Source organism: Bombus huntii, chromosome 13, assembly GCF_024542735.1.
Source record: "Bombus huntii isolate Logan2020A chromosome 13, iyBomHunt1.1, whole genome shotgun sequence".
NCBI classification, from domain to species: Eukaryota; Metazoa; Arthropoda; class Insecta; order Hymenoptera; family Apidae; genus Bombus; species Bombus huntii.
In genome coordinates, this window is record NC_066250.1 from 8,021,152 (window position 1) to 8,143,047 (window position 121,896).

The following is a 121,896-nucleotide window of genomic DNA, read 5'->3' on the forward strand; positions in this document are numbered from 1 at the left end:
GCTTTTGATTCCGCTGCCGAGGTTTTGAGTTTCTCTTTGACAGCTTTGAAGATCGCGATAGAGAGACGATGAACGCAGAATATAGAAAACATAAAAGAATTTTATTTCTCTCTTTTTATTTCTTTAATATTCTATTATTATTCTATTCGTGTATTTATTTATTGTTATTCTTCTCTTTATTCTATTCTATTATTATTTTATTTCTCATGTATTTTATTCTTTTTACACGTGCATATTCTAAAAGTTCAGACGAATGCAGAATATAAAAAATATTCTCTGAATTTCACAGGATCCTACAAGTAATTTATACCAACGTAGACGATTAGTATATCTGAGAAAAAAAAATTAATTCTTAGGGTACTTCCTCTCCCGAAATTTCGGCAAACTATAGAATATAAAAGATTCTCAATAAATATGTAATAATTTCGAATGTCTACAATTTTTCAACTAAAACCAAAATACAAAACAAATAATAAAACTTTTGTTTTAACATCGAAAAGGTACAGGAGTTTTTGCCAATTTTAACGGAATAAAAGTTCAAATAAACGATTATCACGGCTTAAGGCCCATTGAATTTCGCAGTGACAAAATGTCATCGGATTAAGAGATTATCACGACGTGACAATCGAGAACGCGGGGGTAATTGCCGCTTGCTCGTGACACAATGATCACGAGCGATAATGGCATGCTTAGGCCTTGCTAGACACTGGACGACAACGTGTGTCGCGATCGACTTGCGTCACGCACGCACGTTGAATAATTAATGATATCCACCGCATTGAAAGAAATAAATGTCGGCCCTCGCGGAATCGGGTAAACACACGGTGTGGAATTAATTTTGGCGTGTCGCAGCACCGAGAACCTGCTTAATCGATCGTGGAACACGCCCCTTCAAATGTAATTATTCGAGCAATGTAAACCTTCGGCGATAGGGAAAGCGCAACTCTCGCACGGAGCACGATATTATCTCATCGAATAACTACAGGTATGAAGATAATTCAACGTGGATAAATCGCTGAGTTACCACGACCGATATCTTCCTTTCTTCGGTGTTTAATTACCAAAGTATCGATGTTTGGTTTAATCGAGTGACACTTGCAAGGGAATTCTAAGAGTGCACGCGGTGCAAGGTGTTTAGATAATACAGAGTAAGAGAAGATTAATTAAAAGCAGTTACATCATCGAGTTGCGGCGTGAATACCAATGTAATCTTGGTTAAGAGATAATTACTTTCAATCAGTTTCGTATTAAACGCTACACATAATCAGGAATTCTTGCGAGAACGTAACGCTTATCACCCAAGATTATAGCCTCTATCTGTCAGAAACTCGCAATAATTGCTACTTGAAAATGTTAAACTATCGCTTTGCCTAACGAAATTAAGAGCAAAGATATCAAACTGAAAGCGACCAATTCTTCAAACCTACCTAACACGTCAAGAAACTTACGAAACGAATCGATAATCGAACGAGGGAGCACGTTGTGTAAGAAACGCACGCGCGGAGACGTATCCACGCTGGACAACGAGCCTCCATTCGAATAAAACTTGGAGTGATCGAAGAGAAAGAGAAAAAAGAATGAATTTCTGCTCCACTTATAGACAGAACTGTATCTGGCAGCTGCTGCGAGCATCGATCGCTCGATCCTCTCCCGAATCGTTTAACATTATAATGACGAGAGGCCCCCGAGAACACTCGTAACAGGTAGGAACATACCACGAGACCTGTTGCGAGAGAACGGACCCCCCGCAGCTTGCGTTCGCCGACGTCAGATGTTATCTTCATCTATCCGGGACCTAGAGAAGCGGGCCGCTAGATCGACTTTTCTTCTCCTCCTGTTCGTGCTCAGGCGAAAATATCGCGAGCCGACTGCGCCGCCTTTATCGCCACGATCTTTGGAGGCATCTTGGCCACGGCGAAAAAGGGAACCCGCATGTGCATCGTTGTAACCAGCGTTTTTTGGAGAAATTAATGGCCCCTCTGCTGGTGGACATTCTGTTTTTTTGCTTCTCTTACACGGACACTCGGAATTCTTGTACCTTGCGCAATTTTGCGGTACCTTTAAGACACTTTTTCCCCTCTTTCCTTCGTTTTCGGTTTACTTTGGATTTCTGGACGGGTGCAGGTTATTTGATGAATTAAGACGATGGTCTTCCGTCCGTTTGTTGTATATCGAACCACCAGTAGAGCGCGCAGAACATTCAGATCTGAACGCTAACAGTGGATGTATCATTTAATTTCGATGGTCCTGTGGGAATTTTATTGTGGAAGTTCTATGGAAAGAGTTTAAGGATTACAGTGAATTCAAAGAAATTTTCTTTAGTGTGAGGAAATAGGAAGATCTTATGATTTGTCCAACTATCTTTTAATTATGTTGATGGTTGATGATGGAATCGAATCGATGACTGAAGGAATCAGGGTAATCGTCGGAGGATGTTGATATAGTTGGATACGAATTACGGGGAAAATATTTTTCTATAAATTTCAAAAAAAGATGTTATTTCTAAATGAAAGTATCGTTTTTTATAGCGTTGGTTTCATGATTGATTATTTATTAGTTTTATTGGACGGTTCATAAAAATGTCATAGTGGCGCGACCTACTGAAAGCTGCATGAACTAAAGTCATGAAACTTTGTGTCGCGTCCTGTAATATCGACGACCTTGACAAAATCGAAATGTTCCCCACGCCCTCTATGATTTACATCGACGACGAACATAAGAATTGCATTCAAGCAACATCTTTCAATAGGCAACAGGAATAACTTTACAATACCTGCTGATCCTAACACAGAATTAAATGTAGAATTTAATATGTATAATACAAAGTTACCGAAAGTGAGAAACATTTAACATAAAAGGTAATAATTAAAGCAGAATATAACGAAGAAAATTAATTTAACACGTTGGTCGCCCAGCGTAATTCGGCTAAGTCTTCCGCGGGGCCCAAATCCGACCGCCGGTACGCTTTCCAGCCAGAGTATTCCGAGGGATCTCTTGGCAGATATTCCAGATCTTTCATTTAGTCGAGATGCATGCTTCTTGTGAGACGCATATGAGTGATTGTTTCATCCTCAAAATGTTCAGTAGGCAGCGTGAAAATATATTTAAAAGTGAGGAGAGTAGTATAAAATAATGGAAAAACTGGTATCGACAAAAGTGACTCTTTTCCCTTTCACATCTCCCACGGGAACTACTGGTGGGTCGTTGGAGAACGTATACACATCCATCTTCGCGGGATTGCGATTTACGTTAAAGTTTATACCTCCGTTCGTATTCTTCATGTCTCCAAATGTGCCCATATCTACGTCACTGCACTGTTCATTTGCATTCACTCGCGCGTTGCCAATTCTGGTCATAGTTGCAACCTGTTTACACGCATTCGCGTTTACACTAATGTTCTCGTTGTTGCTCTTATTCTTCAAATTCTCATTTACTTTCTTCAACGTCTCTGTCGCTAAACCGTCCTCCTTCTTCGACGTGGCATTGCACTTGTTTCGCATCTCATTCGTCTCATTGTTGTCATTTGCTTCGTTAAGCTTAGAGGAGGACTCCAACGCCATTTCGGATGGTGACTCCCTGGCTGTTAACTGAACACCTTGGAGATACTGTTTCTTCTCCTGTTGTTCCCCTGTGACGATCCAACCTAACTCTGTATTTCGTAACTGCAGGGTCTGGTCTGCTGAGACCACCCCTCCTTCGCGAAGGAGATCCCAGAACAACTGGGCTCCAATGAGGCCGTCGATGTCTGATGATCGATAGAACGTTGGAACCGCTAATGGTATATGTTCTGGCAAGTTTAAGCTGCTTAGTTCGATATCGTCTAATGGAACGACTTGAGAAATCTTGTTCATGACCAAGAAGGTCAGTTCTGCCTGATAATCACTTATTCGTGATTGAATCCTTGATCGAGTCATCTAGCGAACCTGCGATTGCATTTGATTGGGACCACATAACGATATGTCTACCCTTTGTGTGGGCAGCCAGAGCCGCTGACACGCATCGTTCGTCATAAGATGTGCCTGGGAGCAGGAGTCCAACAAGACTCTGCACTGTTGCATGTTTCCAGTTCGATCCTGGATGTTTATGATTGCTGTAGGCAAAACCGTCGGACACATCCTCGCTGACAGACATATTAAATTGGTGTGAATTGGTTGCCATGGTTTGTCTACGTTCGCATGGAAGAGAGTGTGGTGTCGTTTACTGCACAGCATGCAGCTGCCAGATCGACATTCCTCCGCGGAGTGTGTGCTACGCAGACAGTTGGAACAGATTTTTTTCTCTCTCGCGAGGGTTTTCTCTCTCAGGAACTGACATCGATAAAAATTTTCTGTAGTTCCGAGGTGTGCGAAATCCGTTGCAAAGATTGCACGGGCTTTGAGGTTGTGTGACGGAGGTTTGGTTTGTAGTCAGACTGCGTTTACTGTCTTGGTTCTGAACGCGTGACCCTTCCGGATAGGTTGTAGGGCGTGGTGGATTTTGGTAGGTAGATCTGGTGGCTTCTAATAGTTTACAGTGATCGTGTAAGAAGTCGAACAGATCTCCGACGCTTGGAAAAGGTGTGTGAGCTATCCTTTCCTTCCATCTAAACTCTGTCTCGGGGTCCAGTTTGGAGGTGAGCAAGTATAGCAGCAGAGTATCAGCGGTTGGTTGTTTGAGGGCTTGCAGATCCTTATAATGGGCTTTGATTTCGCTTTGATTTAAGTAGGCTCGTATTTCTTGGTACGATGACCGTTGCAAGGGGGACGCGTCAAATAGCGCCTTCAAATGGTTGTTCACGATTGTCGTTGGCTGATTATACCATTTTTCCAAAAGTTCCCATGCCACAGAATAGTTGCTAGCGGTGTTTGCTAGGGTTGCTATCGAGTCGGCCGCTTCCTGCGTTAAACACGATCGTAGATACATCAGTCGCGTACAGTCATCAAGTCGGACATTTTCGTGTATCGTGCAGCGGAATTGATCCGCGAATCCGGGCCAATCTTCGTACGCTCCTGAAAAGGTAGCTGCATTTTCGGTATAGCAATCTCCGGATACCCTAGCTCTGAGTGCGATGTGCACGGTACGATGGGCGTATTCCTGTCTATTGCGTCTCTGCTCCGTTCCTTAGCTTGCTCAATTATATCTGTGGCGCGTCTTTTACAGTCTAAGAACTCCAGTTTAATGTCCAGTCGTTCCTGTATTGTCTGTCCCTCGTTTATTTCGTCTAAGTCGCATTGATGCTTGCCATGGTGGCTTGGCGCACGCTAGCTCTGATAATTTGCGTAGGTTCGGCGTCCGAGGTGCTTCGCGACTACCAAGTGTGCGACTTACCTTAGTCGTGATAGGCTTGCCTCGGCTGTTCGTGAACACCGGTTACGGTGTAACGGGATGTTGCGTCGTGTACCTTCTGGTGAAGGTGATTCCTTCCCGGTGGTGACACACTGTAGATTGTAGCTACCTGATTCTGATTTCCTCCGAACTGATGCTTCCTCCAACGGCACCAAATCCGGCTCGAAGGACCATATGTTGCGACGCACAACTTACTAACAACCAGTTGGATGGCAACTGATCGGTTGTTTATCGCGAGCCTTGAACGTTATTAGCATCCGAGGTGGAGGAGTACAATAAAGGTAAAGAGCGAGGTTTAGTTCACCTTATTCTGCTATATTCCGCTATGTTCACTATATTCCGCGTGATACTCTGAATACATTGTCCGTAAGTGTACTGATTATCCTGTTAAAGATACTGTTCACTGGTACGTGTTGACTCTTCGAATCCTGCTGCAAGAGTGAGTCTTGGGGCTGTTGCTGTTGTAGCGGAAGGTTCGTCGTGGGGGTGTCCCAGGTCTATTCCTACCTGGTCCTTGGGTAAAGCCGTACGTTTCTGAATGGGCTGGCTGCCTTAGTAACGGTTCGAGTAGGTGACCTTACACTTGGGGAAACCCGCGTGTCCCGTCTTCCTGAGATGTCGCATAAAAATATAGATATTTTATGGTAGGTCTTAAAGTACCTGGACCGTACAATAGGCCCACTGTTTATGATGGGTCCGCATTACGGTACCCTTGACGGTCGTCCTGCCCGAGGCTCGCGTCTGGTGGTCATACCGTAGCGGTAATTACCAGGCGACCCCTCCAAATCTCGAACACCAAGAAGAGAGAAGAAACGTAATAAAAACTAAAACCACCTATACTCTGGATGACCCAGAATGTGGGGGGAGTCATTAGCAGTTGCCCTCTTCTGTGGCAGTTTGCCGAGCCTTTTCCGAGTTTTTCTTTCTCTCCCTTTCCGCTCGCTCCTTCGCGAGCATAACTCGCTCGCAGAAGAGGCGGACGGCCTCGTATTCCTGTGACCCTCTCAACATCGTTTCTACAATCGCGGGGTGGATCAACGCTTCTCCTACGGCGTGCCGCAGAGTGTAGCGGGGCAGCTCCCACGCCGGACAGAGCTCCAGGGTGTGCTGCGCTGTGTCCCTGCCCTCTCCGCCGTGGTGGCAGATGTCTGTCGTCTCTCGTCAGATTTTCTTCAGGAACTCGCCGAACACGCCATGCCTCCCAGTTTGGGAGGACCGCCTCTACGCCTCGATGTTCGCCTCCCTCGTTGATCAGCTGGGATCGCCACAGGTCCCACGTGTCCTCCTCAGCGGTTCCTAGGTCGTTTGGAGCCGCCTTGTTCGATCATATCTTCTCCCGGATGCCATACTCTCCGGTGGGTGTATCTCCCTTTGAGCGCCAGCGCCCGGAGCTCCCACGGGGGGGACGCGGCTAGAGCGATCGCTGACGCGCGGGACACCGTCCGGTATCCCCTAATGATTCCGATGGCCGTTACCCTGTGCAGCCTCCTCAGGAGCAGGATGTTGCGACGACTCGCCATCAGGAGCCCCGTACATCACTCGGAACCGAATGACGCCCTCGTAAAGTCGGGGCACCGCGTCTCCCGCTCCGCCGATGTTCGGTAACAGGCCGCACAAGGCATTAGCAGCCGCCGACACTTTCGGAATCAGTCCGAACGTCCACTGGCTGACAAGATCCAAATATTTCATCTACGATTCCAGCCGGACGGTTTCGTCTGCCACGTTTATGCATAGGCCGGGCGGTGGGGTCCCTCGCCTCTTCTTGTCGTAGAACTAGATGGCCCCCGACTTCGCAGGGGAGACTCTCAGGCCCAGTCCGCGCACAGCACGGGTCGTGCAGACCGTTGCGATTTCGCCGATGCGCAGCGTCTCGTGCCAGCCACGACCCCCGACCAGGACCAGGGTGTCGTCCGCATAGCACACCATGGTCGCGCCTGGGGGCAGCGGGCATCGCAGTACCTCGTCGTGCGCAATATTCCATAGGATCGGTCCCAACACCGAACCCTGCAGGACTCCGCGCTCGACGGGTCGCCTTTCCTCCCCTTCCTTGCTGAAGTAGCATATCCATCTGTCGTCGAAGTAGGCTCGGATCAACCGGACGAGGTAGTCTGTAGTCTTGTTTCTGGTGTCGGGTACTTTCCTGAGATTTAATATCTATACAGCACCCGGGCAACCCTAGAAGCCATCGGAGTTGGGATACGCCCAACCAGCGCACTCGGTACCAAGTACCGGTTACCTCAAATAATCGCCCGCAGGAGGCTCTGTCGTCTCAGGTCGAACGAGGCCCTTTCCAAGCCCTTCCGTCTTCTCGGGACGGTATGCGGAGCTGGTGGGACGCTGCTCACCCGCCGAAGGCCATTCGGAGGACTTTGTCCCCCTTAACTCAGCCCTCTTGCCAGCATTTGGCCACAACCACTGCCACCACGAGTCCATACCCATAATTGGCCGAGCCGAGGGTTCGCTACGCCCTCTGGGCTAACACTCGACCGCCCGTGGTACCGTTCATTGTCAACGGTGGGACCGCGCGTGTGGATGTACCGCCACGTCTCTGCTGCACGGTTTACCTGCTCACCGTGCAGTCAGACCCAGATGAAACTCACGTAAGCGGGAGTTGAGGAAATGTACCTCGGCGGCTCTCCCGACGGTCTCACCTTTGGCTTCAGGATCGTGGGTGCGCTACTACCCAAGGCTCCGTGGGGAAGACTTAGTCTTACACCACAGCAACCTTCCTTGCGGTGTACATAGAGGACTCACGTAAGCGGGACGCTTGTCCCGACGGTCCTCCCTGGCTGCGGGAACGTGGGTTTGCCAGCCCCCATAGACTCGCAAAAGCGAATCCTCCCTGCGGGAAACCGGACGAGGTAGCTGAGAACCTCGAAGTGCTCCAGAGCCGTCACTATCCTGTCCCATGGCATGGAGTTAAACGCGTTGACGATGCCCAAAGAAACCGCCAGCGCCACGTCGTTCCGGTAAATCATGTCCTCTGCAAGCGCTCGCACGCGTCTGACCGCGTCAAACGTCGAGCGTCCCTTCCGGAAGCCGTACTGGCTTTCGTGCCAACCTGGCACCTGACCCGCTATGTGTCGCTCCAAGCGGGTGGCGACTACCCTCTCGGGTAGTTTGCCGACCTCGTCTAACAGGCATATCGGCCGGTACGCTGACGGCGAGGTCGTCGGTTGGCCCTCTTTACGGAGCAAGACCAGCCTCGCCGTCCGCCATGCCCGGGGGTAAACTCCCTCTTTCAGGCATCTTATGTAGAGGCACCGAAGTCTGGGGGCCATGACCCCCATCACTTCCCTCCAGATCCGACCCGAGATTCCGTCCGGGCCCGGTTCCACGTCGCGGGAGGCCATTCTTCTGATCGCCTCTCATATCTTTTCCTTCGTGACTTCCTAGTCGTCCCTCCATTCCAACGGCCGTGTCGTTTCCCGCGACCGTTCCGCCGCACTGTCTTCTTGCGGGGGGAAAAGCGTCCCGATGATCCGCAGCAGCAGCGCAGGTTCCATTTCCATCGTTGCCAGAGGGCCTTTCGCGCGAAGTTTTCGCATCACCGTCCTGTATGGCCTTCCCCATGGGTCAGACTCGACTGTTTCAACTAGTTCGGATCAGACACAATCTATTCTCCTCACCATCTCTGTTGCGCCCGCAGCGATAGTTCTCGTCTCGGCAACCTTGGTCACCTCTGCGGCTCGACGGATCAGTTCCGCTCCTATGTCCGCCGTAGTAGATGTTCGCATCTCTTCGGCTAGGTCCTCTTCCTCTGTAGTTTCTTCCGTCTGTAAGTTCTCCGTGTCCAGTGTGGAGTGGGAAGGCCCCTCTTTTGACGAGACTGACCTCGTTATGCTCCTGGTATTCAAGTAGCACCTGGGCACGTGAATAAGATCCTAACAATAGGCATGGAAAAGGTTAAATCTGAAAATCCTGATCTAAAAGGAAGATTAGTTTGTCTAATTTTTACTTAACAGACTAATGTCTTTTTTATTGTATATTTTATTATTTCGTTTAAAACTATAATAACTCTACTTTATTGATTTAATAAATTATTGAAATTTTAATATTACGAAAAAAGTAGCATGGATTGTGTTACGTCGGGCGACACTCTACCTAGACCAGGCCACACACCGCGGGCAAGATGGGAACCAGTTGTCCGCTCATCCTTACTGCCTACCCTCAATAGTCTTAAAGACCCATCATAAATCTCAGGAATTTGCTAGCTAAGGTCCTTCAGACCGAACAAACATCTCTTTATTGAATCGTTTTTAAAGCTTGCTACGGGAAAGTTAGTTTTTTCACATATGATGCTTCCCACTAGCGACTCTCTCTCGGGGGCGGTTAACACCTTTCCTCACCAACCAACCTAAAAAATTAACCAATTGACAAGCGAAGTCTTTCCCTCACTCTCCCAATAAAACCTTGCCCTTGACAAATCAGCTCTTTCTTGTAGATTAGACCCACCCACGACTAGCTTTCCTCCGACACAGCATCGTCACTTTACCTCACTTATTCTTCATCGTTAGAATAGTCAACATGTCATTACTGGGTTTCTATCCTTAAATCAATCACTTACTTAACTTGTACATACGTATCTGTGTAATTATCTTCTTTACAAAGTGGTTGGAATAAACATTAATTTATACCTGTTAATTCAATGTAACCTCAATTGAACCACTCCTACTATTGTAACAGAAATCAGGGGATCGATCATTTCGTGGCGTCGATTATCTAATCGTAACGGGAATTTACGACTCCCGTTGACATGCTATCTCGCGATCGCGTCTCTCCGCGAATGATCGAAAAAACAGATTGAAAAAAGACCAATACTCGATGAAACGGAATAATTGACTCTAAATGTATTGCCAAGATAGAAATAATTTCAGACAATCTCTTCCTCAAAGCACATTTTCGAAAATGCAGAAGCAGCGTTCAAAATTATTGCTTTGATTAGAAAATCTGTCTGACGCGAAGTTTCTTCTTGCATATAAAATTTCACACATTCTTGTACGAAAAAAAAAAAATGAATTTTAATTCATATTTTAGTAAATTCTATTGAAGTTTATAATATCTGAAGTCAAATTAATCAATGTGACTTACTGTTGTCATAAAATAGAAGATTAAATTGAAGATTATTTATTGTATCGTATATTGTATGTGTCGTCATTATCAGTGAGTGATAATTGCTCAACGAGAGAGAGCAAAATGCTCAAACGGGATCACTTCAATCTCTTATTTATACTAGAATGCATTGTCTCAGATCAAATAAAGTCTATTTATGTCATACATATATGTAATATCGTGATATAGTATATTTACAAAGAATGGACAATAGAGATGTTAATCGGACAGAAAAAGACGATTGTTGTTCAACCTGAACTATTCACACCAAATGTACAGAAAACAGCGCAACTAAATAACTAGATAGCGACTCGACTTTTACCAAAACGCAATCAACACTCTCTCGGCAACGCCACTCGCAAAACTCTGTTTTTCGAATGACTCATCGTTCCTTTGTCTTTTTCTTAGCCCCACCACGCACGTGCTCCGCAACCGCTCGTAGTCAAAGTCACGTAGGCCTTTTTTTGCGTAACCTATTCGACCGAAAGACCGACGATACATCGTTGGGCCTGTCGGTGCTTCGACTTTCTCGCGACATTGTTTATAGTTCGCCCGATATCTCTTAGGCCTTTGTTCCACGATACTACATATATATATTGTCATACATATATATATTTGCAAAAGGCAAATATTTATACCGAATACTAATATACATATTTATAAGTACCATGAATATATTCTCAAATGTATACATTTAAACTAACTATTAAAAAACTCATTATTATAATCGCGATGTGCAAGTAGACCTGTCCTGAATTAATAAATAAAGATATTGTTTAGTCGACCGTTCGCGGAGAGACGCAATCGTGGAGGACACGCGTCAACAGGAGTCGTACATTCCCGTTACGATTAGATAATCGACGCCACGAGCTGATCGATCCTCTATTTCGGTTAGAATAATAGAGGTGGTTGAATTAGTATAACACTGAATTTAACAGGTTATAATATATATTCTTTATTCCAACAACTTGTCTCGCGGATTGTATAAATGTTCGGAGAGACTCGCGGGATAAGGTTACGATGTCGAATTGTAATGTCGTTTACAATAAGGTTAGAAGTGTTCGATTTGAAGAGTTATGAGCAAGACCACGATGTTAATCGTAGTAGCAGTGACTTGCAAGTAGTGGGCTACAGTACCGCGAGAGATATAAATCGTAAGTAAGATCTGAACCGAGAGATGGGTTCAGCGATTTAGCGACATAGCGATTAGTAAAGAGATTTGGCAACTTGGCAATTAGTAGAGAGATGTTGACTGATCAAAGGATGGAAAGTCAGTGAAGTTCGGTGACGATGCCGTGCGGAGGAAAGCTAGTGAGGGATGTGTCTAGCGCACGGGACCATTGGATTTGTTAATGACAATTTTGGTTAGGAAAATGAGAGCAACGGTCATTGTCTCTAATTGGACAAGAAGAAGGTTGGTGGGCAAGGTAGTGTCCTAACCGCCCTCGAGAGAAAGTTGCTAGTGGGAGATATCGAACGTGATAATAACCAAACTTCCCGTATCTTCCAGTAGGAGACAATACATTTAAGGAACACTTGTAATAAAAGATATTTGTTTAATCTGAAGGACCTTAACTATGAAAATGCTAAAATTTATGTTGGGTCTATAAGACTACTAAGGGTACGCAGTAAAGGTGTGTGGACATCTGGTTGCCATCTTGCCTGCGGCGTGGGCCTGGTTAATATAAAAAATACCCGCAATCACTATGCTCGCAAAAAAATTCTGTATAATACAACCATTCACCTATGTTGATTCGGACCTTTCATCCGATGATGCATGATTAAGTGACCGGAAGAACCAAAATGCAAGCGCATCACCATTCGAAGCAGAGGAACGGAGAACGTTAACATCGATACTGTACCATCCCAGCCAATACCATCAAGAAGACTAACATCAGACAGGAACCGTTGAAAATCCAATGATAGAAATAGAGATTGTGCAAAATCTGTTACAGAACAAAACACAATGAGTGATTGCTAATTATTTGGAAAGTTGGAGATAATGAAAAGTAGAAGTTTATTAAATTCGTAACATTAGTAATAATAAAGACTGAAATTCTAATAAACTTCAATAAGTATAAAAACTGAAACTCTGGAATGAAATTTTAAAATCTAGAAATTAAGAATCTAATGATTTCTTTAAATACGTTTTTCATTTGTTTTATAATTCGATATTAAGACATTAACACTTTATTTATTTTAATAGGAGAGTAACCTAAGAAGATTCTAATCATCCAATATTTCAATCAAACAAAAAGTGTTCAAAGAAAAATATACAGAATAAACATAATTGAAGTACGATATGTAAAGATACTTACATTCTTGGCTTTTGAGCCACTGTTAGAACATTCCCAAAGAAGACGAAGAAGCTGAAGCAGTGATATATCTATAATAAAACATAAACATAATAACCAATAGCAATAATAAAGACCGAAATTCTAATAAACTCTAGTAAGTATTGTTGAGAATTGTGGATCTTTGAGGCCGAAATAATGTTATAGGAACACTAAATTTACACCGAGGATTAATAATAAAATAATAATGTATTTATTTCATGGACGATTCCTTATATATTCATCGATACACATTTGCACGCGTCTCAGCACTTTCTTCTATACCCGACTATAAACCGACTCTTCGACGACCCTTAACCGACTGTGGAGTTTACATTCATCTGTTTTCGAGACACTTCGGACACACATACTTCCACACACTGATATTCACATACAAGTATCTCTACTACGCACTTAACCTAGTCCAGCACAGAAAATTATACATATCTCAACAAGTATATAAATTGAAACTCTAATATAAAAGTTTGAAATCAAAACATCAGTGATTTTTTATGTGCACCAGAAAGTCTTATTGTAATTGAATTTTAACACTTTCAAACTTTATTTCAATTAAAAAAAAGACATTTATAGCTTTCTAAATTATTTCTTAATTAACAATATAACTTATTTCATAATTAACAATAATTCAAACAAAATACAAAAAATTGAACAAATTGAAATACAATATATAAAAGTACTTACATTCCTGAGATCTTACTTGATACTTGATACGACGGACCAGATTCGCAGGCTAAAGAGACACTACCCGCTAGACCTAAACGACAGATTCAACTAGTTATTTAAATTAAGTAACATCTACTTATTTACAATACTTATGTACAAATTATACTTATCTATAACAAGTATTAACTTATTATAAATAATTAGCCATGTTACTGCGCCACGCTAGAAAAATTACTGAAAATTCTCAACGCGAGAATTGATTGTAATTTTAATAAATAATAAAAAAAAAAAATTCCTGAGATCCTGGAGAGGCTTTATCCTCTTGAGAGATGCACTAGCTTTTTCGACCGTTCGTGGGGAGACGCGATTGCCAAGAAGACCGCCAACAAAAGTCGTAAATTCCCGTTGCGATTTCATAATCGATGCCACGAATTGGTCGATCTCCTATTTCAGTTAGAATAATAGAGATGGTTGAACTGATTATAGCACTGAAGTAACAGGTTATAATATACACTTTATTCTAACAACTTTGTAGTAACAAGTTAAATTAATGACTGGTCAATGGACGGAAAACCAGTCAAGAGATATGACTGATCCAAGGATGAAAAACCAGTGAAGTTTGATGACGATGTTGTAGAGGAAAGCTATTGATGGGTGTGTCTAGCGCACGGTACCATCGGATTCGTTGATGGCAATTTTGACTAGGAAGGTGAGGACAATGGTCATTGTCTCTAATTGGACAAGATAATAAATATAAAGAATACTTCAACTAAAAAGATACCTGTTTGGTCTGAAGGAAATTAACTATGAAAATGCTAAGATCTATAGTGAGTCATGGAGATTCTTCAAGGTCCGAAATAAGGATGTGTAAACATCTGGCAGCCATCTTGCACAAGAAATGGAATCCGGTTTGTGTAGTCACCTGAGGTAACAGAATAAAATACCCAAACCCAATGTTTAAAAAATATATTTATATACAGGGTGGTTGGTAACTGGTGGTATACAGGGGGGTGAAAGGGGGTGATTCTATGCGAAAAAAGAAGTCGAAAATATAGAATAAAAATTTTTCGTCTGAGTCTTTGTTTTCGAGAAAATCGACTTTGAATTTTCGCTCGGTACGCGTGTGGTACGTTATAACGGATCTCACTGTAGATCGTTGTCTCGATGGAAAATTAAAAAAAAAATTTTTTTTTTCATTTTTATTCTATATTTTCGACTTCTTTTTTCGCGTAGAATCACCCCCTTTCCGTTTGTACCACCAGTTACCAACCACCCTGTATATAACAAGAAAAATAAAAGACTACGTTATCGTGACCGCTTAAATTATGGTCGACGAACAAGAACTCTAATATCGCGTACAAAATTGTTTGATAAAATTGTATTACTTTCGCGTGTAATTATTTGATTGAATTTGATCAAAACTATCGTAATTTGAAAATATTGAAAAAGACACTGAAGCGTAGTAAACACTGACTCACGACTAACTGATAAACCTCGCATTGCGCGGTCACAAATATTCTCTGGAAATATAGTTCTGTAATAGCGGGCGGAGGGAGGGGTGTGTGCAAAAGAAGGGAAATATCGTTTCGATATTTTTCTTTTTTTCCCTATCGAACGTTTATTTAGAGGATACAGCTATTTTTTTACACTTAAAAGATTATTATTAAGAAATTGGAATAAGTATGAAAAATGTTGGTTGAAAATTATAAAATATTTCTCAATATTGAACAAGTGCTTATGAATACCATGAATGCAATGCAATCATTTGCAAGAATTATATTGTGAATGTTCGTTATTAGAATACGAAATATACACTCCACTATCACGCTATAGTCGCGTGTTATAAATATTCGAAAATATTTGCAAGAATTCAAAAATTCACAACTAAATATCCTTGAAGAGTACTATATAAACGCGCGCGAAAGGTTCCTTTGAAGTATTTGGATTTAACTGCGCGCCATCTCTATGAGAAACGTACAAGTTACAAAATTGCAAGTATACGACGTTAACTGTAGCAAATTCACATAATATAGCAAAAAAATTTAAATTTGGTAAGTGAATGTTACGATACCTATCGAAATTAGTTCAAGCTATTGTTATTAATATTTCTATGTGTCAAACTCTGTCTACACGAAGCTATCGTTAAATTATCAAGAATTATTATCTATATCCCGGATTACCTGGGAACGATAATTCGTTAAAAATTCGTTTGAAATAAGAGAATGATTTCATATATATTCAAATATTTCATAAATATAAATTGTATATCAAATATTACCCATGTTCAAATAAGAAGACAATAGAATTGTTCATATACAGCTGTTTTAGTTAAAATATTATTATTAAAATGAAACATTACCAAATTTCCATGAAGATTCATCGGATTGATGACTAATTGTTGTTGCGTCCATATATTAATATTCCTGTTACTTTTATATTATCCCTGCTATCGATCAATAACTGCACAAAAAATAACGAAATTAAAACAAATGTATAAAATAATTAAACGAAATACAATCAAACTTAAATTTTATTACAAAAGCTTACGATGGGAGCTACCGGTAACAGTATCATTAGGTAAATAGACGACTGTAGAAAAATTGAAATAAGAAATTTCAGGAAACCACTTAATTTCATCACCTTAATGTTAGACGAATCGTTAAATAAACGTGTATTAATTAAATGGTATTAATAAGGAGATATAAACGATAGCAAAAAGATAATGAAGAAATGACGTCACCAATAGGTTAGAATACGTTACACACCTGACTCAACACGAACCTTGTTACTAGTACGAAATAAGACAACTGAATGACCTCTCGTACCTTAGTCTCGCTGCGCAACTTCCAAAGCGGTGGGGGGTCACGCAAGCCGATACGGAAAGTTAAGCGATCTACAAAAAAAAACGTAAACATTACTACACAGTAAACAAAACATTCGTCATCCACGTAACGCTTGTTTCCAAATTTCAAACAAAACATATGTACATCGCGCAATACTTATATCTTACACAATGATAACATCGATTTTTATAAACATCGTACAATAATTCGTAGCCCTACTGACAGCATTGAGTACCAAAAACACATTTGTCTAACTTGGAACGAGAAAAAGAAAATAAAGCTACTGACATTGTATATACAATTTCGTAAAGTTATAAATTCTAACATGACTGCAATAAGCTTTCCTTAAAAATGGGTAAACAAGGGGAACCTCGATCGATCAAACCATGAAAGAAAAATGGCGGCCCGGAACGAACGAAATCGCGATCTCTCAAAGAACTAACGAACCTACACGACGCACCCCCGGCACGAAATAACTCCAAATTTCAGCGGAAAACCCAAGGATTGACCGTCACCGGATTCCTATTTCGCCGCTCGAATTGCAGCTACTTAGCTCCTATTACTTGCCGTTATTATATTATAATTATATTATTAATAATTATACCAGTTATAAGATTAACTGCTTTGCTGTATAGAGTGGGCTGCCGCCTATGTGTCGTTCGACTTGAGGATCACTGTGCGCTTCGTTGCGTAGGCTGAGCCTCTTTCACTTCTGTAAGGAAGGTTGCCTGCGTGCAGGAATATTTTGGACGATTTTTAATTGTCAATAACTAAAAAGCAAAGCCGAAAAGGCAATTTTTTATTCTTGATTTTCGTCTTATTTCGGCTTCACGAATCACGCCTTAAATTTTCTGACATAACCGAACACCTTGTATATTATTCAATGTTTATTTAACGATTCATTGAACATTAAGATAATGAAATTAAGTAATTCTTCGAAATTTTTTCTGTCATTTTTTCTTTAAACGTATATTTTATTGCTAGTATTACCGACAGCAATTACGTTCTTGTATAGAACGTATAATTAGAAGATTTGTTAGGATATTAGCTACATTTTCATTCTTGAAATATCTTATCTGAGAGAGAGGGTGGGGGAGAGAGGATTGAAATAACACGAAAGAAATAAACACTAAAATAGAGAATCGAATCGATTTCGCTGATCGAATCTCAGGGATTTTACGAATCGTTTTAGGGCGCTCAGGAACATATGGGTAAGAAAATAGAAATTGTAAAATCGTTTTCTATATAATTTAATTCAAGAAGGCATAATAAATATTTTCTCAAGGAATAACAGCATCTGTACAGAATAGTACTTTCATCGTTTGCAACAAATATAAAATTACAACTATACAATTCGAGAATAAATAACATCGTGATAATTTTATTATAGTAAACAATTTCTCTCGTGTAAAGCTATTTAGGAAGGATTGCACTTTCCAAACCCGAGGCACTTGCTTCGTGTATACGGACTGAAAAGTTTGCAGTTTCTATTTTGTTCTTCTACTATGCTCTATGATGTAGAACAAAAGCCCTGCAACTTCCGTCAAAACGAGCGATCCGTTATAATAATTATATAATCGTCTAATCTATGCCCGATATAAAAAAAAAGAAAAGAATAAAAGAGAAATTTATCACCACTAAGTACTATGATAAGCGTGTTCGACGTGATGTAACGATGTAACATGCAACGTGATTGATTCTTTTTTCCTTTTTCCGTCAACGTTTTGACACAGGCGAAAACTGGATATACGAACGAATAATCAAAAATTTTGTGCGTAATATAAGAATGTTATGACTCGGTGAAATGGACGATACGAAGCGACTAAAAATTGGAATTAGAATAAAAGATTAAAAATACTTTGTGTGTTGATTTCTTCAGTCATTTCTGGTAACAGAACTCAACTTGATAATATAGTAATGGTTTATAACATTTATATACTATCGCATGATGCCTGAATTTTAGTCGAATTTAAGCGTTAGGAACATATTCTTTGGATATGTAAGAAAGCAAAAATGCTGTTAAAAAGTGGTCGATATCAAAACTAAAAAATATAGTATAATCCTTCGACTAACCTAAGATAATCGAAGAACGAACATGATGGCGAACTTTCTAATAAATACAAAAATAAATATAATATTTCGTTAATAAAGAAATATTCTACACACCGTGGTGTAACAACGTGTAACAAAGGATAATATCATTTTTGGTCGCACTTTATTAAAATTCAAGCAACCTGTATACGTCTGTGCACGTTAGGATGATCAATAAGATATTTTTAAGAAGATTCGATTAAAATTTCTCTTGAAAATTACGAGGAAGTCTTAGAGAATTCTTATGACATCTCAATGTCAATTGTTTTACGTTTTTGTTAAAACTTCCGTCTTTCATTTGTCAACCATACGCGTAATCGATCGTATCAATATAATATTAACATATATTTCTAACAACTTGTTTCTACAAGACGCTTAATGTTATTGCACCTAAGTAACAGGAAATTTTACCCGTCTCGAGCTACGTTTATCTTATAACGCTAATCGCGTTAAACACTAAAATAAATTGCTTCGACAAGACGAAGCACGCGATCAGAGGAATTCAATATATGTATATATGAAATATATTTTACAAAACATGAAGTCTCGATCAAAGTATCTTGGCTTAAATCAATAAATAGTTTTACTAATTGTAATACCATGTATAGTAATAGTAACTATTCCACTTGCTTTCCTAGCGAGGATCGAGTGTTATTTATAGTATCGAGTAATTATACTGCAGTCACTTTTCTCGACTCAAATCGACGAATATATTGCATAAAAGATAGGTCAAAAAATATATATATACTTGGAACGCAAAGGGACATACCGGTCCCTTTCCCCCGTTTTCTTCTTTTAATTGCATATTATTCTTTTCACGAACTTCTGTCTTTTCGAACATGTTCGCATAAAGAAGAAAAAATACGTTTTTCTTTTTATATAAATGTCATGGTTGCATGCGTGAACGCTTAATGTTTCATCGTGTAAAATATTGCTCTGTTTTTCTTCGGTTTTGTCCTCCAAAAATGCGCCAATTTCGCAACGAAGTATCTAAACGTCGACACGATTGCTTGGAAAGATATGCAGTCTGTTTCGAAGGAAATCGTACAAAGTCCTACATACCTCAAGTATCGAGAATGTTTGGACAGGGAAATGCTGCTTACGAAACACTTTACGTAAATACGATACTGTATCCGTTTATCTGTCGTTCTCCTTTCGATTATCATTAAATACAACGTATCTAACCGAAGCAGCCTTTCGCTTTTTTAGTTTATTTCTTACTCGGCGCGAAAACAATGGAAATTTCTACTTCCAACAATAAAATAATTCGCTCGATGTTATATTCGATTATTAAAATATCTTTACTGTGGAAGCAAATAGAGATATTCTAGGAGCTTACTTTCAATTTTTTCCGAATATATGTGCGAATACAGGTAACTATGTTTCGCTCTTTTCAGAAATCCTCGGCATTGTTGCGTTAACTGTTCGGTAACTTAATTTTTCTATTACATCAGTCTCAAATGTAGATTAAGCGAAAATAGTTGTCCACCAAAAGATCATACCGGTATTTTCGCTCGCTCCAACTGATCGTTTCTCGTCTTCGTAACTGGAACCTACGGTAGATTTCATACACCATAACTAAATCGGCAGGATTTTAATCTCCAGTGAATCGAACGAGCTATACAATTGCATATCTTTCCGACTCTAAAATACGGTTCGAATAAACCACACATTCACCATCGTGAAAAACTATTCGTTCGGAAGCACACGCCTGTTTCGATTCAAACAACAATGGCCATGAACCGATTTACACGCTCGTTTTCCTATACGATATTTTCGCATATTTTCCGAGTACGCCCTCGGCGCGCCTATAGAAGTGCATCATCGATTTCTGTCGTGAAATCGCGTGCTTCCTTTCCTGTCAAAGAATCGACACGTGCTCCGATTTTCTATTCTCTGACAGCATAGCTACCCTCTCGTCCGCTTGAACATTGCCGCCGTTTTTATGATCGAGACTGTTCGACATTCCTGGCTGAATGTTGACGTACCTGTGCGCCGGTTCGTCCTTTCGTTTGAAATTTTGTAAAATCATCGGCGGACCCGACGAAGACTCGTCGGAATTCGATAACAGAGGCCTGCTACTCTCTACATCGGAGAGTCCAGTGCCTAATAACGTGTCTTGATTTTGTTTGTCGTCGTGACCATTGATGTCCAACAAAGGAGGACTGGATATAGCCACGGGACTCGATGTCGACGTGGATGATCGAGTCGTAAAGTTTTCAGGTGGCCAGGATAACGAAAACTTTCTGATGTTCTCGTTTAACTGTATCTCTAGTTGTCCAGTGTGCTCGATTTGCACGCTGGCCAAAGGAACGTCTAAACACGGTGATAGAATTCGGGGATTCGTTGCTAGAAAGTCGACGATCTCTGGAGCTGTTGGTCTCTTTGTGTGGTCCGTTCTCCAGCAAGAGTACATCAAATTTTCTCTGTGAAATGGAAAAATAGGGCGAATGTTTAATTATTAAAATTCGATAAAGGCTGAGTATGATGCGACTAAAGGATAATTAGATTGATCTTACAATTGTAATTTGACTCCTTTCGGAACTCTCAACGAATTCCCATTCTTGACGTGAGTGAGTACCTCGTTGTTGCTCATCCCTTGGAAGGGGAAGCTACCAAACGTGATGATTTCGTAAAGAAGGACGCCATAGGACCAAACGTCCGAAGATGGAGTGAAGATTCCAAGGCCCAGGGACTCTGGTGCCATCCATCTTACTGGCAGCATGCCTAAAACGAGAATCGTTCGTTTGTTAATCAGCATTCGCGAAATCGAAGCCAGTGAATTTTTCTGGTAGATTATAATAAAATCGATATAGTTATACCTCTTCGATTAAATTTGTAATAGTCGTTCTCGTACATAGGTCTCGTCATTCCGAAGTCGCCAAGTTTGACGATGCGTTGAGCATTTACCAGGCAATTACGAGAGGCAATGTCTCTGAAAAAGTAAAATTAACCCGTGACATCAAAGCAAGGATAATTATCGTGTTGATAATTGCACTCTCCGACAGCCACGATAAATCGAAGTGTTTGCACACGATACACGATCATTACATTTTATTTTCAGCAAGTATGCGTGCCTTGTGAATATAAAATCATTAGTTGTTAGTAGCGCAAATTTGAAAAAGGTATGCGTTTATATAAGTGAATATTAAAAAAGATAGAAAGAAGATATATGAAAGAAGTAATTCTGAAACTTGAAATGATACATCAAAAATGTTTATCAAAAAGAGAGATTTAGAAAATTGATACAACAAAGTCGACCGTTTCATATATTACCCAGTTATTAAGACTGTTTACAATTTTTAGTAGATGATATTTTGCTTATTTTAATCGTTTATCTTAGAAAGTTAAAGTTTTCAACGTACCTGTGAACATACTTCAATTGAGCCAAATAACTGAGAGCCCTACCCACGTCCAGTGCCATCGCAGTTAGTTTTTTATTAGAAATCTCATCCGAGTCTTCGTAATTCTGATCGTTCACGAGGTGTCTTCTGGCGAGAAGATACGTCTTTAGATCGCCATAAAGCATGAACTCCATAACGGTTAAAACCGGCTCACTCTTAATGCATACGCCCAACAGTTTGATTATGTTCTTATGCTCGAATCTTTTCATTACTTCCACCTCGCTGAGGAAGTCTAACTTCTCTTCGGTAGAGCTTCCGAGTTTTAGAGTTTTCACAGCAACGGCCAGCCAGCCTTTTTCTGGGAATAACGCCTCACCACCATAAACCGTTCCAAATGCACCCTCGCCCAATTTTCGATTGATAACCACCCTGTCCCGAGGTATCTCCCATTTATCTAAGTCGGACGTGTCCGCGTGAGCAAAGTCTAGACCTAGAGACTGGATGTATTTTTCGTGTAGACGCACTTTCTTTTCGTACCTGTTAAGAAGGAGATTAGGATAAATGGATGCATAAAAATTCACAGTCTAGATTACGTATATTATAATATATTATAATATGTGAAATTTGTTGATTGCTCACTTTCTCTTGATGATAATGAAACCAATGATCACCAGTATCCCCAGTAAACCAAATCCAAGGAAATTGACGATCACAAACGCGACTTCACACGATACGTTCACGAAATCTGCAAAGCCCGCGATGACGCATCGTTGTGGTGGTTCCGAGCCATCATCTGGCATACTATTTGATAACCAAATCAAAGCTGAGACGTTTAAGTCCAATGTACCACCCACGACTTCGTGCTTTGTCTCCGATACGTTAGGATAGAAGTTACCGACCAGATTAGTTTTGTTATTGACGAACTGAACGATATTGATAACAGAGTATCTCGAAGGACCACCGAAGAATTTGATTCTTCCAGACACCTAAACGGTAATTTAATAGTAAACTAATGGTAATAAATTTTCTCATATAATATATGAAGAAAATAATACTTTTGTGATTGAAATATTGCCAGGACTATAGTTATTATTAGTGGAATTCTACGGAAGATATGGATTATTGGCATCTTCTGCATAATAGTAACAGAATTAGTAATACAAGAACAGACATAATGCAAGGCAATTTTGCAAATTACGCGCCAGTTTATTTCCCTGTTTTGTGTAACAGAAAATACTGTAAAATTACGATTTGTCAATTCGCTAACATTATTACTCGGCAAATATTTTCTTTCATTTTCTCTTTAAATCTCTGTTCTCGCCGTTGCAAAATTGAACTTTAGGGTCGCAACGAAAACCTGATAAAGCCGAAAATTAATTTCAGCTGATTCGATTTTAAATGAGACGACACATGAAAAAGTAATACTTCCTAAATGCGGGTACTGTTATATTTGAAAAATTAGCAATATGATCGATGTACTCTCAACTGTTACAATTATTTACAACTATTTGTTATAAATATTACAATTATTTTCTACGTACCCCATAGAAATCCGTTTCACCGATGATATCCGTCATCCGATTGATAGTCTGCTCGCTATGGAGGTCAAAAACGTAACTTTGATTTTCGCGGAGAAGCCGATCCATTGCGTAAGCGTACGTCCACATGGCATCGTATGCGAAACCAGCATAATTCGATGGTGGTTGTTCTTGATTAAAACAAGACTTCTCGTAATTATCGCGCCATTGGCGCACCGTTATTCCTTCCTGCATAATTTCATCGTCAGGAGCAAAATATGCATGAGAGAGACCAAGATAGCCGTTTATCGCTTTAAACATTTGTGCAGAGGTACAAGGCACTTGTTCTTCGTTCTCCTTATTGAATCGGTCCGTATCGTACCATTCTGGTCGAAGCCAAAGAGGCAAAAACCACACGTAACCCTTCAATCCCAAAATATCCAGTTAAAATTATGGAATTGAGATTTTTTTGGTGATTCGATCTTTTTCATAGACACTCAGAGGGCGAGATATTGTCGCCTTTGAATATTTTATAAAATGAAACGAGTCGATTTCGATGGATTGTTTTCTATTTCGAAGGTGCCGTAGCTTGCAATAGTTTAGATTGTATATTTAGATTGAAAAATTTCTAGAAATTTGATATGATTTGATCGTTTTCCCAGACATCCAGAACGAGAATAGGAAAAAACATGGAATTTGGAAATTGTATAAAATGACACGCGTCACGGCCACACAAGTAAAATAAAAGGTAAAGTTTGTGACTGATAGAAAAGAGCTTAAGGAGAGTGACGGAACAACAATTGTATTAGATATAACGCGTCAATTCATTGAAATTGTCGTTTTCTATAATCGTCTTTAACGGTAAAATCGTTGTCGTTTCGCGATTTACGTTACGATATTTCATGATAGTACAAATTGTTCAATAGGTTGGGCTTGAAATCTGTCTATTTGCTATGCATAGAGATTGACGACGAACCAATTACAGACATGAAATACGTGTATGTATTTAGAATGGCTATTTTTCGTGATTAATTATTATCATAAAGAAACTATCGAATTTGTGTGTATGCGATTTTGATAAAATTCTTGCGTTAACTTTATGCTACTATTATCAAAACGCTGTTTCAATAAACAAAGTCAGATAGAAGGAACGAAAATACATATCTACAAAACTAACGATAAATGTACGACGAACTAGAAACTACTTTACAGCATAAAGTGTATATGAAACTAATCGAATATATGTCAAATATTTTAAAATTATGTCAAACAAGTTTTAGTTATGGCTTTTCATAAAATTACCTGGACAGCTGTCATCTCTAATCTGTACGCTTCGCACATTACTTGTCTGGCCACTTGATCATAAACATCGGCGATGATGATCTTTGCCTTCTTCTGCTTCAGATCTTGCAAATACTGCGAAATGATAACATTCTTAATAACTCTATCAAACTTAATTTGTTGCCTATCATATAAACAATATACTAATTAATGATTTTTATCTTTAAAAAAACTAAAATCCTCTCCTCGAATATTTCCAGCGAATGATAAAAACTAGATTATAACTTTACTAACGTTCAGCCATTAAATTTTTGCTATTCTGTTCATCATTAATGTCATCGATGCTTATTAAAATTCGTTTTCGATAAGAAAACCAAGGACAAAAGACAAAAAAAATTATCGTCTCAATAAATTTACAAGTGTTGCTCAATGTCCTCTAAGGCTAACCTTCTATCTTAATCGCACGAATAGATAATTTTACTCATCATTATCATAATAGCATATGAATATGCATGCACAGTTATTTTCCATAAGTTCTATACGTCTAATCCTTTACCGTATACCATATCACTGCGGTTTATTCGTCAAAATGTGACTTAATTGTGTAAATAATCAAATACTATATTCTATAGGGATATAGCGACAACCTTCGTGATTGAAGGATTCCAAATTGAGAAAGAAAAGAATGGTTATTACCTTAGTCATCACAACTGCCTCTCGTTCCCTTGGAAACTTTGCATTCGCCACAAATGCAATTCCATTGTCCCTAAGTATATCTTGCATATAAGATATATACTCCGTATACTTCTGTCCATCCTCCGTCAACGAAGCTACTCTCTTCCAGCCCAGTTTCTTCAACAGTTGCAAATAAACGTGCTTATACTGCTTGTTCTCGCCGATAGTCCGAAAGAAGTAAGGATATTTGGTACGATCGTTAAAGCTCGATCCTTCGGCGCTATAACTGATGATCGCTGTTCTGTAATGCTTCGAGACACCAACCAAAGGTTCGACCGTTTCCGAACAAGCGGGCCCCAAGACACCAATCAACTTATCATACTGATTGAGCACTATGTAATCGATGAACGATCTCATTACCATATCCGACTTACATTGACCATCGCTAGCTAACATTTTAAGATCATAATTTGTAAGGACCGTATTGTTCATATTGATCGCCTTCTTCGCCATTCTGGCTGCGATTAATATCGATTTCCCTGAATAGAAGGCTTCGTTCATAGGAAATATCCCACCAACGTATAGAATATTTTTGTCGGCGGTATTCGGCATCCATTCTTTGAGAGTATAATTCAGATTGTCCTTCAACCAGTCACACGCGATTTGTTCTTCGTGGACGGTTCCAGAAAAATTATTGTGTCGATAAATCAGATCTTCGTACATTTCCCGTGTGAATTTCGCGTGACTAATCGCTTCGAATGCCAATTTCGCGGCGTACTCAAGTTTGCTCCAGACTAGCTTGGTTAACCTGTTGGATTCGTATTTGCATTCGATTTCTAATTTCGTCGTGCCACAACGGCCGAATTCGACAGTGACAAAGTCTCTCTCGTTTGGTACCACGCTGCTTGGCGTCCAATGCAAAAAGACCAGAGACCTGAAAAATGAGAATACGCCTTCTTGTACGCGATCAAATACGAAACAAGACGTAAAATGGAGACGCGTGTTTTTCGAGACGATCAAATAAAAGCAGGACGACGATGTCTACAACGGCTGGTCGATAATAAAAGAAACGTAAAATGTTTGCGCGTACAAAATGTTTTCGGCGTCTGATTCTATTTTGAGGCGACGTTTATTGCGCGACACGGTCATCGCGGAAATAATATTGACCTCGAGTAAACACGAATTTTCGATCAGCCGAGCGTTTCGTTCGACAACGATAACGAAACGGGCTCGATGTAATTTTCCTTGTGTAGGAAATTAAATATACACGAACACCGCATATCGTGAAAGAATTATGGAAATTCAAGGTGTTACAAGTTTTTTTTGCCGCAATCGTCTCGGCACGAGCAAAAGTAAAAAAAGAAATCTTGTACGAATGAAAACCGATAATCGGTTAGTTAAGAAAGTATGATTTTTCATTCAATAAAGCGTAAAAACACATTGTACGCATTGTACAAACGAATATGTATGACTGTATTCGCCTTGAAAGTATTACACGTTTTTATATATACAATACATACATATATATTCTTGTCTGATAAAGTTTTTAATTTACAGTAAATCCGCAAATAAAAAGCTCGACATCTGACGATCTTGAGGCTAAAAAATTAATCTTTCTCGATTTGTTCATCGTTGTTAATGTTCGTTTAACGTTTATTTCGGATAAAAGATCAATTCGATATTATTTCGTATTTTTGTTGCAACTTTTCAATAAAACATTTACGAAATTGTATTTATACTATATCTTTTCCTCATCGTTAGTCGTAAAACGCAAAATCTTATGCAAAATACCTGTGTTGTGCTTCGGATACAGTGTTACGCAATGGTCTCAGGTCATCAACGTTATAATAGAAATTAAGTATACTTTTAGAAAATGTTTCTAGGCAGTATTATATGGTAATAAAGATTTGCATACCACCTCTCTACTATTTCTCACCTATTAACGTTAGAAACGTTACAATAAATAGATCACTGATTCAAGCTAACTCAAGTGTGATAAACCGTGTGTGAGATCACTTGAAATGTATCATATCAATTAGAAGGGGAAAGAAAGTTAAAAACGAAATCAAGCTTTTATAATATCCAAAATAAAATGGCCAATGATACGGAATTTATTACGTTATTCGGCATTAAAATAGAAATCATTAATAGTAGTAATTATATGAAATTCATCTCGAGATAATAACTCATCTATATCTCTAAGGTAATGTCAAATTGTTAATAATATCAAGCACCTTCCAATCATTCGTAAAAACAAAACGTTTCTGTTCGATAGTCCAAGACTTTTGCGCGACCCTGCATCTCCGTAAAAATAGAAGTTCCGATTGAGACCAGCCGCAACGTTCATTCATTGAGAAATGTGTCAAATAAATACCTATCATGGGTTAAATTTCGTATAAGCAACAGCTCCTTGGTCAAAGTTTCAGTCACGTATTTCAAGTTCGGCCCCACCCAGGCCACTTTGACGTATAACTTCAACTGGTCGATGTGATCCTTGACAAAGTCAGTAATGTTGCCGTAACTAGTCAATAATAGAGCGCATGGTTTCCCCTGACACCACTCGGGAATGTACAATCCATCTTGACAAAACGATTGCTGGCAGTAGTCAGCCTTGGTGGCTGGATTTATAGTGAAATTTCGAATGTTGTCCAACGTGAACTCGTCCACATCGAAACGTGCAGCTGTTTCACGTTTAGTGAAGATTATCCAACTGTCGCCAGGTCTCGATAACGCAACGGGAACGAACCAACCGAAATGACCCGGCGGAGCAATGGATCCGCATTCCTTCACGTCGAGTGAATTTTGCAGCGACATCGTGTCCAGATGTGTCGGAATCCAGACCTCCATGTTCACCATTGGAACTCTGTTCGAAGAAATTAATGATTTGTCAATGTCAGGCTGTCTCTCTTTGAACCTCTCTTGGGATTGGAATTCGAATCTCTTGAAATTTCCTTGTAAAATTATAGTTGCTCGTGAAAACATTCGAACACTTATCTCAAATTTTAAACATTCTCTATATTTATCAGATGACATATGTAGTGGTTCTTCGGTTTTCGATCGATAATTTTTTGATAATTGCTCTTTGTTCCGACGTTTCATGACCGTTTCAGTTCACTTCTTCAGGGAAGAAACAGTGTCAGCGAAACTGAAGAAGCGATATGGAATCTCCTGAAGGAAGAAACTTTTAGCGAAGTTGAAAGACTATACTGCAATGTCCTCGAAAAGTCGAACCAAAGTGCGCCTATCAAACACACGATGGAAACCCGAAGAATCACAGATATGTCAACTTCTTGAAATCTTTTATGAACGTATTATATTCATATATACGTATTGTAGGGAATATTTTCCGTTGTAACGAGCTTTAATTTATTATTTAATTTAATTGTAAATATTAATTTAAAATAACATAAAATTGTAATTTAATTGTAAATAAATCTTCGTTTTAAAGATAAATATCTATAGTACAAGAGTAAACAGTATATCTTACTGTTCCGGATTATTGAACGTTATATCGCCAGACAATCTATCGAAAGTGTCGTTCGGCATGAATTTGTCTTCCATTTCAAAGATAGACACTCCCGAATAGCCAAGCACCTCGGTCAAGAAAATCTTCATGATTATGGTGGCCAACCTGTGGGTGACTCTTTCAGACACTTCGAAGTTAAGATTCAATGGTTGTCCATCCATGTGAATCAATCTCTTTGGATTGACTTCTGTCAAAATAGTAATCCTCTAATTAATTTCTTATAGCGGTTATAAGTCGGTCGTGAAGCGCGACCAAGGAGAAAAGGTTCGTAAGTGGTCAGACGAAACGTTTAGGCTAAAATTTACCTTCGCGCGTTACCAAACAACGATTCGAGACGACGATCTTCATGACGGTCATGAAGACCAGCATGGTCAGTAGAGATCCAATCCTCAACATTGTGATTTTCTCTTCCTGTAACAAACGAATAATCCATTGTTATTTTAAACACTTATACCGAGCTTCGAAAAATTTTATTACTTATTTTACATTCTCTTTTGACGAATTTTTTATGTTTCCTCGACTATCTAGGAAAGTTTTCAATTCCACAAAATAATATTTGAAAGATAGAAATAATCAATTATCGGGGAAATTGATTTTATTCACTACGAAACATCCGCTTCTTCGTAATCGTTTTATTTTTGTAGGAGTTCGATGTTGTTCAAGACAGTCTTTCCGTAATAAATATACGTATAACCAAAGATTCGGAGACTTTCTAACACTTAAAGCTTTTACGAAACGTACCATCGGCACATACGTACGTATACACGCATATATTAAAGACAAATCGCGTCAATACAAAAGTCTCTCTAGCTAAATTGCTCCTTATCGATGATTCTTGAGTAAGTGTAGTGACGTTTCTCGCAGTCCGGTTACCAAAAACAGTCATCGACTATGGACTTTCCGAACATTCACTCAATCATCGTGTCGAGCTCTCCGCCCAGCCATAAATACGCCGCAGAATTTTATGTATTTCTGTTTCTATGAACATAACTAAAGAAATGTAATTTGAATAAAAATTCGTTTCATTTATCAAATGTCATAGTAGATACTCTACTCTGGATATTTTATGTACTTCTGCATATTATATGCAAGGTGTGCGTTTTTGCATCATAAATGCATGAAAATCCGCAATCTAGTCATAAATTATAGTAAGACTAAATATCAGTGAGCTATCTGCCGTCGCATCGTCTCGGAAATGCGACACCGCTAACATATTCCATTCAAATCACGTATATTTGATATCAAGAAATGTAATCGAAGTCAACCTAAAGCCATAAATGTGCATTTCCATAACCAAAAAATACACATATACATGTATACATGTAATAGAATTGTATTGATTTTTCGGTTTTGCACATGGATATTTATTAATACATTATATATATGTATGCCCAAATATAACAAAATAAATTAAATGTCCTAATCAAACTTAAGTAGGATAACGACAAAAGCATCTGCCATACCAAGGTAGATAAGAATTTGACAAAGTATGACGCGCATTCCACGATTCAATGGACGTTCTCTAGTAGGATATAATAAGATTCAGACTGAGTCTCGTAGGTTACAGTCCAGTTAACAATGCAACGGCTTGAGTATAAATAGCAACGACGTACAGTGGCAGTGATCCTACGTCAACCGAAGAACACACTCCCGTTCATAAGTATTAAGACACCTGCTGACTTCATGTTGTGTCAATTCATCTAACGTATCACAGCAACATTTAATCTATCGGAATTCTGTATTCATGCAAAGTTACGACGTATCATATACATAGGAAAAATTTGCTAAAGGTGTTTGCAAGGCTTAATATAGCAAGTTATAGTAATTAAAATACATTGGATTCTCTTCCACAGTTTTTCAAAGCCTATCGAGTAATAATACGAACGCTGAAATTGATGAAAATAGTGATCGAAAGACACGACACATATAAATAAGAAAAGATTCAATTTAATACTAAATTTACGAGCTCGTTGTTGTAATATCGTCTAACGTTCCGGATAAAATATTAATTCTTAGAGGTTTTGATCATTTCCCAATACTTCTTCGAGTTACTTAAATAGTCGAATGTTCATAAATGTAGAATTGAATCATCGCAATTAATTATAATATCGAATACGAATAGGAAATTTTAGTGAACTCTGCTTATAACAAACTTTATAGTTCACTTCACAGAAATTAACTATTGCGTGTATATTCTGGAATAGTAAAGATAAGCGTCCTTCGCTATTAGAAACCTTCGGACCTTCGGACTCTTTTGTGAGCGCGTTTGTTTACAATGATGAGCTTAGCAGAAACGCGCGCGTTGCGTCGCCAAGACATCGACGAAGGTGACAAGAAGCAATGATCGCCACGTGCTATTCTTAGCCATCGCTCGGGCGCTTTGACTTTTCAACTCGTGGGCGAATGAACTGCGCCGTTTCTTCTTCTTCTGATCGTCACACGCCATTCTTGATTTCCACCTCGGTCACTTTTATTTTCGATTCGAACTTCTTCGAAGAACTAGGTCGACTGCATAGCTTTCCGTGGAAAACCATGTTCCGTGACTAACTTGTTGTTCAAGCGATACAGTTGTTGAAACTGTTCGGTGAAATGTAGCTGTTCCTGGAACACAATGAGTTATAGCTCCGTTCGAGTATTGATCGCTGATCGTTGATTATTGATTGATTTGTGTATTGAGTAAGCGTAGGTTTGATTCGACGGAATTCGTCGTCGTCTTTAAGATATCAACGATCGTTGATCTATCAGATTTATTCGTAGATATCTGAAAAATTCTTTTCTTCTGTACAATTCTTTTGGTGCACAATTTATTTATCGGTGATACTTTTAATGTATAAAATTGATATCCAATTATTATACTTGCTTTCATATTTGTTAACGCTATCGTCAGTTACGTATGTTCTAAAGACAAGAATTTGAAACATGTACTGTAGGATTCTTTTTTTTTTGTATTTTATGTGGAATTCTTGGCATTTTCCCAATCTTTCTTTTATAGATTATTCTTCAATTGCCTTTGGACTTTTATTCGACACGTTCCTCAGCCAAATATGTTCTCTTACAAGTTCAAGATCTAGATCTCTGTGTAGCGAATAGGATAATTTTATCTGAATAGATTAGTTGTTTCTTAAATACACTACTGAACCATCGATTCTACTGCCACATTTAGTATAGTACTGAAAAAAATTACCATGTATAGAACTTTGTCGCATATTACATTCCAAGTCACTCGTTTTCTCATATTTGTATAAATAAACGTTGTACATAAAAAGAACACATCGATTTTTACATAGAATTAGAGCGAAACTTTATAAAAAGCTCTATAACAGCTTTTCCCTTTACAACTAATTAAATTAAGATCACTTCAAACGACGATTTTATCAAGATATTAAACAGTATAATTAGGTTAAGGATAAGATCTATCTGAAACGGATAAGAGTGAATTAAATACATGTGTCTTTAAGACTCGGCACGAGCTTCGGCAAATTAGAAGAAGTAGGAATTTTTCAGCGACTCTTGGCTGACGTTAGACTTTGCAAATTGTTAGTACAATATTTAAATATTCAATATGTCGTAGTACAGTCAATTCACGAGCAGAGACGACGCTGGTTCTTCTACTTTGTGCATCATGCAACTACGGTTTCATCCAGATGATCAAATGATTCGCGTGGTGAATAAACGAATACGTATTTGTTGAAATAGGCAAATTCGTCAATGGCCTAAACGCTTACAGTGTTCGTGCAAATATTTATACTCGTTAACTTTTTTTGAAAATCGCTCAACCATAAGCCAACTATAGAATTCAAATGTACGAAATGTTCGATCGACGAAGGAATATTGGCGGATCTTCCTTCGATATCGTTCATTAGATTAATCAATAAAATACTCGAGATTAAATATCAGTACGCGATTGTAAAAATAATTCGTATTTGTTTGTATAACCTACACGACTCAGTGAATAATCCTCGTAAATCTTAGAATCGATAAATCAAGCTGGATCATGTTTACTATTAATTACATGAATAATTTGCAATGTGCTTCTGGTTTCTTTTATTGCACAGAAGCAATTCACGTACAATACTAATTGCACACATCTACCGATCTACGATAATAAATCATATGCAACTACATCGGGTATTTCTGTCCTTCTATCCCAGTTTTAACTGCGTACGTTTATCGATTTTCAGTTATTATTAGTAAACGAGACCCTGAATTGTGCGTGACGTAAAACAATTTCACCTTGTTCAGAGAAACCTGAGAACCCCACAATAGTGCGAGCTGCTATTAATTGACAAAAGGCAATCAAAAAATAAGACCTCAGGGACAAGATGAATGCATTTAGTATCAGCTAAAACAGAATATCGAGCTTTCCATTTACATCTTTAATAATTTATGCCATGCTCCTTCGCAGAAATTCTTTGGAAATTATGATTCAGGACTCCCAATGATGTTATGCTAATCGGTCGAGTGACATCATTATTCAAATTTTCTGTAATTTACCCTAAAAATAAAAGTATTATCCTTTTTTGTTGAAATCTGAAAATTATAATTCAACACATCCAACGAATCGTTTTAGTAAATAATCGAGGAACGTCATCATTTATATTTCGAGTAATTTGCATTCAAAACTAGTTCCTTCATAGAAATCCTTCCAAAGTTGTGATTCAGAGTACCCAACAATTCGCTAGACTATTCTAGTATATCAAATATTGTAAAAATTTATATTTCCTGTATATTATTCCAAGAACTAAAGCAGTACCATGCTTCTTCATCGAGATTCCATGACAATTATCCTTCACGACACTCGGCGATGCGATTCGCTATATTATCCATAATTGATCGAGTGATACCATACAAAATTTGCATTTCATGTAATTTTATTCAAAAACGGAGGTAGTTAATATACTTCTTCATTGAAATGGGAAGAATTTTGAAAATTACGATTCACGACATCCAAATATTCTCTGCATCGATCAACCAAGTGCACCACCATATTTATTTCGTGCACGTATTTACTATATCTAATTTAGAATGATTTGCTTCAAAACGAAATTGGTATACCTTTTTATCAAAATATCTTGGAAATTATAATTCAAGATATAACTAGCTCTATTAGTCGATCGATATACATTTTTCATAATTTATTTCAGAAACAAAAGTAGCATTAAAGTTTTTAAAAAAATAGTAGTAAAGATTCGCTATACCGCACTATACGTACCACCATTTACATGGCCAGGTAACATGCACTAGAAATGAAAATAGTATACATACTTCTTTGGAGATTACGATTTAGCACGTTCAATGATTTGCCACGTTAGTCATCAGAATTTCACCATCCAGAATGACTTATACACCCTCGATAACTAGACTGAACCACGTATATATGTACTTGACAACGATACCACAATTTATCGGAACTAGCGCAGATATTTTCATCATCGTTACGTCACTCCTGTAGCCTATTATGAAGCAATGAAGAAGGAAAATACCAGCGTATCGACGCGGCATTTCAAAGTGGGCGATAAATGACGCAGGAGACGACGTTTCGCACGTAGCGAACCTTGCCCGCAATTTACTGCCTTGGGAGAATTAATCCGGACCCGATCTATGACCCGATCGATGAATAAAACATTATGAGAGACTAATCGAACGATGGAAATAATTCGATTAATTTCTTTATACTTTGTCCCGTCAACCAACCCCCTTGTACGTCGTATTCTCGATGCGTGATATAGCGTAAAACAGCTGAAAGGAATAAGCCACTCGGATACGTACGTAGTATCGTTTATGTTCCACGACTCATGATATATATCGAAGGTAAACATAATAACATTTGCTCTAGATTTTCCTATTAAAACGAACGAGTAGGAATGAGAGGCAAACGAACTCCGTTTGGTTGCGGAATTGAATACTTGGACGAGACTCAAGAAGAATTGATAACATTGATAATATTATATAGAATTGATAATATTCGTATTACAAGGTGGCGGCTGTGATGAATGATTTTTACTCGATTGACTGTCTTCGACTTGGCGACTGTGCTGACTTGACGTCTGACTCCTTCTGCTCCTCGAACTGGTTTTAACTGTCACTGACGAGCTTTAACTGTTACTCGAACTGTTACTGTGGAACAAATGAAGTTCGTCCTCGTGTTATCACGGAGGAAAGCTCGGTATAGATATGCCTTTTGAACTAAGCAGACGGATTCGTTGTTCACACTTTTCGTGAGGGTGACGATCTGCGATGCCCATTAGTTATAGCCAACGTTAATGAATGAGGATAGGAGGAGGAAGCCTCCTACCAACGTGGCTCATGGGTGTCCATGTTCATGGAAAAAGCCAGCTTTTCTCGTTAAGTAAATACTCGCTTTTCACGTTAGATAGCTACCTGCTTTCTCCGTGATTTTTAAGAACGAATAATAAACCTAGGGACTGTCGTAAAGACCAGCCATAAACCGAATATACTTGCAGGATTAAAAATTCTGTTAAAAGAATTCTATTTGTGGTCGTTCCTTAGGTTTATTAAGGGTCTGTATAACGGTGCGTGGGCCTTTGACTGTTAGACAGTGAAGGACGTCGCACGGACCATCCTGCGCCGCAACACAAGGAAATTCAGAATTTTGTCTTAGAAAAGAAAATTGGAGGGAAATATTACGGTTTCCGGGGGTTATTTCCTTTTGCTTTTCTCGTTTCTCATAGGGTAAAATTTACCGCCATGTTTTATAAAATATAGTATAACGTTTTGGCAAATTTCCTTGGTTGTGGAATGGTGCAAGAGGTATTAGTAGAAAATTAATAAAACAGTTTCTGAAGATACTGTTTGCCTCCTTTTCTCTAATCCCTATTACAGCACAGTTCCACGAAATATCACAGAATCCAATACTTTTGTAAATGTTAAAGAGCCAACACTGTTTTACACGAGTAAACATATCGTATTCTCGATCGATCAGTGTTTTAATTTCGTTTAGTTAGAAATTTTTCTTCAGTTTTTACTATTGAAACTATATAGGTACTTCTGACAAAATTAATGTTGCCTTTTACTTAAACTTACTTTACTTTAATTTTAGCTGTCTATGTAGCGTTGAAAGACCATTAAATTTTAAAATAGTAGAAGCTCGTAAACCGATATTAAGAGAAACGCCACATAGAAATCAAAACGGGAGAAAGGCAATCGTATATTTCAATTCTGGAGTTGTAAATTGCGACTCATTTACTCCTACAGTAAAATCTCGAATAAAAAGAGAAGATTCTTTGACGCCACTGGTCGTGCGAGGATACGTAAATACGTACGCAAACAAATAGATAAATGCGTTCATTAAGATTAGTATACAACCGCGCGATATGTAGAGTTAATTGAACGTGCGGAAGAGGGAACGAAAGGAGAAAAAAGATGGAAACAGCATTTCACTCTTCTTCGTGTTTCGCTATAAATCGACGAAAAATACGAAAGATAAAAGCCGAGAGAAAAGAAGAGAATATTAAATGGGATTGTTTTCGACAACCATGAATTTCTCAAGCTCTAAAAACAACTCCAACAAATAGCGGAACTTTTAACGTACATCCGTGTCATCGAGACTCGTGCATTTTACGAGTTTAGCTGTTCCCAGAAACGTCGTGCACGTCACCCCTAGTATTGTATCAAGAAACATCAACTGAAAAACTGTTATAACGCAATAAATCACGCTGAATGTTTATCGCGGAGCTGAGAAATTTCACGGAAAGCCTCGAGAAACGTGGGGGGATTCTGAACTGTTGACCTTCTACTTTTTGATGGTGCGACGTCAACAATCGACTAGAGCGTTCGTTTAGCCTTGTTGCCACGCTGATAACATAGAAAAGCACATCCATGTAAAAAAGAAACCCCAATGCATGCGAATGAATTCACAGGTGGCTAACATATATGTTGGACTGAACATGATCTCATTGTTTGACAAATTTCGGTTTGATAGGCAAAGCAAAATTGAAACGATGACCGGTTCCTATAGTAGATCTGGTGAATAAATCAGTCCAGACCTCTTCGTTTTTGTTCTTTTTTTTTCATAGAAATCCTTTTGGAAATATAAATTCTTTGACGTGTTATATTATTATATTATATTATATTATATATTTATTTATACATATATGTAAAATAATATGTGATATTAAAAATATTCTTAATCGATTGTTGTTACTATTACAATATGGAAATTATATCTAGCAAGGAAAGATTAAATTTTTCTTTATAACATAATTTCCGAAAGAGAAATTAAATTACAAATAGCATATTTAACTTAATAAAAATAGTTATTAAGCCTGGCTTCAGGGACATCGTATTACAGTTACAATTCGGGAACTAATAGTAATTTAATTTAAAATTCAAGTGTCTTGGATGTAGTTAACACGTAAATCATGTTGTTATTCCATTTAGCGATGAAAAACATCTCTAGCAATGAAACGTTTTTCATTTACTTTATGAATATTGAGTGACTTCTCTTTATACGTATGTACATCATCTGCAACTTTCATTGAATTTTCTCAAGAACGTAATGCGTTATTCATTGACGTCTCCTCACGTTATTTTGCCAATTATGATTTTTAAATTGAACAAAATCGTTGTATCATTGATGTAAGACATATATTTAGTTAGACAAAATACACGATGCATCTTGTTCTTCAAAGAATATCAGACCGATTCTGTCAATTACGTAGATTGTTCAGGAAACTTAATCACGTTAATTAATCTATTAAATCTTTAATCTATTAAAAATACCCCCAAAATGGTATAATTCGATAATTTCGTCGGCGTTTTAACGTGTTACACACACAGTATTTTAACACTGCATAAAAACAAGAACACGAATAATACATCTACGCTCTAAACGAATTGTATCCCAGTTTCTTTAAGAAATAGAAAATTGACAAATTCTATTTAAGATTAAAAATCCCTCTTGATAGAATAGAAAAGTGAAATCGTAGAATAAACGTAGAATATAAACAGTAGCTATCATTCGTACATTGAGCTAAAATAATCATTCTCCTGCATTTTATCTGCCCAGCCTACGAATTTTAAATACGTACATATGTACTCCAACGAAAAACAGAAGTTTCGAAAGCTACTGCGGAAACTAATCGCGCGATGACGTCATTCATCAAATACCGTGTATGGAATCAGTTGAACGGTTTGATAAAGAGACGCGAGAGGCCAAGGGAGAGGAAAGTGAAAACAAGACAACCTTCTTATCAATGTTTTTCCTAACGGAAATGCAACGCCTCGCTCGTATTTATTACAACTGATAAACAACGTGAGCAATTAATATACGCGATGACGAAATTATTTTCATGCATCAACATTCTCGTCACAAATCCGATTCTGATTGTGAGTAGCTGCCGAGCGTTTCTATCGGGGGTAATGTCGAAAGCGTTTTTGGAGAACCGCTTCGATCTTTGCTGTTGGCGCTCACTGATATTGACATGGACACGATGGCACGATAATGGCAATCTCTTCCATGAAAACAAGCGTCTGTCGATTCAATTACTAATCCTATTACCGAGTCATCGATGCGAGTTGGCATGCGTCACGGTTAGTGATTGCGCATTACTCGCATGATGAACTATGGAAATCATAGAATGGCCTTTCCAGATGGATCGTTGTCGTTCGTCGGAATCTACTTGAAATATTTTACCAGCTTCGGGACTCAAGCTACGTAAATCTCTATCTCTGCGTGTAGTCAAGTATAATAAATAATAATTAATTAGCGAACAGATAGACGGATGACTGCTCTCGTCGTCGAGGGAGGCCGTTAGCGAGAAGTAGTTTCCCGCCCCGGGAAAACCCCTCGAGGGCCTGCTACAAATTTAACGATGAATGATACGGTATTGGGATCACCGAATCCGCAACACATGGCCCCTTTCAGTAAGTTTAATACCTTTTAGTAATAAACACATTGAGGTTCTTGCAGCGACAGGTCAAATTTCTCTTACATACGGATAAATGGAACAAGCTTCTTAAAAAAAAAAGTTAGAGATTCAATGACAAAATCTCATAGAACATAACAGATGGCATAAGTGACAAAGCAGATGTGAAAGGAGAATAGTTATGAAATATCAACAAAGCGACATCATATATTGTACGTATCTTATTATCATATTATTATATAAGAAGAAAGCTTTCCTCGAGCATTATTTAATTTACGTAATTTTGCAATGATTAATCAGATAATAAATTAACCGACGAATACATGAATATATATTAAGAAGAATCAATTCTTTACTGTCAAGTGGATTTTTTTCAAGTAACAATTAAATACAAGATCGAAAACCGTATGACGATCGATAGGATCGAACAGTAACAAGCGTTTTATAATCTACTTACGATCAATGAACGAAGGGAAGTCAACGAACCGGATACAGTTTACCATTATCGAGCAACAATACCTCATAAGATCAAACTCATGCACGTTGTTAAAATTCATCGTAATGACACGCAATTATTCCTAAATGCATAATACTTGCACATGTGCGTATTTTCGTGTTATATAGATAAACATTTAATCATATCCATGAAAGTACGCACGAAACAGCTCCACCGTCGTTGTTACTTGCCGTTGATTGACGTCATAATGACACTTGTTTGCTTTAACAGCCCGGTATAAGTACGTGTATGTGTACGCTAATCGATAACGATAAATAGCGGCACGGGCTGCCTGAAAATAGTCCCGGCGATTTCTCAATGAAGAGAGGCAATGGGCACATGTTTGATCGATGATCGACCACACGTATGTACATAATGTAGGGACCATAATTGGGAGAGGAACCAGATAAGTATTTCTCAGACCATCTGTCAAATGCGCGATGTGTTGCCTTTGTTGGTGCGTCTGTAATCGACAGCGAATTTTATATTATACTTCTTCAAAATTTTTGTGAACTTCGGACCATATTTTTACAAGCTTCTTGCGAATTTTTAAACTATACTTTTACGAATATCTCGTTATTCATATTTATATTACGTAATTTTTAGAAAATTTTGGTATTTTAATTTCCGACGGGAATAAAAAATAATTTGATTGCGCAGTTGCGAGAATTACATATTGTTACTCTATTGCTTGAAGAGATACATAGTTACGCTGTTCTCAAGAGATAAATTGTAATCCTAATCATATCACGGAGAGAAGCCGATTTAACAAAACAACGTAACTTCAATGAAAATTATCGTACAGCAAAAAGGAAAGATAGACGACGATCCGATATTTTTTTTATTTACTTATTTCCACAGCTGTTTAGAAAGATATTATTACATGTTATCATAACAACTATACGTCCTAAAAAAGATAGTTCGCTGAACGAATTGTGATATTCATTACGTACGTACTTTTAAAATATTTAAGCAAAGAGAAATGTTGTTTAACGACAAGTTCCATCTCTCCTATGATTATCCTACTTACATAGATACCTCATAAATCCATTACGTTTCTATCACTAAACTTGCGTTCTGTCAATTACAACTGACCCGATTTACGTCAATCGATTCGACCCAGAACCCGATGCCGGTACCAGTAAATACACGCGCGCACAAATTTGCTTAGTCAGTTTTCGACTAAACGACACGAGAACACTGTCAATAATCCCGGCATTTCTCGCGATCACGCGCTACCAGCTCTCCTATCCTCTCTACGCGAGAACGCGACGTCGAATGGCCAAGGTTAAGACCGATAAATCGATTCGACTCCGACAGGCGACACAAAGTCAAGTAAACGGCCGGCTTTTTATTCACAGACGGTGATAATGACGAAGGTCTGTTACTGAAATCACCTGGGAGGTGAAGCACCAATTTGGATTGCGAAAATCACAGTGCAATTCGTTGATTTCGAAACGGAGGTGGAGGGGGAGAGAGACAGTCTATTATTATTTAATACAGAGTTTAATTCATGGGGTTATTGTTTTAGTATTGGAACTAGGAGATCAAAATGGTCAATTTGTAATTTTTCTATAGAAATTTTAGAGATTTGCAACGAGGAGTATCTTGCTTAATAAAGTTTGAGTTTAGTTAAAGTATACAGTTTAATAAAATTATTATTTAATATTAGGGTTTTCTATGATATTTTGTAAAGTATAGATAAAGATGCAAACACTATCTATATACGTGCGTATGTAGATAAAAATTTTAGAAATACTTTAACGTTTCTTTTTCGAATGTAGTAAATAAAAACTCAATTTATGCGAAAACATTCACATTCAGCTTCTCTTTCTCATTGATTTTCTAGGATATTTGTTGCCTGAGTTTTGCATATTCTCATCTTTCTCGTATTTCATGTTCCAATTCTAATCGCAAAAATATGAAAAATTTGAAATAATACTAGGTTCTTACCGAAAATAAAAAGCGAATATTTATATTTTTATAATAACGATGCCTTAACGTAACTAATGTTCGATTTAATTGCCCGATAGTACATATCCATTTCAGCGATAATAACCAGGAATATCGTGCACATATTTAACGTGTGTTCCTGAAAAAATTGACAGCCAATGTTTATAACTTGTTTATAGCGTTTATAATTCATATTGTGGCACTGAACGTTCGATATTATGCCAATTGGAATTATTTAAAACTTCTTACATTCTCATATGTTTAATATTTTTTTAATATTCAACGAAATACTGTTGTTATTTAAAAGCAACAGTTCAAGCTAAAAAAAGGGTTAATTTCCGTGAATGTGAAAGGATTTAAAAAACGACTTATACATATTATATTATATATATTATATATATTTCATTTACTAGATTTGATTTAGTAAATTCTAGTAGATACAGAGTTGCTCGTGTACTCGTTGACCAATTAACCTTGCCCTCTTCCGTGAATCTGAAAAGACCGTGCGAGTAATGGGGTCACTCGAAAATCTTGGCCGATGATCGTGAAAAACAGTCGAAGGCCTGTCCGTCTGTCTCGACATATTCTCTCGCCTGTTTCTCGAATAGCAATCAACGTTTTGGCTCTAGAGAAGATCGACGTAATCGTCTCTCAAGTTTTTTACACCACAAAGCCGATAAACAAGTTTTTGTGGGTGCATTTGAAATCGTACGATATTTAAACATAAATTAACACCTTTTTACCGTTGACCACCGGTGTTTGCGAGAGACGTGATTTTGATAGCCATGAAAGTTCACGTTCTGGAATTGTCGACGTTCGATCGCGAAATTTTTCGGCAAAAAATATATCAACATACAGCACAAAGAAAAGCTAGGAGAATTCTTGCCATGTTGTACATTAATATGTATTTATTTTTTGCGAAAGGAACAAAAACAAATACCTAAAGATGTGATGCGTGGTTGTTAAGATCTGAGAATTTCAAAGTATGTATTTTTCCTAATATGTATTTTTTCGTTATTTTGTTTGTTGAAGCTGTTAAAGTCATTTCATGAATTTCGTGGTCGATAAACTTTAGTAATATGAATTTCGGTAATCGATAAACTTTGGTAATTAAATTATTGGAAACTGTTGTTGATACGGTGGATTCAGACATTTGAATTACAATCCGCTGAACTGGAAGACTTAAATTTAAAGATATTAAGTAAATGAAATATCAATATAATTTAAATATAAATAATTAGATATTAACTAAATTGAAAAATCTTCCATTCGAACAAGTTATAATTAAAATTCTTGAGTCCAGGGTAACAGTAATTCCTTGTAATAACATTTTGCACCGAAAGAAACCTGCTTTCCAAATTATTCGTGACTAAAGAAACAATATCGTTTCAGACGTGTCTCTTTTTGTCCCAAGTGTTCTCAGACGTCTGAAACGTGCACACGCCTGTTGTATCCACAGATAAGTGTTCGCAGGGGAACACGTTGCGTTTCGATTTATTGATCTGGGCCAGCGGCACGAACAGATAACGCGAATAAAGATGAGATAAAATTGATGTTTTTGCACTATTACTAGCGTCTTTATCTCATTTTTCGGTAAATTATTAGTATGCCTTTATTAACCTTTTTATTATTAACCCCCTTTCGCCATGCGTTCTTTTTCCTCTGACGCACCAACGCTAGAGCGCTTACGAATGCGATTTGCAATACGACAAACATTTCGGAATGTTGAATCGAAATACGTAAATGGATCGCGGATATTTATGCAAATTCTGATGTTTCTGAATATAAATAAGGAAATGAAATTCAGTTGTCTCATTCATTATATTATCCCACCTTGGATATTTCTACATTTTTGCAACTTTAAATTTTCTATAAATGCATAAACGACTTTTTAACGAATCGACAATTTCATCGTATCCAACAAGCATTGAAACGCATCAGTCCGAACTTGCTCGCGTTCGATATTTAGTCTGCGCTATCAGAGTTTCATTCGTTCTTTGTGAACCGACAGCGAAGTTATTTAGGTATTCAATGTTGAAATTCTACTTTTACGAGTCCTTCTGATTTTCTATTTCAGAAAAACTGTAGAAGTGTCGAAGATCTTACTGGAAAACTTTGCGCTTCTTCTTAATAGATCAGAGAATTTGTATGTGCATATACTTAATTTGAAACATTCTTTTTAGTATTTATAAGACAGTAAACGATTCTGTAACTTAAACTGCAATACATCGTAGAATATACGAGGAGGATACGTTCGAGTGGAATTTCGACACAAAAGGAAACAGCGATTGACTTAATATGTTATTGCATTCCACCGTACGAAACTCTTTAGCAACATGTCGACGAAAAGGGAAGCACAAGAATTCAAAACAATAATAAATTCCGATCACGTTACTTCTTTCAGCATATTAAGTCTCGAAGACTGGAAAGAATCAGAAACTTTCATGTATCCTATGTTCAGAAATCAAATGAAGACTATTCGATCAATGAACAGCTTTAGTCGAAAATTTCCGTAAATCGCAGATAGTTACAAAATTTGATCATTAATCGTCAGGTAGAAAAATTTGTAATAGAAGCAACTATGTCTTTTTTAAATAAATTACCAATTTATTTACACCTTTATTTTAATAACAAGGATGAAAAATTCAACAGCGACGGAATAAACGAATTGTGAAACATGCGAAACGCAATTATAAGTAACAACGAATATTACGTTATTAAAGAGAATAATTAATAAAAATTCTTCTTTCTTCCTTTCAAAGAAAATATTTCAAATCATTCGCGTTTCATGTACGCTAACGTTACAAAGAAATTATTTCTATTTTTGATCTATCGGATCGATAACGAACATGTCGCACAGGAAAACAGACTTGAAAAAAATTTTTATTAATTAATCAGCACATTTGTCAACTGTAATCACGACCCTCGGGCGAAAAGAATTGTCGCGCATGCATTAATCAAGGCCCTCTGAATAACTGCAACTGATTCCACGGAATTGCAGCGGCGAGTATAATTCTCTGTTGTAAACAAGTTTTATATTCATACCAGCATCACGTGGTTCTATACTCTATACTAACGTACTATGTTCATCGTGGTGTATGTCGCTTAATTTCCTACGTTCTACGCAATTGCCAGGAAACTGATAAATAAATACGTTCGTTTCTATTGTAACAACAGACCCTTCAATTGTGAATCGTTGAAATTTCTGAATGTTTAAGGAAGAATGCGTCATCGTTTACACACCATAGGTGTTACGGTGATGCGTAGTAGAGATATTTTCGGTAGTTTACGAAAAGTATCCTTGAATCCGGCCAACTCACCCAGCCGTTAATTTCAACCGTGTAAATATAATTAGAAATACTACTGCGAAGTGGTGGCTTCGATCCGACTTAGAAGACATTGACTATTCGTTTCTGCTGGTAAAAATGTTAGGATAATACGATACTTGGGTATTACCAGTGAAAAAGTTATAGTTTCTCTCGTTCGAGGGTAATGGTTAAGTGACTTGCGAAATTTGAAAGGTGGAGTACAATCGAGTTTGAAACCGGTAATCATTGGTACTTCGTTGATTTTTATGAGCATTCGATAAAAATATTGCCCAATTATTTATCAAAGACGACGTTTCTAGAGAAAGTTTTAAAAAATAGGTGAACGAAAGGTAATAGTTTCTCTTTGGAAGTCTTCTTTCAGAACATCGAAAATGTACTGAACGAATAGCGAGATTTCGAAAGTGTCCTAGAATTTACTACTTTATTACTGTCCTGGAATTGTAGTTTAAAATTGTTAATCATTGGTACTTTGTTAATTTACTTAAATTAATTAATCGGTAAACATGTTATATTGTGCATCGGAAGATAAAAAGGACAACATGGTATCTACATGTTATTTTAGAAACAGATAGGCAAAATTTCAAAACTCATTCTATTCGACATACAATTAGAATGAAATATACGGAAATATATATATTCAAGATTATTAACAGCTGTTTATGACAGAATCTAGTAAAAATACTTTAATTAAAAATACTTGTTTACGATGGTTTTACAGCTGATTATCATAAAACAGTTGTTTATTTGTATCAGAAAGATAGGAATAGCGATATTTATAACTACAAACTTCGCAAACATTCTCGTTAAATTCTTCTACAAACCAAGAATATTTAGTTAGTTTCAAAAAGAAACACTTCCAATTGCATCTTTAAACAATTCTCTATTCTTACGATGAACAAAATTCCCACAAAAATTGAACCACTTGTTTCTCAAATATCCTGTATAACAAATTTACTTCATCTGGATACCTTGCGCCTTATTGCGATTTATCAACGAATAACGTTAGTGAACAGGCAGACTACAAATTATAGATCATAGGTAATCCAGATTTCTGTTGTTCAAATAATTCTATAAACATTCATTTTATTAGTTACATATGAGAATTTATTAGTATCGATAATTTTTAAACTGTACCTACAGCGTTCTTAAATTAAAGGTATTGTCACACGCACCAGCTTTCCTCTAAACTCCTGAATTATGCAAAACGTTCCTAGAAGGCGCTTCAACCGCTACGACTCCGCTCCAAAAACTTTCTGATTTTTCGAATAAACCTGTTATTTCTTCCTACTCAACTCCATTTTATTCCATCCATTCGAATTCCCTTGGAAAACAATTGAAGTGACAAAAAAAAAAAAAAAAAAAAAAAAAATAGTTGGAAAGAGCGCGTGCATAATTGAGGATTGATGACCACGTGTACACGCGTGCCAGGCGAGCTGACCGATCGTCAGGGTGTCAAGGCTAAGTACGGACAATGCAGTTCTTGCAGAGCAGGTGGACGGAGGTCATTAACCTAGTTTGTGCATACGTGTACAAGGCCTCCGCTCGCGCGCGGCGTGTATCAGCTCGCGCAAGAGGAAAGACGACGCTTTCGATCGACGAATGACAAACCAGTGAGGTAAACGTCCGTTGTGACGCTAACGTGCTCGATTATGAGCATGTGCAGTTGTGCACTCTTGAAACAGCGTGCGTGACGCAACCCACGAGAGAAATATTTGGCACGCGATGCGGAAATCTCGGCACGTGGCACAGCCATGGAGGGATAAATAGATGAAGAAGATACGCAGCACGACGACAGCCCTCCTGCTACGGCAATGTACGTACAGACGAGTATTTGCGTCGAAATTGAACGAAGGACGCGAACCATTGCTACTCGTTTGTAATTTAGGTCAAAAGAGAAATTTTTGGCAATTATTTAAAACAGACACTTCGCTGATTTTGCTAAGCTCGAAATACGTTATCAAGGTTAACGTACTGAATAATTTTTCTCTGTACATATAACTGCTACTCGGTCTTAGTTTCCGAAGTGCACTCAAAAGTGTGATTCATAAAAAATGAAGTTGAATTTTTCAGAGGTTCGGTTGAAGGACACGTAACAAAAATGACCTTTGTCCATGCTTATCTTTTTGCAATAAAGCAATGAAATACCGTGGTATCTTTTATCTTTGGTTAACATATTTCAACTTCACTTAGCAAAATATTCAACGTATTATTGTAATTGCACAATCGTTGTAAGTATATCTGTAATTATGTCACGGAAATTATGAAGTTATGAACTTAATGATAAAGACTGTTTTTATAGAACCGATTAATTTTCATTCGACAGTAAATCAAAACGTAGATCAGTTTTTGTAACATCGATCCCATTATACCGTAAAGTTCACTTCTGATTAATTTGACAAGGGTCGAGAGTTTGATACGAGTCCTTCGATCGACTGGCAATTCAATGAATAAAACTCCAGAAATTGAAAAGCAGAGAAAAGTGATGATATAAGTGAGAAACAATATTTATTTATTTCTATTTATTTCAGAATTTACAATTAGTTTCCAAGAACGAACAAGTTGAACGTTAATTATGTACACTGATAATGATATTAAGAAATTTACAAAAAGTGGAGGTGATTAGTTTTTGCCAGTATTGCAGCTAGCTGCGACATTCATTAGGATATCATCCGACCTTTGACTATAACCTCGTAATTATAAAAGTAGATGGTGCAATGCCAGAATGTTTTCCAAAAGGACACCGATTGTATCCGGAAGCCTTGGCTTTTATAACTGTGTCAAATTCCTGCCCTTGATAAGCATCTCTTAGCGAAGTGGAAAAATAAATACGTTCAAGGAAAACATATCTGTCTGGAGACTACTCGTTCTGCCTCTGTATATCGAACTCCTACGAACTTATCAAGTTTATATCGATAATGACGTATCTAGATCCTGAACAATAAACTTTATTAGAGCTACTTACGCGTAGTACAGTGATTTTGTACTCAACTTCAGTCAAGAAAAGTACAAATTACTCAATTCTTGATACTCATGAAATGTATCGTACAAGTATGGGGAAAAGCGTAATTAGATTCTGAACAAATTGCATGAAAAACAATGAATCGTAAGATTTCTATTTTGTTCGTCTATTCTTACAGTATACTAGAATCATTGGGAAAGAATGCAATTAAATGTTTAATAAAATTCGAGACTGTTACATTTGTATTCCGAGGAAGACGATAAATTAGAAAATCTTTATTTCATCTCGAGAAAAACAACGAATTGCAAAATCTGTAACATATTTATCCACTTAAACTGTATATTAGAATCCTTATAAATGCAACGCAATAAAAGATTGAACAGAAATATTGCAAGATCGTTCCGAGAAAAGTGGCAAGTTTCAAGATCTCTAGTTTGTCCTGAGAAAAACAACGAATTATAAATTCTTTAACGTGTTTATCCGCTTAAATTCTAGATTAGAATCGTCGTAACAACGGTGCAATTTAATTTTAAACACGTTGCAAGATTATTCTGAGAAATTTCGACTTTTATCTGCAGAAAAAAAGAACAAATTATACGATGTTTACCGTGGAACTTCAAGATTCCTATTCAAGATTCTAAGAAAAACGACAGATTTCAAGTACTTCGTTGATCCTCGCCAAATCTAAACTAGAGTCGTCACAAAAGAAACAAAACCGAAGTATGAAAACAAATTTCAATATCTTTATCTTTTACCGAGGAAAATAATCGAAATCTCCACTTTGTTCTACGACAAATAACAAATTGCACGACCTTTACTTTATTCACAAGAATTTCAAGATTCCTATTTGATTCTGCGAAAAACAATAACGGTCTAAGATTTCTATATAACGAGATCTCCACAAACTGACAGGTATAATAATACTCGATATTTTAGAAATACGTGAATCTGAGAAATCTTTTCAAGACAAAGATCCATCTCTCCCAAACTTAGCCTACTTACATAAATACCCCATATGTCCTTTATGTTCCTGTCATTAAATTTGCATTTTATTATTGAACTTCTTGACATACACTGATCCAAACTAGATTCGTCGTGGTTTATATACATCAGACACCCTCGTTCAGTCGGCCCCAGACGAAGAATCGTTCCGTAAGGTTCCTTGGTAATCAACCGCAAAACCAATCGTCAAGCGACACGATAATTGCGGTTGTCTCGGTGTCAATTTAACGATCATCGGCGTGATCACGTTAGTGAATACTCTAACCAATCTCCGCAACAACTATAGTAACGATACGTGGCTATAAAAAGTACGCTTCTTCAGCATCGTAATCAGCCAAGGGAAACGTGCGCGTCGTCCCTGACACGCGTCTCACGTACGCCTTCGACCATCCACAATCAAACCGTTTTACGTATACATACTGTGTATTTATACATATATATGTATGTATGTACATACGTTACACACGTATATGTAAATCGGATCTATGACCTGCAACTCGGACAGTTGCACCATCGAAGCGCAGCTTGCGCTTTCGTCGTTTCTAAACGACGTGAGCACCAGTTAATATACGTCACGACGTCATCTTCATCGGTCACGATGTTTGTGTCGGAGTTTAGGGGTTAAAAGAAATCACTTACGATCGCCACACTTTTATGACGCAAACTACCAACCGTTTTTTGCAAGACTCGTGGTCTAGTCGTGCTATAATCTAATCTACTGTTTTGGTACATTTTTTTATATTAACTTTTCAACTGTTATGGACGTTATTATGAGTGACGGTGTATTGGAGCTTTATAAATTTGTTTTCACCGAGGTAAATACCTCTTCGTGTGAATGCGCAATATGAAGCATCGAACAAATTCTAAAAGCACCCGCTGCGCCATTGGTTATATTAATTGGTATTACATACACATGAGAGGTCAGTGATCTTGAATTCGTTAATTCTGTAATTATAATACGCTTTTATAGGAAGACTACGCGTATTTCGAAAGGTCAGATATATCTGTACTACGTATACGTCCAACATATTTGAATCGGCACAATTTATCTCTTATTGAAATAACATAATTTTGGACGTGTTAGCGATACAGGTATCATTCATCCGCATGCAATGGTTCAGAAATACGTTGCACTGCGCGAATGATGTGATGAAACATTTAACTTTTCTATCATGTATATGTTAGCAAGTGAGTTACAAATTCTATACACAAATGTCTTTAATAAAAAAAATTACGACATTAAGACAGAAATTTGAAGATTTGTTTTTACAGGATTTAGAACCACGTATAACATGATAGATCACAGTTTCCATGTTTCATAGTAGAGGTGTTTCTAGATTCAATATATTGTCCATCAATTCCATGCAAAAACTATTAAATACGTGTTTTTATCACCGTTCTAAAAATTTAAAGAACATTAATAACATTAGCTATGCAGATCGCTGTTAATTAAGTTAAACGTGACAATTAAATTAATGACATTCGTTTCTTACAAAACATTTTTAATTTACCACTTATTTCGCAGATAATTACTTTCTCTTTTAACTATTTCATATTAAAATTCTTTTTTTTTTTTTTTTTAGTCAGCAAATGATATAAAAGCCAGAAGGTCGATAAAAATGAGCTCATCGTATCTTCCCTGTATGGATTTCAATATCGAACTATTTCTTTGTAATTTCGTAAAACTATGAGCTACAAAGGTGGTCGAATGTCGAAAAGAGATAACGTGGTTTGGACCTACAGATAACAAGAAACTGCGTTTGACGATGACGCGCCTCTTTCCACTAGTTTCGTCAGCCACCGTGATCCACTCTCTATCAAGAGCAATTCGTTCGTGTCTCAGTTGTCTATTTTACACGTTCTTTTATAGCTCTATCAGATTGTTTACACATGTAATAAAAACTTTTAGCTTTGACATATCGATCGCTGGAAGTAGTTTTCTTGGAAACGCTCTGAAAAAAGTGACTTGCACTTTTCCTTACCGCTCTCTTTGCTAATCCAGATAAAAAGCACGCATACTGGCAATGTTCTATTTATCTATGCACGCCAACTAGCAAACCATAACAGCCACTTCATAAATTTTCCGACTATCATTGCTCAACCATTACGAGGAATTAACGTAGTCTCGATCGCGGTTCGAAACGCGTTGCCTCTATATTTCAATGGCTTCGAAAACGTTTTCGGATCAGTGAAAGCGTGGAATAAATTCGCCGCTTACGTAATCAGTTACGCGTTCCACAATGGAACGTCATCTATTTTTTTGCGACTCTTCGCAAATCCGATGCGAGGTTGTTCCAATCCATCTTCTGCAGATTTGTTAATTTTTATCAACATACGTAGGTATTTAATTTAATTTGTATTTAGTTTCTCGGTTAATCCTAACAGAGAATCTATCGCTTTACAATGGAATTCGAGGAGTTAAAAATTCACAGGTAGCAGAAACGGACTATTATTATATGAACTAATTGTCACGCGACTCTCGTTCAAATAAATAGATTTCTTATCTTACTACGAATTATACTTTCATATTTTATATTTTCGATTCTCACAATGTAGGATTCTTCGCTAAGGCTCTCTCGATCAAAATCTATTTTATCGTAATCGATATAGCTGGTTTCGAATCCAACTAAATGCGTATTCCAATAAATAGATGTTATTTCAATATGTATCACGATTCGCTGTTCATCTTTTCCCTATAATTTTGTGGTTTCGGGGAAATCTATCCAAGTCAATACATATTGCACAATATCATTCCAGAAAATGAGATTCCACTGGAATGCATAAAACAAGAAAATTCCTCTTCGTGAACCACCTACGGTATCAATTCATCGTTTCTCAGAAAACCTATCCATTTAGAATTCGATCGTAAGACGTACATTGCCTTGGCGCCTCTAAGCAATCACGTAAAACATTCTCGATTCACATCCGGTCACGGAAGCTATCGCTCTTTCTTTGTCGCTCTTCCTTGGCTGGGAACAGCATCCACGTCAAAAAATAGCATCGTCATAGTTAGCGTCATCGTCATCGGCTGGTGAGTCACTGAACGTCGCGAAAGAGGGCACAGTGGATAACTCGTTCGAGAAAGTCGTCATCTCGAGTCGCTTACAAAAATAGCAACGAACCTCCTACACTGAACGAAACCAAGTCGAACGTAACCGATCTATCGACATAGAACCTGGATGATTTTTATATAGACCTGGATGATGGACCTACAGCATCTAAACAGGCGGCAATTGGCGTGATATTCGAATCTCTTGCACATGGAAAGATTCGTTGCCACATGAATCGCGCAACAAACGAGATAACAGATGACAAGGCGGTCGTGGATCGAGGAATCTATGTAAATGCACGTAGAAACAAGGAGCTCCCTGGAAAATCCAATTATGACGTAACAGCCATTCGATCGATGGAACATGGCGATAAATAAAGCAACCGGTTTTCTACTGGGGCAGAATTTTCACGAAGCAATTAGGCCTCTAAAAAGGAGAAGACACTTCGGTTTTGTCTTTTTCAAATGGCGCAGATTCCACGCACTCGATTTTATATTCGCGGTGTGATACTACGAAGACCATGACTTCTTGCACTTGGAAAACTACAAGTTTCTTATAGAAATAAACATTTGGAATTTCGTAGAAAGCTTTCATGAATAATATATCATGTGTCTTGTAAATATTTTTATATTATAACTTTTTATTACATATATCTTTATCGTAGCTTATTGATAAAGCTTTAAATGATTTATGTTCATATAATATTCTTTGCTTGATTATACCCATAGGATACAAAGTTCAACTGTGAAACTCTAAGACAGCTTGTACAAGTGAAACAGTTGCTTGTTTATTATTCAGGGAGAAATGTCATTTTGGTCGTCGTAATGTCGTATATACTTCCCCTGAAATCGCTAGTCGATGTAGATTCGTTTTCGTGGAACGGATTTTAAAAGGAAAAAAAACGTGGAAATCCCCCTTTCCTCGATAGAGTTAAGAATATCTAATTTTTCTGAAAACTAGGTGCCTATAGGAAAATTTATGATTTTCACGATCAAGAATATTAGTTGTAGGATAAACATAAACTATGTTCTTTTGAAAAATGATTCATCAAAGATCCAAGAACAGGCTGATATCGTAATCAGTACCCCGTGTTGCAACACCTCTCGGCAACATGAAAACACGCTGATACTACGCCCAGCAAAACTACATTGTACAACATAGTTACCAAAGATTATTATCAAAACAAAACACTTGAACATGATTCCATAAGGATTTACGTCGATGATTCGAAAGGATTTTCATTTGTTTCGATTGTGCAATAATAAAATCGATGTTTGATAGGAAAATTATCCAAAACATGGTAAAATACAAGGATCACGTTTCACGACAGTACGAAGCACGCTCGTGACACGACTCTTACAATCGCGTTTGTAAATATTACGAAGTTTGTTACATAACTCGAGTGAAATATCGTTAGAACAAATCTTACCTAACCAGTTTCCGCGATATTGGGTTAACTGGAATGAACGAAAAACAATAACTAGCAAACTTTTCCCAAGATCCACGAGTAGTGAAAATGATTTTTCAGTTTCTGTGATAAAGATTTTAATAGGATAGTTGACGATAGTTTCGAGAGTGGAAACAAGTAATTTACACCATTTTGGATTAATTTTTATCAGTACGATAATTATTATTACATATATATTATGACGAAAACGACAAATTCAGTGATTCTTCATAGTGATAGATTTAGGTGGCGCATTTTTACGATTTGAACAATCTTTTGTCATGTGTATATATATATAGATAAAGATTTGTTTTGCTTTATATTAATTGTTTTACCCGACTCGTAATTTAAATAATTCTCTTGTAGCATGGGGCTTTTATTACCATACTTGTTATAGAAGAAAATTTATTAATAGGTATTCATAATTTACAAGTTTCGTTAACAATTGTTAATTAACGAGACACTAGTATATAATAAATAAGACGACGTACAGTAGGCCTGATCGTGATTCTATGGGGTTAAAACTCTGATAAAATATTGAGTCCTATGTTGGAGATAAACTGTGCCTGTTCAACGCTAGTATGTTAGAAATAAACAAATCAACAAATAGGTGAATAACAGAGTCAAGAGGGCACAGAAATAAACAATCAGATTAAGAGATCTCTAATCTCTCGCAGATAGAACAGTATTCGTTTAACATTCTTGCTGTTCTTATGCTTTTAAAACTTGTGTTATGATTTAAACATTTTTTCGATAGAACATAGATGGTAATCGAGAAAATATGTCTTATGAAATAATTCGTCGTTATAAGTCCTTCTAATAAAGCAAGTGACAAAAAGAATCACAACGCTGTATTAATATCAAAATCATCATGACAACTATAAGCTGTAACTTTTCTATGCATCAAAGCTTCACAAATATGGTATGTGATATATCTATAGTACAGATTACATTTAATTGCGTCGATTGCTAATAACGTTAAAAATTGTAACTAAGGAAGAAGAACCTCCGACACAGTAAGAATTTAGCCCATCCTAAAATTTCATTACTTATTGGAAAATACAACTTTTAAAATTTGACGAATTATAACTTTTGCCATCCTACATAGGAAATATTAATAAGTATATATTTTCTTGTTTGCACGTAGTATAGATGCAAAATTAATCGTTACATAATAATTATAAGTCTTACACGTGGTATAGGTTATGTTATTAAAACATTGCTTTAAATTATATTACGATAGGTGTAAAACATATTCGAATAGTACGTGCAGATGTATACGTTTATATAGATAAGTGTCTGTTGATGACAAAATAATATTACTAGATTGAACTTGAACTTGATGGATTTAAGAACCGTACGGTAGACGTACTAATTGGACTTGCACGTGCTGCCTTCGACTTTTGACCCGCTAGAATCGCGGGGACACGGCGAACTATGTGTCTGCCTGCCACGAGTAAACAAGTTTTTTGCAAATCATTCACCGCACTGTTGCAAAAGTTTTCTCGCATCTAATAGAACACCGTGACAATGACTATCGTAGGCAAGGTCGGCCGATTCTAGCCGGAGAGACGGCCAAGAAATGTAGGAAAGAGAGAGGGGACATAGTCGTGGCAAGGCCATAATAGAAGGCAAGAAAAAGTAAGTGATTTTCAGACGAAGAGAGTATTGAATTTTATTCACAACACGGCGAGACCGCATTCCCCGCCAGGAAATCGTGAACCAACGATTCGAATCCGGATTATTTTTACGGTTAGTCGTGGTCAGCGAACGCCATGTGAAAGTGTTACCGTGAAACGATCTTCCACGCTCTACGCCATAGTTCTTTCCTCTTTTCTCCTTCCTCTTCGGTTAGTTGGTTATTTGACATTCCAAAGTTCTCACGTTCTTTTTCCTTGTTCTTTTTCCACGCATGGTTTCGTGAGAAACGGAAACTTCATTGTGTTTTTCTCATAGACGATATGAATTTAGATGAGAATTCGGCTTAAGCTTTGTTCAGATTATTTAATTTGCTTGTACTCGAGTATTTCAATTTCAAATTTAACTTTATCGAATTCAAGTGGATGCAAAATCACATCGAAGATAAATGCGTGAAATTTTATATTTATTAGTTCACGGATTTTTATGCATTTATGGAAAATTTAAAGATAGGAAAATGTGTAAAATATCTAAACTACAATACCTCTTATAATGTTTAGTAAGTAAACAAATCTTCTACCTATTTTCCATTTACTGTTCTATCGTCATAAAAATTTGCAAAAGTATTCGCAACTTAATTATTACGTTAATTAGAAACCTAGCAAAATATTGTGTGAGGTATAATTGATAATTTAGAAGAATCAACAAATAAAGAACTGAAGATAACGTTACATTGCTTATCAATCATTGTCTCTTTCAATTTAAGAAATAATTGAAAGAAGCTCAATTTTGTTTGCAACTTGAAAACATATTTCAAGTACAACAACAGATTCATATAAACAAAGTATTTCAAATTGCTCGTTGTTGAGTGACGTGACTCATAAAGACTTCACGTCGGAATTTGTAATAATTAAGAGCGGTGAATAGTATCAAGTTCACGTTGGTAAGAAAAAATTCCAAATTAATTGGATTCAGGTAACGTAACTAATCTGAACAAAGCTGGAGTTCTATCGAATGTATGTACAGGTAGGGCAACGAGAAAAGGAAGGAACGGTTGGGAACGTTGATATATTCCGTGAATACTACGCGTAACGGCTATCGAACGAAAATATTTACTCTCGAGATACAGACGACACACAGACTAACTTGGAAAACATTTTTGTCTGAACCATGGAACAAATAAGCCGCCATGCATTGTTAATCGGCGTTGTTGATGCGAAATCTTATCGATCATCTGCGAAACGAGGGCAATTTATGACTCGATAACGTATTGTTTTGCAATCTACCGGACCTGAACTTGCTCTGTTTATGAATCAACAGATGCATAGGAGAACGGATGCAATTACTACGACATGTATTCTTTGCGTAACTAGAACGTACGTCAAACGTGGATGAAACTGAACGAAGAGAATCGTTTGATAACTAAGCACAGTCTGTCTGTCTGTCTAATAGTCTAATCTTCGAGGGCCATAAATTCTCGTTAACTCTTCCCAGTTCGAACAGCGAGTCCAAAGTGTCGTTCTATAAATACAAAATCGTTTTTTATTCGCTGAAATCTATTGTCGCGTATTCCGTTTCCATATGAAACTTGTCTATGGCGCCGATAATTTCCCGTGTACGATCACGCGTTAAACGCCATTGCACGTTAAGCTAAGCGAATCAAATCGTAAAATGTGTGCTACTTACTTCATCACGTAGAAACGAAGCTAGTATAATTCCTTCGCTCGTCCTCGACTTATTCTCGCCCGAGGAAACCCATCAAGCAGCTAAGAACACATCGTACCGTATAAAGGCGCGCGGAATACCGCTATATACATATAGTCGTATACACCTATAGCTTTATTCGCAGCGTGCAAACAGAAAGCATCGTCAAACGTATAACGTATCACGTATCAATGAAACGTCGAATTTCCAACTGTCAGTGTCCTATGGAATTTTATACACCACCATGTTGCAGCTTTTCTGCTTGTGTTTTATCTAATCGCTCTAGCGTTCGATGCCGGTCACTATTTTTTTCTAGTCCAACACTTATTACATAAAACTCTCCTCGCTCTCTATCGTCTTCGACCGATGTCCTTCCATCTAAATTCCATTCAAATTTTTTCCTCGAGAAATTACGATACATACGAAAGAACTCGATCGTCGGGGAGCAACCCTTAAAACGCGTAATTTCATATATAACAACGAAGTTTTTGTCGAATCGCGTCGAACTTGTTACTTGTCCGGTTAACTGATAGAAAGAACAAGACTCGATATATCGATCAGACCAACAACACCTTACACGCACACTTACCGCGCGGCTGTTGGCGCAACACTGAACAACTGCGTATCGGTCACATAGTAATAACTAACAACGCTACAGCGTCTGGGAGCGCGCGATGTCTCGCGCAGTCGCGTGATCGTCTACACGACAAATCGGCCGCCTGTTTACCGCCAGAATTAGACAAAACAAAGTAGCTGCACCGATTAAAAGTCTGATTGGCTTAACAGGGGTTCAACTCCGCGGAGACGCGCCGCCCTTGCCCGATATCTTTTCATTCTCGTCAACTTTATTCCCGAAGAACCACGATGGTGACACGTGACTTTCGAAAATATTATTAACAATGGTATTGAGTTTTATACGAACTGTAATTTCTCTGAAATTTATATTTCAATCAATACCATTGATTTTGTCTTGTTTTCTTGTTAACGATTGACTATATTAAAAGAAGAAGACATTTGGGTTTTAATCGCGTATATGTATCGAGTATTAAACAGATCTATAACGCAAATATCAAAAGCTCGTTATTGGCAACAGCCGATTATCGATAACAATCGATAATCAGGATATTCGTATCGTTCTTTGCGTAAGCTTAAATTTGGAAAATTTGCCATGAATTTAATGAAAATCTAAATTTAGTATTTGGCATTATTCCACATAGGAAATGTTCTAACGCTAATATTAAATCAACTGTTTTAAAAAGGAACTGTATTTAAATTCTAGAAACGATAATTCTTATAAATGCAGAATAATGAAGCTCATTGGGAAAGTCCGTTGTTGAATCATATGGAAATTACTTTGATTGCATATACAATATGACGCTTTAAGGAAACTATTTTCGGCTATATTTTTATTTAAAGAAACGACATTTCATGTACAATCTAATGCGTCAGAAAAATTAAATTGTCATCTTACTAGGGAGCAATTGGCAAAGAGCATCGAACAGTTATCAATGAGTAAAAATGTTTGCTTTGCCTCGTACAATATTTCTCGTTCTGATCGAAGAAAGTAAATGATAAATGAAGAGAAAGTCTTTTTTTCCACTTCTCCTTTGCAACGTGTGAAATGAAATGGTACATTTGAAAGTCGTCGCAGATTGTTGACGCAGCTTTTGTTGTTCGGTCTGAGTGAAAGGGTAGAGACAGCGTTGCTCCGATTGAAAATATATGAGATAAATTAATTCTTCGTTTTTACGATACGTATCTGTTTCACCATTAAAAAGATAAAAAAGTGTCTAATACGAGTAAGTATTTAATAATTTGTTGGAAAATATAATATCGTATTAAATCTTCCTATACAGGTCCATAATTTATCTCTTTGCTAGAAATCCTGTGCGCCTCGTAATACAACAAATATTTAAGATATCGATCTTAAAAAAATAAGGATCAACGACTTATTACGACTATTAAACTAAGTTGTTTATGAACAATGTTCTGTTAAGACCATTAAGTTTGAATTTTTCAACATGATTAATATGTTTTAGTACGAAAGCATGTGTTTTTTGTTATTACATCTCGTAATGAGCGCTAAAATTACTTTAAAATAACCTTCAGTATAAAAAAGCGTACGACTATACCGTAATTCCATAGTTTCAAGCTTCCGTTACTATGTATCAAACATTTGTTACATCGTTAAAAACAAAGAAGACTTCTAGATATTTGAATCGTGACGAGACCATATATCGTGGTGTACATATTACAAAAGAAAAATCTCTAATCTTACGATAAGAAGTAATACAAATATCCATCGTTGGTAGATTTAATATTATTTTACATATCGAATTGTGTATCGAAATAGACGCGTGAATTCATATAACTAAATATTCAAACTCCTCTGTGGAATAACAATATCAATGAAATTGTCATCGTTCGAACATTTGACGATATGAATATCATACGTGATAGTATTTAGTTGAAAGTATCTCTTACTACCTCCGCGTATTATCTCTTGCCGCAACATTAACCTTGAAGAGAATAGATTGACTCGACTCCACCCCATAATGTATCTAATGAAACTGGCATTTCTACTTCGAGTGATCGCGCTTGACACTCGTGCCTTATTTTTCTAATGATCAAAATTGTTGGTTCATTACCATGAACCTCAACCACGTAAACAAGATATTTCACCATATGTGCAAAGTAAAAAACAACTAAACACATACGTAGCTTACATGTAATTTATTTCCATGACAAGCTACGAAAGATAAAAGAAAAACGGTCGCAATTTCCACAAGCTATATGATCGTTTATCGTAAACTACTTACTGTTGTTAATTCTATTGCTGCGATAATAAACGAGTTTAAAGTCGATAAATTACGTCGTAACGAAAGACCAACAAGGTTTGTATTCGCGATCCTGTTTATCTATAGAACAATATCAATCATCGCCGTTAAACAGTTCATTGTCAACAGCGCGTCGACGAAGATAAATCCAGAAACATTTAAATTGAGTGCGGTATTTATCCCTTAAGCTGGTGGTATCGTTGGTGTTTTAATACATAAGCCTAGAACATTTTTATCGTCTCCACGGTGATTACGCACCGCATTTCCATTCTTCAGACTCATTGAGATCGAGTTTGGAAATAAATAACGACACTTCTATCACGATAGGATTATCTATCTATCATATATCCATCTTAAAATTGAAATTATGTCATTTTAGAGTACATAAAGGAAGGACTTGAAGAACGTGTAAAACGAAATTTCTTATTTTTTAAATTAGGTATTACTGAATGAGAAATCTGATCGCGTAAAAAATTAAAAGAAAATAGTATAGGATTTTTTATTTATTTAGAAATATTAGAAATTGGGGTTTCCAATGATTTCTATCCTATATGATAAGTTAATTGATCGATAGATCTATTTACAATGGATTAAACAGGAAACGATGGTTATTTAACGTGAACTAAATACAGTAATGCGCTATAACTAAGACAACTAAATAGTTAATTCACAACTCACAACTAATAGTTTACAACTCATAGCAACTTGGCAACTCAACTCTCGACTCATCACAAATCGACTCCCAACTCATAACTTGTCTCCTCACAACTCAACTCTTCAGGTAACGACCCCCCGGTAACGATCACGTAGGCCATATTCCGGCGTAACTATTTGACTGAAGGATCGACAGCACAATAAGGCCCATTGAAGTTTCACCCGATATTTCTTAAGCCATTTGTCCACGATACTACAATAGTATTTTAAAAATATACTTGTACTTATTTGATAATTATCGCAACTAAATTATAATTCCATTTCACATAAATTTAGATATGTAACTATATTACATAATTGTGTTACACTAAACCAGAAGAAATATATTTTCAAAATTTGTTAAATGTTAACTGTGGTAACTGACCAACATGGAAAGTATCTAAAATATTAAGCTATCGAATCACTTTTATAAAAATTTTAATCAAATCTCTAGACATTGAAATTTCAATGTTACCATATGACGGTACCATTCAGTAATAAGAGTAGAATACTCTATTATCATAAATTAAAAGAAAGCGTTGCAAGATTATTTCGCGATATTATAATTACTGAGCTCGCTTAAATCCTGTCATTTAGTGATCACACTTATACACACGCTTTACCATTTATAAATAACCAAGCGAATGCAGAATCATTACAGGTGTCCGCGCATGGAAACAGCGTATGGTCTCACAGAAGACAGCCAAAGAATCAATAAAGAACACATGCGCCTACAGAATCACGTCACTTCAAAGATCTAACTTTCATTACATATGAAGACTGCACACAACGTAGTTTAATAAAAATTGAAACAGGATCAAGATGTACATTATGATACCTCCGACGATCTACAAAAATACACATTATTGTCAAAGAATTAACAATATCTTAACAATATCAAATTAACTCTTTCGAGAACGAGTTGACACGTCCAAGATAGAATTTCTTTGGCTTTCCGCAAAAAGATTGTCTTCTACCACCAATTATCTTGTATCTAATTATTTTTTATCACTCGTTATTACTGACAGAAATTTCTAGTAATAATAATAATATACATTTTCCGATGGTTTTATAAAAAAGACAAAATATACTAAGATCAGAACCAGTTTCACCCGAAGCAAATGTTTTAACGGATAATGGTTAAAGTAACTGCAGCACCGAACGCGAAAGAGTTAATAAATCAATCGACTGTAGAAACTTCACGAATAGTGTTCGTACTACCTTTGCCAAAAATGACGAATTCATATCGAATGTCTTTGCTGTGAATATGTTTGTCGTGTGCATTATTTGCAGAGAAAAAAGCTCCACCTGCAATTTCATAATTAATGTAATATTGGAACGTATTTCGTATTCATACATACATATTTTTTCCAAAGATCACGTAACGATTTTATTCGAACTATGACTACAATAATTAGACTGTGAATTTATACCTTTTTAAATACAATTAATGAAATAGGATGTACATATTCCATTGATTATATTTTGATAAGTTTATATATTTCTGTACATTACACATCTGCATTCTGAACATCTTTGCATCTTTGAATTTTCGCAGTTTAATAATAATAGTATTACTATAGCTAAATTGTTACCTCGCGTTTCACGAATGGATCGTTAGTAGCACTGAAAACATCCCAAAGTGTCGTCTTCATTTTTCTCGCTCGATTCGTCGCTGTTTCACATGCCCAAATCATCATCCAAAACTTGATAAAATAGAAAGCGGCTGGCGTGATATACGGTTTGTACCAGAACTTGCTGTTTGCAGGAAATCCGCTGTATGAATAAATTATATAGAAATATATATCGAAAGTGACCACGCTGAAGGTCGTAATAGCTGCGATTATGACACGTATCATAAACATATTGTTCAGCAATTCCAATCCATCGCTGATTTCCAAGTGTTTCTCCTCCAAATTCTTCAGTTCCACCACCAACAATGGACTTAGCTGTCTATGATGCACAAACGTCTGCATCCATATATCATTATTCATTGGAAGCTTCTTCAGCTGTCGTATAGATTCATCCATTTTCTTAAAGCAATCTTTCAAAATGCATGTGCAATTTATGTAGAGCATGTCTATTGAAAGATTGGCCATCATTATGTACATGCTCATAAAATTCAGCAAAGTCAGGAAAATACTGTGTTTAAAACAGTTTGGTATATGGATGCCGAGAAATAGAAAACATAATATGTTCTTCGTGTGAATCACTTTAGACAAATCTTTGAAATCCTTTGTAGACAGTATGCAACTAGTTCTTGACAGATCTTGAATCACTAATAATCGAGCATCAGTTAACAAATACATCACCACGATAACGAATCCATCTAAGAACAAGTACATGTTCACATGAATCGACTCTGGTATACTTTTGTTTATTTTCATGCCAATATTTATTTCATAGATTGTGATCATTAACGAACATACGAAAATGAACATCATAGACGTAGAAAAAGCGAAACGGCTCTTCGAAAGTGAGTATACTTGATGTTCGTACTTATAAGGAAAATATCCGAGTAACCAGAAGATGAAAAAACAAGGATACATCAACGACTCGAAATCTGTTGCTCTCAATAACTTCCATGTTCTACGTTTCTTTAGTTCCTCGATTATACCCGTAATTTTTAACATCATTAACAAATTCAAAATTAATAAAAGAACTTGCTCATGAATGTACGTAGACTACAATTTCTCACAAACAACTATCGTTTTTAAGACAGAGACACTTTGGCTAATGAAACTCACACATCAAAGCATGTAAAAATGCAGTTCAATAATGAAATGTGTGTGTAAATAAATAATGTAGATTGCTATTTCATCGTGCAATGAAAATGCTCTTAACTTGATTAAATATGTGACTTCATTGCGAAAGAAGTAAGACAGAAGTTTTACTAATTGAAGCTTCTCATCAACAAGACTCGACGAGTAAGAACTGCACTAATATTAACAAAAAGGTGGTAATGCTGCACGCCATCTGTAACAAGTGTTGATAAAAATACTTCATTCCTTTTGATCCAATCTCTTATTACCTTTGTCAAAAGGGTTGCATCTATTACGAGTCCATTCATCACGAACGTGTTACCCTTTTGTAGCACTTGCAACGAGAACAACTCCAACTAGAATCACGTACATTGATTACAATTTCAATATATTTCTTCTATACTTCCAACATAAATCATCGATAGTAAAATAATCGTCTCATCTTACCTCCGTCGTCACCTGCTCGTCGAAAGTATGTACAAGAATTCGATGAATGTTGCGGCCAGTTTTCTGCATTTGAACCCTGGTAATTTCAACGATCGAAACTATGATAATTACATGTGCGATGTAATAAATCGCGAGGCCAAGAATAAAAATCAGCAATTTCACCTCGCCCATTTCTTTTTGCATGGATAAATAAGTGTACATAGTGAATATAATGAAGATGAACATTATTGTTAATATGGTTTCGATCTGTATGCTACACGTGTTATTCAGTAGCTCAACGACTTCACTCATCTCTAGATGTTGCTTTTTAAGAGTCCTCAACTTCGTCAACAATATAGGATTCTTCTGCATATGATAGACTCTTCTGAGTAGATGAGGCTCATCATTGACTAGAATTTCCTTCACTTGCACTAAAGAATCGTTTATGTATTTAAAACAGGCATTTAGCACGTATACGTTGTTCGTGTACAAGCTAGTTAATGCTATAGCACCGATGAAAGTATGCCAATAAGTGTAACAAAAAATATAAGGTACGTAGAATAAGTTGTATGGAATGCAGCACATTAGTGGTAACAGAATTAAGATATCTTTTATAAGAATCTTTTTAACCACTTTATGGCAAGTTTCTGAAGACAGTATACGAGAAACGTTCGAGATGCCATCGATCACTCGGATCATTGATTGATTTTTGGTATAAGCCGAGATGAAAATCACAGGCCCACAAAGAAATATCAGAGCAAATTGCAATTTATGTACAAGTTCTGTAAATCTCATAGGAGAAAAGTTGGTTTGGTACAGAGAAAGAATTACGCAGATCAAGTAAATAATGATGGAAATTGTAGAGAAAACAAAGTATGATTTCGAATATACAAATTTCGATGATTCGAGTTTGTATGGTAAAAATCCCATTAAACGGTTGAAGGCGGCACTGGGACTTATTAAAGATGTGTAACTCCCGAAATATGACGACGATGATTTAAGTTTTTGATTTGTTCTTTGTTCAAGTTTCTGCGGTCGATTAAACATTTTAAACACCTGAATTAGGACAACGTAATTTTTAGTAATTTTTACGTACGATTTAGTCCTCATGAAATAAATCAAACTTTACTTTTTGTACGAAGGCTAAGTTCACCTTTGACACTGTGCTTTGTACTGTCACACGAAGAAGCACATCCGTCACTGTAAGAAGTCTATGTATGCTATGGTTTGTCGAACAGTAATGAAATTTAATCATTTCTACGCGATCTAATTCGAGCATCTAAAACAAAAGAATAGTGCAATCCATTAACGAAAAGGGTTTCATAATATTAAAGACTTACAGGGAATATAGAAGTAACAACATTATCTTAATTGAAACTGATCGATACGATCAGGTGATATTAGTTCATCATGTACTATTTAATGATTTTACCTCTTACTTCGTGTTTTATTGAAAATACTTGACCGAAATTAACAATATCTTCAAATAGAAATTTTATTAGAATATTTAGCAGCAAATAAATTATTTTGGTCATTGTCTAATTTCTATAGTTGTTGCATAACTTAGATGATGATAATTAGTACTGACTCATAATAACATATTGAGTCAAATTGTGTCACAATAACATATATATCATTTTCGAAAGATACGACGAAAGTGGGAACATTCGCGTCAGAGTTATACACTATAATATGTTTCTCACTTCATTCAACGTATTGCTTGTCGTCATTGCCGTATACGTCGATTATTTTATCAGTTTCCTGTACTCAGTGTTGCTCCTAGATATAGTGCTCTATTATCTCTATCATAGTTTGCCTTTCAGAACGCTAGTAAAGAATCAATAAAGAACACATGTGTCCCACAGAATCACGTCACTTAAAGGATCTCGCTCTCAGTGAGAATGAAGAATGCATACAACGTAGTATAATAAAAATTGAAACAGAGTCAACATGAATATTGTGATACCTTCGATGACTTACAAAAATACACATTAGAGTCACAATAGTGCTAAATTAACACTTTCAGGGACAAGTTAACTCTTTCCCGATTGAATTTTCTTGGGAATAGGAAAAAAAATTCTTTTTCTCAGTTATTACTAACAGAAATACTTATTTTCTGATGGTTTTATAAAAGAAACAAAATGTACTAAAATCAGAACCAATTTACCCAAAGCAATTGCTGTTTTCATAGGTAATGCTTAAAGTAAACGCAGTATCGAACGCGAAAAAGTTAATAAATTAACAGATTATGGAAATTTCATGAAATGATTTCCATCTTACCTTTGTCAAAAATTATGAATTCATGTCGAATGTTTGCGCTGAAAATATGATTGTTCTGTGTACGAATTGCAGAGAAAAAAGCCCCACCAGCAATTTCATGGTTAATGTAACAATCAGAAAATATTTAACACGTATTTTTCTTTTAATAACTTGTAACGATTCTTTAACGATTCAATTGCAATGGATTTTAATGACTGCAATAATTAGATTATAAATTCATACTTTTAAAAATACAATTAATTATATTAATTATATTTTGATAAGTTTATATATTTCTGTACATTACACATCTACATTCTGAACATCTTTGCGCCTTTAAATTTTCGCAGTTTAATAATAATAGTATTACTATAATTAAATTGTTACCTCGCGTCTCACGAATGGATCGTTTGTAGCACTGGCGACATCCTAAAGCGTCGTCTTCATTTTCTTCGCTCGATTCACACGCCCAAATCATCATCCCAAACTTGATAGAGTAGAAAGCGGCTGGCGTAACATAGTCTTTGTACCAGAACTTGATATTCACAGGAAATTCGTTCTATGAATGTATTATATAGAAATATATAACGAAAGTGACCACGGTGAACGTTGTGATAGCTGTGACTGTCACAAACGTATGGTTCAACAATTCCATCCCATCACTGATTTCCAAATGTTTTTCCTCTAAATTCTTCAGTTTATCACCAACAATGGACTTAGCTGTCTATGACGCATATACGTGTGCATCTGTATATCATCATTCAGTGAAAGCTGTTTCAGTTATTGTATACATTCGTCGATTTTATTAAAGCAAGCTTTCAAAATGCACATGCAGTAGTGTAGAACGTGTCCATCGATGAGTTGACCATCAATATGTACATGTTGATAAGATTCCGCAGAGTCAGGAAAATAATGTGTTTAAAACAGTCTGGTATATGGATGGCGAAAAATAAGAAACATAAAATGTCCTAAGCCTGAATCGCTTTAGATGAATCTCTGAAATCCTTTGTCGAAAATATCGAGCTGGTCTTTGACCGATATTCGATCAACGATATTCGAGCGCCAATTAACAAATACATCATCAAGATTACGACCCCATCTAAGAACGTGTACATGTTCCCGTGAATCGAGTCTAGTACGCTATAGTTTATTCTCGTGCCAATGTTTATTTCGTAGATTGTGAATAATAACGAGAATACGAAAATGAACATCATAGACGTAGAAAAAGCGGAACAGCCCTTCAAAAGAGGGTATCCTGAAGGTTCGAACATGTAAAAAAGATATCCGAGCAGTCAACAAATGCAAAAACAAGGGTACACAAGCAATTCAAAGTCTGTTGCTCTTAATAACGTCCATGTTCTACGTTTCTTCAGTTCTTTAACTTCTGCCATATTTTTTGACATCATTAAATGGTAGTCTCGAAGAAATTCGATATCAGTGAAAGAATTTAGGAATGAATGTAGATCGACTATTGTCCTTCATAAACGACTATTGCTTTGTAAGACGGAGAGATTTTGTAGATTTTGTAAATTATTCATTACAACACAAAAAAATGCAATTCGATAATGAAACATGTAAATAAATAATACGGAGCTTCAACGCGATTAAACATGCCACTTTATTACGAAAAAAAAATTGATCCATTATAAACTAATTTTCCCAATTTTTCTAAGCAAATTATTTCTTAGATACATTTCCTCCATTAATACAGAAGTTTACTAATTGAAACTTCTCATCAACAAGATTCGACGAATAAGAATTGTATTAATACTAACAAAAAAGTGGTAATGCCGCACGCCATCTGTAAAAAGTGTTGATAAAAACATTTCATCTCTTTTGATCCAATTTCCTACTACCTTTGTCAAAAGGGTTGCGTCTATTATGAGTCCCTTCATCACGAACACGTTACCCTTTTGCAGCACTTGCAACGAAAAGAACTGCAACTACAATCACGTACACTGATTACAATTTCAATATATTCCTTCTATATTTCCAACATAAATCATCGATAGTAAAATAATCGTCTCATCTTACCTCCGTCGTCACCTGATCATCGAAAGTATGTACAAGAATTCGATGAACGCTGGAGCCAATTTTTGTCATTTGGCTTCTGGTACTTTCAACTATCGAGACTGTTATAATTACGTGTACGATGTAATAAATCGCGTAGCCCAGAATAAGAGCCAGCGATTTCACCTCGCCCATTTCTTTGTGCATGGATAAATAATTGTACATATTGAACGTAATGTCGATGAACATTATTGTTAACATGGCTTCGATTTGCATGCTACACGTGCTATTCAGTAGCTGAACGACTTCGCTCATCTCCAGATGTTGCTTTTTAAGAGTCCTCAACTTCGTCAACAATATAGGATTCTTCTGCATATGATAGACTCTTCTGAGTAGATGAGGCTCATCATTAACAAGAATTTCCTTCACTTGCACTAAAGAATCGTTTATGTATTTAAAACAGGCATTTAGCACGTATACGTTATTCGTGTACAAGCTAATCAGTACGATGACACCGAAAAAAGTATACCAACAAGTATAACCAAAAATAAAATTTGAGTAGAGGATGACGATTGGAATGTAACACATTTGTGGTATCAGGATTAAGATATCTTTTATAACAATTCTTGTAGCCATTTTATGCCAAGTTTCTGATGACAGTATACGAGAAACGTTCGAGATGCCATCGATCGCTCGGATCATTGATTGATTTTTGGCATAAGCCGAGATGAAAACCACAGGCCCGCAAAGAAATATGAAAGAAATATGTAACTTATTTGCAAGTGTTGGAAGATGCATAGAAGAAAAGTTGACTTGGAGCAGAGAAATAATTACGCAGATCGAATAAATAATTATGGAAATTGTAGAGAAAACGAAGTATGATTTCGAATATACAAGTTTCGATGATTCGAGCTTGTATGGTAAAAATCCCATTAAACGATTGATGGAAGCACTGGCACTTATTAAAGACGTGTAACTCCTGAAGTATGACGACGATGATTTAAGTTTTTTATTTGTCCTTGGTTCAGGTTTCCGCGGTCGACTAAACATTTTAAAGATCTGAATTAAAGCACTGCAATTTTTAGTAATTTTTTACGTACGATTTAGTTTTCTCATGAAATAAATGAAACTTTATTTTTTGTACGAAAGCTAAGTTCACCTTTGATACTGTGCTTTGTACTGTCACACAAAGAAGCACCTCTCTCACTGTAAGAAGTCTGTATGCTATGGTTTGTCGAACAGTAATGAAATTTAATCATTTTTACTCGAATCTAATTCGAGCATCTAAAGCAAGAGAATAGTGCAACTCATTAACGAAAGGTGTTTCGTAATATTAAAGACTTACAGGGAATATAGAAGTAACAGCATTATCTTGATTGAAATTAATCGATGAAACCAGGTGAATCTACAATAATTTATAATGCACTATCTATCTTAGTGCTCACTTCGTGGATTTCTTAGCTGTGAGCCATTATAACAAATATATTATTTAAAATAACAGTATTTTGAAACAGAAGTTTGGTCAGAATATTTGGAATTGTTATTTTTGTAAGTGTCTGATTTTTATATTCGTTGTACAACTCAGATGATGATACATAATTAATATCGACGAGAAAATGAGTCGTAATAATATATGCATGCATCGTTTATCAAAAACACGAAGGTAGTCGAAAGGAGCGCGTTGATGTTACACATTATCGTCAATTTTTCTACTTAGAACGTATCTTTTGACGTCACTGTTCTATGCGGCGATTATGTTATCAACTTCCAGTACTTAATATTCTTTCGCTTGTTTTCCCTCCATTATAGTTTACCGATCAAAAAGCTGCCAAAGAATTAATAAAGAACACCTACAGAATCACGTCACTTCAAAGATCTCGCTTTCATTACATATGAAGACTGCACACAACGTAGTTTAATAAAAATTGAAACAGGATCAAGATGTACATTATGATACCTCCGACGATCTACAAAAATACACATTATTGTCAGAGAATTAACAATATCTTAACAATATCAAATTAACTCTTTCGAGAACGAGTTGACACGTCCAAGATAGAATTTCTTTGGGTTTCCGCAAAAAGATTGTCTTCTACCACCAATTATCTTGTATCTAATTATTTTTTATCACTCGCTATTACTGACAGAAATTTCTAGTAATAATAATAATATACATTTTCCGATGGTTTTATAAAAAAGACAAAATGTACTAAGATCAGAACCAGTTTCACCCGAAGCAAATGTTTTAACGGATAATGGTTGAAGTAACTGCAGCACCGAACGCGAAAGAGTTAATAAATCAATCGACTGTACAAACTTCACGAATAGTGTTCGTAATACCTTTGCCAAAAATGACGAATTCATATCGAATGTCTTTGCTGTGAATATGTTTGTCGTGTGCATTATTTGCAGAGAAAAAAGCTCCACCTGCAATTTCATAATTAATGTAATATTGGAACGTATTTCGTATTCATATATACATATTTTTTTCCAAAGATCACGTAACGATTTCATTCGAACCATGACTACAATAATTAGACTGTGAATTTATACCTTTTTAAATACAATTAATGAAATAGGATGTACATATTCCATTGATTATATTTTGATAAGTTTATATATTTCTGTACATTACACATCTGCATTCTGAACTTCTTTGCATCTTTGAATTTTCACAGTTTAATAATAATAGTATTACTATAGTTAAATTGTTACCTCGCGTTTCACGAATGGATCGTTAGTAGCACCGAAAACATCCCAAAGTGTCGTCTTCATTTTTCTCGCTCGATTCGTCGCTGTTTCACATGCCCAAATCATCATCCAAAACTTGATAAAATAGAAAGCGGCTGGCGTGACATACGGTTTGTACCAGAACTTGCTGTTTGCAGGAAATCCGCTGTATGAATAAATTATATAGAAATATATATCGAAAGTGACCACGATGAACGTCGTAATAACTGCGACTGTAATACGTATCATAAACGTATGGTTCAGCAATTCCACCCCATCGCTGATTTGCAAGTGTTTTTCCTCCAAATTCTTCAGCTTCATCACCACCAATGGACTTATCTGTTCATGATGCATGAACGTCTGCGTCGACATATTATCATTGATTCGGAGCTTCTTCAGTTGTCGTATAGATTCATCCATTTTCTTGAAGCAATCTTTCAAAATGAACACACAATTTATATAGAATATGTCCATGGAAAAGTTGGCCATCATTATGTATATGTTGGTAAGATTCCGTACTGTCACGAAAATGTCGTGTTTAAAACAGTTTGGTACATGGATGACCAGAAATAAAAAACATAAAATGTCCTTCGTGTGAATCATTTTGGATAAATCTTTGAAATCCTTCGTAAGCAATATGCAGCTGGTTCTTGACAGATTTTGGATCACCGATAATCGAGCGTCAGTTGACAAATACATCACCACGATCACGAACCCATCTAAGAACGCGTACATGTTCCCGTGAATCGACTCTGGTATGCTGTAGTTCATTTTCGTGCCAATGTTGATTTCGTAGATTATGAAAAGCAACAAGAAAACGAAAATGAACGTCATAGACGTGGAGAAGGCAAAACGTTGCTTCGAAAGTGAATATACTGGAGGTTGATACTTGTAAGGAAAATATCCGAGTAGCCAGCAGATGCAAAAGCACGGGTACATCAACGATTCGAAGTCTGTTGCCCTAAATAACTCCCATGTCTTACGTGTCTTCACTTTTCCACATTCCTTGACTTTTGTCGTTAACATCATTAGATGTTAGTCATTAAATGTTAAGCAGTCTCGAAAAAATTCAATGTTACCGGAGAAACGTAGCCATAAATGTAGGTAGACTACTATAATCCATAAAACAGACTATCGTTTTTAAGCCGAAAACACTATGTATAATGAAACTCATTTATCAAGGCGTGAAGACGTGCAGTTCGATAATGAAACGTACGTATAAATAAATAATTGGAATAGCTAAATAACTATGAAGCATCGTGCTCTGAAGATGCTTTTAACTTGATTAAACATGCCACTTTATTGCGAAGGAAATAAATTTGTTATGAATTAATTTTATCAATTTTTCTAACTAATTTTTTAAATATATTTCATCCATTAACCCAGGAGTTTTTCTTTAACAAGACTCGACGAGTAAGAACTGCACTAATATTAACAAAAATGTAGTAATGCCGCACGCCATCTGTAACAAGTGTCGATAAAAATACTTCATTCCTTTTGATCCAATCTCCTATTACCTTTGTCAAAAGGGTTGCGTCTATTATGAGTCCCTTCATCACGAACACGTTACCAGTTTGCAGCACTTGCAACGAGAACAACTCCAACTAGAATCACGTACATTGATTACAATTTCAATATATTTCTTCTATATTTCCGGCATAAATCATCGATAGTAAAATAATCGTCTCATCTTACCTCCGTCGTCACCTGCTCGTCGAAAGTATGTACAAGAATTCGATGAACGCTGGAGCCAATTTTTGTCATCTGGCTTCTGGTAGTTTCAACTATCGAAACTGTTATAATTACGTATACGGTGTAAAGAATTGCGAAGATAAGAGCAAAAGAGAACGATCTCGTCTTGCCTACTTCGTTGAACAAGATTAAATGGTTGTACATATTGAATGTAATGTCGATGACCATTATTGTGAACGTGGCTTCGATTTGCATGCTACACGTGCTATTCAGTAGCTGAACAAGTTCGCTCATCTCTAGATGTTGCTTTTTAAGAGTCCTCAACTTCGTCAACAATATAGGATTCTTCTGCATATGATAGACTCTTCTGAGTAGATGAGGCTCATCATTGACTAGAATTTCCTTCACTTGCACTAAAGAATCGTTTATGTATTTAAAACAGGCATTTAACACGTATACGTTATTCGTGTACAAGCTGATCAGTGCGATGACACCGAAAAAAGTATACCAACAGGTATAACCAAAAATAAAATTTGAGTAGAAGATGATGACTGGAATGTAACACATTTGTGGTATCAGGATTAAGATATCTTTTATAACAATTCTTGTAGCCATTTTATGCCAAGTTTCTGATGACAGTATACGAGAAACGTTCGAGATGCCATCGATCGCTCGAATCATTGATTGATTTTTGGCATAAGCCGAGATGAAAATCACAGGCCCGCAAAGAAATATGAAAGAAATATGTAACTTATTTGCAAATGTTGAAAGATGCATTGAAAAAAAGTTGACTTGGAGCAGAGAAATAATTACGCAGATCGAATAAATAATTATGGAAATTGTAGAGAAAACGAAGTATGATTTCGAATATACAAGTTTCGATGATTCGAGCTTGTATGGTAAAAATCCCATTAAACGATTGATGGAAGCACTGGCACTTATTAAAGACGTGTAACACCTGAAGTATGACGACGATGATTTAAGTTTTTTATTTGTCCTTGGTTCAGGTTTCTGCGGTCGACTAAACATTTTAAAGATCTGAATTAAAGCAATGCAATTTTTAGTAATTTTTTACGTACGATTTAGTTTCCTCATGAAATAAATGAAACTTTATTTTTTGTACGAAGGCTAAGTTCACCTTTGACACTGTGCTTTGTACTGTCACACGAAGAAGCACGTCTCTCACTGTAAGAAGTCGGTATGCTATGGTTTGTCAAACAGTAATGAAATTTAATCATTTTTACTCGGATCTAATTCGAGCATCTAAAGCAAGAGAATAGTGCAACTCATTAACGAAAGGTGTTTCGTAATATTAAAGACTTACAGGGAATATAGAAGTAACAGCATTATCTTGATTGAAATTAATCGATGAAACCAGGTGAATTTACAATAATTTATAATGCACTATCTATCTTAGTGCTCACTTCGTGGATTTCTCAGCTGTGAGTCATTATAACAAATATATTATTTAAAATAACAGTATTTTGAAACAGAAGTTTGGTCAAAATATTTAGAACTGTTATTTTGGTAAGTTTCTGATTTTTATATTCGTTGTACAACTCAGATGATGATACATAATTAGTATCGACGAGAAAGTGAGTCGTAATAATATTTGTATGCATCGTTTATCAAAAACACGAAGGTAGTCGAAAGGAGCGCGTTGATGTTACACATTATCGTCAATTTTTCTACTTAGAACGTATCTTTTGACGTCACTGTTCTATGCGGCGATTATGTTATCAACTTCCAGTACTTAATATTCTTTCGCTTGTTTTCCCTCCATTATAGTTTACCGATCAAAAAGCTGCCAAAGAATTAATAAAGAACACCTACAGAATCACGTCACTTCAAAGATCTCGCTTTCATTACATATGAAGACTGCACACAACGTAGTTTAATAAAAATTGAAACAGGATCAAGATGTACATTATGATACCTCCGACGATCTACAAAAATACACATTATTGTCAGAGAATTAACAATATCTTAACAATATCAAATTAACTCTTTCGAGAACGAGTTGACAAGTCCAAGATAGAATTTCTTTGGGTTTCCGCAAAAAGATTGTCTTCTACCACCAATTATCTTGTATCTAATTATTTTTTATCACTCGTTATTACTGACAGAAATTTCTAGTAATAATAATAATATACATTTTCCGATGGTTTTAGAAAAAAGACAAAATGTACTAAGATCAGAACCAGTTTCACCCGAAGCAAATGTTTTAACGGATAATGGTTAAAGTAACTGCAGCACCGAACGCGAAAGAGTTAATAAATCAATCGACTGTACAAACTTCACGAATAGTGTTCGTACTACCTTTGCCAAAAATGACGAATTCATATCGAATGTCTTTGCTGTGAATATGTTTGTCGTGTGCATTATTTGCAGAGAAAAAAGCTCCACCTGCAATTTCATAATTAATGTAATATTGGAACGTATTTCGTATTCATACATACATATTTTTTCCAAAGATCACGTAACGATTTTATTCGAACCATGACTACAATAATTAGACTGTGAATTTATACCTTTTTAAATACAATTAATGAAATAGGATGTACATATTCCATTGATTATATTTTGATAAGTTTATATATTTCTTTACATTACACAGCTACATTCTGAACGTCTTTGCGCCTTTGATTTTTCGCAGTTTAATAATAATAGTATTACTATAGTTAAATTGTTACCTCGCGTTTCACGAATGGATCGTTAGTAGCACCGAAAACATCCCAAAGTGTCGTCTTCATTTTTCTCGCTCGATTCGTCGCTGTTTCACATGCCCAAATCATCATCCAAAACTTGATAAAATAGAAAGCGGCTGGCGTGACATACGGTTTGTACCAGAACTTGCTGTTTGCAGGAAATCTGCTGTGTGAATAAATTATATAGAAATATATATCGAAAGTGACCACGATGAACGTCGTAATAGCTGCGACTGTAATATGTATCATAAACGTATGGTTCAGCAATTCCACCCCATCGCTGATTTGCAAGTGTTTTTCTTCCAAATTCTTCAGCTTCATCACCACCAATGGACTTATCTGTTCATGATGCATGAACGTCTGCGTCGACATATTATCATTGATTCGGAGCTTCTTCAGTTGTCGTATAGATTCATCCATTTTCTTGAAGCAATCTTTCAAAATGCACACGCAATTTATATAGAATATGTCCATGGAAAAGTTGGCCATCATTATGTATATGTTGGTAAGATTCTGTACTGTCACGAAAATGTTGTGTTTAAAACAGTTTGGTACATGGATGGCCAAAAATAATAAACATAAAATGTCTTTCGTGTGAATCATTTTGGATAAATCTTTGAAATCCTTCGTAAGCAATATGCAGCTGGTTCTTGACAGATTTTGGATCACCGATAATCGAGCGTCAGTTGACAAATACATCACCACGATCACGAACCCATCTAAGAACGCGTACATGTTCCCGTGAATCGACTCTGGTATGCTGTAGTTCATTTTCGTGCCAATGTTGGTTTCGTAGATTATGAAAAGCAACAAGAATACGAAAATGAACATCATAGACGTGGAGAAGGCAAAACGTTGCTTCGATAGTGAATATACTGGAGGTTGATACTTGTAAGGAAAATATCCCAGTAGCCAGCAGATGCAAAAGCACGGGTACATCAACGATTCGAAGTCTGTTGCCCTAAATAACTCCCATGTCTTACGTGTCTTCACTTTTCCACATTCCTTGACTTTTGTCGTTAACATCATTAGATGTTAGTCATTAAATGTTAAGCAGTCTCGAAAAAATTCAATGTTACCGAAGAAACGTAGCCATAAATGTAGGTAGACTACTATAATCCATAAAACAGACTATCGTTTTTAAGCCGAAAACACTATGTATAATGAAACTCATTTATGAAGGCGTGAAGACGTGCAGTTCGATAATGAAACGTACGTGTAAATAAATAATTGGAATAGCTAAGTAACTATGAAGCGTCGTGCTCTGAAGATGCTTTTAACGTGATTAAACATGCCACTTTATTGCGAAGGAAATAAATTTGTTATGAATTAATTTTATCAATTTTTCTAACTAAATTTTTAAATATATTTCATCCATTAACCCAGGAGTTTTTCTTTAACAAGACTCGACGAGTAAGAACTGCACTAATAGTAACAAAAATGTAGTAATGCAGCACGCCATCTGTAACAAGTGTCGATAAAAATACTTCATTCCTTTTGATCCAATATCCTATTACCTTTGTCAAAAGAGTTGCGTCTATTATGAGTCCCTTCATCACGAACACGTTACCCTTTTGCAGCACTTGCAACGAGAACAACTCCAACTAGAATCACGTACATTGATTACAATTTCAATATATTTCTTCTATATTTCCGACATAAATCATCGATAGTAAAATAATCGTCTCATCTTACCTCCGTCGTCACCTGCTCGTCGAAAGTATGTACAAGAATTCGATGAACGCTGGAGCCAATTTTTGTCATCTGGCTTCTGGTAGTTTCAACTATCGAAACTGTTATAATTACGTGTACGGTGTGAAGAATTGCGAAGATAAGAGCAAAAGAGAACGATCTCGTCTTGCCTACTTCGTTGAACAAGATTAAATGGTTGTACATATTGAATGTAATGTCGATGACCATTATTGTGAACGTGGCTTCGATTTGCATGCTACACGTGCTATTCAGTAGCTGAACAAGTTCGCTCATCTCTAGATGTTGCTTTTTAAGAGTCCTCAACTTCGTCAACAATATAGGATTCTTCTGCATATGATAGACTCTTCTGAGTAGATGAGGCTCATCATTGACTAGAATTTCCTTCACTTGCACTAAAGAATCGTTTATGTATTTAAAACAGGCATTTAGCATATATACGTTATTCGTGTACAAGCTAATCAGTGCGATAACACCGAAAAAAGTATACCAACAGGTGTAACCAAAAATATTATTTCTGTAGAGGTAGATAATGTGTGGGATGGAGCTCACTAGTAGTATCAGGAACAGAGTATCTTTTATCAGAATTCTTGTAGCCACTCCACAAAAAATTTCTGAAGGCAGTATACGAGAAACATTCGAGACGCGATTCATCACTCGGATCATTGACCTACTTTTAACGTAATTCATAATGAAAATCATGGGACCGCAGCATAATATGAAATTAAAATGCAATTTAGATGTCACTGTCAAGAAATTCTCTGAAAAGAAGTTCATTTCGTACAGAGCGAGAGATGCGCAGCTCAAATAAATAATGATGGAGATTGTAGAGAAAACGGAGTATGATTTCGAGTATACGAGTTTCGATGCTTTGAGTTTGTATGGTAAAAATCCCATGAAACGATTGATGGAAGCAGTAGGGCTTATTAACGATATGTAACTACCGAAGTACGACGACCATGATTTACACTTTTTAACTGATCTTCTCTCGAATTTCGTTGATCGATTATACATTTTAAGAACCTGAGCTAAAACAATGTGGTTTTTAGTAATTTTTTATGTAGATATCTAGATTCTTCACGAAGCAAGCGAAACTGTATTTTTTATACGAAAGTTACGTTCGCCTTAGAAATCGTGTTTTATACTATCCTGAAGGAAAAATATCTCTTACCGTAAGAAGTATAAATGTTATCGTTTATTGAATAATAATGAAATTTAATCAATTCTACTCGAATCTAATTCAATCATCTGAAGCAAAGGAATAATACAACCCACTAACGGAAAGTGTTTCGTAACATAAAAGGCTTGCAGGAAATATGGTAGTAAAAGCATTATAGTGATTACAATTGATCCATAAAGCGAAATGAGAGTAATTCATGATGCACTATTTATCAATTTTATTTCTTACTTCTATTTTTATCAGCTGTGAAATGCTTTCTATTGAAAATATTTTAGAAGATGACAATATCTTCAAAGAGGGTCTTCATTAGAATATTTAGAATCGTTATTTTGGTTATTATCTGATTTTTATATTCGTTACAAACATAGAATTAGTATTAACGATAAGTTGAGTCATAATAACATATGTATGTATGTTTCGTTTATGAAAAGTACTATGATAGTGGAAACATTCGCGTTAAAGTTACTCACTAGAATAAGTTTATCAATTCAAATTATATCTTTTGACGTCATTACTTTGTGCGTAGTTTATGTGTCAGTTTCCTGTAGTTAATACTGTCACTAAATATAGTGGTCTGTTATTTGCATTATAGTTTGATAAAAAAATCATTTTCTATTGTTGAAAGGAACATACAGTTTTGAGTTGGAAGAGAGAGGAGTTCAGACACGTTTAAATAGGTTTGTCATATTTTATCGCTTATATATAAAGGACAACATAAATTAATAGTAAAGGAACTTCGCAAATGTTAATAAATAAATCTGTAATTTCTTAACAAATTGTACAATATTAATAATATTGTATAGGGAACTGTAAGTACTAATCATACAAATATGTATTATTCGTATATAATTTTAAAAGGAAATTATATTATTATGCTTTATATTATTATTTTAAATAAATATGTTTGCATAATTTACATATATTTATGTAATGTTTATATACATTATAATATATTTATGTACAATATATTTTTGTACATGTGTAAAGTGGTTCAAACATATACAACTACAAGTTACACCTATTAATAGTTACATTTTTTGGAGCCGAATGCATTTGTTTGAATAGGTTATGTTTACTTGCCACTGAAACCTCTCGTGCAACTTGAAGTATAAGTAAATAATTAGTAGAATTCTATGAATTAATTTTAATGAGATATAGTAATTGCTATTTCTTATGTTCTTATCATGAAACATCATATAATAGTTGCTTAAATAGTAATTTCTCAATAATGAATTCATGTAATTTATTTAAAGGTTTGTACAAAGAAACATCATGAGTAATAACGATATTGATAAAGGAATAATTACTTATATTTATTTAGAAAATTTTGTGTGAGTACTAATTAAACATTCTTTTTTAATGCTTATAAAGAAATAATAGTTTAAATATGTATAAAATTTTCTTTTATTACAGGACTTATGATAAAGTTTGTGTAAAACCTGGTAGGAACTTAAATGTTATTATTGGCCCTAATGGCACTGGTAAATCGACAATTGTTTGTGCGATTGTGCTTGGATTGGGAGGTAAACCTACCACCATTGGTCGAGCTATTCATGTTGCGGATTATATAAAAAGAGGATGTGATGAAGCAAAGATTGAAATTCATCTTAAAAATGGGAAAGGCAACGATATTGTTATTCGAAGAATATTTAACAAATGCGGGAAATCTTTCTGGTTCCTTGATAATAGACAAACAGGTATTAAAGAAATACAGGAATTAACAACAAGTCTTAACATACAGGTATGTGTATATAAGAAATATTCATTTGAATAAAAATTACTTTCACTTCTTTTTGCTTTCAGATAGATAATCTTTGCCAATTTCTCCCACAAGATAAAGTACAAGATTTTTCAAAGATGAATGCACAAGAATTGTTAGAAAATACAGAAAGATCTGTTTGTAATCCCATTATAGTCGAACGTCACAAAAACTTGATACAATATAGGATAGATCATAAGGATTTAGAGAAACAAATTGAAAGTAAAAAAAAGTCACTAGAATCGAAAATTCAGATTTACGATAGTTTAAAAGAAAGTGTCAGTAGTATAAAAGAAAAGAAATTAATAAAGGAGAAAATTTTACGTTTGAAACAGAAGAAAGCATGGATACTATATGAACAAAGACGTAAAGAACTAGTTAAGGTAGGAATACAAAATTATAAAAGTAATGGTTATGTGATCGTTACATCATTATTTGGATCCATATTTTTATGATTCAATCATTACTTCATATACGTAATTATTTTATAATTGCTAATGTTTGCAGTTAAAAGACATGAAGAATGCTGCACAAACTGAAGTGGCACATTTAGAAGCGGAAATAAAGCCTGTTAATGACGCAATAACACAAATTAAGTCAGAAATTCAATCGCTTCAAACTTGTCTTTCAGACCATGTAAGATCACATAGTTTGAACAACAAAAATATCAGTATAAAATATAAATATATTCTCTGTTTTTTACAATTAGAAAAATAAAGTCAAGATCAAAGATATGAAACTGAAGAAAATGATGGACAATATTGTAGACTACGAAAATGATGTTAAAGATTGCGAAAATTCATGCAAGCAAAGAATTCAAATAGAAGAGGCTCGAGATCACGACATTGATATTGCACAGAAACAAAAAAAAAAACTTGATAACGATTTATTACTAATGTTGAAAGATATTGGATCTGGTTTGTTCTATTCTAATTATGCTATATTTTGGGATAATATATTTTAAGACAATATAAAACTTTCAGAATATGTTATATCTTACAGAGGAAATTTTAGTGAAACAGCGCCAAGAAATAATATCCGACATAGAAAAGAAAAGGAATATCATTAATATGTTAGTAGGCCAAGCTTCAGAATCAAAACAAAAAGAAGACCAGCTAAACCTTGAAATTGCATGTAAATTTTATTTAAATTATTTTATTTTATTAAAATTACTTTTGTTGCTTTTAAATATAACAAAATACAATTTTCAGCTCAAGAAGCAGAACTACAAGCTCTTAATATTGAAGCAAAACGATTACAATTGTTAAGGGAGAGAAGTGTTGATACATATAAAGCAGTGCAGTGGCTGAGGGAAAATCGTAACAAATTTTCAAATATGATACATGAACCTATATTACTTAATATGAACGTGAAGGAAGCTTCTTACGCAAAGTATTTGGAAAATATCATTCCATTTCGGGACATGATAGCATTTGTTTGTGAAGATAAACAAGATATGAATATGTTATTGCATTACTTAAGGGACGAGCACAATTTACAAGTAAACGTTGTACATTCCGATCCTGCGAAAGATGTTTCTATGAATCCAATTGTTCCATTGCAACACATTAAACAATTTGGCTTTACTCATTACTTAGTATCGCTGATTGAAGCTCCGAGCACCATTATGAAATATTTAGTGTCTATGTATAATTTAAACAATATACCCATAGGAAAAAATCAAGTTGATGATAACATCGATCGTATACCTAACAATATACGTTGTTACTTTAGTCGTAAGTAAATTGATATACGTTAGTATATTGCAATGAATAGAATTGAGATCATTATTTCTTAATTTTATTTCTTAGAAAATAATGTATATATGGTAAATAGATCTAAGTACACTGGAGAAAAATCTATCGGAATGCAACCAGTATCGGGTACAGGAATGTTATCTATTGTGTTAGATAGATCAAGAATGTTAAACATTGAAGAAAAGTTTGTTGATATTTTTATTTGATAAAGTTATAATATTTTGAATAAGTTATAATTAAAATATTCTTCCAGATTGAAAGTATTACGAGAGAAGAAAAACAAGGAAAGTAATAAACTTAAACAGCTTGATGAGCAAGTACATGAACAAAATAAAGAGTTAGATAAAATAAAAGCTACCAGAAACAAATATCAGCAAGATCTTCAACAAATACAAACTCTGAAATCTAAAATATATATAGTGGAGAAAAAAGTTGTAGATTTACAAAATGGGCGAACCACTGTTGAAGAAATAAAAAAATCTTCTACTAAAGAAATAAAGGTTCTATTAAAGATTAAATAATTTTTTGTATTATTAAAAAAATAATACATATATATATATGCATTTATAAATTCCACAGAAAATTATGGAGAAGCAAATAAAAATATATAAAGCATACAATACTGAATTAGTAGAGTCTGTTGAATGCATTATGGACAGTGAGACAACCGACTATGTATTAACATTGCGTAATCGATCTTTGAGAATGAAAATAAACAATTCTCACGATTTAAGAGAGCGACTCAAGGAAGCAGAAGATAAAGTGAAGCAATTATGCCAGGAATTACAACCTCTGAAGTACGAAGTACAAAGAATATTTAATCAAGCATTGCAAACTACCAATGGTATCAGTGCCTCGGACGGTGCGTTTGCACCCATAAAAAAGATATTCAATAAATTGCCGCCGACCATAGAGGAAATTAATAATGAATTGAATATCGCGCAAGCAAAAATGTTTTGTATGGGAAATAATATAGACGGAGAAAATGTGAGCTTCAAAAGATTACAGTTAAATATACAGTTTGACAGATAAAAAATGAATTGATTATCCACTTTAATTTCAGATATTACAAGAATATGAGCAAGTAGAACAAGATATAAACCAATTAAAAGATTCGATTCAGAGTAAAACACAAGAATTACAAAAAACTACACAAAATATAGAATCGTTACGAAAAGAATGGTTAACGCCTTTATCACAAACCATTGAAAAAATTAATTCTAATTTCAGTATGTATTTCTCAGCAATGGATTGTGCTGGTGAAGTTGTATTGGCACAACCAGAGAATCGTGTGAGTTACCATTAAATAAAATAGATGATATACTTATTATTTGAGAACTTAGAAAGATCTCAATGCTTACAGATGGAATTTGATCAGTATGGTCTTAAGATTAGGGTAAAATTCAGAAATACCGACCAATTACAAGAATTAACAAGATATCATCAAAGTGGTGGAGAAAGAGCTGTAACTACTGCTATTTATATGATTGCACTTCAGGAATTGTCAAGAGTACCATTTCGCTGTGTTGATGAAATTAATCAGGTATTCTTATTGAATTTTATACAATTAGCGTTTTATTCTAACATTTCTGTTTCATTACAGGGCATGGATGCTGTAAATGAAAGAAGAGTATTTAATTTGCTTGTGAAAATGACTGGACGAGCAAATAGTTCTCAGTATTTTTTACTCACACCAAAGGTAGTGTATATTAATCATTCTCTATACAATTATACAAATAATTGATCTAATAACGATATTAAATTTATTTTTATCTAGTTACTACCGGATTTACAATATTCAGAGACAGTGACGGTCCATTGTGTGTTCAATGGAGCGTTCATGATTAATCATACAGAATTTGATACAGAAAAGTATTGTGAGTTCATTGTTGGGGCAATGGAAAGAGAATGTACGGATGACGATTGACGATTAAAATATTTTGTTATGTCTAAATACTACATATATTATAATGTTTACATTGAAAATGTAGTTACACAGAGTATTATAGATATATTTTTCCGAATATTTAAAACGTGAGTGAATTCTATGAAAAAAATATATATATATTTTATTGATACCTTATCATACAAATATCTGGTCATTTTAGGTGATTATTATTCACTTCCTCCCCTTCTTCTTCTTCTTCTTCTTCTTCTTTTGTGCTTCAGGCCAAGGGAATCCTCTACACTTCAATACATCCATAATATTATGGCAAGTATAATAAGCATTTTCCATGACCTCTTCATTAAAGATATCCATAGTAAATTTTGCCCTTCCTCCACTCTTTCTTGACCTTTTTGTTCCCTTATTTTTACCACCATTGTTGTTTTTGCTGTGCTTGCCGTTTCTACCCTTCTTTTCATTCTTGCCATTATTTTTGGCCATTTTCTTTTTACTCTTTCCTCGCATCTTACCCTTCAATTGGATGAATTAATACAAGTAGTTTTGTAAAAGATGATTCAAATTACAACATGAAATTCTATATCATTTCTAAGCATCTTAATGACGAGAAGCATCGCCGAGTTGTTATATCATCCTATATATAAATTGTTACTAGATACGCGGTTATTTCAATAATGGTTGCTATGACACAGGCACATATACACACATCGATAATTTCAACTCTTTTGCAACGATATATTTCAAATATCTGAGAATCACGACGTAAAAGAGTACGTGCGATCGTTTATCAGTTATATCGCATAATATTTCTGTTGGAAGCAAATTAAAATTCAAAGTATTGGTTTTTCAATGAATTTTTCAATTATGGGAGTGTCATGCACTCATTTTAAACTACCTCAAGTATCACTTAATAGTATCTGTTAATCATCAATCTTCATTCATTTTTTCAAAAACATTTGATATATCATATATAAAAGATACACTTATGGACAGTTAAACAAATTGAAGTAACAAATTATTCACGTTTTATTATATTTTGTAAACTGATTAAAATAAGATAACTTTCATAGGCTAAAATATTTTCAAAGATGTGAATGATTTAGATGACATTATCAAAAAAATATATTTTCCAAAAATGAATGTTATAGTAGAGTATATCTCAATCTATTGTGGCTCCCAGGGTAAGATACATGCATAAAACTCGCGTGACAGTCACTGCGTTAATAATTATTAAAAATATTTTAAGATACGAAGCTGCAAAACCAACCACTCTGCACAACGCGATTTTTAAAACTGTGCAACAATCGCATTTTGTGACATCGACCCGTAAAATAGAAATCGTTCCCGCATCGACTAATTATCGAAGTATCGATCCAGCTAATAGACTGAACAACCTTGACCTTAACCTTAACTGTGGCTCAAGAATTCCTATAGTGTTCTCAAATAATATAACGGGTCAGTGACACGATATTTCGCGATTACCTTCGTGAATCGTTCGCAGCCTCGAAGAAGATTCGACCGTGCTTCGAAAACGCGAATAGAATCGTTTTGCCGTAAGGGGACAATGTACGGACGTCCTTATCAAAGCATAGTCGCTTTCCATTATTCATGTGTGAGAAATATAAAAATTTAATTATATAGTAATTGTGGGGACATTTATTGTTCGTTACAGTGAAATATTTCAAAGTGAACATTTTATTTTTAGTAATTTTAATTTCAACATGACATAATTCAGTAAATTATACTCGTAACAATTTTTGTTGGCATTGAATTATAGAGTTGAAGTGGCAAATGATGGAAGTGAAGATTCTCAATGTAAATAAAAGATATTGGTTTAAAGTTGATATATAGTGACTATAAAAAGTATTCGCATATACCCTTATTTTCCAATAAAACGATAAATTATCAGTTTCCGTATTTCAATTTCATAGTATCAAATTTTTAAAATCCTATAAAAGTACTACTAAAGGGTATAAAATTTAGTATACTTGAACCTAACTAATTAGTATGTAAATATTATATTACAAATATAGTGAAGTGCAAATACTTTTTTTTGGATACTGTACATGATTTTAGCTGTTCCTAACAATAGCCCTAGGTACTAAATTCACTTATTCTAGCACTTACAACAATTTACGTTCTTTTCCATGAATAAAGATATTTTTTGCTCTCTGGATACTTGACATCATTTTCTGTTTAAACTCTTCAGTATAGCCAACATTAAAATTTATGGTTAAATATTACATGCAAAAATTCAAAGCTAATTTCTACCTTGTACCTGTACATTTAACAATATAGTTTAAAAAATTATTACGCGGAACTTTTTGAAAGGAGAAAAGAAAGAGAGGAAAGTAGTGCCATAACGCTAGTGGGATTCTAAATAACAGCGAATGCGAACTAGTGCCACGAACCAGCTGCGATTCGCGGCATTCGAGACACAACTGTCTGACCGTGTACGTATGTGCATATATATAAACAGAATCATCTGAAAATTTAACTTGTGTTTTGGAATCGTCTATCTAGCTGGGTCTGACTTTTGGCTCTGTCTCCCATAATCCAAATCGAAGTTTCGACCGACGCGTACAGATGGAGGTTCCGTGAACCTAGGTGTACATATGTATATTGATAGGCATGCGCAAATCGACCGTCAAGTGCCGGTAAAACAAACGCGGAATACAGTCGCATACAGTCCTCGCGACGAGTATCACGTATTTTGTGCATCGCCGACTCAGTAGTGACCGAAGGTCCTTCGTAGTCCTCCAGCATACATACATATACATATATCATTGCACAAGGGAGCAACCAATCAACTTAAACATTCCTTTTCGTACGTCAATATCCATTCGGTATTGGCGTGGAACGTAAAAAGGAAGAAATCGAATTTTTGTGGCATAAGCAACGGAGAAACATGTCCACGGCGCTGTTAGCCGTGTTCGCCGTGATCCTGTGTATCCTGTTCAGGATATTAAACGTAAACAGTGCACCGCAGAAGCCATTGATCGTCTGTAAAGATCAGTCATTCCTAACGACGATCCTTAAAATCGCTCCTGTCATCACAGAACCGTAAGTTTTCCAACAATCTTTCTTTTTTTATTTCATCAATTATTTCACCACTAGCAAAACTCCAGGTTCTGAATCTCGCTGCATAATGTTCATGGTAGAAAGTGAGGTTAGGTTACCTCGGTACGCCGGATATTTTTCTTGCGTGCATATAAATAAGTAATCACACGTGACAAATTTTATACAATGGACCCTTTATTTTTAATCAGATTTATACTTGATAAATTCTCGATAACTAAATGTCTCGAATACGATTTATCGATCGATAAACCCGAAAATTCGCGAAACTTACTAGGCACGATTGAATGGTAAGTTTTATTTTAATCGTTTAGCACGGGCCTGATCTAGTTTTCACTAATAGACAATGACCCTCTCAATTTACTTAATTACATCACTTAATACGCGTTATAGAAAACTTAATGTCAACCCCGTTGTACCACGGTCACATTCCTCTGATAATATCTATATTTTACATATTTTGTAATCTATATAATATAGATAGTAAACCAGTACGTGCCACTTGTACAGTTTGTCATTTATTATTTTATTAGAAAGCTGCAAATATTTATGTATTTCTTCTATCTAACTTCCATTTTGTAAATTAAATTTACAAAAATACGAGTGTGCAAAAATATCCATAATCTAGTTATTAATAATAAACACCTGTAAGAAAAGCATAAATAAGTTTTAGTAACCTTATATTGTTAAATACACCTCCTGAACATAAAATATGTTCTCATTCACAAAAATGGAAATACAAGAAAAAAAAGTTTAGTAATTTACTTCAATTTCTTTGTGCAAGCTGTATTAACTTTAACCAGTTCCTTCAAAGTAGTGTGCGTTTTAAAAATAATCTTCCGCGATAAAATAATTGCTTATACATCGTATACATTTGTGTCGCTATAATCAATGATTTAAAATTACTGTAATATTTATCCGGAGAAGTATCTCACCTTGTTAGATATTTACAAATCAAAGTACATGTAAAATTAAAATTTCATTCTGAATAAATCTCATTGAAATTTTGGACAAAATTGTCGCGAGAAGAGGTAAAGCAGATAAATTGGATCGAGATGATATAATTTGGAAAAGGATGCAGATAGTGCAATCGTTAGCATTGTTCTATCATTTTTAGTATTGCATAATGTCTTGTTCTGCTCTTGGCTATGACCTCACTGGATAAATGGCTTAAGTATGTTTGCATCACATTTATCAGAACATTGCAACGAACGCTACACATTGTTGTTGAGAGCTTATCTGAAATTAAAGCAAATCATACTTAAAGCGTCGTTTTATTAATACAAATGTCTTTGGAATTACACAGACAAAGAGTGGAATAATCCAACTACCGTATCTGTAAATTATGGTTCATATCGAAATTTTCAAGGAACCGATAATTCATCGATCATGTTCTGGATTAAAATAAAGAAGGGGTATGCAAGTTGAACTGCTCACTTGTATATCCAAACATGAGCTCGCTGGAAAAATGTAGGAGTTCTTTTCTGGAAAAAAAAAATGATTCACCGAAACGGACGTATCAGAGCAAGTTGAACGTTCAACGAGTTATCATTGCATGAGATTTATGCATAACTTTCTTCGTATTTTGCCGTAAATCGATTTTATATATTAAAGAAATCTTGAAAATATTTATATCAAGACGCTTTTTAAATATCAATATTTCTGAAAGAAGATTACGTGTAATAAACAGGAGATAATTACAACAGTGGAAGATCTCTTAAATAGTTCAGTTCAAGAAAGTGAAAAAAACAGCGATTCCTCTGTTACATTTTATTATTAGTAGAATCGTATTATTATATACGTTAGGAGACTTATTTCTTATGTTATACGAAAGACTTAAACCACAGATTGTAGCGTGCAAGAGAAAACGTAATTTTTCATGTAATCGCGACCTCATTAATTCCAAGAAGAAAAAAATATTTCATATATTTACATATGTATTTTTAGAACTTCGTGATATGATACTCACCAAAGACTGCATTGGTTTCATATTTTTCTGATTGCGGATGCAAATGCTTTCCGTGATATCTTCGATTCCAAAAAAGCCGACGTTGACTAATAATCAGCTATTTAACCGACACATTTGCACAGAGAGACTTCCTTCACTTTATCGAGTGATCGCGTTTCTTAACAATCTCGTTGTATTCACTTTTACTTTTGTAGAACGAAATCCCTTTTCGTAATGGTATGCATTTACATACTATGGAATCATCTTCAATCAGGCAGAGTTTCACATCATGACGATCGAAAGTCGTTCCAGTGATCGAACCCTGATTGAACGAGTTAATTTCCGAAAGATAGACAGGAAATTGATAATTACCTCGATCCCTTTCCTCTCCTGCAAACCGAATCGTGTACATACTGAATTCTCAGTTACTATTGCACAATTTGTTTCTGGTTATGTGGATTTAACGACTATTGTTACACTCCAATTTTTATAAAATCCTTGTACATATAAGTTATAGATATTGTGGATAATCGTCAACTTTCTGCGTTGGATATTTAAACTTTTGCACTCGGTGAAGTTATTTCCTTTAATTAAAAAATTGTGACAAATTCTTTGTCTTATCTCTTTCTTGTAATTTTTTAGATGAACCTCCTTCGATGAAAAATGATGGCGTAACGTCAGGAAGAAATTTTAGTTGGTAGAAAAGGATGTTCACTTTTCGACAATCTTGCAGAAATTTTCCAAAACGATAAGATGTGGTTTTCGTGATACGTTTTCCCGCGAATAAACAGTCGTCTACATTTATCGCTCGATTTTGATATGTAACAACCTGTCGCACGAATCGTTATCGTAACACATAAAAAAATAAAAAGCAAACTTAATACCCGCCTTTGATCGATTATACGCTGGCCGTGACTGCAAGCAGCAGCAAATGTTGTAAAACGTACGTAACTTCTTTACATACGAGTACGAAGAGAAGATTGATAGTGAGAAACGTATAATTCCTTCCATTAACGGCCGTCCAGCTTCTAATTAAAAATTTAACGACATGTCTTATTAATTACATTCGTGTGAATCGTAAAAGCCCTCTCTGTCACCGTGATTGTTTGCGACCACTTGCTAAAAAGAATTCCTATAGCAAAGAAAAATATATCTCAAGAGCAATCTCGTTAAATCGTAAATACATAATTCTATTTATTTAATCGCAGGAGACTTGAAACACTTCACGAATGCATATTCATAATTTAAAAGGGACGAAGAGAATTTCACCTTTTTCTTCGATCAATCTGTACGCGACAGCGAAATTTTACTCTGTTGCGTGACATTCTGAATTTCATTTGCCTCAACACGCAACAGAAAGTCGCGATACTTTAATCGTAGAATGATTTTTGCTCGTTGTATCTTTGATTTGTCAACAATGATTATCTTTATGAGTAATGCTACTTTCCAGCACCATTATTATTGTGCTTCTAATTAAACGATAGGAAATTTTAAACTACACTAACTCGTAAAGAAAGAAGAAAAATACTTGGTCTTGACGTACTTATTGTTGGTCGAAGAGATACGACGAGATTGTAAATTAATACGTTACATGGTGACACACGTTGATCTAGTCGCACGTATATGTACGTAGTTAGTAGCTGGAATCTCGGTCTGCAGAAGTCATTTATATGATTGGCATATGAAATTTCTTTGTAATATATATGCATCAAGTGAAAAGTAGAAAATCCTGTATTTCCAGAATCCCAATTTACCAAACTGTATACTGTAAACAATTTTTTCAAGTATATTGCAAAGAAAGGAAGAATCCTGAATTTAATGATATAATTCTAGAAAATATCCTGCACTCGATATATTCCTTTATATGTCACCGATGACTATTTCGGTTGTTGAATCATACAAGCAAACTTTGATGATTTCATCATAAGCATTATACATATCTCTTCCACCGACGATACAACACATACTTATGACGTGTTGATATCGAAGAATGCTTCGCACGTATCTTATTAGCGAAGAAGTAATTAAAATGGAATGTCGAACCTGTAAAATTTTCCTTACGTTCGCAGTAATTGGGCGTTCACAAAGAACGTGGCCTTTATATTTCCTCAAAAGGATAGTACATTACCCACTGAAATAAGTAGAAATCGGTGTAAAATTTTACATCTTATCTACTTTGGTTCGTAAGGTCGTAAATCCTTTGAAACAGTCATTGTCCTCGTTTGAATAGCGTCATAGTACAGTTTATTTAATACCTGGGTGAAAAACGTAGGCATTCTTGGATCAGGCTACGATGCCCCTAAGGAAACCTTTCCACAGAAATATAATAACCGCGATCTTCTTTGCCGTGCCATTAACGGACCGGGTTATATTTTCCACCAGTACTGACTGCTTGATGCCAGTAATTTTTACGGCTTCGTATATGCTCCACTGATCCACTAGCGATTCTTTCTTTGTACGTTGCAACGAAGAAGTTTAATGTTTCGCTGTCACGTTTAACTTCGCTTTTACTCCCGGTAAAAATTGCGTAGAATTGCTACGAAAGAAGAGAAACACACTTTCACGCGCGTTGAATGGTTGTTTCCTGGCCTGGTAGAATTGAAGAATAAATTAAACACGAGTCTGCGTGCACATAGTATACCATAGATCCAGATCAACGAGTCGAAAAAGAAATTGAGTTGCACGGGTTAGTAAGTCAGAGATGTACAAAGTGTGGAAGAAATTTTACGCTTGGTTATTAGCCGCATATACTTATCCCTAAAATAGTTTATGACTGCTTTCGAATTACCACCGTGACCTGTTTTCCATCTTTTGCTACAGTGATTAGTAGTTTTCTCAGTTTTACTTTTGCTTACGATTTTTCACGTTTCAAAAACTACTTAAATTCTTAAGACATAAAAGTTGCTTAAGTTTATTGATACCGCAGGGAAGTAGTGGTTTATGACTAGACTGTCCATGCATGCGACAATTTTCCTCAAATTGAATACAAAATAGATTAAATAAAGATCTACCAAGTATTATAACTGCTTGTTTTGCTTTTACTTATTACGTGATTTCTAAATATTTTCTGTTCCCTCGTGATACTACGAACTATAAACTGGTAAACTGCAAATTTAGAAGAGATGAATTATAAGTAAATATCGAATAATATCATTACACAATAACAAGGGAAATGAAATGCTCTATGTACGTTTGTAACTTCATCGGAAGTAGCTTTGAGATGTAAATCGTTTGTCAACTCGCTACTTATGAACTTCGATTGTATTCCAAGCGCCTTCGAGATGTAAATCGTATCGCGAAATTGAAAATGCATCTTGTGTAAGATTTGTTTGCTTGGAAACTAGGTGAAGTCGCCGTTCGTGATATGTTTCAATGATAAAAATATTACATCACGCTCGTTTATGTATTTCAGGTACAAACCAACAAGGCTATGGGGTTTCAGTGGCCATGTACAGACCATCGTTCACAGTATTATTGGTCGCGTCCGTTGCCCTTGGCCGATTGGAGAACGAGTGTACATAGGACTTCCGGATGAGACCACTCTCACTTACGATCTTTATCAACCACTAACTAACGACTACGAAGGTCAGTTTCGCTGAAAATCTTGAATCATAAGAAGATACTATGAAAAATTCATATTGAAGTTCTGTTGGTTGCAACTGAAAGAAACTCTGTAATTTGCTAGTTCTCTTCGCTTATCTTATGTTAAATATGGACGTATGCATCCATAGAGTGATGTAATGAAGCAGTAAAATACAGTTCGATTATTTGTTTTTGTTGCGTCGTGCAACACTCTACCTGGACCGCGGGCCAGACAGACCCCAGATTTTTTTTTTTTATTTATTTATTAAAATTACAATCAATTCTCGCGTTGAGAATTTTTAGTAATTTTTCTGGCGTGGCGCAGTGACATGGCTGATTATTTATAATAAGTTAGTACTTATTATAGATAAGTATAATTTACAAGTAAGTTATAAATAAGTGAATATTACTTAATTTAGATAGCTAATTGAATCTAGTGTTTAGGTCTAGCGGGTAGTGCCTCTTCAGCCTGCGAATCTGGTCCGTCGTATCAAGTAGCCCAGTTATTAGGGGGTTTCGGTGTTTCGGGGGATTCTTTTGCTATATCTGTCGCTATATTTTGCTATTTCCTCTTCGACGGTGGGTATCTTGAGGTCGCGGTGTATAGTTTCATTGGTTACATACCAAGGTGCGTCAATTAGGGATCTTAGCGTTTTCGATTGGAAGCGTTGGAGTATTTCAATGTTGGAGTTACTTGCTGTTCCCCATAGTTGGATTCAAATCATTATACAATACTGCAATATCTTCTTTCCTTCGTTTCACAGACTCTTTCTGGTTTTCTGTCGAGATATTAGCATCAAACATTAAGTCTGTTTTAGTGAAAATGTAATCCTGTGAATCGGTGTCGATTGATACTTTCTTTTCACAAGAATTTCCTACATTAGACTGCAATTCTTTTGGAAATTCTTTCAAAACCATCTCTTCATTTTCTACAGTAACGTTTTTCGTCTCCAAGCTTTTGTTCAAACTATTAGAAACTAAACTATCCTGACAACTCCCACTAGTCGCTTCTTTAATAGTGGCCTTTGATACAGTTCTCGTTTGTATTCTTGCTAACTTATCGTTTATTCGTGCGATCTCTGCTGCGAGTAGGTTAAATCGTTGCGTGGAAGTCTCGCGCTCTTTCTGCCATGAGTTTATTATAGCCCTAACTGTTGGGTCTATCCCACTACTAGTTGAAGCGGCGTCAACCATTTCGGTATTACTTTCTTGTGGCGTTGCTATTGTTATACTATTTGTACTTTCTGTGCTATTTGACAAAAGAGTTCAGCGTTCGCTCACCTTGATCGTTTAGCCCGTAGGAAAGGTTCCGTTGCGGTGTTCCTTTGTCGAAACGTCAGAGGTGTCTGCTCTGTTGCAGGTGTCTGCAATCTTCGAAGTTGACCGTAGCCCGAAATGCGTAATTTCGTTTTCTCGAAGCTGATGGAACCTGGCACGGATCGCCAAAATGTCACGTAATTTTTAGGGTTGTTCGGTGAAAATAAAATATAGTTGAGTCGTAACACAACAATTAACTTTGTTTTAATCAACCTTTATTATGAATTCACCAATCACAATGTAACACGCACTGAATTAGCATAAATCACAATTCACTCCAACCACGTTATGTAAGACTTAGTTACAACAATACATTAAGTACGCGACTTATAAGGGTAGAGACCGATATAGATAAGGATACAGAATAAGTGAAGTTTTACTAACGATACTGTGTTTGAGGAAAGCTAGGGGTGGGTGTGTCTAAGGACACGGGACTATCGGATTTGCTGATGACAATTTTGGTTAAGGAAGTGAGGGCAGTAGACACCGTCTCCGATTGGATAATAAGACGGTTGGTGGACCAGGAAGGGTTTTAGCCGCCCTCGCGAGAAAGTTGCCAACGGAACATACCAGATGTGGAGAAAACCAACTTTCTAAGCTAACGCGTGGTAGACAATAAACGTAAAGGGAAATCTAAGACAGGAAATACTCGCTTGGTCCGAAGGACCTTAACCATGAAAATGCCAAGGCCCCTGGTGGGCACTTAAGACTATTGAGGGTGCGCGCCAAGGATATGCAGACATCTGGGTGTCATCATGTCCGTGGTGTGTGGCCTGGTCTCTGATGTGAATTGACGTTACAACAGCATCGTCACCGAACATCACTGATTCTTCAACCTTCAAACATACAACATCCTTCGACCGGGTTTACACCCGAAGATCAGTCACTCACTTACCTTATACATACGCACCAGTGTAACTATCTTTTACACAAAGTTGTTGGAATAAACTGTCAGTTACAACTAAGTAGATCAGTATAATATTCAATTAACCACCTCTATTATCCTAATCGAAATAGGGGATCGATCATTTCGTGGCGTCGATTATCTAATCGTGACGGGAATTTACGACTCCCGTTGGCGTGCTTCCTCGCGATCGCGTCTCTCCGCGAGTGGTCGAAACAGTTTTAATGATTGAGTTTTAACTAGCGTAACTTCGACTTTGACTTTCTTTGATCATTCAACTCTCACACTTGCAGAATAAAGTTCAATAAAGATTAAAGATTGAAAGCGCTATGTCTGAAACAAAAGATAGCCTACGAATCAATACAGTCCCCTATAGGAATGCAAATCATTTTGATTCTATCGTACCAATTGAAGATTAAAGAAACCTTGACCAGATAGTTTGCTATAACACGGTGTAGATTAAATAGTTTTCGCGATTTTGAAGCGTGTTATAACTGATAAACTTGCGATATAATTAAAGTTAACGTTTCTTGATAAAAAGATAAGGAAGCTTAGTAAAACTAATAAAGTTTAATGGTCGAGTGAAGCAATCTATACGTATATCTATACGATATACATATATCTATCCAAGAATAACGTCACTATTTAGCATACATATTAAGCTTATGAACAGATATCTGTTGGTATAACAATATCGACATGTTAATGAGTCATTAAAATATTTGAAGAGTCTTTGGCTTGCATCCAAAGGAAGGAAAATATTAATTTGTTTTAGGAATAAAAATGAACCTCTGTGCTCTGCATGTATATGAAATCGATATAATATTTTATATTTTATTTTACTACAGATGATGTAACAATTGCCATCTGTCCTGGGATTTGTAATAGTTCCGAAAGTGTTTATATCAGAACTTTCGTACATTTTGCACAGTGCCATGGGTATCGATGTGCAGTACTTAATCACGTTGGAGTCCTTTCTAGTGTCAAGATCACTGCACCGCGAATTTTTACGTACGGTACGTATATATACGCAATAGCATATTATTATGGAAATAGTAGTACATTTACAATATTACCAAGCTAAATTAACGACTTTACGCTCTAATCATTATTTACGTGCATTTCGACCTTGGAATATTTTTTATGTTGACTTTTATTTATCTGTGTTCAATTTTATTATTTTTTCTATTTATTGTTATCTTTATTACTGAAGAAAAAATCGATTATAACTTTCTCACACGTATCATTGTTAATTATGAATTATATAGTTTTATTGATCTGTTAATTGATGAAAATATTACAGAAAAAGAGAACAATGCAGAGTTCTTTTTTCTATCTTCCGAAGAAGTTGTCTGGTATAACTTCCAGTAATTTCTAGAAGAACATTATTTTTGTGCGGTTTGTCTTGAATGATATATATTAATAGAGCCTACTTTGTGAGAGCCTTAAGGATCTCAAGAGGTTTAATCAAGATGGTGTTAATTGAATTCCTGATTGACATTTGGCTCGATTTGCGTATTACAGGTCACACCGATGATTATCACACGATGCTACAAAGTTTGATGGAGAAGCATCCGAATACAAAAATAATTTGCATTGGCTTTAGCTTGGGCGGTAATCTTGTGACCAAGTACTTAGGAGAACAAAGATCGAATAAGTTATTCAATATAATTGGTGGCATATCTATTTGCCAAGGGTATAATGCCATCGAGTAAGTACATATCATTTTTTCATAAATAAATTCCTTGCGAAAAATGATGACTGTGAAAAGTGACGTACTCATAGATTTTTTGCTTTCTGTTCAATTTATGTATAGAGGTACAAAGTTCCTACTTAACTGGCAGAATTTTCGACGTTTCTACCTGTATATAATGACAGAATCTGTGAAGAATATTATACTTAAACATAAAAATATCTTGTTATCTGAAGAAGTTAAACAAAAGTATAATCTAAACGAATGGGATATCATCTCTGCTGCAACTTTACCGGAACTTGATGAAGCATACACTAGAAAAGTAAAATATTTCTTAACATAAATATTATTAAATATCAATTTATGTTTCAGTTATATTCATTTGTATATTAATTATTGTACAGCTCCATAACTTTAGATCCGTGAAAGAAATGTACAAGTGGAGTAGCTCCTTGTTCTATTTAGATAACATTACGACACCTATGGTATTCATCAACGCATTGGATGATCCCATTGTACCTGAGATGTTACTGGAACCTATCAAGGAACATGCCAGTGTGTACTAGCAATCATTATGCATTTATAACTCATTACAGTTTCATAAACATCTTGTATCATTTTTCTGTTTCAGGAACTCGTCCAAACACGTTGTATGTGGAACTGGCTCATGGCGGACATTTGGGATTTTATGAAGGTGGTCTCCTGTATCCAAACCCCATAACATGGCTAGACCGTACTCTGGTCTCTCTCGTAGGGTCTCTCACATTAGCACAAGCGGATAAATTATTGAAAGCCTCTTAACGTAATTTAATTTCACTATCATCATTATTTTGTGAGTAATGCATTCTTAGCTGTGAAGCAGCAACGACTCGTATTTGTGATCTTATTTAAAGATTTTAAATTCGAACTTGATTCGAGCATCAAGAAATTATAACGGATACACGTTAAGCATGAAATCAAGTGTACACGATTTCAAGATTCTTGGGATCCTGCTCATTGCAAGCGCGAATTCGAGCGAATTGAGTTTAAATTATATTTCTTAAGATCGTCCTGAAAAAATATACATAGTTTCGATAACATGATTCGAGAGAATTGATAAGAAAGTTTCTACAATAGTAGCACAACGTTTCGACGTCAATTTATATTTTTTCGATATCTTGGCTATTGACGCTTCATACTCAGGGATCTTTGATAAGTCAGCTTGATAAAAGAATGTCATTACAAAATTGTACACTGAAGACGGTTGGCTTTGGAGCCGCGTTAGAAATTAATAAAAGCTCGATTGACTGAAAATAGGGATTCGAATTAAATTTTTAAGAGTTGTAAAAAAAGAAAAGGAATGAATCAATTTATGTGTAGATTTTGGAAAGTCAACAATTCTATCAAAGATACTGAGCACGACACTTCTAAAATATGCATAATAAAGAAAGCTTTGTTCCCTCAATAATGGAATCACTTGAATTAACAAACTGCAGGATTTATTTGTGCATTATACTATAAGTATATGAATCGTTTCATATGATATACACATCTGAGATAATTCTATTGCTATATATAAATATTCGTTGTTTGTTTATAACAATAACGGACGTGCTACTTTGCATAAACATATCTAACATATATTTTTAATACATTTATCCAGCATCTTCGAAGCAACATGATGAATTTTCGGACCCAATTTATACATCTATATTCTTCTTATGGTAAAACATCGACAACTGTTACATATCCTAATAGACAACCGGTTGAATAATCCTTGGGAAACATTATCTTTTCATTTTTTATAACACGATATTTTTGTTATACAGTTGAAAATTCTTTCTTAATTGGTATTTTAGATGTTGCAGCAATCTATAATCTTTCTCTATGTCTACATAATGAGTGTCATGTACAATCTTCATGAAGTTTTATCCTAGCAACTAATAAAGATGCTCAAACATAAACCAGAATAATATTTCTTGAATGATATATCTCGTGTTAGAGGAAATGTTCATTTTTAATGTTCGTAGTAGTAATTCATGTGATTCCATATACATTGGGCGAGTAAATTCGATATTTGAGCAAATATTACTACTTTCTATTTCACTGACTGATTGAGATGTATTTTGCAAATGTTCTAGAATGAATTCTTCAAAATTCTCAGTTAATGGTACAAAAAAATATTAGACATTCTTCTATATCATTAACAAAAAAATAGAACATAAATAACTCAAATGAGATGTCCTATATATTACAGCAAAAAATATAATAATTGCATGGGACGAAGTAAATTCAGTGAATGCTTACGTTACGTAAGAATAATGAAAAAAAAAAATGAAAAAAATAAGAACAAGGGCTATCGAACTTTAACCCAGAAATATTATATTTACATATCTTCTTTCAATAATGTGGGACAGATATTAACCCATTGGGGATAACGTCTGTGCACTGTACGGAGTATGGACTTCCGTTTCGTTCCCTGCAGTCAAAGTCCATACGGACCACAGCGCCATGCGGGCATTTTATACATCGCATCACTTTACTTATATTGTTGACACGATATATTTTTATCCTAATTGTGATTTCGGATTTTGTATAGAAAAATATATCACACTGTACTAGATTAATAAGATGACAAACTAACAGAGGAACTTACATCGTTAATTAATTTCGCAAACCAGATGTGTTTCAAAGATGTACAAAAACTTGATTCATCCTTAATTCATCTTAGAAATGTAAGTATATATTGCAAAATATCGGTCGCATGAAGATAAATCGCGAATCTTGCGGTATCTTCGATGGGTTAATTTAGACATAATTTATGACAAAGACAACGTAGTAAACACCATTAGCATGAAACACATACATTAAAGAATATATTTTTTCTATAACTATGGTATATGTTCGTCATCTTTTTGCCAATTATTTATGTCATATGCATTTTCATACTAATGAAATTTATGAATTTGCATATCATAAATTGCATTTAAAATAAAATGCAAAAGAATTTTGCGTTTTACCGAATATTAATACTTTTCTCCTGTTTTTTGTTTTTCTGACAAAGTAACTAACACAGTAAGATGCTCTACAAGTATATGATTGATTATAATTAAACTATATTATTTTTCATAAAAAGAATACTCAAGATAAAATTACTGACATTTTCGAATATAAAAATCTATAATCTTAATTTCAGTTCTTTATATTCGGGACAAGAAGATACAAAAATGTTGGTCCAATTATAATATCCTTCACAAACTTAAACGTTAATAATATTAAGGTAAATCATCTAAATATCGGTCTGGAACAATTGAATGTATTCTAACTTTCTACGAATATCGTTTGCGATCGTCTATGAGCATTTTCATGAAATAATACAAGACAATAATGTTACTGATCCACGTTCGTGCAGTGAAGTATTTAGGTGTAGAATTACTTATATATCACGATCACGACTTTAAGTTATTTATTTCTAGAACTTCAGCGTGGGTGCAATTATAGTTGTTAGATATTTAATAATCATCGTTTTGTTATTTAATCTTGTATATATTGGTACTAATAAAACTACGAGGGTTTATACCATATTGATATACGACATGCATGTGTCGTAGTTTTTCAGCTATTTATAATATACGTCTATCGAGCAAATGGAAGCAAATAAATTATTGTAAATAACCACAAAATTTATTACCATACGCGCACATTGATTTCGCAAAATTTTGGCAATTATTTTTAATAACGTCCCATTTGCAATACAACAATCGTTCCATAGCAAATTGATTTAACAACTCTTTATAAATAAGGGTAAATAATGAATATGAAACTATTACGTATATTTTAGAATGTGATTGACAGCTGAGTATTTATGTAAACACGAGGTGCTTACAATAGAGAGTGCCTTAAGTTATGTTCTGTTATCATGATTCTTTGATCATCTGAACGAGGTTTCCTCATAATAAAAATTCATAATAATTTTTAGTGGATCCTATAAAAAACTATTTTTTGTTTATATGTGCTCAGTGTAACTCGTTGATATATTAGTAAGATAACGAGAGAGGGAATCGTAAACGAAGCTAAATTATCTTGCGAGGTTGCTGCGAACAGTTTGTACTTTCGCTTGGCGAATTAAGCATTTACAATCTGTCGATTGCAATTTGTAACGAAATAAGTTGCCTGCACTGAAAATAAATCGTTTCCACGGATAGGTATACGCTTAATAATTTGTGTGGCAAATCCTCGTGTTAGCATTTTATGTGTAACTTTGAAACTGCTGGATTGTGAGAAATTGAGTTTATCATTTGTATAGTATTAGCTATACATGGTGCAATAATTAATTTATTTCTTAAACATGTACTTACATATATTGCACATGTATATTGAACAATATTTTGCATACAAGAATACTTTTCTACGTAATATTTATAGCGAAAAAAATAATTAACTATTTTGAAGTCATCGCCCTGCGTGTAATTTAATTCAAGGATACACACGATATAGTGTTATCGAATGATTATTAAAAGAGCAATAAACATACTTTTTGCTTCATTAATTACAGTGAAACAATATATAAACAAATTCCTCGCCCCGTCTAAAAGAAATATCCAATTTTTGGACTAATCGATAAATTATATCATAAAATTTATCTCAAGAAGAAAAAAAAAAGTTTTAAGTCTCTCGATTATCTCAACGCTTTGAATTATAATTAAGTCCCAAATATTCCTATGTTACAATTTTAAGCTTATGCAACGTTAATTAGAAAACAAAGAAACAGTAAACAGTTGATAATTGAACAAACATCAGCCTTGTATATTCAACGCATTTGTGGAAGTTATTACCGATAATAGGAACCGTCTTGGTATAAAAGATCAGCCAGTAGAGTGCAAACAGTCGAAGCGATCGGATCGCTGGTTCTAGTTTTCCTGTGCAGCTGAGCAGGGCAGCATTCGTCGGATATAGATCAACGATCATGAAGGAATTTATTTTTCCATTCATAATATTGCTTGCCTATGCGGCTGTGAATGCCGCCTTTCTACGTGTTAATTACACAATCCTCCGGAACGAAATATTGAAGTACGAAGAACGACTGATGATAGGCGCCAATTTGACTCTAAACGACGATGAAAAGGCCGCTAACAAAGTCCTAATGAAAGCAAAGGAAGAAGAATTGATTGCTGGTTTGTTTACTGTTTAAAACGTTCATAATGTCTCGAAACATTTATGCTTCGATTGATAGATTATGCGACGAGGTAAAAACCTTAATTCTATTCAGCTTTGCCCGTTTAATTTGTAAATAAACGACACGATATCAGTAATCATTGGAATCTTGTTATTCAACGATTTTACGAATCGATGAACTGTTTGTCTCTCGTGGACAATGAAAATCGTCTGCTGATCCATTTTTCTTTATTTTCATTCTTGCTTTCGTTGTCTTCGGGGGGAAAGTCACGCGGATTGAAATGGTCTTTTATTGCCTCATTTTTTTTATCTCCATTGTTTTATAGATCTATTAAATTCTCGCAGGTTTCAAGGATCCTAGTCAGTATGCCCCTGCACGGAACTTCCTCGAAACGAAGAAGGACATCGAGAGATCGAAGGTCTTCCAACTGCTTCGTCGCATGCCCAAAGGAGCGGTGCTCCATGCACACGACACTTCTCTCGTTAGCGTCGATTACTTGTATCATAACATCACATTCCGCGATAATTTGTACGTCTGCATCGACGAAGGAGACGTTAGGTTGCACTTCTTCCGAGTACCTGACAAATCATGCGACTGGCAGCTCCTGAAGAAGGTACGCGAAGATCCTAAACGAGGCCGCCAGGTGAACGATATGATCAGGAGCAGGATGACGATGGAGTGTAACAATCCTGCGATTGCCTATTCAGACATTAACAAGGCGTGGCAGAAGTTTATGAACATATTCTCATTCATCGAACCCTTACTAACGTACAAACCTGTTTACGAGGATCATTTCCTCCAAGGTTTGGAAGAGCTATACGAAGATAACGTAATGTATCTTGAGCTTAGATCCACCTTGCCAAATTTGTACGATTTCGATGGCACGCAGTACCAACCAGAAGATTTAGTCGGTATCTATAAGAATCTTACTCAAAGGTACTTTATTTTTCTTTCTATTTATAGAAAACGTAGCAGCGATCATACTGTTGATATTCTTTATCATGTATTTATTTGGTTAAATGGAGAAATCAGGATTATCTGAGGAACATTCAAAAAAAGCGAACGCTTTGATAAAACTTAAGTAAACAGAGAATGAGGTTGTGACTAATTACCAATAAATTACTTTACTACCTGCAGATTCAAGGAGAAACATCCAGACTTCATAGGAGCCAAATTGATCTACGCCCCAGCGCGATCTGCTGATGATAAAACAGTGGAATATTATATAGAAACTTTGAAAAGAGTAAAAACGCTATATCCTGATTTCGTGGCTGGATTTGATCTGGTCGGACAGGAAGATTTGGGACACACGCTTGAGTCTTTCGTAGATTTATTGAAAACCGCTGAAGAACATAATATTAGTTTCTTCTTCCACGCAGGTGAAACGAATTGGTTGGGTGCTTCTACCGACGAAAACCTCGTCGATGCTATTTTACTAAATACCAAACGTATTGGTCACGGGTAAGAAAAGTTTATATTAAGCGAAATTTTATAATTGCTGTTAATGAATAACTATATATTAACAAGGCAATTAGACATCTTAGTATCTAAAGATATGATCTTTTCATGTAATAAATCGTTTCGTATTGATTAGGATATCTCTGAAGATTAAACAAATATCGATGAAATCTCGATAAGAACTATTTATTTCGAGATATATCTGAGGAATTTGAAAGTCCTTTCCCTATTGAAAAACCCCAATCTAGTAATAGATATGCACGGTATCTTAGCTATTCTTCATCGTTTATCTTATCATTTTATCCAGTTTGTAGAGAAAAGCGAAAGATTACAAATATAAAAGAGAAAATTTTCAAACATTGACAATCTATAGCATAACTTTCAGAAATTCTTATTTCCATTTTGTATAATTTTTATCTAGATACGCGCTGACCTCTCATCCTTTCCTCCTGGAACTCGTCAGAAAAATGAATATCGCTATTGAGGTAAATCCGATCTCCAATCAAGTTCTAAAACTTGTCGATGATCTCCGAAATCACGCTGCTAGACCGATGTTCTCTGGAGGCTATCCAATGGTAATATCCAACGATGACCCTGGATTATGGGGTGCAAAGGGTCTCAGCTACGACTTTTACGAAGGATTTATGGCACTCATGTCGATGCACGCTGACCTCAGAAGTCTCAAACAATTGGCATGGAACTCACTTGTCTATAGTACTCTGAATGACTCTGAGAAGCAGAAAGCGTTACATATTTGGGAAAGAAAATGGCAGACATTCATCAAGGACATAGTATCTGAAAATTATTAAAACCACAAATGAATAAACGGAGAATGATAAGAATTTGATTAACTATTTATAAATAATTAAACAAAAAACAACACTGTTTTTCTTTCAATAAAATTTGCAAGCAATAGATAATTCTTCTTGTTACTGAAATACAATTTAAACCATTCTGTAGTTGGTTAACGGCTCGCAATTATTATCACGCGTATAACCGTACGTCTGTTAATTCGTGTTTCACGCATGACCGCCTCGAGCATTACTTAACACCAACTGATGTTGAATTGTTGATAAAACCAGTTCCCTGCATAATATCTTTCATCCAAAGATAAAGCAACGCGATTTACGCACCACGGACGTTTCTGTGAGTTCTTTACGCTGATACGTGATTTAATTTCATTTAAAATCCCTTTTCTTTTGCTCGCGCGACCGTATAATTAAGTCGACGCTCCGCACTACCAAATTGAAAGCGGAGCTACCGCACAGTGTCTTTTTCTTTTTTGCTGTTGTCCGGAAAAAAATAATGAATAGAATTACGCTTAATGATGCGGCCTGAACGTACGTGGAAATTACCCAACAGTGAAAAAGGCGCCATTCGCGTTGTTTGTTGCGCACGACTATCGAATACAAACATCTGTCGCTTTTGAATTGTTAACCGGAAATTCAATGGGATCGAAGGACACGTGTTGAGACAAAAACTATAAATGGACTTTAAAGTATGTATACTAGTACAATGGCATATAACAGCTGTTCTCTCTTATATAATTGACCTTTATCAAGGACGATAGAATCATCAAACACTTAATAAGAATTAATAAAGATGTAATCAATAAGTTGTTAAAACATGTATCAGAGTGCGTTATCTATAAGCAAACAAATAGATTATAGGACTATATAAATAATTACATGACACGAGTATATAATAATACAGAGATATCTATCTTAACTGGTTTAATTAAAAGAAATTAATGCGAAAGAAAATATAATTTAAATTCGAAAGTTTATTACATATGTTATTGAATTTCTGACGTCTGTTTACTTTAGTTCCTCTATTTCAATAAATTAATTAATGAATTTATAATATTATTTGACTTAAATTCTTCCATGATGTATGATATCAACTATTAAATAAATAAATGAAAAGAACAGATATAAATATGCTTCTAATGAATAAGATATAATTGAATATCCCAATAGTAACTTAAATTTTAATTAGAATAAGGATTATAGATTTCTACTACAGACTACTGCTAGTTACGTAGAAACGATTACGCCTCTAAATTGAATTTCCACAAAAATATATATAAGTAACAAATTATGAACTTCGCAGAATTTATTTTTTTCACAAATATCTGGTGTTAATGCAAAATTTTCTTTGTAATATTCATATGCATAGCAGTAATTTTTATTCTACTCAAAATTCAGATACAACTTTGAAAACAGAAACGTTACGCATATTGGATTTCGGAATCCTTCGCCATCTTCGACAAACGTGCAGTAATGCCATCTGACGATCAAGCCAGCGAATAGCTGAAAGGGTGTAAAAATGAGGCTGGAGATTGTCTTTCTATCTTCGTTCGTTTCCAATCTTCGAACGGAGAGTCGAGTTGAGTGTCGGGCCGACTGCCGCGACTGTGTGTAATGTCGACAAGAATGTTGACGTTTAATTCAACTCGTCGGAAGCAACGAATACGTGTCGTGCGAGTCTCGTGAATAATGTCAACGAATTCCTTATAACTTACTACACGCAGCCGTAATAATGTTACGTACCGTGGAGTTTACGTAAACCTGTAATATTCATGAACGAACAATCATCGTACGCGCGAGGGCTTTGGCTCGAACTGTGACGCGCCATATTGGTTTTAAGAGAATTGTTCATATTAGTGGGCTTTGGGTGAATCTGTTTTACTGCAAATGCACGTAGTATAATAAAGTTGAGACGATGGAAGAGACTAAAATCATATATCACATTGATGACGAGGAAACCCCCTACTTGGTGAAGCTTACCATCTCACCGGAAAGGGTCACTCTTGCCGACTTCAAAAATGTCTTGAATCGGCCGAATTATAAGTATTTCTTCAAATCAATGGACGATGATTTTGGGTGAGTGTCACACCGATACGCATGTCCATCGAATGTTACGCATCTATTCGTGTCGTAGTACGGATTAACGATTGTTACAGTGGCGAAGCATTATCTTTCATCTTTGACTCGAGTCAATGCCCTTCGATTTAAACAGTATCCGCTTTGGAATAGACTTACATTTTAACAATGTTACTTTTTCGTTTTCCGTTTGATTGTGATAGCCAATTCGTAGCAATTTTCTGAAAATTGTTTGTACCGATATCGAATCGGTATATTATATTTTTATAACAAATAATGCATCACAAATAATGCTTAATTATATTTTTTAATTCTTACTTTATTTCAGAATTTACCACTTGGTAAATTTTCATATTTATTATATTTTTATCAAAATTATCATATTTCTTTTGTTATTTTCTGTATTTATGTCAGATAGCTACTTTTCAAATTTGTATAATTGTTTCGCATTTATTATTATGACTTTGTTTTTTTCATAAAACAAATAATTGGGATATGTTGTTTCCTCAATAGTGTGGTGAAAGAAGAAATTGTAGATGACGATGCCCATCTTCCCTGTTTTAATGGACGAGTTGTTTCCTGGGTAAGATTCTTAAATAAATTCTGTGATTAGTAAAATTTATTTATTTGTGATAAGCATGGATCTATTTTATAGCAAAAAATAATTTATTTTTAACGTATGTTGAAGTACAGAAATATTTCAGTTCTGAATATTAATTTCTTAAGTTATTAATAAAAGACTATTAATATTTATCATGTGTGGTTATTTTTGTGTCAACAAAACATAAAAAAAATTTTTAGTTAAAGAGCATGTAAATTTTACTTCATTTAGTTCACTGTAAAACTGGAGAAGTATTTATAGGATTATAGCAATAAGGAACTTTCTATTCCATAAAAATTTCTCATAAAATATGAATAAAAATTCAATGGAGCATAGAAAGTTTTTAATGAAAAAAACATCAATCTATTTATTGATAGCTGGTGTCTGCTGAAGGCAGCAATGTATCGGATGGTGCATCACAGTGCACAGATTCAGTGGCACATAGTGAGGCAAAACATGATCGTGTTGATCATGTGACACCTGGTCACACAAATCGTGGCCCACCCCCATTGTCACATGATGATACTCTAACTGAAACAGAAAGTATTACAAGTAGTCGACAAGGGCATCATTTGCACAAAAGTTCAAGACACCATTCAGATAAATATGAGAAATACAATAAATACAATGGTATGCTATTAGTTCTGTGTGAATCATTCTTTAGCTTCTAATTGCTCTAAGTATTACCTTTGTTACAAATGGCAAAGATTCACACATTATCATTATTTTTTATAAATTCAGGACTTCGTATAAATGGTCATTCGAAACACAGATCGGGCCATGGTTATGAGACTGCTTCTATTTTAAGTTCAGATTTAGAGACAACAACATTTTTAGAGTCAGATGATGATGCTAGTAGCCGTATAACATCAACTACAGGCAGACATACCAATATGAGTAGTACGGTTGACAGGGCAACTTTAGGTAAATATATCTTATAAGGAAAGGAAAAAAAATAAATCTGAAGATTTAGACTAGGAACTGAATTTTATGTATTTGGATGTTAGAGCGGCGTAGACCACAGAGGAGGAGACGTCATAGATTGCCACCTATGTCTAGAACATCATCCTTTAGCAGTATAACAGACAGTACAATGTCTTTGAATATCATAACAGTTTCATTGAATATGGATACTGTTAATTTCCTTGGGATTAGCATTGTTGGTCAAAGTAACAAAGGTGGAGATGGTGGAATCTATGTTGGTTCAATAATGAAAGGGTATGTGTTAAACTGCAGTGAATTTTAAATTATATTGTACATAGAGCTCTGTACAATGAATTGTTAGAACAGAGTATTCAGCAAAATAAAGTCAATATATTTATAACAGCAGCTCTTTCATTTAATTAATTTTCAATGTACAGGGGAGCAGTTGCTTTAGATGGCAGAATAGAACCTGGTGACATGATTCTTCAAGTAAATGACATTAATTTTGAAAATATGTCTAATGACGAGGCAGTTAAAGTACTACGTGAAGTAGTTCAGAAACCAGGGTATGTTTGTTTAATATAGCAATGCATTAAAATTTCAATAAACGAATTACAAGAATATAACATGATTATAAATGTAATCTTTAGACCAATCAAATTAGTTGTTGCAAAGTGCTGGGATCCAAATCCAAAAGGGTATTTCACAATACCACGTACAGAACCTGTACGGCCTATAGATCCTGGTGCTTGGGTGGCACATACGGCTGCTATAAGGGGTGAAGGTTTTCCTCCACGCCCGCCAAGCGCCACAACAATAACTTCAACATCAAGCAGTCTTGCAAGCACACTGCCAGATACAGAACGTGAGTTAAATAAATATTAGATTTAAATCGATTTAAAGAAACGAATGTTCCGTAAAAAATACATTTTGATTAGGACCATTGGAAGAACTTCATCTTACGGTGAATACCGATATGCCAACAGTAGTGCGAGCGATGGCTCGGCCTGACTCAGGGTTGGAAATTCGTGATCGTATGTGGCTTAAAATAGTAATACCAAGTGCATTTATTGGAGCAGATGTTGTGGATTGGCTTAATACTCACGTAGAAGGATTTATTGATCGACGCGATGCAAGAAAATACGCATCTCTTATGCTAAAGGCTGGATTTATTAGGCATACAGTGAACAAGATAACATTTTCTGAACAATGTTATTATATATTCGGTGACCTGTGTTCATCTATGAGTAGCATGAAACTAGATTGCGATACAGTCGGACCATTACCTCCGCCGAATGCCTGGGACATGCCTTATTCAGGGACATATGCACCTCATTCTGCAACTGGTTACAGTCCAATGCCATTTAACTTCACTAACGAACCAACTGTATATGGTTATCACCGAGAAGAAAGTGTTCATAGCGGTTCAGGTGAGGATCGCATTTTATATCGCGATTAGCGTAATGGTTATTCAGTGTGTGTTTCAAAGTATTATATTTTATCAGGCGGCAGTAGCGCAGGTAGTGAGCATATTTGCAAAGAACCTATTCACGATTTGAAGTCCTGTTCTTCAGCATCTGAATCTGAATTGCATATTCCATCAGTGCCAACTATGCCAAGTAAAAATTCTGGCAATGGAAATGGTTCGAATGGAAAGAGGTCTAACGGCAGTCGCAGTCGTTCCAGTGGTTCTGAACAATCTGTGCAGACAGGAACTGGTTCAGGAAATCAACAGAACCAACAAGACTTATCTGGTAGTAGACAGTCATTTCGCATTGCGATGGGAAATCCTTGTGAATTCTTTGTTGATGTTATGTAGATGCCGGTGTTGTAAATAGATGAGTTATAAATTTAGAGAAAAGAGCAACATATAATTGAATATTTCCGAATGAATACTTTGACAAATTTATCTGACAGATTACATAAGATCTTATAAATTGGCGCTAGGTGTAATCTCTTTATCCTTTTAACGTTAGTAGAAATCATATAAATAGATAACGTATATTTACAGTGAATCTTATATGGTATTTCAAAGTATTTATTCGTTGCCCTATTCAATTTATTTCCAGGTTTATATAATTCGTATTTGATGTTTTAACGATTTGTTCATACGTGTCGTTTCAACTTTGCATTCCACTTTATATTATATACTTGACAGTAATAATATTTTTGGAAGTTCGTCTCTATTAAATGTATTTTATATTCATTAAAATATTTGCATGTAATATGTAAATGTACATACTAATGTGGTTCAAAGAAGTTGCATCAGAATGTAAGATTTAAATTCAACAAAGAGTAATACAGGTATTTTTTATGCCATAATAATAATAAAATTTCAGATCATTTTTAGAATATTGATTTTATTAGCTATAGTAGCTGTTGATTATAATTCATTTACTATTCCTTTCATTTTCATTATTTGATTAGTATGAATTTGAAAATTTACATATATACTAAAGTATATATACGAGATAAAACTAAAATTGTATTATTATTATTAAGCTTTGCTGAAAGAAAAAAAACAAGTACATTTTCAATGTTGTGCATGAAATATGCAACTGTTGTGTTGAAGTTTAGCATACATATAGCAATAACGAGCCTAGTACAACTATTATGTACGAGAAACTCAGTATTTAATATCGATAATTCATTATTATTATTATACATACACTATACTGCACGCTTTACTATAAATATATTACGGTGTATTTGTTGATGTAAAGCACGATCGCACATGAAGTAGAGCACAAGCATGGTCATGTAAATAACACGGTTTATGTCGATAAATATACGTAATGAACATTGCAATAATTCGCTACGTAATGCATGTAAATTATAATTATTTTATAAAAAAAAAGGTACGTATTTTTTTATTAATATTTTTCCATTGCTTGCGTTCTAGGATTGTCTACGACAATGGGGCAGCTATTTCTTTAAAATCGAGAGGATATTATTTCGAAATGTTAAAAGGTTCACTAATTATTGCTTTGCAAACACATTCTTTAAGACTAATCCGCTTTAAATAAAAAGAAGGAGGAAAAACGAAAAAAAAGCATATATATGCATGTACAAAGAAAATATGCAATACGATTGTTATTGTATATCGGGCAATTATTGGTGAATCATTTAAATTGAGATTGTCCATGCGTAAAGGACAAATTTTTATTGTATTCCTACTGATTCCAGTTATTTGCTGATGAACAAAAAGAAATTGTTTAAAATTATGTTGTGTGGTATTGCATCACAAAGTTCGACAATATGTAAATAGATCGAATTATGCTCATATTAAATGTGCCATCTTATCAGTGTTAGAAAGTACTGAAAAAGGAACTGCGACATATAATTTATATATACAAGCTTCCCAGGTGTATGCATTTCTTTACTGTTTATGTTCATTGATGTCATCTTATCTAATGAATTATTACGAATTCTTACGAATTATCTTCTGCATCTCACACACACACACACACACACACAAGCTTATTTAATTTCAACAAACGTTCATTACATTTAATTGCGTCTTGCCGTTGCGTTATTATGATATAAATTTTTATTTAGCATATCACGTTGTATTTAAATAACGTTCTTTTTATAAAATGCCGCTAGAAAATACTTGCATTCGATGCACATAAATGCATTGGCGTCGTAACACTATAAGAGTAATTTCAAATATGGTGTGATGTTTCTTCCTACCAAACATTTCACGTTAAAATGAAAAAAAAAATCAGTAGCGATTTTTACGTTTCTTTTTCTATCGATTTTACTACTTTTTATATTTACACGAACTATTTACATTGCTTCCTTAATATTTATAAAACGTATATTATAGAAAATACTACCTACGTCTTTTTATATAACATGCAACCATGTTTGAAAATTTCGTTGTCTAATCGTGCAATTTTCCAAAATAACGACTGAAACCTCTTTTTATTTCCCCCTTTTCTTCGGCATCTTATAATTATCGATAAATAGGCACTTTTTTATACTGTCCCCTGTAGAGAATAATATAACGGTATTATAAGAAATTTTTTACCGATTTGATAAGCACATAATGCATAGATTGTATAGGAAAGATTTTGTTGGAAAATTGCGCACTGGCATTTAATCGTTAATTTCAATGGAAATGTTTTCATTTCGCTGCAAATGATTATGTAATTCGATATTTAAGAAGGTAGTTTACACGAACTGGTTTATCGATATCATTATGGTACCAATCATTATATATTATTCTGTAAAATATATACATATTTTATGTTGCAGACAGGTTGTACAGTATGTTTGAGAAAGGCAAAATGTGTATTTACAATGTATTGCTTCAAATTAATATTTACAAACCAAGATCCATTTATTATTTGAATAAAAAATGATACCGAGGATGAAAAAGAGTGAAAATGCAAATTTTGCGACTCACAGACATACTCCGAACTTGGTTTATTTTATTTTCTATTTATTGCGCCGCTCTAAAAGGACGTGCTGCTTTCTGTCTAACAAACGACTCAATTCCCCTTTGCAACTTACGTTGTGCGCATGTGGATTACATCATGTCAAAGACGTAATCGAGTCATTTTTGTGCCTTGTGCTGCGCTGACGATTGATGCAGAGCGGCGTATGCACGAGGAAACTCGTACACTGACTAGCGGTTTGGACAACAATAGCAGAGACAATATCTGTGAGTGTATTTTATTTTGTCACATCGAGGGACTCACGCTGATTCCTTTCTTTCCGTATATCTCTGTCTTTTCGAATTTCAAACATTAGTGAGTAACCCGTATCTGAAAGTAATTTTTTGTTTAATTAGCTTTTATCATTATGTTCCTTTTCTCTCGCTTCGTTCCGTTCCGTTCCGTTCCGTTTCGTTTCGTTTCATTTCGTTTCGTTTCGTTTGTTTTCCTTTGAAAGTTTTCTCTTATTTTAAGTTCCGTTACAGAAACTATTTGTCTACTGTTTTACGATAAAACTTAACACGATGACCGTGCATCTTCGATCTTGTCTTGATCATTCTTGCACTTCAATTGCTTGTTTGAATATATTTAGCATTGTACGAGCATTTGTAATAAAAATCTACGAATGCGTTTATCACGAGCTATTTAGTAGTGGAACACTTGTTACGTGTGTATTGTCGATAGTTTGCAGTTACTCTTGCATATAAATGATACATTCAAGGAAAATACTAATAACATCTTATACCAGCATACATCGTACATTTCCTTTATTTCGATCGTTTTTTCGTTACATTATCGTCTGAGTAGTCCCAAATACGTCTATAGTATGTCCTTTTAGTGCAGCTAAATGATGGCCACCCTTGAAACTTATAACATAAGACACACATTTCTATTTTACAGATGAAGAAGACATTTTGGAGTACCAGTTTCTGCACAAGTGAAGATATTTGTTAATGCAATACGTATACGTAATGGTGGTACTATAGGAGTTGAAAAAAAGGAAATTAAGGTATATTTCCACTTGACTTTGAATTGGGTGGATGGAAGTAGCAAACACGAGACATATATATATTTATACATATATATATATATATATATATATATATATAACAGACGAATTTTGATTAAGCGTCATAGAAAATAAAGAATCTAAACTATATATAATTTGTAATGGCTATACATAAAAGAAGGAAATAGGATTAAGGCCATCAAATTTCCATGTGGTATTTAATATCATTCGAAAACGTGATCTATATATAGATTTCGACAGGAAAACAAGAAATGATGGCGAAAAAGCGTGCTTTTTTAACGCAGGGTGTATGTAGATTGAGAAAAAGGAATTCTCGTTAATTCCATATATGTGTTTTATCGATACTTCTTGTTCTACCTTTGTTTTTTTATTTTGAAATAATCGCGATAATTATGTATCATTTTCGATTGTATATATTTTCACACCGTTTGTCAGTTTAAACAATAATGGATATTTTCAGTTGGGCTTAAAATTTTTCATTTTTGATCTTAAAAGTTTTTGAAAGTAAAAAAATTCTTTTTTTTTCTAACTGTTTCATTTGTTCCTTTTTTCAAATATTAATTATCATGTTATAATATGGCTGTATTTTTAATTATACGGGTATATGAACATCAAATTTACGAAATGCAGAATGGAAACTAAGATTTTGGTACTGAGGATGGAACTGAGGTAAAGGAGCAAAAAGTGTCAGTATAATACGAGATAATATTCGCAAAATTCCTGATTTATTAGTACAACTTATGACTGCAAATACGTCTGTAATGAAGTGTTAATTCATGCTATGAAAATTAATTAGTATGAGGCATATTATACAATTGTTGTAAGTATTATCGTTTCACCTGAATTTTACGCTTAAATGAAAAAGAAAAATTGAAACTTTTGTAACTATAAATAACACAGAACACTTTTTATCAATCTTTATATGAAAATATTCTATTGGAGTTTTCGCGTTAATTCAATCAAGCAGCTATAGAATATTTAAAACATAAGTGATGATAATTTCACCATTATTCTTCTAGTTTAAGCAAACACCATGCGTCGTTGCATTTTCTTTATACTAAATAATTGAGAACTCGATGTATGTACGATTTTATTTTTCCATGCTACTTTAACCGATTACTCGTTAAGGGAAGGCAATACGTAAATAAATTGTAAAGATAGGATTATATAATTGGTGAAACACTTTCTCCCCCGATTCTGTGTGTAAGTTTATACGAGTAAGTGTGATGATACTGCATTGTCATGTGCATGCACGAGTCTTCTCCCTCACTATTAGAATTACGAATAAAAATGGACAAAAAAAGAATGGAAGAATATGAAGTAAACCTCGACGAGTCAATATGAATCGAATGAAAGTTTACTCATTGAGACGCATTCGAACGCTATTCCGACTGAAGTATTTTAACGTCATTTAGAGTACCATAGTACAAGGCGACAAGATAGTCAATCGATATCGCATTTACAGACAGATAGTTCATTCCTTGTATTTTTTATCCCTTTGCGAGACAAATGTTTGCGGACTTTTTTATCGAGGCTACGACCGCGTACACGGTGTCATCGATACTCTATTTGCGATGTTCAACGATTTTTACACTATTTATTATATATTATGCGAAACTAAGAGATTTGTAAAAAGAAGAAAAGAAAGAGAAAACGCGGAGCTGAAGAAAAGAAAGAGTAAGAAAGAAAGTGGCGCATTCATTAGACCGATAAAATAAATGACTTCTTCAATGTGTGTGTTTCGTGGAAACATTGCGAGATGATATGACAGATTATGTATGTCGAGACGATCTTCTTTGCCGCCTTTTTCTGTCGCGAAACTAACTGCGAAAAAAAAAAAAAAGGAAAACAAAATGTAATGCGAACGAGTTTATATCCATAGTATACACGATTACGTGGATGTAACGAATGATCACAATGGCTCAGATTATTCCGTAAGATCAGGTAAAGATCTACAGGAAGCGTAAGCTAAAATAGAACGACGAAAGAATTCAATACATGTAGTAGTGTGTGGATATACAGGGAAATAGATTGTAAAGATTTTTATGACTGTCTGAAATTATTATTGTCTTTGGTATTTGTCTTACAATTTCATTCTTAACACATCTCTAAACAGCGCAGCAGTTTGAAACATCTACAAGATACTTCCCTTGTGCGATATACACTTGGATCGTCAAGTCGTAGTATCACACGGAAGCGATACTATTCCCTTATTTATTGTTACACAACCTATTTTGTTAGTACGGCTCGTATCCATGATCGATTACGTTGCATGCCCGTAAATCGTTAAACGAGAACTTACAATTACTCCGGTTCATCGTTTCCTTCATCCTATTCTTGATTTCCTAGTAATTTCAGCATAAATTGTGTATACTCTACAGCATCAGCTATCATCGAAAGCATAGAACTATAGTTTCGTTAAAATCTTAACGTGAATCTGGCAATAGTCTCTGGAACGTAAAGACTAATTTCAACGATTACACCTACACAGTCTAAACTTCGTTTGCTTCACACAATCGAGCAACGAACGATCTTCTTCTTTTTTTCTTGATCACGTAGCTCTGATTAATTTATTCGATCAACGATCGATGCGATGATAAGTTTGGTAGAAACAGATAAGCACACCATTGGTCACCAAACGGAGCATTTGTTAACTGGATTCATAGGTGCACCCAGCGGGCAATAAAATACTTCTGCGAAATCCTCCGAATTCGATAAGGTGCCGATTACGCGAAACTTGCCAGGTGAATGGACGGCGGTCTTCAACTTATTCCTGGTAGCTTCCGGTCTCATCGAGCCGCACCACACTTGCGCGAAGTTCAGGAAGAACAATTGCTTTCCAGTCGCGTTTAAACCTGGCAGAGTTTCGTCAGCGTCGCCGTTTGCGCGTAACCATCTTTCGTAAGCCTAAATAAAGACAAAACGGTTTAAGGAAGTGTCATATAAAAATCATGACAAAGTTATTAATTATAATTGTTGAAACGATATATAACTTTTGAGAAATTTGCTGATCAATGATTGACGGAAAAGAAAGAATTTTTAAAATGTTAAAAGTCTGTCCACTTGTTAAAAGAATGGAATATAAAAATCAGACGACCGTGACAGGGTTAAATGTTATTAAAGAACTGAAGAAAAGTTCAGAAACAAGCTGTTAAAAAAACTAACAGGAGGAAATTGCTTACTCGAAAAGCTTGTTTAATACCGCCGTTATCCGCGATATTCTCGCCCTGGGTATTCATTCCATCAATCTGCATTCCAACTTCGCTCACGATATAGTGACTGTACTGGTCTGAAACATTTAACAGTTTTCGAGTTAGCGAGCAAAAGTTGGAAGGAAAGTTTAAGAGAATAGATGTTTCGTCGATTACCGATAAGGCATTGAGCTCGTTCGTGAAAGCCATAAATAGCCTCGTCTTTCCACCATCTATGTAGATTACCATCCTTATCGAATAATCGACCTTTATCGTCGAAGCCGTGGGTGATCTCATGGCCAATCACAACGCCGATCCCACCGTAATTTAAACTCCGTGGAAAGTATCTGTGATAAAAGGGCGGCTGTAGTATTCCAGCTGGAAACACTGAGAGTGGAAAGTAATTCAATAATTAGTCGATATCCTTTTTTATCTTATGCAAAAGAAAAGAAAAATCGTAGTATAAAATTGTGGAAAGGTTTGTAGACCTTCCCGTTTCTTTTGTTCGCGCAATATAAAAAGAATTATACTGACTTATCCTATTTTTGCTGCGACTATAGTAAGCATTGACCACTGCAGGTGCAGTGTTCCACAGGGTCTTATTGACAGGGCTGCCAAGTCGATCCTGTTCTACCCTGGTCAAATGTTGCAAGATGTTCAACGTGTTCTCGAAGTACTTATCTGGACGGATCACGACCTGAAAGTTCACCAGAAATTAATTTAATTAACGAATGTGTCCATTGTATTCAATCAAATCTCAAGAAGAGCCAGATCCGTGATTCTTACATCTTTGTAACGTTCGTTCAACAACTCAGACTGTAGAATGAAATCAGGATAGCCGATCCTTAACAGCATCGCGTTTACCTTCTCGGTGGCCAGTTCTTTTGTTTCGTCATCGATCCAAGTAGTTTGATTTAGGAGTTCTCTGAAGGACCGTTGTATATCACGAGTCATGGCCAATGTCTGCAGAAACAGGTACGAGAATAACGAGAATGTCGAAGCTCAATTATGACGAATTATAATTTACATTCTAATGAGGAGAAAACACATTTTCATTTATCCGATTCTTTATTAAAATAACTATAAGATTGATGAAAGCCATCAGAAATAATAGAATATTTCAAGGCGCAATATAAACGTGGTATGGAACGAAAGAGACAATAAATAAACAAATAATTAGTCAAAAAAATAAATTTACAAAATTAGTGAATGTTCATTAATGAAAATAGGAACAGTTCTTACATCGTTTTTGCTTTTTTCGTCGAAATATTTTTTCACGAACATGGAGCCCACAGCCATGCCCATGTTAGAGTTCACTTGTGCCACACAATTTTTCCATCTGGACGGTGCTTGTTCCCTTCCAAACAGAATATAATAAAATTTTTGCTTAGCTTCCTGAAATCGATCGTCCAGATTGTTTACTCTGTGCCTGACGAACCGCCATAGAAGATAATTCGCGATAGTCCTGCAAAGAAAAGGTACTCATAAATAAGAAATTTCAAAGTTTCCAAACTTCTCAAACATCTCCTCAAAAATCAAACTTATGAAACAGTGTCTACTTTTTACTATTGTATTTTACATGAAAGATTGTACCGTGGACTAGTTTTCGAGAGCAAATTCACCAAATCTTGAATATACTGCAACGCATAGACAACGACCGGCTCGGAAACATTCGTTGGTCGTGCCAGAACGATCGTTAAATATCGATGCCAGTTAATTTGTGGCACCAGTGTCCTTAATTCTCCGATGCTCATTCTTTGATATAACTCTGAAACGTTTCTTCGCTCGTCGGGGGAAGACGTGATCTGTGAAACCCGAAATTAATCGTTCAATAGCGGACATAATAGAAATAAGTCAGAAAATTATAGAAATTATAATTGACTTACCTTGGCGAGCTTAGTTTCGAATTCTATCAATTCGTCAGCGTCTATAGTAGCGTTTTGCAAAGATGCGCCCAAGAGAGTGGAAATTTTTATTAAATAATTTTTGTAAGCTTTTAAGTAAATGGTATTCGATGGCTGGAGAAAGTAGTCTCTTGTAGGTAGACCCAATGATGTCTGATCGAACTGCAATTAAACTTTTCTTAAACTTGATATTTTTGCTTCTCCATTATGTGGAAGTCAAAGAGAAGTATTTTTTAATAACATTCACTACGAAAATAGTTTTCGCGAGGAACCGTGTAAAATTATTAAAAGATTTGATATATTATATTAATTTCATGAAACATTCGCTGAGCTACAAAATGAAGTAAAATTTTTATCTCGAAGTTCTCGAAAAATTCCGAGTTTCTACCTGTATAACGTACTGGTCGCTGTTTTTAATGTCCGGCGCCACCCATTCCGAAATGAGAATGTCATTATTATAAAGCCTCAATTGTGCAACCAAGAGGAGCCAATCGAACTTTTCCGGATCCCAATTTGGTCTCAATATGGGCCATCCACCAAGTTCATCTAGAAGCTGTATAAGCGGCCGTTCCATGCGTTGCTCCAAGATCTCTAGCCACATGTATCGTGTTAAAATTGGCAACCACTTACAGAAATCTCTGAAGAAACCCAATCGAAAAACAATTTACCGTAGTTCATGCAACTGCGATACAAATATTTAGCCTTGAGCGTCGCGTCATCCGTGTACAATTGCAATCCTTTCGGTATAGGATCTTCGAGAAGCTCTTTCAACACAGAGTCCAACGATTCTCTGATCATTTCGAAGGTATCGTAGGCAGCTTTGTCTTTAGGGATAGGATTATGTTTCGCCCAATTGCCACAGGCAAACTGGTAAAAGTCCTCGCAAGGATCAGCGCTCCTGTCCATGTACTTCAGCATGATTTTTGCTGCGGCGAATATCTGTTTCTTAAAAAGCGTATGAGCAGCAATTATGCAAAGTAATTAGAGAGACTACGTCACAAGTGTACCTTGAGCTTCTCTGATGGCCCACGCGTTTCCCTCGCCTTTCCAAAACGCGTGGAAATCCGTGCCAGTGTCGTCGTCGTTTTGGTCGTCGACGATTGGCAGACTGGTGTCCGAATCGTCGACGGAAATCGAGTGTCTACCACCTTGTTCACCCTCGTCTGATTCGTCCTGAGAACGCTCTTCGATATTGTCGTACGTGAAGAACTTGGAGCGCAGTTCTTCGTTCTTACGCGCGTCGTGCGTATGCTCGCCGTACCTGAAGAAGATAATTTCTGAACAGAGCTGATTGCGGGTGTTATAAGTTCGAAGGCGTATCACCGGTGAAATTTTTGATATAGCAGAACTCTATTTATTTGATTTATTTGAACGAAATTTCAGTTTGTGTCCGATAGAATGAAGTTTTGCTGATCGAATTCATTTATTCGAACGTAAATTTTTATTATGGACGAAAAATCACAAGATCCTCATAGAGAGGATCGCTAGATACGAGCTTCGATCATATAAAATATTTGTTCTCCGATAGGTTCGTGTAAACGAAATTCAACTATAATTTAAGTAGAAATAATAAATGGAATTTGATTAATAGACTGCGGATATTTATGTAAATCTATATTTTTACGAATACAATTACAGCAGTGGAGTTTCATCTACTAAACATATATTACTATAATGAACATTGTACTTTAGATGTTGTATATATTTGCATATTCTGCGAATCTTTGCATGTTTAAATTTCTCATTAATGCATAAATATTCCGCAGTCTATCGAGTAGTATTTGGATAATTACTCTCGATAGTCGTTGCTTTGTATTTCAGAGTTTTCCTTGACCTCATCGGTGTCCACCTCGGTGTAATAATCGTCCAGGAAGTTGTAGATGTCTTCGTCGGAATTTTGATCGTCTGCTTTCTCAACGTTGTAGTCTATCGGTTGATCCTGTATCGAATATTCGCACAAAAATGATATTTTTACGGTGCTTTTTAAAATAGAAAATTGAGTAGTTGGAAGGTGAATCGATATCTGTGTATGTAGCGTAGGTATCGTGTCTTTATATCTCAGAGTTGTCTCGGCCATGAAGTAAAAGACATGTCGAATTTAATTGACCTTGTACGAAACGAGATGATTGGCAGTGAGACGATCGATATTTATACTGTTCACCAGTAACGCTAATTTAATGTTGATTAACTCTAATTAACGTCGCTGCGCACGACACGTTATCCAAAGTGGCTCGTCTTCTTCTCGAACATTGTCGCTTAACTTATTATCGAAGACACCTTTGTCAACTCTTTATAAGGCTGTCAAAATTTTCATAATTCGATAGACTGATACAAAACACAGATACAATCGTATGACTATTAATTCTCATTAGCAACTTCCACTTTACTCTACTGCGTTCTTTTGCAATGAAACGTCAACCCTCTGCAATCTTTTTTCACTTCGCATACGTCTACGTCGTTACAAAAATATTTGACTATAAAAGAATTACGCTTGCAAGGTTGCAAAGGATTGAACAGCGCGAATCCGCTCGCCTAGAACGAGCGAAAAAATGCGAGAGAAAACCATCGTTATTTCTTGAAGAGACTCAGATCATTGCACACAAGTGTCTAACGTCTCGCGATTCTCGATATCGATATCAGATCTGGACAAGCCGTTGCCCGTTTGCCAATCTGCTTATCCTCGTATCGCGTCGATTCGAATATAAAATTCCGAAGAACGCAACGTTGAATAGCTCGAGCGTGGAGGATGCTCGAAAATCCTGACGTCCTTCGTTCTTTCTTCGGGACTATTTGTCGTCAATCGATCGATATTATACTGCACGTTCGTAGCTGATGATCGTAGATCGGCAAAGGCGAACGGATGTTGTATATTTTTTGTTTTTACGTGTGTTTTTTTTTTAAAGAAAATGGAAAATAACAAAGAAGAAATAAATAAGACGAGGAAGAAAAGTGGTATTGGTTAGAATCGCTTTGAATTTGATTTGCTTTGGATAAAGTACCGCGTCTAGGTCTCTCTTGTGTCGTTGTAGCTGCCTTGACGAAAGTAGAGTCTCCACTGGCACGTAGCTTGTTTTCATTCCAGGTGCTAGGATTTTGTCTTCTTCCTCTTCTTCACCGGCCCTCTCTGTCTCGCTGCGGCTGGTCGCTGCTAACAGTTTCTATAAATAATATACTTCTCCTTTCTTCTATGTCGCTTTATATTTATATTTGAAACTTTTATAACATTTCTAAAAATATCCTTTTTCTTTCTGTTAGATATAATTTCCATCATGGAGAATGTACAATTTTAAAGTAAAAGTCGAATCATCTCCCTGCCCGTGACCTATATTCAACGTCGTCTCCTGTGACGAGAGTTCATTACCAATATACCTATGTAATCTTAGAACGGATTACATGTGCAACATGGTAGGACAGGAAAACGATTAAACTCGAATATTCTTCCTGCGAGAACAGCCTTGGGACAACTTACTCTAACGACTTGTAAGAAGCCTCAAGAACAATTTCAACTACACCGACCCCCCATCGCAAGATCCGCTTGAATTATTTTCTTCTGACAACGATCGATAAATCACGCCACACATCTCGCACTCTATTTCGCTATTCAGATGTACACGAGTAGCCAACAGACCGGACGTCGTTAATATCGAGTGCATTTTACGAGCGTGTCGTTATGTGTACCGTGGCAATAGACTTACGCGGAAAACTCTCCTCGGTCCTCTCGTCCTGCCTCCTTGTCTGGACCAAATACGTACGATGATAAGGAGCCTTGCCGATCACCTGCGACCGCGACAGAGCGATGAAGATTATAGTGATCGGCAGTAACACGGCTGGAATCAAGAGCATCAGTTTCACTCGGAAGCGCCAAGTGTCGTTTCCGCCCATGCACCACCTGTAGTTTCAAATATCGTGTTCCCCAATTGCCGATTCTAACTAATCGATCGATACTTTTGATAGTCATTAGCTAATTTTGGACATCTTACGAACTTTAGTCGACCAGTCTCCTTGTTAATGGCTAACCGACAAGAAGGACAAGGCCCACCGCTGAAGAAGTCGTCGTCGTTATACTGATCCAAACTACTCGCGCTCCTCATCTTGTCTGAAAGCAAGTCGACCCCTTCTTCTCAGTCCAGTTGATCTACCTATTCTACTTCATCGTACCACATTGCGCAGTCATAAATCGCATTCGCGTATCGCGCGTTTCACCGCGCAAGATCGAATCTTTGCCCTTAACTCACTGTACCCCTAGTTTCCCTGCGATTTTACATTTCTTTTATTTTATACTTTATACTTTGCCAAGTCGAAGGACACCCGAATCGACATCTGTTTGGGGACACTCGCGTTTTAGTTAAGATAAAGGCGATCGAGAAGAAACTTTCAAACAAATTTTCGATCGAAACGGAGATCGAAACCGTTTTCAGGATGGTGGCACCGTGCGTCCGTGAAGAAGAGGACTGACTGAAGCTGGTGCGAAGCTTCGATCTCGACACGAATGTTAATGTAACGTTGCGCGTACGGTCAAATTAGTCTTAGCGACATTCGTACGGGAGTAATTTCCATATGTAACGTCGGCGGTCAACGCCAATAGCGAGGGCAACAACAATCGAGGCGGAGCTCTGTACGTGCACGCACACCGCGAGAGGCATTTTACGCGCTCCTTACGTCCAGTTACTCGTCAATCGACCCTAATAACTTGCAGTTATCGTTCAATAACGCGTCGCGCTGTTTTACATTCTACACGTGACCTGGCCGTTATTAAGTTTTTTCTCATCGCCAACACTGATTGCCATTTTAAGATGAACGTAGGAACTTCAAAAGACGAATGGGACAATCGGTAGTTCCGATTTTTCTTCCGTTACGCATCGCGCCAATTGTCACTACCATATAAAACGCGTTTCAAGTCCTTGTCCGTGAAGATACCAGAGATATCACTATCATATCACTATTTGTTCAAATACGGTGAAATTGTAGGTGGACAACATTGAGTCGTCATGGGATAAAAAGCAAAATTTCGATGGAAATATTACAAGTTGATCGACTATTACGTTGTAAAATTTTCGTTACTTTTTGTTACTTTGTCCTTCTCTTTCTTATCCAATTTTAATTTTGTCCGTGACGAGTAAAACGTTCGAAGTATCACAGAGGTGACCACGATCTATATTGAT

General features: G+C 35.7%; 12 protein-coding genes and 4 long non-coding RNA genes across 41 annotated transcripts; 6 read left to right on the top strand and 10 right to left on the bottom strand.

Annotated features, from left to right (window-relative positions):
* Positions 1-13,492: 13,492 nt before the first annotated feature.
* On the bottom strand, positions 13,493-56,826 carry LOC126872546 (uncharacterized). 7 transcript variants are annotated; one of them, XR_007692014.1, is made up of 15 exons: positions 48,358-48,617; positions 29,037-29,142; positions 28,693-28,918; positions 27,580-28,068; positions 25,227-26,139; positions 24,552-24,665; positions 23,274-23,672; positions 22,372-22,718; positions 21,754-22,269; positions 21,211-21,323; positions 20,908-21,115; positions 20,377-20,814; positions 16,220-16,347; positions 15,814-15,914; positions 13,493-13,545 (listed from the first exon to the last, which is right to left on the bottom strand). XR_007692014.1 is itself a non-coding variant. In XM_050632632.1 (14 exons), exons 1-13 carry the CDS (start codon positions 48,463-48,465, stop codon positions 16,317-16,319), a joined length of 4,008 nt encoding a protein of 1,335 aa, XP_050488589.1. In that variant the 5' UTR covers positions 48,466-48,617; the 3' UTR covers positions 14,713-15,914; positions 16,280-16,316. The 7 variants fall into 7 exon arrangements, 5 of the variants coding, with proteins under 5 accessions (XP_050488589.1, XP_050488590.1, XP_050488588.1 ...); XR_007692013.1 differs by lacking the exon at positions 13,493-13,545 and adding an exon at positions 13,949-14,376; XM_050632632.1 differs by lacking the exon at positions 13,493-13,545 and having other exon boundaries at positions 14,713-15,914; positions 16,280-16,347.
* LOC126872549 (uncharacterized) lies at positions 41,444-48,052 on the top strand. Its single transcript, XR_007692016.1, has 2 exons — positions 41,444-46,358; positions 46,925-48,052. It is a non-coding gene; the product is annotated as an uncharacterized LOC126872549 (long non-coding RNA).
* LOC126872550 (uncharacterized) lies at positions 48,892-50,865 on the top strand. Its single transcript, XR_007692017.1, has 2 exons — positions 48,892-49,277; positions 49,941-50,865. It is a non-coding gene; the product is annotated as an uncharacterized LOC126872550 (long non-coding RNA).
* Positions 56,827-59,518: 2,692 nt separating the features above from the next.
* Positions 59,519-62,614, bottom strand: LOC126872371 (uncharacterized). The gene is made up of 3 exons (XM_050632250.1): positions 61,322-62,614; positions 60,948-61,034; positions 59,519-60,574 (listed from the first exon to the last, which is right to left on the bottom strand). Exons 1-3 carry the CDS (start codon positions 62,360-62,362, stop codon positions 60,494-60,496), a joined length of 1,209 nt encoding a protein of 402 aa, XP_050488207.1. The 5' UTR covers positions 62,363-62,614; the 3' UTR covers positions 59,519-60,493.
* Positions 62,578-65,432, bottom strand: LOC126872367 (uncharacterized). Of its 2 annotated transcripts, XM_050632244.1 has the most exons (3): positions 62,936-65,432; positions 62,758-62,844; positions 62,578-62,702 (listed from the first exon to the last, which is right to left on the bottom strand). In XM_050632244.1, exons 1-3 carry the CDS (start codon positions 64,022-64,024, stop codon positions 62,637-62,639), a joined length of 1,242 nt encoding a protein of 413 aa, XP_050488201.1. In that variant the 5' UTR covers positions 64,025-65,432; the 3' UTR covers positions 62,578-62,636. The 2 variants fall into 2 exon arrangements, with proteins under 2 accessions (XP_050488201.1, XP_050488200.1); XM_050632243.1 differs by having other exon boundaries at positions 62,614-62,844.
* Positions 65,433-65,536: 104 nt separating this feature from the next.
* LOC126872378 (uncharacterized) lies at positions 65,537-67,559 on the bottom strand. Its single transcript, XM_050632265.1, has 3 exons — positions 67,208-67,559; positions 67,030-67,116; positions 65,537-66,974 (listed from the first exon to the last, which is right to left on the bottom strand). Exons 1-3 carry the CDS (start codon positions 67,556-67,558, stop codon positions 66,909-66,911), a joined length of 504 nt encoding a protein of 167 aa, XP_050488222.1. The 5' UTR covers position 67,559; the 3' UTR covers positions 65,537-66,908.
* A 602-nt stretch (positions 67,560-68,161) lies between these two features.
* On the bottom strand, positions 68,162-70,942 carry LOC126872369 (uncharacterized). Its single transcript, XM_050632248.1, has 3 exons — positions 69,899-70,942; positions 69,524-69,610; positions 68,162-69,150 (listed from the first exon to the last, which is right to left on the bottom strand). Exons 1-3 carry the CDS (start codon positions 70,940-70,942, stop codon positions 69,070-69,072), a joined length of 1,212 nt encoding a protein of 403 aa, XP_050488205.1. The 3' UTR covers positions 68,162-69,069.
* Positions 70,943-71,234: 292 nt separating this feature from the next.
* LOC126872368 (uncharacterized) lies at positions 71,235-72,634 on the bottom strand. 2 transcript variants are annotated; one of them, XM_050632247.1, is made up of 3 exons: positions 71,609-72,634; positions 71,431-71,517; positions 71,235-71,375 (listed from the first exon to the last, which is right to left on the bottom strand). In XM_050632247.1, exons 1-3 carry the CDS (start codon positions 72,632-72,634, stop codon positions 71,310-71,312), a joined length of 1,179 nt encoding a protein of 392 aa, XP_050488204.1. In that variant the 3' UTR covers positions 71,235-71,309. The 2 variants fall into 2 exon arrangements, with proteins under 2 accessions (XP_050488204.1, XP_050488202.1); XM_050632245.1 differs by having other exon boundaries at positions 71,244-71,517.
* Positions 72,635-73,402: 768 nt separating this feature from the next.
* LOC126872370 (uncharacterized) lies at positions 73,403-75,734 on the bottom strand. The gene is made up of 3 exons (XM_050632249.1): positions 74,299-75,734; positions 73,925-74,011; positions 73,403-73,551 (listed from the first exon to the last, which is right to left on the bottom strand). The coding sequence occupies exons 1-3, from the start codon at positions 75,340-75,342 to the stop codon at positions 73,471-73,473; spliced, it is 1,212 nt and encodes a 403-aa protein (XP_050488206.1). The 5' UTR covers positions 75,343-75,734; the 3' UTR covers positions 73,403-73,470.
* A 1,959-nt stretch (positions 75,735-77,693) lies between these two features.
* LOC126872357 (structural maintenance of chromosomes protein 5) lies at positions 77,694-82,745 on the top strand. 5 transcript variants are annotated; one of them, XM_050632217.1, is made up of 15 exons: positions 77,694-77,880; positions 78,457-78,534; positions 78,617-78,944; positions 79,007-79,345; positions 79,470-79,598; positions 79,672-79,879; positions 79,965-80,096; positions 80,174-80,698; positions 80,774-80,903; positions 80,973-81,219; positions 81,299-81,706; positions 81,783-82,010; positions 82,083-82,262; positions 82,323-82,418; positions 82,497-82,745. In XM_050632217.1, the coding sequence occupies exons 2-15, from the start codon at positions 78,476-78,478 to the stop codon at positions 82,644-82,646; spliced, it is 3,159 nt and encodes a 1,052-aa protein (XP_050488174.1). In that variant the 5' UTR covers positions 77,694-77,880; positions 78,457-78,475; the 3' UTR covers positions 82,647-82,745. The 5 variants fall into 5 exon arrangements, with proteins under 5 accessions (XP_050488174.1, XP_050488171.1, XP_050488172.1 ...); XM_050632214.1 differs by lacking the exon at positions 77,694-77,880 and adding an exon at positions 77,908-78,012; XM_050632215.1 differs by lacking the exon at positions 77,694-77,880 and adding an exon at positions 78,100-78,360.
* Positions 82,746-83,147: 402 nt separating this feature from the next.
* On the top strand, positions 83,148-97,713 carry LOC126872372 (abhydrolase domain-containing protein 2). The gene is made up of 7 exons (XM_050632251.1): positions 83,148-85,685; positions 91,061-91,233; positions 94,300-94,467; positions 94,976-95,162; positions 95,268-95,466; positions 95,549-95,699; positions 95,776-97,713. Exons 1-7 carry the CDS (start codon positions 85,531-85,533, stop codon positions 95,943-95,945), a joined length of 1,203 nt encoding a protein of 400 aa, XP_050488208.1. The 5' UTR covers positions 83,148-85,530; the 3' UTR covers positions 95,946-97,713.
* On the bottom strand, positions 85,692-90,333 carry LOC126872381 (uncharacterized). Of its 2 annotated transcripts, none has more exons than XR_007691958.1 (3): positions 87,670-90,333; positions 86,636-87,362; positions 85,692-86,345 (listed from the first exon to the last, which is right to left on the bottom strand). It is a non-coding gene; the product is annotated as an uncharacterized LOC126872381 (long non-coding RNA). The 2 variants fall into 2 exon arrangements; XR_007691957.1 differs by having other exon boundaries at positions 86,636-86,939; positions 87,032-90,333.
* Positions 97,714-99,982: 2,269 nt separating the features above from the next.
* Positions 99,983-102,677, top strand: LOC126872363 (adenosine deaminase 2-like). Its single transcript, XM_050632240.1, has 4 exons — positions 99,983-100,297; positions 100,644-101,235; positions 101,437-101,760; positions 102,179-102,677. The coding sequence occupies exons 1-4, from the start codon at positions 100,090-100,092 to the stop codon at positions 102,564-102,566; spliced, it is 1,512 nt and encodes a 503-aa protein (XP_050488197.1). The 5' UTR covers positions 99,983-100,089; the 3' UTR covers positions 102,567-102,677.
* Positions 102,678-104,076: 1,399 nt separating this feature from the next.
* On the top strand, positions 104,077-113,716 carry LOC126872361 (segment polarity protein dishevelled homolog DVL-3). 4 transcript variants are annotated; one of them, XM_050632232.1, is made up of 11 exons: positions 104,077-104,642; positions 105,156-105,225; positions 105,621-105,873; positions 105,985-106,167; positions 106,251-106,461; positions 106,605-106,733; positions 106,818-107,032; positions 107,106-107,597; positions 107,673-107,921; positions 110,768-110,924; positions 111,510-113,716. In XM_050632232.1, coding segments are annotated over exons 1-11 (2,121 nt in total). In that variant the 5' UTR covers positions 104,077-104,481; the 3' UTR covers positions 111,511-113,716. The 4 variants fall into 4 exon arrangements, with proteins under 4 accessions (XP_050488189.1, XP_050488190.1, XP_050488192.1 ...); XM_050632233.1 differs by having other exon boundaries at positions 104,079-104,642; positions 110,768-110,836; XM_050632235.1 differs by lacking the exon at positions 110,768-110,924 and having other exon boundaries at positions 104,079-104,642.
* LOC126872380 (uncharacterized) lies at positions 108,452-110,673 on the bottom strand. Its single transcript, XR_007691955.1, has 2 exons — positions 110,579-110,673; positions 108,452-110,159 (listed from the first exon to the last, which is right to left on the bottom strand). It is a non-coding gene; the product is annotated as an uncharacterized LOC126872380 (long non-coding RNA).
* Positions 113,680-121,292, bottom strand: LOC126872359 (neprilysin-4-like). Of its 10 annotated transcripts, none has more exons than XM_050632221.1 (15): positions 120,719-121,288; positions 120,430-120,623; positions 119,734-119,882; positions 118,528-118,673; positions 117,742-117,995; positions 117,365-117,660; positions 117,123-117,287; positions 116,717-116,896; positions 116,424-116,635; positions 116,073-116,295; positions 115,617-115,793; positions 115,365-115,527; positions 115,008-115,217; positions 114,822-114,928; positions 113,680-114,546 (listed from the first exon to the last, which is right to left on the bottom strand). In XM_050632221.1, exons 1-15 carry the CDS (start codon positions 120,823-120,825, stop codon positions 114,271-114,273), a joined length of 2,859 nt encoding a protein of 952 aa, XP_050488178.1. In that variant the 5' UTR covers positions 120,826-121,288; the 3' UTR covers positions 113,680-114,270. The 10 variants fall into 10 exon arrangements, with proteins under 10 accessions (XP_050488178.1, XP_050488180.1, XP_050488177.1 ...); XM_050632223.1 differs by having other exon boundaries at positions 117,123-117,325; positions 117,403-117,660; positions 120,715-121,286; XM_050632220.1 differs by having other exon boundaries at positions 117,123-117,325; positions 117,403-117,660; positions 120,719-121,285.
* Between the last annotated feature and the right edge of the window lie 604 nt (positions 121,293-121,896).

Excerpts from the sequence above, each read along its gene's own strand:
- LOC126872363 (XM_050632240.1), top strand. The coding sequence starts at position 100,090 with ATGAAGGAATTTATTTTTCCATTCATAATATTGCTTGCCTATGCGGCT. Across the intron at positions 100,298-100,643 it reads GGAAGAAGAATTGATTGCTG|GTTTCAAGGATCCTAGTCAG; the intron begins GTTTGTTTACTG and ends AAATTCTCGCAG. Across the intron at positions 101,236-101,436 it reads TATAAGAATCTTACTCAAAG|ATTCAAGGAGAAACATCCAG; the intron begins GTACTTTATTTT and ends TACTACCTGCAG.
- LOC126872361 (XM_050632232.1), top strand. The coding sequence starts at position 104,482 with ATGGAAGAGACTAAAATCATATATCACATTGATGACGAGGAAACCCCC. Across the intron at positions 104,643-105,155 it reads TCAATGGACGATGATTTTGG|TGTGGTGAAAGAAGAAATTG; the intron begins GTGAGTGTCACA and ends TTTCCTCAATAG. Across the intron at positions 105,226-105,620 it reads ATGGACGAGTTGTTTCCTGG|CTGGTGTCTGCTGAAGGCAG; the intron begins GTAAGATTCTTA and ends ATTTATTGATAG.
- LOC126872378 (XM_050632265.1), bottom strand. The coding sequence starts at position 67,558 with ATGCAGAAGAATCCTATATTGTTGACGAAGTTGAGGACTCTTAAAAAG. Across the intron at positions 67,117-67,207 it reads ATGATCAGGTGACGACGGAG|TTGCAGTTCTTTTCGTTGCA; the intron begins GTAAGATGAGAC and ends ACGTGATTGTAG. Across the intron at positions 66,975-67,029 it reads ACGCAACCCTTTTGACAAAG|ATGGCGTGCGGCATTACCAC; the intron begins GTAGTAGGAAAT and ends CACTTTTTACAG.
- LOC126872370 (XM_050632249.1), bottom strand. The coding sequence starts at position 75,342 with ATGATGTTAACGACAAAAGTCAAGGAATGTGGAAAAGTGAAGACACGT. Across the intron at positions 74,012-74,298 it reads ATCCATTCGTGAAACGCGAG|GTGGAGCTTTTTTCTCTGCA; the intron begins GTAACAATTTAA and ends ATGAAATTGCAG. Across the intron at positions 73,552-73,924 it reads ATTCGTCATTTTTGGCAAAG|ATCGTCGGAGGTATCATAAT; the intron begins GTAGTACGAACA and ends GTATTTTTGTAG.
- LOC126872546 (XM_050632631.1), bottom strand. The coding sequence starts at position 48,465 with ATGTATATAAACCACGACGAATCTAGTTTGGATCAGTGTATGTCAAGA. Across the intron at positions 28,069-28,692 it reads ACGTTCAATAATCCGGAACA|AGTTCCAATGGTGAACATGG; the intron begins GTAAGATATACT and ends TTCTTCGAACAG. Across the intron at positions 26,140-27,579 it reads CGAAATTTAACCCATGATAG|GTCTCTGGTCTTTTTGCATT; the intron begins GTATTTATTTGA and ends CTCATTTTTCAG.
- LOC126872372 (XM_050632251.1), top strand. The coding sequence starts at position 85,531 with ATGTCCACGGCGCTGTTAGCCGTGTTCGCCGTGATCCTGTGTATCCTG. Across the intron at positions 85,686-91,060 it reads GCTCCTGTCATCACAGAACC|GTACAAACCAACAAGGCTAT; the intron begins GTAAGTTTTCCA and ends TATGTATTTCAG. Across the intron at positions 91,234-94,299 it reads ACTAACTAACGACTACGAAG|ATGATGTAACAATTGCCATC; the intron begins GTCAGTTTCGCT and ends ATTTTACTACAG.
- LOC126872368 (XM_050632245.1), bottom strand. The coding sequence starts at position 72,634 with ATGTTTAGTCGACCGCAGAAACCTGAACCAAGGACAAATAAAAAACTT. Across the intron at positions 71,518-71,608 it reads ACGAGCAGGTGACGACGGAG|TTGGAGTTGTTCTCGTTGCA; the intron begins GTAAGATGAGAC and ends ACGTGATTCTAG.
- LOC126872369 (XM_050632248.1), bottom strand. The coding sequence starts at position 70,942 with ATGATGTTAACGACAAAAGTCAAGGAATGTGGAAAAGTGAAGACACGT. Across the intron at positions 69,611-69,898 it reads ATCCATTCGTGAAACGCGAG|GTGGAGCTTTTTTCTCTGCA; the intron begins GTAACAATTTAA and ends ATGAAATTGCAG. Across the intron at positions 69,151-69,523 it reads ATTCGTCATTTTTGGCAAAG|ATCGTCGGAGGTATCATAAT; the intron begins GTATTACGAACA and ends GTATTTTTGTAG.
- LOC126872357 (XM_050632217.1), top strand. The coding sequence starts at position 78,476 with ATGAGTAATAACGATATTGATAAAGGAATAATTACTTATATTTATTTA. Across the intron at positions 79,346-79,469 it reads GACGTAAAGAACTAGTTAAG|TTAAAAGACATGAAGAATGC; the intron begins GTAGGAATACAA and ends TAATGTTTGCAG. Across the intron at positions 81,220-81,298 it reads CTTCTACTAAAGAAATAAAG|AAAATTATGGAGAAGCAAAT; the intron begins GTTCTATTAAAG and ends TAAATTCCACAG.
- LOC126872371 (XM_050632250.1), bottom strand. The coding sequence starts at position 62,362 with ATGATGTTAAAAATTACGGGTATAATCGAGGAACTAAAGAAACGTAGA. Across the intron at positions 61,035-61,321 it reads ATCCATTCGTGAAACGCGAG|GTGGAGCTTTTTTCTCTGCA; the intron begins GTAACAATTTAG and ends ATGAAATTGCAG. Across the intron at positions 60,575-60,947 it reads ATTCGTCATTTTTGGCAAAG|ATCGTCGGAGGTATCATAAT; the intron begins GTAGTACGAACA and ends GTATTTTTGTAG.
- LOC126872367 (XM_050632243.1), bottom strand. The coding sequence starts at position 64,024 with ATGAGGACTAAATCGTACGTAAAAATTACTAAAAATTACGTTGTCCTA. Across the intron at positions 62,845-62,935 it reads ACGAGCAGGTGACGACGGAG|TTGGAGTTGTTCTCGTTGCA; the intron begins GTAAGATGAGAC and ends ACGTGATTCTAG.
- LOC126872359 (XM_050632221.1), bottom strand. The coding sequence starts at position 120,825 with ATGAGGAGCGCGAGTAGTTTGGATCAGTATAACGACGACGACTTCTTC. Across the intron at positions 119,883-120,429 it reads GACCGAGGAGAGTTTTCCGC|CAGCGACCAGCCGCAGCGAG; the intron begins GTAAGTCTATTG and ends AGAAACTGTTAG. Across the intron at positions 115,528-115,616 it reads TGAACGAACGTTACAAAGAT|GTCGTGATCCGTCCAGATAA; the intron begins GTAAGAATCACG and ends GTGAACTTTCAG.